This window comes from Sebastes umbrosus, chromosome 15 (assembly GCF_015220745.1).
Source record: "Sebastes umbrosus isolate fSebUmb1 chromosome 15, fSebUmb1.pri, whole genome shotgun sequence".
NCBI lineage: Eukaryota > Metazoa > Chordata > Actinopteri > Perciformes > Sebastidae > Sebastes > Sebastes umbrosus.
In genome coordinates this window covers 9322022-9443917 of record NC_051283.1, presented here as the reverse complement: position 1 = coordinate 9443917, position 121896 = coordinate 9322022, and the positions used below count along the sequence as shown (strand labels likewise).

At 39.9% G+C, this 121896-nt stretch overlaps 6 protein-coding genes and 1 long non-coding RNA gene across 15 annotated transcripts in view; 3 read left to right on the top strand and 4 right to left on the bottom strand.

The window, feature by feature from the left end:
* Nucleotides 1–906: 906 nt before the first annotated feature.
* On the bottom strand, nucleotides 907–4317 carry LOC119503978. The gene is made up of 3 exons (XM_037796068.1): nucleotides 4215–4317; nucleotides 1887–2060; nucleotides 907–1734 (listed from the first exon to the last, which is right to left on the bottom strand). Exons 1-3 carry the CDS (start codon nucleotides 4257–4259, stop codon nucleotides 1105–1107), a joined length of 849 nt encoding a protein of 282 aa, XP_037651996.1. The 5' UTR covers nucleotides 4260–4317; the 3' UTR covers nucleotides 907–1104.
* Nucleotides 4318–10604: 6287 nt separating this feature from the next.
* Nucleotides 10605–113558, bottom strand: LOC119503974. 3 transcript variants are annotated; one of them, XM_037796062.1, is made up of 8 exons: nucleotides 113352–113558; nucleotides 109445–109506; nucleotides 108840–108877; nucleotides 107487–107536; nucleotides 106939–107318; nucleotides 106707–106821; nucleotides 106570–106608; nucleotides 10634–10752 (listed from the first exon to the last, which is right to left on the bottom strand). In XM_037796062.1, the coding sequence occupies exons 1-7, from the start codon at nucleotides 113401–113403 to the stop codon at nucleotides 106601–106603; spliced, it is 705 nt and encodes a 234-aa protein (XP_037651990.1). In that variant the 5' UTR covers nucleotides 113404–113558; the 3' UTR covers nucleotides 10634–10752; nucleotides 106570–106600. The 3 variants fall into 3 exon arrangements, with proteins under 3 accessions (XP_037651988.1, XP_037651990.1, XP_037651989.1); XM_037796060.1 differs by lacking the exons at nucleotides 106570–106608; nucleotides 106707–106821; nucleotides 106939–107318 and adding exons at nucleotides 10943–11057; nucleotides 11177–11556 and having other exon boundaries at nucleotides 10605–10844; nucleotides 113352–113539; XM_037796061.1 differs by lacking the exon at nucleotides 10634–10752 and having other exon boundaries at nucleotides 106131–106608.
* LOC119503973 lies at nucleotides 24834–60697 on the top strand. 5 transcript variants are annotated; one of them, XM_037796057.1, is made up of 10 exons: nucleotides 24863–24891; nucleotides 27430–27491; nucleotides 55652–55689; nucleotides 55964–56169; nucleotides 58202–58251; nucleotides 58420–58799; nucleotides 58917–59031; nucleotides 59130–59168; nucleotides 59220–59494; nucleotides 60593–60697. In XM_037796057.1, the coding sequence occupies exons 6-10, from the start codon at nucleotides 58458–58460 to the stop codon at nucleotides 60605–60607; spliced, it is 786 nt and encodes a 261-aa protein (XP_037651985.1). In that variant the 5' UTR covers nucleotides 24863–24891; nucleotides 27430–27491; nucleotides 55652–55689; nucleotides 55964–56169; nucleotides 58202–58251; nucleotides 58420–58457; the 3' UTR covers nucleotides 60608–60697. The 5 variants fall into 5 exon arrangements, with proteins under 5 accessions (XP_037651982.1, XP_037651985.1, XP_037651984.1 ...); XM_037796056.1 differs by having other exon boundaries at nucleotides 55952–56169; XM_037796054.1 differs by lacking the exon at nucleotides 55964–56169 and having other exon boundaries at nucleotides 24834–24891.
* On the top strand, nucleotides 34557–37612 carry LOC119503976. 2 transcript variants are annotated; one of them, XM_037796065.1, is made up of 4 exons: nucleotides 34557–34669; nucleotides 34755–34872; nucleotides 36512–36694; nucleotides 36840–37612. In XM_037796065.1, exons 2-4 carry the CDS (start codon nucleotides 34828–34830, stop codon nucleotides 37470–37472), a joined length of 861 nt encoding a protein of 286 aa, XP_037651993.1. In that variant the 5' UTR covers nucleotides 34557–34669; nucleotides 34755–34827; the 3' UTR covers nucleotides 37473–37612. The 2 variants fall into 2 exon arrangements, with proteins under 2 accessions (XP_037651993.1, XP_037651992.1); XM_037796064.1 differs by having other exon boundaries at nucleotides 34557–34872.
* LOC119503994 lies at nucleotides 66595–68923 on the top strand. The gene is made up of 3 exons (XR_005210458.1): nucleotides 66595–66756; nucleotides 68493–68669; nucleotides 68822–68923. It is a non-coding gene; the product is annotated as an uncharacterized LOC119503994 (long non-coding RNA).
* Nucleotides 97375–100596, bottom strand: LOC119503979. Its single transcript, XM_037796069.1, has 3 exons — nucleotides 100107–100596; nucleotides 98314–98490; nucleotides 97375–98168 (listed from the first exon to the last, which is right to left on the bottom strand). The coding sequence occupies exons 1-3, from the start codon at nucleotides 100149–100151 to the stop codon at nucleotides 97563–97565; spliced, it is 828 nt and encodes a 275-aa protein (XP_037651997.1). The 5' UTR covers nucleotides 100152–100596; the 3' UTR covers nucleotides 97375–97562.
* Nucleotides 113559–121722: 8164 nt separating the features above from the next.
* Nucleotides 121723–121896, bottom strand: part of LOC119503985 (stathmin-like) — a 3140-nt gene continuing 2966 nt past the window's right edge. For both annotated transcript variants that reach the window (XM_037796079.1, XM_037796078.1), the window contains exon 5: nucleotides 121723–121896. This exon is cut by the window's right edge and continues 605 nt beyond it. The gene's annotated coding sequence lies outside the window, so the exon portion shown is untranslated.

Genomic DNA, 121896 nt, shown 5'->3' with positions numbered 1-121896 from the left:
CTAAAGCAGAAATCAAATATTATATTCATAACTATATTTTCATTAGTGTATAATCACCTGAAACTCAGAATCATTGTGTTTTCGTTAGCTTAGAATGAGCCCTTCATATCTATAGAGGGGTCTTTTGCAGGTTTTTGCACTTTGGGGGTTATCTTCTGGACATGACCTCTTCACGAAGTCTGCCATGTTTCTACAGAAGCCCAGGACGGACAAACCAAACACTGGCTCTAGAGAGAGCCTTTCACGTTTCTACGTTACCTGAAGTCCACCGTAGTTCTCAGAGACGCTTGTGAAACTGCGGTAAGGTGAGTCGCAGAGTGTAAAACCGTGGTACCCCACACTCATCGCATCCCCTTTGATAGCCTCGGTTTGATTCATGTTAAAGTGTCCTTGAGGGTGAGACACCAAGTTGCTCCCCGGGCGCTTTACAGCAGCTCACTGCTCCTAAATGCTTAGGATGGGTTAAATGCAGAGGTCAAATTTAATGTATGTACGTGTATGTATATGACAAATGTAATAAAGTTTCTTACATTAGAAGATTTATACTGTGTAAAGGTTAATATACATTAACCATTTGATTAATTAAAACAACAATTTGACTTATTTAGACCTCAGTTCTTGAGATATCTTCAACTATATTCCAACAGATTTTTGGGTTATATGTCTACATAATGTCCCATGGTCAGTGAATGAGTTATTCAAAAGCAACTTGTTTCCAACTTTATGTATAATATGCTTTTGATGAATGTGTCAAAGACCTTAAACATGATAGAAAAGTTCAATTTGACAGCATTGTAGATGAGATGATAGCTTGTTTTTTTTTTGGTCTTTGAATACTTAATTATCCTCAGTCAAGAATCACTTGTTTGGATGAGGTTGCAGGAGATACAATCAAAACAAAATATGAACCTGAGTTTACATCACTGTTATTTTATTGTGATCAATACATCACATGAATTCGACATCCACAAAAAAAAGTACAAATTTCAGTGCCTAGAGGGTTACAGTGAAGTTTTTACTGATAAAGAATCATATCAAAAGAGATCAATCTGGTCACTTTATAATAAAGGACCACAAGAATTGTACTCAATATGTTTCCCCCTTTTAAGATCTAACTCTTGGGTCGTAGAACTCATTATCCCATTCAAATTTCAAATAACGCAGCAAACGTTTAAGTTCTGTCAAGACACTCTCTTTAACCGTCTCCCTGTTCTCATCTGGGCACTTCTCAGATGTTTGTCGTACTTGCTTTCTAACCTCTTCAACAGCTTTAAGCAAGTTGCTCAAACTTTCGACTTCGGCACAGTTGCCATAGGCCCACTCTTTTTCTACACTTCTTTCGAAACCAAACAAATTCCTACAGGATTTGCAAAGAGGCTTTACTTCTCCGTCACTGAGGTTAAACGCCTGGCACCTGACATGCTGTGGAAGTTTGATGGTCCCATCAAAATCCGGCTTCTTGGTCTTATTCGGATAGTAGGTCATCACTGCATCAGCCACATAACTGTCCCAGCTGCTAAGACAGGACGCGGCAACCATGATTCTCCCGGGATTTCGGCCTGTAGTGGACATGGAGACTCCGTAGTACCTGACTGATTCTTGGTTGTTGCGTTGAGAGACACAGATGGTGGAGGAGAACAGGCCATTTGATCCACCTTTCTTCAGTTCACTGACGAAGTCTTGCAGCCTTTTTCTTATTTCCTTTTCGTCATTTTCTCCATACAGGTGGACAATCTGTAATAAACCACACATATTATCAATATTATCAACGCCATTGATGTACAATAATCATAAACTGTAATATTTGAGGATGTTTAGGTGAAGTAGCAATTCTATACAACTTTACAAAGAAGAACTGAATTATATTTGACAAACTATAATCTTACCATGTCCAGCACACATGAGAATGGACTCCGCTTGGGTACTTGAGAGGAATAGAGTTCAAAAGGCCGAGGGAAGTCCTTCAACGTTTCGCTGATCTCTTTATCATTACTCACAAGAGATTCTGGGGAAAATTCTGGATCGTCTAACTTTCCCAAAAAGAAGATGCTGTGAAGAATCTGTAAAGTCAAAACACATTCAAGACTGTTATTACACGTCTTTTTTGAATAATTGATTGTGATTGGTCAATCACGGCGTTCTACGATCTGTTATTTCTTTATAGCAGACCGCTGCCAAAGAACGTATATTGCTAAGAAGTAAAAGTCAATTGTTCGTTCCATTGCAATGTCAGGGCCCAGCAGCAGAGCTACACCGCCATTTTGGACTAAAAGCGTCCATCGGATGCCGGTTAAACGCCTGCTTACAAAATGATTTCTATTCTATTATTATAATTTTAATGTCTCTACCTAAATGGCCTGTGTTGAACAATAAAAAATGTTATAAATATGCGTACTATTATAACAATTTACTTACTTACTTATTTATTTATTAAACTTTTTTGCCTGACTGCCTCCCAGAAGAGCATAAAGTGAGAGATGGACATGAATAGAAGTTAGAAAAATCCATCACACAGATTTTGAGAGCAATCTCAAACTTTTTCATGTCAAGGACCCCCAGAATCTACGTCCAACAGACCACAGACCATGGATGTATAAGAGGTTGTGTCCTGTGCGTTTGCCCTGCATGTTAGTAAATAACTTACAAATACATTATGTTCTGTTTATGTCACGCTACTAGCACTACTAGCTACTGGCCGATAGCCGGTTGTTTGGGAACAGAGATGTTAATACATCCACCACGGTACAGGCTACATCACACAGCCCATGGGTGTATTATAAGATAGTAAAAGTGATGAATTACAGTCAATATATCCATTATTACAGCCACATACAGCTAGCAGGAAGCCGGCAGAACCGGATATGTCATATGAACGTGCAGGAAGGTGCAGTCCCGTGGGTCTGATGCACGTTTATTATGCTGAGGAAAATAACTCTGGATTCAGCTATTAGCTAATTTTACGACTTTAAGGACATAACAATTTAAATGAGGGCTATTTAACTGTTCGTGGAGGGAAGTTGATTTACCTCAAAAAAATGATCCTCTGATTTAAAGATGTCTATTTAAACATTCGCGGCTATGGACTCATTGGTGTTTACAGTCCAAAATGGCGGCAGCCCTACCACAGCGCCATCTAGTGGCTATTGTCAAAAAAGCACCAGAGTTTCTTTGCTTCTAAACTCTTTGCCGCTGCTATGTATAACAGACCGTTGCTATGGTTGCCGTTCCCTCCGCGGACACTGGAGGACCATTTTTGTGTAAAATTATTAATTACTTAAAGGGATGGTTAGGGTGTTTTGAAGTGGGGTTGTATGAGGTACTTATCCATAGTAGGTGTATTACTTACAGTAGATGGCGGTCGGCACGCCCCCAGCATCGAGAAACAGACCAGAGCACCGACACCGGAGCAGAGAAATACGGTGCTGTAGACGGGGATGTCAAAAAAAAATATTTTTAGGTACACCTAGAAGAAAAGCTAACCTAAAAAAAATAATATCCGTTTAAGTGTACGCTATATTTAGAATATTTTCTGACAGCGAAATCAATTGAAAGTAAAACGTATCTATACGGTTTTATCATCTGAGCCTGCTGGCTTTGGAGAGAGCATAAATAAGTTTCACTTTCAGTTCAGTTTCTCCGTCGGAAAGGACAAGGTCTGTCTGACGGCAAGATAAAGTGGTGAAAATATTCTAAATATAGCGTACACTTAAACATATATCAATTTTATTTACGTGAGCCTTTCTTTTAGGTGGCTAAAATATGTTTTTTTGCCGTCCCCGTCCCCGTCCACAGCACTGTATTGCTTTGCTCTGGTGTCGGTGCTACAGTATGTTTCTCCAAGCTGGGGGCGTGCCAACCATCATCTACTGTAACTAATACACTGACTATGGATAAATACCTCATACAACCCCACTTCAAAACACCATCAACAACTATCCCTTTAAGTAAGTAGCCATGTTATAAGCAGAATAATGTACAGCGAGCTGGTCGTTGCGAAATAAACCCCTTCAGGGCGATGCAAGACCCCTCCGTGATCACCCTGTCAGGGTTTATTTCACAACGATGACCGACTCGCTGTACATTATCCCTTAAATATCGCTTTCCGTGTTTGTGTGTAACTGAGAAGCATTGTGTGTACAACATACACTGTGACAGGGCATTATGTCCAAAAACAGAACATTTCAAAAGTTCATTACAGTCCTCATCAGACGTACCTCATCCAAAAGCGGTGTAGGGTGTTTTACAGTCAGTTTCACCATTTCACAGATAATCAGGAAAGCATTCCCTCTGAAAGATAGTTTCTTTTTCAGAAACTGTTTTTCTCTAAAATAATAAAAAGTTAAATATTTGAATTAAAAAAGCAGGATGCAGCAACAACAACTTGTGTTTCAGTAAATCAGCTCACTTACCTTTCTGTCTCTTCTGTCGATGTCCCGTTTACGTTAGTAGCCTGATGCAATCAGAAATAATACACAGCACATCACAACAATTACACTGACAACACATTAAATTAGCAATGTAGAATTTAATCATAATGATATAAAATAATGACAAAGAGAAGAACTTAAAAGCAGCTACTCACCATTGTCAGTCGAGTAAATAAAACAGAAAGAAGGAAATGAAGCTCTGCCCCCTGATTCAAACAGACACTCCTTGATGTGATGAAATTGTCATGACAGTTACAATAACATATGAATAAAACTTGACATACATACATTACATCTATTGAATGCATCTATTGTTTTACTGGAATGTCATAGTTCTGGCAGCAGGAAGTCTTTTAAAGTACCTATATAAGGAGTGCTGGTGGATACACATAAAGAGCACTAAACCCCTGAAATTAAAAGCTCTTTACACCAAGAACTAATACATTGTTTGAGAAAATACAATTAAACTAGAATTACCTCCTCGTGGTTGTATGCCTCTGCCAACCAGTCAAGTTGCAGTTTACATCCATGTCTGTCTAAAATGTCATCACTTCACCATTTTATCCTGTTAGACATTTGTGTGAAATTGTCATATTTATCATATGAATTCTAGAGTTGTGGCCAAAAATTTGTTTTGTGAGGATGCAGTGACCTTTGACAACCAAAATCTAATCAGGCAACCCAATCTCATGGCAAAAAGTGTAATAGACCTGCCTGTCCACCGGAAGAAAGCATGTCAGTGTCACATTTTGCCTCGCCGAGGCATGAATATTACACGCCTTGCATGAAGGTGCAGTGTTATGAAGTGTTGCTTGTCAAGTGTTTTCCGTATTCCGTACAGAGCTCCAAGCTAGTGCCGTAGTATAAAAAGTAAGAAAGACCACTTATGGTGGGCGGCTCGTTTTTTTTTTTTGCAAGTTGCGTTAATGACATTTGTAGCGTGTTTTCCGAACTGATGTTATGTTGTTTCTGTACATGTTTCACTTAGTTTACGCACTTATTTTAAGCCCAACCATGACGTTTTCCCTTACCCTAACTAACTTACCCTTATTATTGCCTGTTCCTAAATCTGTAATCTCTAATCGTCTCTTCGAGGCAAAATGTGACACTGACACGATATCCTGTAGTGGACAGGCGGGTCTATTACACGCTCTGGTGTGACATCAGGTTGAACTAGAATGGCACTCGGAGAGCGCAGACCTCCGCCAAGGTGCCTGAGTTTAAAAACAGATCACAGCTCACAGCTGACGGTACCATGAGGTGGGCGGTTTATTATTAACACGGTGTGTTTCCGTGTAACGTAACCGCGGATGCCTCTCTCATTCAGCAGCCTTGTTATGTCTGTATAACGTTACACTATGTTTTCTCTCATACTGTCATCTACCGCTTTTTTCTTTCTCACCGCGGATGGATAGCAGCTCCCGCACCTCGATGTCTCGCCTCACATCCACACACGTATCTCTCTGCTCTAAGAAGTAGGCGGGGTCACGTATCATCAATGCGTCATCAGTTACACTGTGCATGTGTTATACCACGTGGTCTTAATGCTCAGGCTGATCTGAATCCTTAAAAATATTCCTGAATCCGGATCATGATCCGGATCGCCACCATAATCTAATGGATTGTTCATTGTGCCACACCCCACCCCTCCAAAGATTTCATTCAAATCCATCGCACACTTTTGGAGTAATCCTGCTAACAGACAGACAAACAAACACCGGTGAAAACATAACACCCTTCAAGGCCCTTGGCCTTAGCGGAGGTAATCAGGTCATTTTTGGGTCCAAGTGGACATCTGTGCCAAATTTGAAGAAATTCCTTCCAGGCCTTCCTGAGATATCACATTCACAAGAGTGGACCGGGCAGATAGACAACCCGAAAACTTAAAGTTAAAAAGTCTTAAAGCTGCAGTAGGCAGAATATCTTTGGCATCATTGGGCAAAAACTTCATAATAACATTTCAGCATATTATAATTCAAGTGTTATGAGAGAAAACTAGACTTCTGCTCCTCCTCTCTGTTTTCAGGCTTTAAAAAATCTAGCTTGTGACGGGAGACTTTGGCCAAGCACAGGTCATTTCAGAGAGAGAGCATTCCTATTGGCTGTTCATTCAACAGAGGCAGCTGTCAATCACTTGCAAACTCCGATCAAACGGTCAAATGAGGCAGCGCTGATCAAATATGAATCAATATTCTGTTACTGTAATGACTATTTCTCTCCTCAAATGTTTAGCTGCAAAATGAGAAAGTTTGCTCCGGATGGTGGGCGGTGCTTGGTATTTCTTCAACTGATCTCAACATGGCGGCCGGATCACAAAACTCTCTCATTTTACAGCTAAACAGTACACTAACATAATTTCTGCCAGGGATCAAACTGCCAGCCTTACTGTTAAAGGACAACAACTCTACCCACTGAGCTACAGCCACCCCCCAAAACATAATGCCTCCGGCCATAGACACTAATATGAATGCAAAATATTGCAACACTTCATTAGCTAGAGTACTTTTCAGACAAGACATGACATGTCTGTATTGCTAAAATAGCACCACATCCAACAGAAGCAAAAAAAGTTGCTGAACATAACTGAAAGCAGAAATGGAAAATCCCGCTCATGCAGTAACAGCTAAGTTGAGAACAACACAAGCACATTGGTTTACACAATACAGGATTTTAGATATATAATTTCATTTAATTTTTCATTAGTCAAATCTGCTCCAAAATTATTGGACTTCCTGTTAGAGCTCTCTCCACCCTATGCGAGCAGCAGATGTTAAGGTCAGCCGTCCTGTTCTTACAGGACCCCTCGCACGTCCTCGCACTACCCCTCGCACGACCCCTCAGGACGCCGGCTTCGCTGCCCATGCTGCAGGACACAGAGGAGAAGGGCAACCTTTGTTCCCAAGGCTGTCCTGCTCCTCAACTGCCAACCATCCCTGTCCCTCTACTCACCCAACTATTTCAGCCCCATTTCAGCCTCCCTGAACAGAATATTAACTTTTTTTACAGTTTAATTTCCTACTGCCATCCTGTCACTCATAAAAATACTTTTGTTAAAAGCAGAGGTGGAAAAAGTACTCATATTAATTCATTAAAAGTTTCAATACTACAGAGGAAGAAGAGTCTTTTTTGAAACACACTTCTGTTAAATGTTACATATAGATGTTTAAAATGGTCAGTAAATGTGATAATTAAAGATTTAGTTGCAATAAAAGTTCTTCAACAAAGATAAAAGCATCTTCATTGTCCCTTACAGGGAAATTAGTTTGCTGCCCGGTTACATACAAAACGAAAAACAACAGGACCTGAGGCCTGTATTACGAAGCGAGTTCAACATACCCAGGGTATCTTCTTGTTATCTGGCTTCACTAACCCTAACAAACGACATCTCGCTAAACTGTACTACGAAGCTGGTTATCAACTCGGTAAGTCAACCCAGGGTTTTCCAATCTCGTTATGAGCGCGTTCACATGAACGAGGAGGTGTTTGCAGCATCTGACCAATCACAGACATGAACAAGACTACTGACAGACAGGCAGAGCGGCACATTATACAAAGAGTAAACTATATTAGACAAATACGAAGAAATTGAACACATAATCCAGGCTAAAAGTAACACAGTTGAAGCTGCCAAATGCAGAAAGGACAGCTGGTAAAAGAAAAAACTCTGGATGTGTGAATGCGTAAATTAACAGATTTATTAATTTAACGGAATACTCAAAAGTCAGGTATTGTCGTCTAGATATAATTAGCTTTTAAGAATGTAATAGATTAATTGATTACCTATGCTTTTACCCTTCAAGAAATGGGTTGCATCTATGACTATTTAAAAATCCTTTTACCTGCTTCCACCCTCTCTGACGGTGTGAAACGGACTCAAGACTAAGTAAAAAGAAATAAATATAAAAATATAAATCAAAGCGGTAAACACCCACAGCATAAAGTCCGCTGTCTTTCTTGTATTTGTCAGTTTAAACTATGTTGTTGTTAGCCTGGATTATGACTTAAACTTCTTCATATGTGTGTAATATTACCATACAATCACCGCACTGAGCTCTGATTGGTCAGTAGGAGGTGCTTTCATACGAGTTGATCTCTTATCTGGAACATAACCTGCTCCGGAGCAGGTTAGCCGTTCAGCATAAGTTACCATGGAGATCTACCCCAGTAAGAAGTGAACCAGATTCGTAGAACGGAAAACCCAGGGTTAACCCTGAAGTTACCTCGATAACCACGAAGCCTGCTTTGTAGTACAGGCCTCTAGAGTGGCTCAGTAGGAGGTTCTTAAGTACAAGTAAACAATCCAGGTAATCTGTACAAATGACAATGTATCTAACACTGAAAATAATAGCTGGCCTATAAGCTCTAATGTAACGTTGTAAACCTGTACAAGGTTTCTGTTGATGGTTTCCCTTTAATATCTTTTATAATATCCTATAGTATTTTGTACATAGTAATAGTAGAAAAGAGTGTCATAGTGGGTTTGTTGTGTTTTGAAAATGAGTTAGAAAGCATTAATAAAACACAAACACGGGTGTATTTTTCAGCAAAACCTTTAATGTAACCATGGTTGATAGGTTGGATTGAGGTCTGGTGACTGTGAAGGCCTTAACATATGATTCACATCATTTTCATAAAACCATTCACCGACTCCTTATTTCATGCATGAAACTATCTGCATTCATCACATATAAGATAAGATAAGATGAACCTTTATTTATCCCCGGAGGGAAATTCAGGTGTCAAAGCAGCAACATCAGCAAACATCAGCAAACAGAGTGAAACACAGGAGAGGTAAAGGTATATAAAAATGATAAAAACAATAATAGAGGTATAAAAGATACAGAGTGAATGTGTGAACATAGTGTGTACAGTCCGTCAATAAATAAATGTAGTATGTACAATAAATAAATGTAACATGTACATATGTGCAGTCTATAAAGTGGTATATAGGATGTTTAGTGTTAAGTAAGTGTAAAGTGCGCCAATGGTTAGAGTCCAAGATGGTTGCAGTGCGTGTTTAAAGTTCTTAAAGTCCTCATACTGTAGTTCTCATATGGGGGTCAGCCTTGCCCCTCATAGCTCATCATACAGGGGGTGGGAGGGGTTCTCCAGGATAGCGTCCAGCTTCCTCCTCATCCTCCCCTCTGCCAACATCTGAGGTAACTTGTGCAATAATTATTTTTTTATTAGTGAAAAAGCTCCACTATTTATACACAGTTTTTCTTAATTGCACTGATCCAGAGAAGCACTCCAAACACATGTGTATTATCGGGGGAACGAATGGGTACTGTGAATGTTATGTGTAAAATTGGAGGAATGAATGTGTATTGTAGCTGTCTGTTGTTTTTATTTATCTATTTTTAAAGGGACTGTTTGTAACTTCTTACACGTATAAATCACCCGGGTCGGTGTCCCATGCACGCTCGCATATGCGCGCTCACGTGTGGCTACACTGTTCAGACTCAGACTCCGACACAAACTACACAGAAGCACCAAAACCTCAAAGTTATATCTAGTGAAGCCCGTCTTGCAAAACAGTGTTGGCCGCGGTCGTAGTACGCGGAGGAGACCGTAGCTTTGGTCTCCAGGGCCGGAGTCTCTGCTGTACTCTGCTCCTCTGCCTGCTTGCCTGCCTGCCTGCCTTCACTCAGCTCGCTCCACCTCACGTGCATGCGCGCACACTACACACTGCAGAAGAGTTAGTTTAGCTCTGAGAATATCTAGTGAATGTACAGTGGACGTTTGTGCAGAAATAAATGCTGCAGCTCCTCCAGACCAAGAGAGGTTTGTCACCTCACTGTTTTGAGCAATGCTCGTTCATGTCTATGTAGAGCGAGCAAGCGCAAGCCCGACGCTGACTTTCGTTGACTTAACGGCCACAGGTGTCGCTGATAACAAGCATTTCTGATTCTAACAAATAGTCCCTTTAACTGCACTGAGCTGGAGAAGCTTCCAAATTTCGTTGTACCATGTAAAATAACAATAAAGCTTTCTATTCTATTCTATTGTGACCCACTGCTATACCCACTGCTATACCCACTGCTTGACCCAGTGCTTGACCGGCCTGGGCCTTCTGGAGTGGTTGGAGTTGCGGTGGCAGCGTAACTGCTTTGTGGTAACTGCAGGAATGCAAAAGGTCACTCGTTTCCCTCGTTTCCCTCGTTTTCTCTTTTCTGCCCCCTGACTTCTGTTGCCTTTTCTGGGGCCATTCTTTCCGAAACACTCACGGCGGTATTGTGGCCAGGCTGTTTTGGTGCCCCTCTTTTGGGGCTGTTTTGTTTGGCGATATCTCCACATTGCAAGAAGGTTCTGGGTTCGAACCCGGCTTGGGGCCATTCTGTGTGGAGTTTGCATGTTCTGTGTGGTGGTTTTTCGGCTTCCTCCCACAGTCCAAAGACATGCAGATCCCCTGTGACTCTGTAAAATAAAAATTACTGAATGATTAATTATTCCACACAAGAGACAACTGAAAGAGACCTTAACGTTTAGCCTGCAGCAAAGACAAAGATACCCACCTTTGTTTTGTTTGAGCAATTTGAGATTCTCAAGTAATTCAGACTTTTTTGACATCACCAGTTCATGAAACTGTTGGTCCAGCCTCTTCTGCACTTCTGCCCAGTCCTCCTCGGTCTACACACAAAAGACCATATAAAAAAAAAAAAGTTGTCAGTGCCCACAGGTGATCAATCATCAGGGTCAACAATCACAAAGCCCTGTTTGTTCCCAGCAGCTTAACTGTAACTTCTCACCTTGTGTTTGAAGGCCTCTCCCTCGTAATATCTCTTGGGTGCTGGATACTCTATTCCGTTGTAATATAGCTGCCTCAGGCTTGAAGACACCAAATGCAGCTTCTCTCCATCGTAGGCATACACCTTTCTGTCCTCACAGGTCATCAGAACGAGCTGGTCACTCGGGCACGAGGTCCCCTCCACTACACCTACAACCTGCATGCTTACTATCTCGGGAAGGTAGAATTTCCCCCACCCATTCACCTCGTCCTCTTCCTCACTGTAAATGGTGTCGTCCAGGTCTCCTATTGTCAATGTGGCACCAAGTGGGTTCTCTAAGTCTAAAGTTTTGTGTCTATGCATGGATACATAGTCTGACACCTGTGTCAGGTAATCTGAACCTGCAAACACATGCCGGACAAGAGGAATTTGATGTAATATGGAAAATACTTGCTTCAAGGTTTTATGACATGTTAGGAAAAGATGTATTCTATATATTTGCACTCTTCTTACTTTGTACTGCAACTGCTGCACAACAATTTCTCTTGGGATAAATAATCTTATCTTACCTTTTTCACTGTTGCGCCATGGGAATAGATCAAACCGCTGACCTGCCGAACTGAAGGATAGAAAAGATGAGAAATGAATCTTTGGACAATTAAAGACTGAAAGTCAATCAGTGTGCTCCAGTCCTTTTTTTCTTTCTTTGGAAGTTTGCTATCCTGAGCAATGGCATGGCTGTCCATGGCACTGAGAGGCACCGGATTCAACGGCATACTGCTGGAAGATGTGTGGAAACCCTCTGTCAACTAAGGGCGCTTTCACAAGCCACAGTCCATTTGGCTAGTCCCAATCAGAGTGAAATTGATACTTTTGGTTTGTTTTCATTTTAGTCTGGTTCGGTTTCACAGTGCACAAATCAAAGTGGACCAAATATCAAAAAAAGTTGCTGAGGGGCGTGTACAAAGGTGCAAACTTATTTTTTTTGTTGAGAGCTGCTACTTCTACGCAGGGAATCACAGACTATGATGCTGTCAACGTTTTTTCACTTCGACTCTGCACTGATCTACTGTGTGCACAAATCCCTTCTCCTCCACTTCATCTCAAATTACTTTATAAACGTTACTGTTTATGCGATCTTTATTTAGCATATTCTGTATGTTCTCTTCTGCCCAGATGTCAAGCAAACATCGGAATATTGCAGAGGTCCAGGTCAGTAACGTTACTGTTTTGTAGTTGTGTTTTATACTACAGTGTTAGTTTTCTTAACAGAGATGCCATTCTCTGTTTCCTGCCCAGGGACTACAAATGTAAACTATCTTATAGCTAACTCTGGTACAGCTAAGAAGCTGTGCACTGTCCCTGTCAAATAAATAAATGAGTAAATGAATAAATGAGTAAATAAATAAATGAATAAAGCCCTCTCCCACTCATGTTAACCTGTCGTTTACCTGTGTCCATCTCAATAAATGCCCGCACAGGCAGCCTGTATTTTGGTTCGCTTGGAAACAATCTGAGACCGCCTCCCGCAAGGGTACTCGGTTCGGTTGTTTTGGTCAAAACCAGAGTATGATTACTGCATTCACAACTGTCCAAATGAAACGTAAAAAGAAAACCTTCTGTTTGTGTTCCACATTTGCTCTGGCATTTTTTGAGTTTCTCTCGACACATTTTGCTATTATTTGTGATGTTGGAAGCATCTTGTAATGGCTTTATATTTAAACTGCTTTCAAGTATTCAAACTGGCCACTAAATGCTCTGTGACAGGATACCTGGGAAGACAGGTGTGTTACTTAACACACCCGTCTTCTCAGGTATCCTGACATTGTTCATTTAAACTTCCCTGACCAGAAAAGAAAACTGGTTCTTACCTGCAGCAGCTCCCTGGATCGTTCTCCAGCGTTGCTGTCTGTCAGCAAGAAAATAAAATGTGTATGGTTAAAGTGGTGGAAAAATACTCAAACCTTTACTCAATATTTTAATATTATCACAGAATCTGGGCCTAGGCAATATACTGTATTATTAGAAAACAACTAATCTAAATCTGTCAAACACATTTTAATAGAAATACAACAAAATACATTGTGCTTTTGGCCTATGGTTAAAATGTGGGCCATGTCACCCTTTAGGTCCCATGTTTGATCTACTATGTGTCAGTAAAAAAATGCCAAAAACAATGTTTAAACGTAGTCCCATTTGAAATGTAGTGGATTAACAGCAGGACATTTTGCAAAATGAAAGCACTGAGCTAAAGTGGAACTACAAATAAATACAGTATAACTAAATCTAATCTAAATATATACTGTATATCTACAGTATATCTAAAATGGTATTTAAATATTTCACTAAAAAGGTTTGTAGGAAAATTAAAATGAAACAATTAAATATTCTGTTTGACTACTGAGTATTTAAAGGGTGAATAAATTCATATTTTTTTCTGTAGCGCACACCACTGTAAATAAAATAAATTAATAGCTAACCAACAGATGTTTCTTACTTTTCTTTGACTCGGACCGTCCGCCATTGTGTGTTTCTGTGTCTAAAACAGAGAGGTACTTAAATTCAAAAGAGGAAGAAACAACAACTGTATATATATATATAAAAAAACAGAAAAAAAACAACTGACCTGAAGACAGATTAGGAAATAAAATTATAAAATAAATATAATAATTAGTGCTGCACGGTGGTGCAGTGGTTAGCACTGGCGCTTCACAGCTAGAGGGTTGCAGGTTCAAATCTGGCTTGGGAGTGGAGTTTGCATGTTCTCCCCGTGTTAGCGTGGGTTTTCTCCGGGTACTCCGGTTTCCTCCCACAGTCCAAAGACATGCAGGTTAGGTTAATTATTGACTCTAAAATTGCCCGTAGGTGTGAATGTGAGTGTGAATGGTTGTCTGTCTCTATGTGTCAGCCCTGTGATGGACTGGCGACCTGTCCAGGGTGTACCCCGCCTTCGCCCAATGTCGGCTGGGATCGGCTCCAGTGACCCCTAACACAATACACGCACACACTATTGGGTCATATATATAAAATATTAGCCTAAACTTCTGGATATATGTCCTAATTTTTCACAAATTAAACCAAAGTTGTATAAATGTGAATCTCTTTTAGATTTGAGCGTAAAGAGTCTGTAACAACCAGCAGGAGGACATTTGTCCTCGCATGTCCTCTAAAGACAGACGACAGCTTCTTTGTAATAATCTGAAATGTGAAAACTATAATCACGTTTATTAATGTTAAATCTAAAAACAATGTTTGCTTTGTTAGGCTACTAAATTGTTCTAACAGAGATAGACAAGGTAGGACTGAACTAAATCAAAAGTGTGAGAAAAATCCTCATCAAACAAAGTCAAATAATAGTTACCACACCTGAGTAGTAGACTGAAGCCTCAGCTGTCTTCGAGGATAATCCCTTCGCTGGATGTAAAAGGATAATTCCTAAAAAGGAAACAACATCTTTTTAGAGACATGAGATGTTGTTTCCTCTGAAGCGTCACGTGGAGCGACATCCGTTTCTGATGACAGCAGCAGCTGATCACATCTGGATCAAATGTCAGTCAGCTTTAACAGCTGTTTGTGTCTGAACTGTACTAATACTAATAAAGACAAGTGCAAGCTGCAGCCTGTATTTCTACTGTGGACTGCTTAGAGGCTCAGGAAATATCTCTACTGGCACAATAACTTTATATTATTTATTCATTATTAGCGTCTGTAGTTATTGATATTCTGATTGTGAGTTAATTATTTCATAACCCAGAATATGACTATGGTGTTTTTTGAACACTGGACATTATTTATTAGGCTAAAGGGAAAATGTAAATGATGTAACTCATATCAAACCCGACGTTCAGGAATTATCAGTCTCATGTGACTGAATGGAAATGAGGATAAATGATGTAAAAGGTGTTTGTTGCTGACAGACAGACTCTCCTTTTCGCTCTGACTTTAATAGTTTCATTAATAAAAGTTAACGGGGGAAATAACAGATCACAAAAAGACAAATCATTCTAAAAAATGCAGAAAGTTATTTTAAGTCAGTGTGTCAGATATTATAAACCTCTCTCAGTGTCAGGCTGCTTCACTGACGGTGTGTGAAGGAGAGCTACTGCAGGTCCTTCTGCTGCTGCTCAGAGCTTCAATTAACACAGATTTGAACTAGATGGTGAATCAGAAGACAACTAAACTATAAAACGTTTAATATGTGATCTGTTTTCACTCCGGTATGAAACTCTGGTGATGCTGAGAGGTAAAGTTATCAGATCAGTCTGATCGGCAGCAGCGTCCAATCAATAACTGATATCCAATAAGGGGGCGTGTCGGTCGGTAAAAGACTTCCGTGCAGGATACACTGCTGTATCCTCGCTCATCGCTCCTCCGGCAAGCCTCCTCGATCCTCGATCCTCGATCCTTGCTCCTCGATGTACAAATAAGGGCTTTGGGACGGTCTTCAAAATGGCGCACCAGAACAACTTCCGGTTCAAGCGAGGATCGAGGAGCGAGGAAACGAAAATTAAGAGCTTTGGAACGTACCCCATGTCACAGCCGGAGGATCGAGGAGCGAGGAGTTGAGGAGGCGAAAAATGCTGAAATGAGAAGGACCTCCAGTGTCTCCTCCGAGGAAGTTTTTTACCGACCGACACGCCCCCTAATTGGATATCAGTTATTGATTGGACGCTGCTGCTGATCGGTTTGATCTGATACATCAACATCACTGGAGTTTTATACCGGAGTGAAGACAGATCACAGATTAAAAGATTTATATTTTAGTTGTCTTCTGATTCACCATATAGTTATAATCTGTGTTAATTGTAGGTGTGAACAACAAACGGAGCATGTTGATGGTGAAGTGTTCCAGCAGCAGAAGGACCTGCAGGAGCTCTGCTTCACACACCGTCACTGAAGGAGTCTGACACTGAGAGGGGTTTATAACATCCGACAATGAACAGCTCTCAAACAACTTTCTTCATTTATTAGAAAGAGTTTTCTTTTCATGATCTGTTATTTCCCCGTTAACTTTTATTAATGATACAGTTAAAGTCAGAGAGAGAAGGAGAGTCTGTCTTTTACACCTTTTACATCATTTATCCTCATTTACATTCAGTCACATGAGGCTGATAATTCCTGAGTGTCAGGTTTGATATAAGTTAGATCATTTACATTTCCCTGAAACATTCAGCCTAATACATAACTTCTACTATCAGAATATCAATAACTAAAGACGCTAATAATGAATAAATAATATAAAGATATTGAGCCAGTACAGATGGTTCCTGGTCCTCTAAGCAGGACTCAGTCCACAGTAGAAATACAGACTGCAGCTGTTATTCATGTGCAGGTGTTTGTTAAACAGGTAACAGGCTACAGAGAGGAAACACTGCTGCTCTGCCACTGAGAATAGCTGTGTCTTTATTAGTATTAGTACAGTTCAGACATACAACAGATGTTAATGTCAACTGACAGCTGATCCAGCTGTGATCAGCTGATGCTGTCATCAGAAACAGACTTCGCTTCACGTGACGCTTCAGAGGAAAGGATGTCTCATGTCTCTAAAAACATATTTCCTCGTTTCCTCTCTCCTCGAGTCTTTTCCTCGCCTCCTCCCCTCGCATGTGGGCGGGACTATGATACGAGGAGAGGAGTCAAGCCCTATAAAAAGACAAATGGGAAAGGCCCCTTGTGTATCCTCGCTCATGGCTCCTCCAGCAAGCCTCCTCGATCCTCGCTCCTCGCTCCTCGATGCGCATTTTATGGGTGCATCCCAAAGCTCTTAATTTTCGTTTCCTCGCTCCTCAATCCTCGCTTGAACCGGAAGTTGTTCTGGTGCGCCATCTTGAAAACCGTCCCAAAGCTCTTATTTGTGCATCGAGGAGCAAGGATCGAGGATTGAGGATCGAGGATCGAGGATCGAGGAGGCTTGCCGGAGGAGCGATAAGCGAGGATACACCAGTGTATCCTCCATGGAAGTCTTTTACCGACCGACACGCCCCCTTATTGGATATCAGTTATTGATTGGACGCTGCTGCCGATCAGACTTATCTGATAACTTTACCTCTCAACATCACTGGAGTTTTATAACAGAGTGAAAACAGATCACATATTAAACGTTTTATATTTTAGTTGTCTTCTGATTCACCATCTAGTTCAAATCAGTGTTAATTGAAGCTCTGAACAGCAGCAGAAGGACCTGCAGTATCTCTCCTTCACACACCGCCACTGAAGGAGCTCGACACTAAGAGAGGTTTATACTACCTGACAGAGTTAAGATAACTTTCTGCATTCATTAGAAAGTTTCTTCTTTTCATGATCTGTTATTAGCCCCGTTAACTTTTATTAATGATACTATTAAAGTCAGAGAGAGAAGGAGAGTCTGTCTGTCAGCAACAAACACATTTTACATCATTTATCCTCATTTCCATTCAGTCACATGAGGCTGATAATTCCTGAACGTCGGTTTGATATGAGTTACATCATTTACATTTTCCCTTTAGCCTAATAAATAATGTCCAGTGTTCAAAAAACACCGTAGTCATATTCTGGGTTATGAAATAATTAACTCACAATCAGAATATCAATAACTACAGATGCTAATAATGAATAAATAATATAAAGTTATTGTTCCAGTAGAGATATTTCCTGAGCCTCTAAGCAGTCCACAGTAGAAATACAGACTGCAGCTTGCACTTGTCTTTATTAGTATTAGTACAGTTCAGACACAAACAGCTGTTAAAGCTGACTGACATTTGATCCAGATGTGATCAGCTGCTGCTGTCATCAGAAACGGACGTCGCTTTACGTGACGCTTCAGAAGAAACGACCGTCTCATGTCTCTTAAATCGTATTTCCTCGTTTCCTCTCTGGGAGGGACTAAGACGCAAGGAAAAGACGCAAGTGAGGGAAACGGATGCAATTAAGAGCTTTGGGATGCAGTTTATGAATTGGGACGTCCTTCAAGATGGAGCGCTGAGATCGATTTCCGGGTCACAGCTGGAGGAGCGAGGAGCGAGGAGACGAGGAGGCGAAAAATGGTGAAATGAGATGCAGCTAAGATCTGTCGGTCTGTTGTCGCGTTTTCAGTCGCTGCAACTTCCGACACTCCCTTCCTTGTTGTGCTGCTGCCTTCGAGTACTCATCAAATGTTGTAAATTATGTATTTCGTATTTTGTTAGACAGTGTGAATTTCATACATCCACTAGATAGATAGATAGATAGACAGATAGATAGATAGATAGATTGATAGTAACTTTATTGATCCCGAGGGAAATTCAAGTTTCCAGTATCACAGTTCCATAGTGTAAAAACATGTTAGTAAAAAGGCAGTATAAAAGTTAGTAGTACAAAGTACATAAAAATATACCAGATATAAAAATACAAGGAGATGAAGAAAACTGTTAAAAGTGAATATAGTGCAGGGTAACAGCTGTGATACACGAATATTAAAAAAGTGAACTAACATTCATCTTGGCTGAAATAACGGGATGCAAATCTGGGCAGCTACAAAAAATGCATTTACCTCATAACACATAAAGACTCTATTTTATTACAGTATTATTACAGGGCTACCTACTTAAGAAATCAATTTGACACAAAACCAGTCAGCCAGAGCGCGACATCAGAATTAGGCCCATAGCAACGGTCTGTTATCCATAGCAACGGTCTGCTATGAAGAAATAACAGACCGTAGAACACTGTGATTGACCAATCAGAATCGAGTATTCAACCAAGCCCTGTATTGTGATTGGTCAATCACAGCGTTCTACGGTCTGTTATTTCTTTATATAGCAGACCGTACCTATGTATAACAGACCGTTGCCATGGGCCCTAATTGTGATGTCAACCTTTTTTGTGTCAAATTATTGATTTCTTAACTAAGTAGCCGTGTAATAAGCGGGATAATGTACAGCTAGCGAGTCATTGTTGTGAAATAAACCCCGACGATGGCTCGCTGTACATTATCCCTTACATAGAAAATGTTTTAATTTACATCTGGCTCTACATCAAAATAGACAATCATGAGATATATGATGCCAGATGCTTTTGATTACAATTAGCATGAATAAAGAGTGAACATTTTCATAAATGACCTATCTTGCATTGTTGAGAAAACGTAATAAACAAACAAAAATAGACACTTGATCCTTGGCCCAATTGTTTACCAGATTTAAACAAAATCTCTTACCAGGTTTCAGAGATATCTCACAAATAAACAAATGTGAATAACCTCTTTGGCCTGTAGGTTAAATGAACAGTGTGTAACATTTCGGGGGATCCGAGAGCAGGTCCTCTTCATGGAGTCCGCCATGTTGTTCAGTAGCCCAGAACGGACAAACCAAACACTGGCTCTAGAGAGAGCCTTCAGTGTATTTCCGTTACCTGAAGGCCACCGTAGTTACCACGGTTTTGCACCTGTGCCGCTCACAGTCTTGGAAAGGGAGGAGTGAGCGGAGGGGTACTCAGTTGGTTGCAAACTGCAACCGCACCACGAGATGCCACCAAATCCTACACACTGTAGCTTAATGTGAATTGTAGTATTGATCTGACTTTGTCTTGATTTATAATAATCACAACCTGAAAACCGGGACCACAACATCTGTTTTGGTTTTACACTTTTTAAACCAGTTTATAACAATCTCAAACATCAGGTTGAGATTATTAACAGATAAACAGATAAAGCCAAAATATCCTCGTCTTCTGGCAGGTGCAGTAGAGTCTTTGGTGACCTGGAGTAGCCCTCCCTCAGAGACTTCATGAGGGCCGATGCATATGCTGGGCAAAGGACTTTTTATTTTTAGATCACGTTCAGTGATACTACTGACTCATGCACTGACTTACATAATAAATATTTAGGGACTGACCGAAACTGCTAAAGGTACGGTGGCTTCTCCTTTAAAGGGCGCAACTACTAAGTGAAACATGTAAAAAGCAGATTCACAGTTCACAAGTTGTTTTCTAGTACTGTGTAAAGTAGTACAAAGCTGCCACCCTGTGTCTAAAAAGTTACATTAACCAGTGACAGGATGAAATATTCAATAAATACTTAGTTCCCGGTTGATTAGTTAAACCAAGTTAAAACTAATGCAGGTTAATGTAACATAAAAAAACTACAAAAATTCTATCTTCATGAAGTTTATGTTTTTGAACCGTTTTAGAAAGGCAATTGTTTTTATTTTAATTATTATTATTGGTTTTGAGGCTGCTGGCCCCATTTTTATCACTGAGGTGTGGGCTGCTGTGTTAGACTGCGTTAGTTTTCTTCATACTTGTTTTTTTCACTGTCACATAATATGTATGTGCTGAACATCCATACATACTAAGGAGGATGGAAAGTAGAGGATGAGGGAGTGCAATATATTATTTGTATTAATTAATTAATATATATATATTATATATTATTACTTAATTTATACTGATTTTAGTGCAATATAAATAAGTTTTGTTGTTAAGCTATTATTAGGTATATTATTGCGTTTTAAATTACAAAGATGACATTTACCACCAGAGTATTTCATTGCTGGAGTGAAATGGACCCTGAATAAACCAAGCACCACACTGAAGATTGGACCGCTAATAATGTTCAGCCACACACACAGTATGTTGTACCTGTTTCAGCCTCATTGTTGTTGTTTCTCCCAACAGAAGTGGATGTGCAAAGCAGGAAGAAATGCAGGAGTGCTGTGTTCATGGATGTCCAGGACATGGATGTCCAGGACATGGTTCACCATGCGCTGCCACTTGGCCTCCATCACATGTGGATCTCCATTAGGAGCGGAAGCTGCCGTCCAGTACAGGTGGTTAATAATGGCTGGCCTCCAGATCCTCACACCCCCTCTCCTTTGCTGCACCATGCAAAGCTTTCCATAGACCCGTTTCGGAACAGAAACAAAAATGAGACAACCAGCCTAAACAAAACTACCAACATGAAGATACAGTACATGTTTTTCCAAATATACCAGATGTCAAAGAAATGGTTTGTTCCTTCTGAACACAACTCATTCTGCATCATTCTAAAAATTAAAAGAAGAGACATCACCAGGTTGGTCCATGAAAACAGTAGGGATGGGAAAAAACATCAATTCACCTTGCAATTTTTTAATTTTTTTTTTACGATTTTGAAATGGATTTTTTAATGCAAGAATTGATATATTTGCTTCATTCGAGTTGATGAAAAAAATCACTTTTTCAGTGCTTGTGCTCATACATTTGGGTATCTTGAGTATAGATGTACAGTATATACGTAGATACCGCATTGGCCGCTTCAGCCCTTTGCTGCCATACGTCAGTGTCGCCGCCATATTGGGGAGGTCATGACTAGCCTGTAAACACATACAAGTGGATGGGGCAGCTGCCGTTTTTCTGGATAAAAAGCACTATAACGTTTACATTTCTCAACCGAATTCAATGAGTCTTTTTTTTTATTCAAGGATTTCTGATCTACGAGGAGTAGAAAAATAAAGTTTTGTCTTCAGTTACTTAAAATCCAGATACTGGGCTATAACCGCTGATAGACACTCAAAAGAGTGTGTATCAATGTTAGCTAAGGCTAAGCTTAAAAGTTACATTAACTGAATTGCTTACGTGATGGAAAATGATTAATTTTGCTGAGAGTTAACGTTATTGTTCCAAAACCCAAGACATGCGATTAATTTGCGATTAAATATTTTAATTGATTGACAGTCCTACTTAAGACACATTACACCACTTGAAAATACATTACTGTGCAAACAAAGTCACTTAGATGAACTATTGAACTATTCACTGCCGTTCCCAGGGCCTTATATGCTTGATATAAACTCACATTGTAAGTGATTGGTAAGGGCTATCCTCACAGTTCAAATTACAAAATAACGAACATTTCAAATGCAGTTTGAATGGTAAAAATCTGTTCAGCCGCTGTGGAGATATCAATGTCTAAAGTCAAGAAAACTGTCTTGCCTGCAAATTTGAGGGCTGTTAGTTTAGTAGACCTCTGGAGAGGGTTAGAGTGGGTCTGCCGACGAATCAGCTTCCAGGATTTCCATTTTCTCTCGACAAATCATGTGGCGGCTTTCCATTTTCACTGCCGACGTCATCCATTTTCACCGCGGATACAGCCAATCGGAGTTCTGGATTCCATTTTCAGGCAAGAATCGTGTGGCTGATCTCCGCCACGTCACCCATTTTTGAATAGCCAATCACAGCCGTCCCAGCGGACGCGATGCGATGCGGAGGAGGGACTTTTGAACTATTCACTGCCGTCGTCACAGAAACGCCTATTCAGTTAAAGACAGGTAAATGTCATTATTAACATTACGTAACATTGATATTGGATTCTCTTAGACAATACGGATTAAACGTGTTTTAGCTTTCTGGCGTTTTTTAATGTTGGCTGATTAAGATTCGCTGTGAAATCCATGAATGGGTTTGTAATGTTACTCTGTCTAAGCTAGCCTGGCTTTAATTATCTTAACCTGGTGAATTAGTTACCAATCTATCATCTGTTCAGAGCTCTAATTATTATGCTGAGGCTACGTTACAGTTACAGTTACATAGAGGTAACGTACGTTACTCATACTGTATGAGCTCCTCAGCGTTGTTAAACTAAAGCCTGGGGCACACTGCCCGCTTCAGGCTCGCCTGACGGCAGCGTCACGTCGTGGCCGCGTGATGCCCACCTAGGGTGTTCACACTAGACGCGAGTTACTGTTAGGGACAAGCACTTGAGGTGGCAACCGATATCTCCAGCAGACTGGATTTGGATGGATCCAAACGATTGGAGGCCATTGTGGTCAACTCTTCCACAGTCCTTTCCCCAGCATATGCATCGGCCCTCATGAAGTCTCTGAGGGAGGGCTACTCCAGGTCACCAAAGACTCTACTGCGCCTGCCAGAAGAGGATGATATTTTGACTTTAATTTGTTTATAACAATCTCAACCTGATGTTTGAGATTGTTATAAACTGGTTTAATAAGTGTAAAACCAAAACAGATGTTGTGGTCCCAGTTTTCAGGTTGTGATTATTATAAATCAAGACAAAGTCAGATCAATACTACAATTCACATTAAGCTACAGTGTGTAGGATTTGGTGGCATCTTGTGGTGTGGTTGCAGTTTGCAACCAACTGAGTACCCCTCCGCTCACCCCTCTCTTTCCAAGACTGTGAGCTGCACAAGTGCAAAACCGTGGTAACGCCATTCGCCTCGCTTACAGTCCATCCATACCATAATAACACTACTTTAGGGGCAACAGAAGTCAGACAGCTGGCGGTACCACGGTTTTGCACTCTGCTGCTCACGCTACCGCAGTTTCACAAGTGTGTTGGAGAACTATGGTGGCCATCAGGTAACAAAAAAACACTAAAGGCTCTCTCTAGAGCCAGTGTTTGGTTTGTCCTTTCTGGGCTACTGTAGAAACATGGCGGAACAACATGGCGGACTCCGTGAAGATGACCCACTCCCTATGTAGATATGAAGGGCTCATTCTAAGCTAACGAAAACACAACAATATTAAACTATTCTATTTCTGCTAATAGATCCCCCAACCTGTTACACACTGTTCATTTAACCTAAATGCCAAAGAGGTTATTCACATTTGTTTATTTGTGAGATATCTCTGAAACCTGGTAAGAGATTTTGTTTAAATCTGGTAAACAATTGGGCCAAGGATCAAGTGTCTATTTTTGTTTGTTTATTACGTTTTCTCAACAATGCAAGATAGGTCATTTTTGAACATGTTCACTCTTTATTCATGCTTATTGTAATCAAAAGCATCTGGCATCATATATCTCATGATTGTCTATTTTGATGTAAAGCCAGATGTAAATTAAAACATTTTCTATGGAAGGGATAATGTACAGCGAGCCGTCGTCTGGGTTTATTTCAAAACAATGACCCGCTAGCTGTACATTATCCTGCTTATTTAACGGCTACTTACTGAAGAAATCAACAATTTGACACAAAAAAGGTTGACATCAGAATTAGGGCCCATGGAAACAGTCTGTTATACATAGCAACGGTCTGCTATAAAGAAATAACAGACCGTAGAACGCTGTGATTGACCAATCAGAATACAGGGCTTTGTTGAATACTCGATTCTGATTGGTCAATCACAGCGTTCTACGGTCTGTTATTTCTTCATAGCAGACCGTTGCTATGGATAACAGACCGTTGCTATGGACCTAATTCTGATGTCGGAATCTGGCTGACTGTTTTTGTGTCAAATTATTGATTTCTTAAGTAAGTTGCCGTGTAATAATACTGTAATAAAATAGTGTCTCTATGTGTAATGAGGTAAATGCGTTTTTTGTAGCTGCCCAGATTTGCAACCCGTTATTTCAGCCAAGATGAATGTTAGTGGATGTATGAACTTCACACAGTCCAGCAAAATACGTGCTGATAAAAACATCCAGATCTGTAGAAATAAAGTGAGGCATTATTAGACATCAGGTATATTTCTTTACCTGCCCAGAATTATCTTCCCTCCTTCCTCAGATCAGAGTGTTACATAGGCTATATGAAATTCACACTGTCCAGCCAAAACAGACCCAGAATATGAGCATAAAACATCCATAATTTGATCACAAAGCGTCTGAAAGGAACTTATGTTCGGCACCTGCCGAGAGTGGCGTAATTTACAACATTTGATGAGCACTGGAAGGCAGCAGCGCAACAAGGAAGGGAGTGTCGAAAGTCGCAGTAAATATAAATGTGTCAGGTGACGGACTTTCCTTGAAGACAGCTGAGGCTTCAGTCTACTACTCAGACTTGGTAACTATTTTAATTTGTTTGATGAGGATTTTTCTCACACTTTTGATTTAGTTCAGTCTTACCTAGTCTATCTCTGTTAGAACAATTTAGTAGCCTAACAAAGCCTACATTGTTTTCAGATTTAAAGGGACTATTTGTAACTTTGTAAGCGTATAAATGTAGCGGGTCGGCACACATGCGCGCTCGCATATGCGCGTTCGCGTGTAGCCACTGTACCCTCCTCCTCTGCCTGCTCGCCTTCACTCAGACAGCTCAGCTCGCTCCACCTCTAGACGTGAACGCGCGCTCACTACACACTGCAGAAGAGTTATGGTACGTGTCCACAGGGGCGTTTTTTATCGCGAGGGGACGCGACGCTTCCCAACATTGGACGCTTGGTGGGCTGTCCCTAGAAACAAGGCACTCGGCTCCTGATTGGACGAACGCTTTCCCGCTGTTGGCTGCTGCTCCCAGCTTTCAAACCGGAACCAGTATGGAGGCTCGTTTGGAAACTTTCTTCTCTTATTTCACATAAATAGTTCACTGAAATGGGTTTCTGAAAACATTTGAGGCGAGAAATAACCCATGCAGTTGCTGAATCTGTCTTTATTTTGGCTCGACAACGTTTAGTTTAAAAGATTATAGGGAGTTTCGAGAGGCGGCGAGTCGCGTCGGACGCCCGTGATTTGCATAAAGTAGCCAGGACCTCAACTTCATGCAAATAAGGAGCGGGCGTCGTGACGCCTAGTCTCTCGAATCGCGACGCCACGCTACCGGAATGCTTGCGCGGCTGCTTGCATAGACAATGAATGGGGAGCGTGGAAAGCACGAAGGCTGTGGACACGTACCATTAGTTTAGCTCTGAGAATATCTAGTGAATGCACAGGGGACGTTTGTGCAGAAATAACTGCTGCAGCTCCTCCAGACCAACAGAGGTTTTCCGTGTCTTGTGAGGTGACGGAGCTCTAAAGAGATTTACGTTGTCTTCTCGTTAACGACCGGGTGCCGGTGTCTCCTCTGCTCTCTCCGGCTGCGGGCGGAGAGAGCAGAGGAGACACGCTGCAGAGCCCCGCTGCCTCAGCCTGCACTTAGGCAGGAAAAGCCAACACTAGGATCAGATCTAAATCATGTTCATGGAGAGACCTTCGTCTGGTCAGTTGATTTCATGGCCACAGGTGTCGCTGTTAAGAAGCATTTCTGAAAGTTACAAATAGTCCCTTTAACATTAATAAACGTGATTATAGTTTTCACATTTGAGAATATTACATAGAAGCTTCCGTCTGTCTTTAGAGGAAATGCGAGGACAAATGTGCTCCTGCTGGTTGTTACAGACTCTTGACGCTCAAATCTAAAAGAGATTCACATTTATACAACTTTGGTTTAATTTGTGAAAACATAAAAAGGAATTAGGGCATATATCCAGAAGTTTAGGCTATGATTTATAAATATGACCCAATAATGTGTGCGTGTATTGTGTGAACAATAGGAGGAAAACATCGTCGTAACAAATCAGCAGCTCACACGGAAGTGAGTTTTAATATATGATCTAATTGTCATAAACAATCACTTAAAAGTTACATTTTAAACACAACTTGTACAGCTAGTAACTCATTAATATGAAATGATGCCGTTCAGGGGGGAAAAGGTCCTTGAAGGGAGTGTTTTTTACGTCTTACAGAATGAATTATCGTGGGTTGATGTCCCACGCTTTGACTGCGCTGTTCTGACTCAGACTCCAACACAAACCACACCAACGCAAAAAAAGTGGTGCATCTGCAGATGGCTTCCTGTGCATTATGGTGGAGCTAGTAAATGCACCCCTTACTTACAGATTGTTTCTACAGATCTGTTGTGGTACCAATTGGACAAAATTCTGTAAACAAACAGGAGGGAAGTTGCAAATGTCACATGGCCCACAAATGCACAGGAAGCGATCTGCAAATGTGCAAATAGCATTCCACGTGTAGAAATAGATGCACAAATGTGTGTTTATCACTTTACATGTAAACCTTAAAATACGTATTTACAGAGTCAGTTATGCGTATTTGCAAATCGCCCTGTATTTTTGTGGATGTGACTTTACACAACACAAATACAAAAATACATGTTTGTGGATAGTGAAATATTTGCAGATCATGGTACATATTTGTGGAATGTCTTCTGTGGGTTACAACTAATAAAGTCCAATAAAAACTTCCATAGATATTGTGGTTTTACGTAGCTGACGTGTGTTGCCTCACTGTTTTGAGCGATGCTCGTTCATGCCTATTTAGAGCGAGCAAGCGTGAGACCGACGCTGACTTTCGTTGACTTAACGGCCACAGGTGTCGCTGTTAACAAGCATTTCTGAATCTTACAAACAGTCTCTTTAAAGCTTTTTGAAATTTGATCATTTGGCCTTAAATTATGTTTTTTTTTTTATTGAATGTTTAAGGTGATTATTATAATTACTTTAAAAAGTGTTTTGAAATTGTACTTTTTTTTGTTTTATTTCCTAATCTGTCTTCAGATCAGTTTTTGTTTCTTCCTCTTTTGAATTTAAACACCTCTCTGTTTTAGACACAGAAACAGACTGCCAGTGTGCCACACTGAAAATGGAGGACGGTCCAAGCCAAAGAAAAGTAAGAAACATCTGTTGGTTAGCTATTCATTTATTTCATTTACAGTGGTGTGCGCTACGGAAAAAAATATGAAGTTATTCACCCTTTAAATACTCAGTAGTCAAACAGAATCTTTAATTGTCTCATTTAAATTTTCCTACAAACCTTTTTAGTGCAATATTTAAATGCCATTTTAGATATACTGTAGATATACAGTATATATTTAGATTAGATTTAGATATACTGTATATATTTGTAGTTCCACTTTAGCTCAGTGCTTTCATGTTCCATGTCCTGCTGTTAATCCACTACATTTCGAATGGCAGTAAGTTTAAACATTATTTTTGGCAATTTTTACTGACACATAGTAGATCAAACATGGGACATTTTAACCATAGGCCAACAGCACAATGTATTTTGTTGTATTTATATTAAAGTGTATTTGACAGATTTAGATTAGTTGTTTTCTAATAATACAGTATATTGCCTAGGCCCAGATTCTGTGATAATATTAAAATATTGAGTAAAGGTTTGAGTATTTTTCCACCACTTTAACCATACACATTTTGTTTTCTTGCTGACAGACAGCAAGGCTGGAGAACAGTACAGGGAGCTGCTGCAGGTAAGAACCAGTTTTCTTTTCTGTTCAGGGAGGTTTAAATGAACAATGTCAGGATACCTGAGAAGACGGGTGTGTTAAGTAACACACCCGTCTTCCCAGGTATCTTGTTACAGAGCATTTAGTGGCCAGTTTGAATACTCGAAAGCAGTTTAAATGTAAAGCCATTACAAGATGCTTCCAACATCACAAATAATAGCAAAATGTGTCGAGAGAATCTCAAAAAATGCCAGAGCAAATATGGAACACAAACAGAAGGTTTTCTTTCTACGTTTCAATTTCCCTCTCTGACTGTCCATTCGTCTGAGGTTGGAAACCAGAAGACAGGCTGACAGTGGCTCCGAGGGCTTGACAAAAAGACTTCCAAACTTGCGAGATGAACTGAGGACCACGGTCTGAGACGATGTCCACAGGAATACCATGCAGACGAAAAACATGATTAGTCAAGAGTTCAGCCCTCTCTTGTGCTGAAGGAAGCTTAGGAAGACCAATGAAATGAACGGCCTTGGAGAACCGATCAACAATGGTAAGTATCACTGTCTTACCATTAGATGATGGGAGACCGGTGACAAAGTCCAAGGCGATGTGGGACCAAGGGCGACCAGGAGTGGGTAATGGGCGGAGCAACCCCACAGGCGGCCGATGAGATGTCTTTCCCCGGGCACAGACAGTGCAGGCGAGGACGTATTCCTTGACGTCCTTCTCCATTGTGGCCCACCAGAAGTGTCATCTGAGAAGTGACAATGTCCTACTCATCCCTGAATGGCAAGCGAACTGGGAAACGTGTCCCCACTGCAGGACCTGGGAGCGAACCGACACAGGAACAAACATACGATTAGCAGGGCCAGTACCTGGATCCGGTTCTTCCCGTTGAGCCTCCCGAACTGCTGACTCAACCTCCCAGGTTAACCTCCCCACCACCAAGGCTGCCGGCAGAATGGTGTCTGAAACACTTGGTGACTCATCAGACGAAAACTGTCGGGACAAAGCATCAGGCTTGATGTTCTTGGAACCAGGACGGTAAGTAATGGTGAAGTTGAATCGACCAAAGAATAAAGCCCACCGAGCCTGGCGGGAATTCTGTCGTTTGGCTGACTGGATGTAGGCAGGATGATCAGTCCATACAATAAACGGGATCTCCGAACCCTCCAACCAGTGTCTCCATTCCTCCAGGGCCAACTTCACTGCCAACAACTCCCGATTTCCCACAGCGCAGTCGCTCTCAGCTGGAGACAGGCATCGAGAGAAGAAAGCACAGGGATGTAGCTTTTTATCGGGTCTGGAGGCATCAACCTCCACGACAAACTGAAGAGAAGAGTCAGGTTGCACCAGGATGGGTGCGGACGTAAAGCGGTCCTTTAATAAGGAAAAAGCCTGATCCGCCTCAGGAGTCCAGCAAAAAGGAACAGCAGGAGATTTGATCGTGGTCAGTGGAGCAGCAATTCTGCTGTAATCTCAAGAGACAAAAGGGCAGGGAAACAGAGGAAACACAAGGAAAGCTAGACTACCAAAGTGATATCATGACACATTTGGACAGTTGTGAATGCAGTAATCATACTCTGGTGTGGACAAAACAACCGAACCGAGTCCGCTTGCGGGAGGCGGTATCGGATCGTTTCCAAGCGAACCAAAATACAGGCTGCCTTTGCGGGCATTTATTGAGATGGACACAGGTAAACGACAGGTTAACATGAGTGGGAGAGGTCTTTACTCATTTATTCATTTACTCATTTATTTATTTGACAGGGACAGTGCACAGCTTCTTAGCTGTACCAGAGTTAGCTATAAGCTAGTTTACATTTTTAGTCCCTGGGCAGGAAACAGAGAATGGCATCTCTGTTAAGAAAACTAACACTGTAGTATAAAACACAATTACAAAACAGTAAAGTTACTGACCTGGACCTCTGCAGTATTCCGACGTTTGCTTGACATCTGGGCCGAAGAGAACATACAGAATATGCTAAATAGAGATCGGATAAACAGTAACGTTTATAAAGTAATTTGAGATGAAGTGGAGGAGAAGGGATTTGTGCACACAGTACATCAGTGCAGAGTCGAAGTGAAAAAACCTTGTCAGCATCATAGTCTGCAATTCCCTGCATAGAAGTAACTGCTCTCGACAAAAAGATAAGTTTGCTCCTTTCTACACGCCCCTCAGCAACTTTTTTGTTATTTGGTCCGCTTTGATTTGTGCACTGTGAAACCGAACCAGACTAAATAGAAAACTCTAATATAATATAAATATATAAATATAAACTCTATAGAGTTTGCCTTTTAATGGCCATTTAACTTCATGATAAATATAATTTATATTTATTTTAGACAGAGAAAGGTTCAGAAACGTGTGGTAATTAGTAAATAATAGTAATAATCCACAATTAAAACTCCGTACTGTATTCATTTATGTTTTTTTCCAAGTCACTTCTTGTTCCACATCACTGTCCGGCACATATTTCAGAATAAAAGCCTCGTGTTAACAAATGAAGGAATTCTGTGCAAAGAAAACCCGCTTTAGGGCTTTTATTTCGAAATGAAAGCAGGAAGTGTTGATTTAAACCGCACACTTTATCAATTTTTTGAGCTTTCCAAAGTGACTGCGTGTTTCCACAGCACTTACTGCTCATATTTCAGAATAAAAGCTTCGTGTTAACAAATGAAGGGATTCTGTCAATAGAAAAAACGCCTGAGGGCTTTTATTTTGAAATGAAAGCAGGAAGTGTTGATTTAAAAACAAGTTTACTTAACTTTACTTTTTTTTCATCTCCGTAACATATTCTACAGATAAACCTCGAAACTGTAGTAAAGTCTTCCTGGTATGAAGTTAATATACAGTCACTAGATCCCTTTCACTGTCTGTGACATACTCTACAGATGTCTAGACATGGAAACTAGTAATCTTGCTGGTATGATGTTCATATACAGTCAATAGATCACTTTCACTGTCTGTGCCATATTCTACAGATGTCTAGACATGTAAACTGTATTATGTAGCTGATATGATGTCCATATACTGTCAATAGATCACCTTCACTGTCTGTTGCTGCTGGGACACCCAGCTGAGACGCGAGGGGCTCACGTGTAAAATAGGCGAGCCCTCTATTCTATAAAATAGACGCCTCAGACGCGCGTCTCATGCGGGCAGTGTGTCCACTCTAACCTGTTAACATGGACGCCGAAATAAAAAACAAGCCGCCACGCGAGACTCACGAGAGCCTCATGCGGGCAGTGTGTCCACCACTTAATGCTATTCTCGCAATACAGACATGTCATGTCTTGTCTAAAAAGTACTAGTATACTAGTATATTTTGCATTCATATTAGGTTCTATGGCCAGAGGCATTATGTTTTTGACAGTGGCTGTAGCTCAGTGGGTAGAGTTGTCGTCCTTTAAAGGGACTATTTGTAACTTTCAGAAATGCTTGTTAGCAGCGACACCTGTGGCCGTGAAGTCAACGAAAGTCAGCCTCGGGCTCATGCTTGCTCGCTCTAAATAGACATGAACGAGCATCGCTCAAAACAGTGAGGCGACACACGTCAGCTAAAACCACAATATCACTCTATATTTCACCTGCTTGGCAGTAATGTTAGCTGACTAGACGAAGGTCTCTCCATGAACATGATTTAGATCTGATTCTAGTGTTGGCTTTTCCTGCCTCACCCTCCTGCGCCCGCAGGGGACACCGGCAACCGGAGCCTCTCCTCCGCTGCCTCTTCACTGACACAGCGTGCACCAACAGAGGTTTCCCGTGTCTTGTGAAGGGACGGGGCTCCGCAGAGAGAAACGTGAACCGTGACACCGGCACCGGCACCCGGTGTCTCCTGGCGGGCGCAGGAGGGAGGTGATAATGTTTCTCTCTGCGGAGCCCCGTCACTTCACAAGACACGGAAAACCTCTGTTGGTCTGGAGGAGCTGCAGCATTTATTTCTGCACAAACGTCCACTGTACATTCACTAGATATTCTCAGAGCTACAAAGTCTTCTGCAGTGTGGAGTGTGCGCGCGTTCACGTCTATAGGTGGAGCGAGACAGCGAGAACGTGCGCTCTGTCTGAGTGAAGGCAAGCAGGCAGAGGAGACGAGGAGGAGACGAGGAGGAGCAGAGGCTCCGGCCACACGCGAGCGTGCATATGCGAGCGTGCATGTGTCCCGACCTGGTACATTTATACGATTAAAAAGTTACAAACAGTCCCTTTAACCGCAAGGCTGGCAGTTTGATCCCTGGCAGAAATTATGTTAGTGTACTGTTTAGCTGTAAAATGAGAGTTTTGTGATCCGGCCACCATGTTGAGATCAGTTGAAGAAATACCAAGCACCGCCCACCAGCCGGAGCAAACTTTCTCATTTTATAGCTAAACATTTGAGGAGAGAAATAGTCATTACGGTAACAGAATATTGATTCATATTTGATCAACGCTGCCTAGTTTGATCGGAGTTTGCAAGTGATTGACAGCTGCCTGTTGAATGAACAGCCAATAGGAACGCTCTCTCTCTGATTGACCTGTGCTTGGCCAAAGTCTCCTGTCACAAGCTAGATTTTTTAAAGCCTGAAAACAGAGAGGAGGTGCAGAAGTCTAGTCTTCTCTCATAACACTTGAATTATAATATGCTGAAATGTTATTATGGAGTTTTTGCCCAATGATGCCAAAAAGATTCTGCCTACTGCAGCTTTAAGACTTTTTAAGTTTAAGTTTTCGGGTTGTCCATCTGCCCGGTACATTCTTGTGAATTTGATATCTCAGGAAGGCCTATAAGGAATTTCTTCAAATTTGGCACAAATGTCCACTTGGACCGAAGGATGACCTGATTACATTATGTTTTCACCGGTGTTTGCTTGTCTGTCTGTTAGCAGGATTACTCCAAGAGTGTGCGATGGATTTGAATGAAATCTTTGGAGGGGTGGGGTGTGGCACAATGAACAATCCATTAGATTTTGGTGGCGATCTAGATCATTAACGGGATTCAGGAATATTTTTAAGGATTCAGCATTAAGACCGCAGGGTATAACACATGCACAGTGTAACTGATGACGCGTTGATGATGGGTGAACCCGCCTCCTTCTGAGAGCAGAGAGATTCGTGTGTGGATGTGTGGCGAGACATTGAGACGCGGGAGCTGCTGTCCATCCGTGGTGAGAAAAAAAAAAGCGGTAGATAACAGACTGAGAGAAAACATAGTGTAACGTTATACAGACATAACAAGGCTGCTGAATGAGAGAGGCATCCGCCGTTACGTTACACGGAAACACACCGTGTTAATAATAAGCCGACCACCTCAAGGTACCGCCAGCTGTGAGCTGTGATCTGTTTTTTAAACTCAGGCACCTTGGCGGAGGTCTGCGCTCTCCGAGTGCCATTCTAGTTCAACCTGATGTCACACCAGAGCGTGTAATAGACCCGCCTGTCCACTACAGGATATCGTGCTACAGGATATTTTGCCTCGCAGAGACGTGATTATTACACGCCTGTATTAACGTGCAGTACCAGCAGGGTGCAACAAAGCCACAGATTTAGGAACAGGCAATAATAAGGGTAAGTTAGTTAGGGTAAGGGAAAATGTCATGGTTGGGCTTAAAATAAGTGCGTAAACTAAGTGAAACATGTACAGAAACAACATAACATCACTTCGGAAAACACGCTACAAATGTCATTAATGCAACTTACAAAACAAAACACCAGCCGCCCACCATAAGTGGTCTTTCTAACTTTTTGTACTACGTCACTAGCTTGGAGCTTTGACTGGAATACGGAAAACACTTGACAAGCATCACTTCATAACACTGCACCTTCATGCAAGGCGTGTAATATTCACGCCTCGGCGAGGCTAAATGTGACACTGACATGCTTTCTTCTGGTGGACAGGCAGGTGTATTACACTTTTTGCCATGAGATTGGGTTGCCTGATTAGATTTTTGTTGTCAAAAGGTCACTGCAACCTCACAAAACAAATCTTTGGCCACAACTCTAGAATTCATATGATAAATATGACAATTTCACACAAATGTCTAACAGGATAAAATGGTGGAGTGATGACATTTTGGACAGACATGGATGTAAACTGCAACTTGACTGGTTGGCAGAGGCATACAACAACGAGGAGGTAACTCTAGTTTTATTGTATTTTCTCAAACAATGTATTAGTTCTTGGTGTAAACAGCTTTTAATTTCAGGAGTTTAGTGCTCTTTATGTGTATCCACCAGCACTCCTTATACAGGTACTTTAAAAGACTTCCTGCTGCCAGAACTATGACATTCCAATAAAACAATAGATGCATTCAATAGATGTAATGTATGTATGCCAAGTGTTATTCATATGTTATTGTAACTGTCATGACAATTCCATCACATCAAGGAGTGTCTGTTTGAATCAGGGGGCAGGGCTTAATTTCCTTCTTCCTGTGTCATTTACTCGACTGACAATGGTGAGTAGCTGCTTTTAAGTTCTTCTCTTTGCCATTATTTTATATCTTTATGATTAATTTCTACATTGCTAATTTAATGTGTTGTCAGTGTAATTGTTGTAATGTGCTGTGTATTATTTCTGATTGCATCAGGCTCCTAAGAGAAAGATAGAAGAGACAGAAGGGTGAGTGAGCTGATTTACTGAAACACAGGTTGTTATTGCTGCATCCTGCTTCTTAATTCAAACATTTGATTTTGTATTATTTTAGAGAAGAAGAGTTTCTGGAAGACAAAGAGAAAACACTATCTTTCAGAAGGAATGCTTTCCTGATTATCTGTGAAATGGTGAAACTGAATGCAAAACACCCTACACTGCTTTTGGATGAGGTACGTCTGATGAGGACTGTAATGAACTTTTGAAATGTTCTGTTTTTGGACATAATACCCTGTCATAGTGTATGTTGTACACACAATGCTTCTCAGTTAAACACAAACACAGAAAGCGATATTTAAGGGATAATGTACAGCGAGTCGGTCATCGTTGTGAAATAAACCTTCACAGGGTGATCACGGAGGGGTCTTACATCGCCCTGAAGGGGTTTATTTCGCAACAATGACCGGCTCGCTGTACATTATTCTGCTTATTACATAGCTACTTAGTTAAAGGGATAGTACAGGTGTTTTTTGAAGTGGGGTTGTATGAGGTATTTACCCATAGTAGGTGTATTACTTACAGTAGATGATGGTCGGCACGCCCCCAGCTTGGAGAAACAGACCGGAGCACCAACGCCGGAGCAAAGCAATACAGTGTTGTTGACAGGGACAGCAAAAAAGCATATTTTAGCCACCTAAAAGAAAGGCTCACCTAAAACAATTGATAACCGTTTAAGTGTACGCTATATTTAGAATATTTTCACCACTTTATCTTGCCGTCAGACAGTCTTTCTCCTTTCCGACGGGGAAACTAAACTGAATGTGAAACCTATTTATGCTCTCTCCAAAGCCAGCAGGCTCAGATGATAAAACCGTATAGATACTTTTCACTTTCAGTTCATTTCGCCGTCAGAAAATATTCTAAATATAGCTTACACTTAAACGGATATTATTTTATTTAGATGAGCCTTTCTTTTAGGTGGCTAAAATAAGTGTTTTTTGCCGTTTTGCTTTGCTCCGGTGTGGGTGCCCCAGGTCTGTTTTTTCGATGCTGGGGGCGTGCAGACCGTCATCTAGTGTAAGTAATAAATCTACTATGGATAATTACCTCATACAACCCTACTTCAAAACACCCGAACTAGCCCTATCAATAATTTGACACAAAAATGGTCCTCCAGTGTCCGCAGAGAGAACTGCAACCATAGCATTGGTCTGTTATACATAGCAGCGGCAAAGAGTCTAGAAGCAAAGAAACTCTGGTGCTTTTTTGACAATAGCCACTAGATGGCGCTGCGGTAGGGCTACCGCCATTTTGGTCTGTAAACACCAATGAGTCCATAGCCATGAATGTGTAAAGAGACGTCTTTAAATTGACATGAAAAAGTTTGAGAATGCTCTCAAAATCTGTGTGATTGATTTTTCTAACTTCCATTTATGTCCATTGCTCACTTTATGCTCCTCTGGAAAGCAGTCAGGCAAAAAAGTTTAATAAATAAATAAGTAAGTAAATTGTCATAATAGTATGCATATTTACAACATTTTGTATTGTTCAACACAGGCCATTTAGGTAGAGACATTAAAATTATGACAATAGAATAGAAATAATTTTGTTTTACGGCACTTTGTAAGCAGATGTTTTACCGGCATCTGATGGATGCTTTCAGTCCAAAATGACAGCGGTGTAGCTCTGCTGCTGGGCGTCGACATTGCAATGGAACAAACAATTGACTTTCACTTCTTAGCAATATACGTTCTTTGGCAGCGGTCTGCTATAAAGAAATAACAGACCGTAGAACGCCATGATTGACCAATCACAATCAAGTATTCAACAAAGCCGTGTAATAACAGTCTTGAATGTGTTTTGACTTTACAGATTCTTCACAGCATCTTCTTTTTGGGAAAGTTAAACGATCCAGAATTTTACCCAGAATCTATTGTGGGTAATGATGATGATGTCGACATGCTTAAAATGTTGAGGAAGTGCTTCCCTCGGCCTTTTGCCCTCTATTCCTCTCATCTACCCAAGCGGAGTCCATTCTCATGTTTTCTGGACATGGTAAGATTATCAAATATAATTCACTTTTTCTTCGTAAAGTTGTATAGAATTGCTACTTCACATAAACATTCTCAAATATTACAGTTTATGATTATTGTACATCAATGGCGTTGATAATATTGATAATATTTGTGGTTTCTTACAGATTGTCCACCTGTGTGAACGAAAGGATGACGAAAAGGAAATAATAAAAAGGCTGCAAGACTTCATCAGTCAACTGGAGTATAGTAAATCAAAGGCTCTGGTCTCCTCCACCATCTGTGTCTCTCAAAGCAACAACCCAAAATCAGTAAAGTACTACGGAGTCTCCATGTCCACTTCAGGCTGTTATCCCGGGAGAATCATGGTTGCCGCGTCCTGTCTTAGCAGCTGGGACAGTAACGTGGCTGATGCAGTGATGACCTACTATCCAACGAAGACCAAGAAGCAGGATTTTGATGGAACCATCAAACTTCCACAGCATGTCAGGTGCCAGGCGTTTAACCTCCATCTAGGAAGAGAAAAGCCTCCTTGTAGATCCTGTGGGAATTTGTTTGGTTTGGAAACAAGTGAAACTACCCAGTCAGACTACGGCAACTGTGCCGAAGCCGAAAGTTTGAGCGACTTGCTTAAAGATGTTGAAAACGTTAGAGAGCAAGTACGACCAACATCTAAGACGTGCACAGATGAGAACAGGGAGACGGTTAAAAAGAGTGTCTTGACACAACTTAAACGTTTGCTGCGTGATTTGAAATTTAAATGGGATAATGATGAAAATTTCTACGACCCAAGAGTTTGATCTTAAAAGGGGGAAACATATTGAGTACAATTCTTGTGGTCCTTTATTATAAAGTGACCAGATTGATCTGTTTTGATATGATTCTTTATCAGTAAATACTTCACTGTAACCCTCTAGGCACTGAAATTTGTACTTTTTTTGTGGATGCCGAATTCATGGGATGTATTGATCACAATAAAATAACAGTGATGTAAACTCAGGTTCATATTTTGTTTTGATTGTATCTCCTGCAACCTCATCCAAACAAGTGATTCTTGACTGAGGATAATTAAGTATTCCAAGATAAAAAAAAAAACAAGCTATCATCTCATCTACAATGCTGTCAAATTGAACTTTTCTGTCATGTTCAAGGACTTTGACACATTCATCAAAAGCATGTTATACATAAACTTAGAAACAAGTTGCTTTTGAATAACTCATTCACTGACCATGGGACATTATGTAGAAATAACCCAAAAATCTTTTGGAATATAGTTGAAGATATCTCAAGAACTGAGGTCTAAATAAGTCAAATTGTTGTTTTAATTAATCAAATGAGTAATGTATATTTACCTTTACACAGTATAAATCTTCTAATGTAAGAAACTTTGTTACATTTGTCATATACATACACGTACATACATGAAATTTGACCTCTGCATTTAACCCATCCTAAGCATTTAGGAGCAGTGAGCTGCTGTAAAGCGCCCGGGGAGCAACTTGGTGTCTCACCCTCAAGGACACTTTAACATGGATCAAACTGAGGCTATCAAAGGGGATGCGATGAGTGTGGGGTACCACGGTTTTACACTCTGCGACTCACTTTACCGCAGTTTCACAAGCGTGTCTGAGAACTACGGTGGCCTTCAGGTAACGTAGAAACGTGAAAGGCTCTCTCTAGAGCCAGTGTTTGGTTTGTCCGTCCTGGGCTACTGTAGAAACATGGCAGACTTCGTGAAGAGGTCATGTCTAGAGGATAACCCCCATAGTGCGAAAACTTGCAAAAGACCCCTATATAGATATGAAGGGCTCATTCACAGCTAACGAAAACACAATGATTCTGAGTTTGCATTTTAGCACTTCCGGTTGCCTCGTCTGGAGGTCAATGGGTTTTAAATTAGATTGAATTAACTGAATTAAGGTCTGTAGTAAACACAAGCTGAAGAGATCTTAGCGTTTTGTTCTATGACATAAATTACGTCATTAAATAGCCCATTCGTGAATTTTGAAGCCTTTACTTGTCTTTAAAAAGGCGGTTGCTAACAAGTGGCTAAATGAGACTAGTAAACGTCATCACGTCTGCTCTCGTCTGTCTTTACAGCCTCGTTGTGTATACTCGTGTTCATGCTAGTTTGTTTATAGCCTAACGTTAGCTTTTTACTTCTGGCGATTACATTCACACTTCAAAAATCATAACAATCCAATTCATTTGTGGAGATTATCTTGCTGAACAAAACATGTAAGTATCACAAACATGTGTTTGTCACAGAGTTTATTTTCTGCAATAATCCAAAACCCAATGGAAAAATCCCATTGGCTTTTTGTTGAGGGAACCAGTGTGATAAATAATATTAAATTCCTGGTTGGCTTACATAAATACGTCATTGCTGCAGCACTCTATTAGATCCCCTGAAATGTTACACACTGTTCCTTTAAGATTGAATACTTTTTCTTTTTTTTCTGTTTTGGAGATGTTTCACCACCACCCAGGTCTTGGGGGTTTTGTTTCAGCTGTGAGCTGTTCCTCCATTTCCTGTTTGCATTGCATTGTGGTAGAAAGTGTGCATCAACAGCACTTAAAAAAAATCTACCATATATACATAGTGTCTGGTTTGACACATACTGACACTAAGAAGCTGCTGAGAATCAGTATGTGGTTTAGATTTGTGACACGATGGAGGTTCACCGGAAGTCTTTAACGCAGGCCTGCATGGTCTCCAGTGTCCTTTAGTTTGCTTTGTTATTTTCCAGCATACAACATCTTTCACTTACCTTTGTACCCCCTACATCACTGACTTTACAGATTTTTTTTCCCATAGCATTGCTTTATTTATGTAAATTTTAATACATTATTCTCCCTTTTGCTTCAAACCACGTGTTCTTCCCCTTTTGTCTAGGGTGACCAGATCCCAACAAACCAAATGTGGGACAAAGAGTATGTTTGTGTGGGACAATGTGGGACAATGTGGGACAATGTGGGACAATGTGGGACACGTTACCCAGGCTGAGAGGCAGTCTACAATTTTGATATATCTATTTAACTTAAATGATAAACATTTCTATTCTGCCCCGTCTCCTGTAACATCTCTATGTTTTGCCTGAATGCATCCATAGATTGTCACATCTCTTAAACAGCCCCGTGATGACAGCCTTCCCTGCTTTCTTCACAAAGCCAGATTTTAGAAAAGCATCTGTCCTGCAGTGGTTTGACTCTTGAAAACTAGAGCCAATGAAATTGTGGGACATTGTCTCAATATGTGGGACGTGGGACAAGGGATAAAAATGCTGTGCAGTCCCTCTTAAAGTGGGACACCTTGGTCACCCTACTTTTGTCTGAACCTTGAACCAGCTCATGACATCAGGCTTGAATTTGTTGTGACAAACACTGCTTTTAGCAATACTGCTGTTCTCTGGCATCATTCGTAGCTCCACACTATCATCCACCGTCATTTCCACAGGAGAACAATCAATCTGTACTATAGCCTACAGCTTGTAAATTCAGAGAGCCACACTGGTTGACTCAGTAGTTTAGCATCTAACATTTGTGTCTGCATTTGTTTTAGCATTGGCACACCTTCAATAGTTGGATTCAAACAAAACTCATTGCACCTTACCCTACCAACGTACAAACACTCCCTGTCGGAAGTAAGCAAATCGGTAGTATGACATTGTATAAAAAGAAAACAAGATAAAAACATTAAACATATACAGTGTAAAGCCTGGGGCACACTGCCCGCATGAGGCTAGCGTGACGGCAGCGTCGCGTCGCGGCTGCGTGATGCACACCTAGGGTGTTCACACTAGACGCGAGTTAGCTGCCTGTCGGGAGCGTGTCTGCCACCAGTCAACTGTGTTTTTGCTGCTGCTGACAGCCCTTTCTTTCTACATAGAGTTTGCCTTTTAATGGCCATTTAACTTCATGATAAATATAATTTATATTTATTTTAGACAGAGAAAGGTTCAGAAACGTGTGGTAATTAGTAAATAATAGTAATAATCCACAATTAAAACTCCTTACTGTATTCATTTATGATGCTTTCCAAGTCACTGCTTGTTCCACATCATTGTCCGGCACATATTTCAGAATAAAAGCCATGTGTTAACAAATGAAGGAATTCTGTGCAAAGAAAACCCGCTTTAGGGCTTTTATTTCGAAATGAAAGCAGGAAGTGTTGATTTAAACCCCAAACGTTATCAATTTTTTGAGCTCCCAAAGTGACTGCGTGTTTCCACAGCACTGACTGCTCATATTTCAGAATAAAAGCCTCGTGTTAACAAATGAAGGGATTCTGACTATAGAAAAAACGCTTGAGGGCTTTTATTTTGAAATGAAAGCAGGTAGTATTGATTTAAAAAAAAGTTTACTTAACTTAACTTTTTTTTCATCTCCGTAACATATTTTACAGATAAACCTCGAAACTGTAGTAAAGTCTTGCTGGTATGAAGTTAATATACAGTCACTAGATCCCTTTCACTGTCTGTGACATACTCTACAGATGTCTAGACATATAAACTGTATCGTGTAGCTGATATGATGTTAATATACTGTCAATAGATCACCTTCACTGTCTGTTGCTGCTGGGACACGCAGCTGAGACGCGAGAGGCTCGCGTGTAAAATAGGCAAGCCCTCTATTCTATAAAATAGACGCGCAGCAACAGACAGTGAAGGTGATCTATTGACAGTATATGGACATCATATCAGCTACATAATACGGTTTCCATGTCTAGACATCTGTAGAATATGTCACGGACAGTGAAAGTGATCTAGTGACTGTATATTAACTTCATACCAGCAAGACTTTACTACAGTTTCGAGGTTTATCTGTAAAATATGTTACGGAGATGAAAAAAAAGTTAAGTTAAGTAAAATTGTTTTTAAATCAACACTTCCTGCTTTCATTTAAAAATAAAAGCCCTCAAGCGTTTTTTCTATAGTCAGAATCCCTTCATTTGTTAACACGAGGCTTTTATTCTGAAATATGAGCAGTCAGTGCTGTGGAAACACGCAGTCACTTTGGGAACTCAAAAAATTGATAACGTTTGGGGTTTAAATCAACACTTCCTGCTTTCATTTCGAAATAAAAGCCCTAAAGCGGGTTTTCTTTGCACAGAATTCCTTCATTTGTTAACACGAGGCTTTTATTCTGAAATATGTGCCCGACAGTGATGTGGAACAAGCAGAGAGTTGGAAAGCATCATAAATGAATACAGTACTGAGTTTTAATTGTGGATTATTACTATTATTTACTAATTACCACACGTTTCTGAACCTTTCTCTGTCTAAAATAAATATAAATTATATTTATCATGAAGTTAAATGGCCATTAAAAGGCAAACTCTATGTAGAAAGAAAGGGCTGTCAGCAGCAGCAAAAACACAGCTGACAGGTAGCAGACACGCTCTCGACAGGCAGCTAACTCGCGTCTAGTGTGAACACCCTAGGTGGGCATCACGCAGCCACGACGTGACGCTGCCATCACGCGAGCCTCATGCGGGCAGTGTGCCCCAGGCTTAAGGGAGCAGCAAAACCTGAATGCAGTGAAAGATCTGAGACTCACGGTCTGGTTCTCCACCCAGAGGCCCTCTGACTTTTTCTGAAGACTTAATCTCGTATCTTTTTAGTGGCTTATATTGCTTCTGTTTTGTCTGGAGGATTTTGGTTTCTATGTTTGGGGTTTTCTGTTACATTGTCTCATTCTTCATTTAGTGATTCCTGTTTTATTTCTGATAAGTTCACTCCTCATGTGGCATGTTTAGTTTTACTTCCTGTCTCTGTGTGTTTTCCTGCCTCCTTGATTATTCCTCACCTGCCTGATTTTGCCTTAGTCTTCTCTGTTTATACACTCCCTTGTTTTCCCTGTTCCCCTGCCAGATTGTCTTTGTTCATTCCCCGTGTGTACATCACTTTCCCTTATTCCTCGGCTACGTTCCAAATTGCATACTTTTTCTTTTTACTTTTAGTACGTACTACAGCTGCTCTTACAAAGTAGGTGCTGTTTTTGAATGCGGTATGCATACAAGTTGCGTCTTGAACTTTGACCCTCTTGCTCATATGGTGCCTTCCAATGGGGTCGTGTTTACCGTGTTCATGAGGAGAGTCCATATGAGCGCCCACTCTTGTGGTATTCACGACCTCGTAAGTGGAAAGTTTCTGTAAGCTCTGAGTTGTCAAAAATGGCGGCGGCCATGGAAGTTAATTTTTTGGTGTATAATAAGTTAATATATTGTAATTTTAGTCATATATATTTTTTTTTTCAGAATACTATAATATGTCTGACCTCATCTTTTTCCTCTGTCATTATATTACCCACTTGCTAGCTTGCTAAATCGTTAGCCTCTGTGGCTTCTAGACGCCGACCGTAACGTTAATATCGCCGTTGCTTAGCAGCGATGTTCTCACGACTTAACCATTTGAACGCCGAGCATATTGTGTTCACGACTTCCCATGTTGTAAACACAAGCTCAAAATGAGAAAGTTTGCTCCGGCTGGTACTTCATATTTCCTAAACAGATCTCAACATGGCAGCCGGGTCACAAACTTTCTCATTTTACAGCTAAACACTACAAGATGTTTCTGAGAACATTTGAGGAGAGAAATAGGCATTACAGTAACAGAATATATATATATATATATATATTTTTTTTTAAGTTATTTTTTGGGGGCATTTTTAGCATTTTATTGACAGGACAGTGGATAGAGTCTTGGAAAGGGGGGAGAGAGAGAGTGGATGCCGAAAGGGCCACAGGTCAGATTTGAACCCGGGCCACCGCGGTCAGGACTGAGCCTTGTTTCGTGAGCCCCCGCTCTACCAACTGAGCTAACCAGGCGCCCCAGTATCAGAATATTGATTCATATTTGATCAGCGCTGCCTATGTTTGACCGTTTGATCGGAGTTCGCGAGTGATTGACAGCTGCTCAGAGATGGCAGACTCCAGATCAGCTCTGATTGGTTGTTTCCCTCCGGTCTGTGAAATCTTGCAGATGCCGTTAGGAGCACCGGAGGACACAGAGGCACATGATGTTTTTTTTTCAGATTACCTGTCTCATTTACTACTGTCAGGATATAGTGACCGTTTTACAAAAATAACTTTTTTAAATCAGATCTACTCCAACTCTACCCTCTGCAGCTTTAATAGAAAAACTATCAGTGTTCATATGTTGCAGCATATCATATATTATTCTAACATAACTCAAACAAATTAGCAAATGGAATCACGTGTTCATACGGCTGAACTGATATAGCAGATATAAGAATGGAGAAAACATGTATGCTTTCTTCATCTGTATGTGTTCATGTATTCTGCTACTGAAACAGCTCCAGTATATATTGACAGGACTGGAGCAAAGTATTTTCTTTAGCACAATGAGACAAAACAACCACAGACAGCAAAATAACTTTTCATGCACATGAAATATAATCACATCAAACTGTTCACACTTCTTCTTTTTATTGAACATAAGCTATTATGATTAACACTGAAACATCGTTTTGACAGGTGACTTCATGTTGTCTTTTTCCTCCAGTGGGTTTGTCTCAGTGGCAAAGATTCACCACTAGATGGCAGCACAACCATGTTCAGTTAAAACCTGCTACAAGCTCTAAATTAAAATCATCACTGGGATATCTCTGTGTTATAGATTTATATTAAATCTCAAATATCACAGTTGAGTCACAGCTAAATCAGTTTTCTACTGTATGACCTGGATTTGATGGAAAGTGTATAAGTTAGGACTACACCGGGGGTCAGCAACCTTTTTGATATGAAGTTCCACTTTTAAATTTTCTTTTTAATCAGAGTGCCATATCAACATTAAGGTTAACATTAAGTTTAATTATGACACCACATCAAAATTGAAATCTCCAACAGATCTGTAATTTTATTTCCATCCATATAGCATAGCAACAGTTTTAAATCAGGACATTGTAATTATCAGGGCTGACAAAGTTAATGTGAGAATAACACGTTAATGCAAATTTGTTTTAACGCCACTAATTTCTTTAACACATTAACACAACTTATAATAATAAGGTTGTCGCGGGCTCAGTTTTAAAGCAAAAGTGAAGATACTGGCATCAAATGAAACTGGAAAACTTAAGGAAGTATGTCCAACCGTGTCATACTAGCATGTCGGCAGGGAGGTTAAATATCGCTCCAAACTTACGCCAAATTCTGTAGAGGAAAAACTGGCATGGCCATTTTCAAAGGGGTCCCTTGACCTCTGACCTCAAGATATGTGAATGGAAATGGGTTCTATGGGTACCCATGAGTCTCCCCTTTACAGACATGCCCACTTTATGATAATCACATGCAGTTTGGGGCAGGTCATAGTCAAGTCAGCACACTGACACAATGACAGCTGTTGTTGCCTGTTGGGCTGCAGTTTGCCATGTTATGATTTGAGCATATTATTTATGCTAAATGCAGTACCTGTCAGGGTTTCTGGACAATATTTGTCATTGTTTTGTGTTGTTAATTGATTGACAATAATAGAAATATATACATACATTTGCATAAAGCAGCATATTTTGCCACTCCCATGTTGATAAGAATATTAAATACTTGACAAATCTCCCTTTAAGGTTCATTTTGAACAGATAAAAAAATGTACGATTAATTTGTGATTAATCGCGATCAACTATGGACAATCATGCGATTAATCGCGATTCAATATTTTAATCGATTGACAGCCCTAGTAATTATATAAGAGAGCACTATACAAGAAGACTACCATTCTTATAAAACACCCATATCAGAGCTGAAATCATTTACCCTTCTAACCTTTCACCAATCTTCAACTGTTCAACTCTTCAATCTTCTGCCTAAGGTTGCCTACCCCTGGACTACACAGGCTGTTTTGTTGTGATTCAGTTTGGGGCAAGTCATAGTCAAGTCAGCACACTGACACACTGACAGCTGTTGTTGCCTGTTGGGCTGCAGCATATTTTTTATGCTAAATGCAGTACCTGTGAGGGTTTCTGGACATTATTTTTCAATTTGTGTTGTTAATTGATTTCAATAATAGAAATATATACATTAATTTGCATAAAGCAGCATATTTGCCAAATATACTTGACAAATCTCCCTTTAATGTGCATTTTTAACAGTTAAAAAATGTGAGATGAATTTGTGATTAATCGCGATCAACTATGAACAATCATACAACGATTAAATATTTTAATCGATTAACAGCCCTAGTCGACCACTAAGTGAAACATGTAAAAAGCAGATTCACAGTACACAAGTTGTTTTCTAGTACTGTGTAGAGTAGTGCAGAGCTGCCACCCTGTGATTTTGAGTCTGCTGGCCCCATTTTTATCACTGAGGTCTGGGCTGCTGTGTTAGACTGCATTAGTTTTCTTCATACTTGTTTTTTTCACTGTCACATAATATGTATGTGCTGAACATCCATACATACTAAGGAGGATGGAAAGTAGAGGATGAGGAAGTGAAATATGTTATTTAAATTAATTAATTAACAAATATATTATATATTATTACTTAATTTATACTGATTTTAGTGCAATATAAATAAGCTTTGTTGTTAAGCTATTATTAGGTATATTATTGCGTTTTAAATGACAAAGATGACATTTACATGTACCACCAGAGTATTTCATTGCTGGAGTGAAATGGACCCTGAATAAACCAAGCACCACACTGAAGATTGGACCGCTAATAATGTTCAGCCACACACACAGTATGTTGTACCTGTTTCAGCCTCATTGTTGTTGTTTCTCCCAACAGAAGTGGATGTGCACAGCAGGGACAAATGCAGGAGTGCCGTGTTCATGGATGTCCAGGACATGGATGTCCAGGACATGGTTCACCATGCGCTGCCACTTGGCCTCCATCACATGTGGATCTCCATTAGGAGCGGAAGCTGCCGTCCAGTACAGGTGGTTAATAATGGCTGGCCTCCAGATCCTCACACCCCCTCTCCTTTGCTGCACCTTGCAAAGCTTTCCATAGACCTGTTTCGGAACAGAAACAAAAATGAGACAACCAACCTAAACAAAACTACCAACATGAAGATACAGTACATGTTTTTCCCAATATGCCAGATGTCAAAGAAATCTAGTCTATTTTTTTTTTGTTTAATTACGTTTTCTCAACAATGCAAGAAAGGTCATTTTTTAACATGTTCACTCTTTATTCATGCTTATTGTAATCAAAAGCATTTGGCATCATATATCACATGATTGTCTATTTTGATATCAATCATGATGTAAATTAAAACATTTTCTATGTAAGGGATAATGTACAGCGAGCGGTCGTCTGGGTTTATTTCACAACAATGACCCGCTTATTTAACAGCTACTTAATGAAGAAATCAACAATTTGACACAAAAAAGGTTGACATCAGAATTAGGGCCCATGGAAACGGTCTGTTATAAAGAAATAACAGACTGTAGAATGCTGTGATTGACCAATCAGAATACAGGGCTTTGTTGAATACTCGATTCTGATTGGTCAATCACGGTGTTCTACGGTCTGTTATTTCTTTATAGCAGACTGTTGCTATGGATAACAGACCGTTGCTATGGACCTAATTCTGATGTTGGACTCTGGCTGACTGTTTTTGTGTCAAATTATTGATTTCTTAAGTAGGTAGCCCTGTAATAATAATGTAATAAAATAGTGTCTTTATGTGTTATGAGGTAAATGCATTTTTTGTAGCTGCCCAGATATGCATCCCGTTATTTCAGCCAAGATGAATTTTAGTGGATGTATGAACTTCACACAGTCCAGCAAAATACGTGCTGATAAAAACATCTAGATCTGTAGAAATAAAGTGAGGCATTATTAGGCATCAGGTATATTTCTTTACCTGCCCAGAATTATCTTCCCTCCTTCCTCAGATCAGAGTGTTACACAGGCTATATGAGGTTCACACTGTCCAGCCAAAACAGACCCAGAATATGAGCATATAACATCCATCATTTGATCACAAAGCGTCTGAAAGGAACTTGTGTTCGGCACCTGCCGAGAGTGGCGTAATTTACAACATTTGATGAGCACTCGAAGGCAGCAGCGCAACAAGGAAGGGGGTGTCGAAAGTCGCAGTAAATATAAATGTGTCAGGTGACGGACTTTCCTTGAAGACAGCTGAGGCTTCAGTCTACTACTCAGGTTTGGTAACTATTATTTGACTTTGTTTGATGAGGATTTTTCTCACACTTTTGATTTAGTTCAGTCTTACCTAGTCTATCTCTGTTAGAACAATTTAGTAGCCTAACAAAGCCTACACTGTTAAGAATTTCCCAGTAAAATAACAGTAAAGAGCTGGAAGCAGTCTTGCCATTATTCTACTGTAAAATTAACATTATTATACTGTCGCTGAAATTTACAGCTTTGTACTGTTAATGAAAAATACAGTATAGACTGGTTTTTTGATTAATTTCACAGTATTTTACAGTTAATTTACTGTTTAAGGATACATTATATAGCTGTTTTTATCCCTTTCTTTTACATTATCTTACTGATTTGTTTCAATGCACTATTTAGGTTGTATTTTTTACATACATTTTAATAAACATTATTTTTTGCCTAGATGAATAGACTTAGCAGGTTACAGACATAGGAATAGTCACACTAAATACAATTAAAGGCACTTGTTAAGAAAAAGGCTATAATTAAGGCTATAAGGCCCAAAATGTCTGTCTATAGCTGGCTACAAGCACAGAATGCAAACCATAACAACATGTGAGTGAAGAACAGAGCTAATTCACTGATTTTCCAATCATGTACAATGTGTGAGAAAAGAAAATCTACAGCTTATCTTATTGCACTTTATTTTTTATTTTCATATGAAGTTCAACACAGCGCCAACAAAAACCTGACACAGATAACAAACCAAATTTCAGAAGAAATAGCATTTCTGAAGACATCTGTCAATCTTACTAACCTTACTTTGTGGAACAGTTACAGAGAGTTGAGCTATATCATAGAGTTCAAACAAAACTCTCAAATAATATTTTGCCTTATATCATGTAACATGTGAATATACTGAATATATTGCTGAGCTTTAAGGCATATCAGTGGTACAAATTTTAAAAAAAATTAACATTAAATAAAAAATAATTTGTCTATATACTAATGAGCACCGACACCACCAGACTTCAATTTTGTATCTGCTCTGCTGAATTACCACCCAATAACCAACGTGCACTGAAGTCTTAATGTTACTTTAAATGTTGAAGGGACTTCCATAGACTGTAAAATGTATACACCGTCGTTATGCATGAATTCACTGACAAAATACATGTGTCAGCACATTAACTTAGATATTAACTTGAATACATAGAAATTAAAATGAGCTCCTTGTGTTGTCCGATTAATATGCAATCATCTGTGAAATTCTAGCTAGCTGTTGAATCCCTCTATCATGACATGCACATATTCTGTAATGCAAACTAACTGGAAACATCACTGATAAACTTTGCACAGATTTATTAATTAAATAAAATTACTACTCTAGAGTTTAGACAGTTGATCAGCAGTAAAGTGCTGTTTTTTAAGAATACATTATAGTTCAGTTAAAAAACGGCCTATGAGCGTAATTTAACAGATTTTCTTTTGTATTAACAGTAAAGCACTGTTTTTAGCAATAACAGGTTAATACTGTTGAAATTCTGCTGTAAATTAACAGCAATTGTTTACACTGTAGCCTACATTGTTTTCAGATTTAACATTAACCCTCTTATTGTCTTCCCGTCGACCATGCAACTTTTGTCCTCCCGGGTCAAAATTGACCCGGTTTTGTTTGACTGTTTATAAAGCATAAACTATAAATTATCACCCAATTCTGTGTTACACCTTTTTAGCCAACTTCATTCCAACTCATTACCACAAGTTTTACACTTATTTTTAGAATTTATGGTCAATAAATCAAATTTTTATGAAAATATACCTATTTTTTTAATTTTAAAAAAGCAGAATTTTGACTATAGTTATTATCAGAGTAACACAATGTTGATGGATTATCACAGGCTGGTATATGTCAAAGTTTAGAAAAAAAATTTTTTTGAAACCATTTCAATTTTTTGAATGGCAGCAAATAGTGACACCTGTTGTCCTCCCGGGTCAAAATTGACCCGGTCTGGTTTGACTGTTTATAAAGCATAAACTATAAATTATCACCCAATTTTGTGTTTCACCTTTTTAGCCAACTTCATTCCAACTCATTACCACAAGTTTTACACTTTGTTTTGGAATTTATGGTCAATAAATCAAATTTTTATGAAAATATAGCTATTTTTTCAATTTAAAAAAAGCAGAAATTATGACTATAGTTATTATCAGAGTAATATAATGTTGATGGATTATCACAGGCTGGTATATGTCAAAGTTTAGTCCAAATTTTTTTTTGAAACCATTTCAATTTTTTGAATGGCAGCAAATAGTTACACCTATTGTCCTCCCGGGTCAAATTTGACCCGGTCTGGTTTGACTGTTTATGAAGCATAAACTATAAATTATCACCCAATTTTGTGTTACACCTTTTTGGCCAACTTCATTCCAACTTATTACCGCAAGTTTTACACTTTTTTGGAGTGTGTGGTTGTGTGCACGTGTGTGTGTGTGTATTCATGTGCTGGAAAACACAATAATGTGTTGGTAGATGAGTAATGTGGCTGTGTGTGTGTGTGCGCGTGTGTGAGTAAGTGTGTGTGTTGTGTGTGTATGCGCGTGCATATCTGAGGTCTTTGTGTGTGTGTGTGTGGTTGTGCGCGTGTGGTTGTTTGTGTACGTGCGTGTGTGGGTGTTCATCTGCTGGAAATGAACCCACTGTAGAGTATGGGTGAGTATTGCTGCTGCTGTGTGTGTGTGTGTGTGTGTGTGTGTGTGTGTGTGTGTGTGTGTGCGTGTGCGTAAGAGTGTGTGTGTGTGTGTGTGTGTGTGTGTACACATGCGTGTGGGTGCGTCCATGTGTTTGTGCATGTGCGTGGTTGTGTGCACGTGTGTGTGTGTATTCATGCGCTGGAAAACACAATAATGTGTTGGTAGATGAGTAATGCGACTGTGTGTGTGTGTGTGTGTGCGTGTGTGTGTGTGTGTGTGTGCGTGTGTGAGTAAGTGTGTGTGTTGTGTGTGTATGCGCGTGCATATCTGAAGTGTTTGTGTGTGTGTGTGGTTGTGTGCGTGTGGTTGTTCGTGTGTATGCGCGTGTGTGTGTGTTCATATGCTGGAAATGTACAATGCCCACTATAGAGTATGGATGACTATTGCTGCTGCTGTGTCTGCGTGTGTGTGTGTGTGTGCGCAAGTGTGTGTGTGTACACATGCGTGTGGGTGCGTCCAAGTGTGTGTGTATGTACGTGGTTGTGTGCAAGTGTGTTTGTGTATATTCATGTGCTGGAAAACACAGTAATGTGTGAGTACATGAGTAATGTGGCTGTGTGTGTGTGCGTGTGTGTGTGTGTGTGTGTGTGTGTGTGTGTGTGTGTGTGTGTGTGTGTGTGTGTGTGTGTGTGTGTGCGTGTGTGTATGCACGTGTGTATCTGAGGGGTGTGTGAGGTGTGTTTGAGGTGTGTGTATGTGTGTGGTTGTGCATCTGTGTGTTTATTTGCTGAAAAACACAATAGTGTGACACATTGCACCACCGGGTCAAAATTGACCCGGGAAGACAACAGGTGTTACAAAATTGAATAAAATACCCATAATGCAACGAAAATAGTGGTCATTAATTTTTTTTGCAAAGACCATAGAAGGGAACCACCCATGTAATTTTAGGGCAATTACGTGAAAGAAATCCATATTTATGATAAAATGAAGTTTGAAAACGGGTCAAATTTGACCCGAGGACAACAGGAGGGTTCATAAACGTGATTATAGTTTTCACATTTGAGATTATTACAAAGAAGCTGTCGTCTGTCTTTAGAGGACATGAAAGGACAAATGTTCTCCTGCTGGTTGTTACAGACTCTTTACGCTCAAATCTAAAAGAGATTCACATTTATACAACTTTGGTTTAATTTGTGAAAACATAAAAAGGAATTAGGGCATATATCCAGAAGTTTAGGCTATGATTTATAAATATGACCCAATAGTGTGTGCGTGTATTGTGTGAACAATAGGAGGAAAACATCGTCGTAGCAAATCAGCAGCTCACACGGAAGTGAGTTTTAATATATGTGACCCGCTCTATCAAAATTAGTCTTGTTTGGTCTGTTTTCGTTTTCCATCTGTTTCTGAATAAATAAACTCTCAGCTTTAATAAAATGTAAAAATCAATGTAAAATTCAAATGATAAGTATAGTTTTGAAGCTCTTGAACATAACGTTATCATAAAGTTTTTCGCGGCACTCAGTTCTTTGTTGTCAAGTTTAATTGACAGGTGACAGATTGTGGTTGACGGAGGAAGAAAGCTGGTTTGCGAAAATTAATTCAAAATGTATGGAATAAAATTGATAAAATCTACTGTACATATGATGTAATATATAGTATATATGTTTATTTCAATATAATAATAATTATATGAAGAATATATAATTAAAAATATTAAATATGGAGCCATGTGCACACAGGTACATGCACAAACTTACAAGTCCATATCCAAACAATAAAAAACATCGCCGAATTGTTAAATTCAATCCCTGTTAGATGTGCTACATCTGACGAGAGGTGGACGGATTTAATCTCGGATTATTTCACTGCACCGGGTGATGAGGAGAGAGATGAGGAGAGAGATCTAGAGACTGACAGCTGCTCCTCCGAGTCTGACTCTGACAGCCCGGCTAACCGTAGCGGTGAATCCGCGTATCATGACGGCGAAAGTGAGTTGGAGGATGGCGAGGAAATTGATTTTCCATTTATGCCTGACCCGATGGAGACACACAATGTGTCTGATTATAGTTATTTAAATGAGGACAGCGATAAAGAGTTGGCGATCGCCCGGGAGTACAGATGTGGCTGTAAATTGTACAACAGCGCCGCTTGTTACCAGCGCTTTACCCCGGAGGAGATGGTGAGAAGACGCGACCAGATAAAAGAAATGAGTAATGGTAAGTTCTTATAGTTAAACTACACTACCCTTGTTTTATTTGTTTGTTTTAAAGACTTTTAAAATCACTAGAGCAGGCTAAGAAGCATTAATAGCAGCTAATAATGAGTGTGTGAGTGTGTGTAGTCTAGCTAGGTGTCTGTGTCTCTCAGGTGTCTGTCTCCTAGAAATTATTAATATTAAAGAGGAAAAGCTGTGTAGTGTTTAATTCATTCAAAGAAGCATTCTATCTGAACATAATCCAGGCAGCTATTACCTCTTCACCACACCAGGTGTTATGAAATCAATATACAAATGTGATTTCTAGGAGACAGGGACAGGGACAGACAGGGTTGCTGTGAGAGACACAAAAGGTGAGGATATCATTTTAAATAGCAAAAGAAATAGCTTAACATATAGTAAAATGATATGTTGTATATTAATCTGATATCACATGGTGAATAGGCTATGTTAATGAATATAGGGCTGTATTGATATGATCATGATCAGGCCTCGTTCAACAATGATTCAACATGATTTAGCCAGCCTAAAATCTTTGAGATGACTTGATTTTTCACTTTATGCTTTTCACTTTATGTCATTTTGTAGATGAGAAACATCTGGATCTCCTTGAGAAGATCAGCTCCCACTTGACCCTGTGAAAGGATACAGTGAGCTCCAGGAGAAGCCAGCAGAATGAGCACAGGCACCACATTTCATAGTCTTTCTGTTATATCTATATTTCTATTATATAATATTGTACATACATAATATGTACATAATATTTGTTCATATGCTATCCATTTTCTAGTATGTTTTTTATTGTTTGGATATGGACTTGTAAGTTTGTGCATGTACCTGTGTGCACATGGCTCCATATTTAATATGTTTAATTATGTATTCTTCATATAATCATTATTATATTGAAATAAACATATATACTATATATTACATCATATGTACAGTATATATTTTTTAGATTTTATCAATTTTATTCCATACATTTTGGATTATTTTCTACATGGACTTCTAGCCCTATCTACTGTACTGCTTGTGGTCATACGCGTGCACGTCACGTCACATAATTATGAAATGTTGGGTGTCACTTTTGACCAAAACATATTGTGTTCATTTAGACTTGAGTCTTAATAAATGTGTTTTAATCAATGCAAAAAAATGGCTGAATATGAATTCTTATCTTTAATGCCCTTTTTCTCAAAAGTAATGTTTCATGACAGTCGAACTTTGAAAGAGCATATCTCATTGAATATTTGGCGTAGAAAGATAATCTTGGTATTGCCATAAAGCTGATACTTTCCTCTTTACAGTCAGCCAGATAACTCAAAATGTGTTTCGGGGTCAATGTGACTCATATTGTCATAAACAATCACTTAAAAGTTACCTTTGAAACACAACTTGTACAGCTAGTAACTCATTAATATGAAATGATGCTGTTCAGGGGGGAAAAAGTCCTTGAAGGGACTGTTTGTAACGTCTTACAGAATGAATCATTGTGGGTTGATGTCCCACGCTTTGACTGCGCTGTTCTGACTCAGACTCCAACACAAACCACACCAACGCAAAAAAAGTGGTGCATCTGCAGATGGCTTTCTGTGCATTATGGTGGAGCTAGTAAATGCACCCCTTACTTACAGATTGTTTCTACAGATCTGTTGTAGTTTCAATTGGACAAAATTCTGTAAACAAACAGGAGGGAAGTTGCAATTGTCACATGGCCCACAAATGCACAGGAAGCGATCTGCAAATGTGCAAATAGCATTCCACGTGTAGAAATAGATGCACAAATGTGTGTTTATCACTTTACATGTAAACCTTAAAATACGTATTTACAGAGTCAGTTATGCGTATTTGCAAATCGCCCTGTATTTTTGTGGATGTGACTTTACACAACACAAATACAAAAATACATGTTTGTGGATAGTGAAATATTTGCAGATCATGGTACATATTTGTGGAATGTCTTCTGTGGGTTACAACTAATAAAGTCCAATAAAAACTTCCATAGATATTGTGGTTTTACGTAGCTGACGTGTGTTGCCTCACTGTTTTGAGCGATGCTCGTTCATGCCTATTTAGAGCGAGCAAGCGCGAGCCCGACGCTGACTTTCGTTGACTTAACGGCCACAGGTGTCGCTGTTAACAAGCATTTCTGAATCTTACAAACAGTCTCTTTAAAGCTTTTTGAAATTTGATCATTTGGCCTTAAATTATGTTTTTTTTTTATTGAATGTTTAAGGTGATTATTATAATTACTTTAAAAAGTGTTTTGAAATTGTACTTTTTTTTTGTTTTATTTCCTAATCTGTCTTCAGATCAGTTTTTGTTTCTTCCTCTTTCTCTGTTTTAGACACAGAAACAGACTGCCAGCGTGCCACACTGAAAATGGCGGACGGTCCAAGCCAAAGAAAAGTAAGAAACATCTGTTGGTTAGCTATTCATTTATTTCATTTACAGTGGTGTGCGCTACAGAAAAAAATATGAATTTATTCACCCCTTAAATACTCAGTAGTCAAACAGAATCTTTAATTGTCTCATTTAAATTTTCCTACAAACCTTTTTAGTGCAATATTTAAATGCCATTTTAGATATACTGTAGATATACAGTATATATTTAGATTAGATTTAGATATACTGTATATATTTGTAGTTCCACTTTAGCTCAGTGCTTTCATGTTCCATGTCCTGCTGTTAATCCACTACATTTCGAATGGCAGTAAGTTTAAACATTATTTTTGGCAATTTTTACTGACACATAGTAGATCAAACATGGGACATTTTAACCATAGGCCAACAGCACAATGTATTTTGTTGTATTTATATTAAAGTGTATTTGACAGATTTAGATTAGTTGTTTTCTAATAATACAGTATATTGCCTAGGCCCAGATTCTGTGATAATATTAAAATATTGAGTAAAGGTTTGAGTATTTTTCCACCACTTCAACCATACACATTTTGTTTTCTTGCTGACAGACAGCAAGGCTGGAGAACGATCCAGGGAGCTGCTGCAGGTAAGAACCAGTTTTCTTTTCTGGTCAGGGAAGTTTAAATGAACAATGTCAGGATACCTGAGAAGACTGGTGTGTTAAGTAACAAGTTTGAATACTCGAAAGCAGTTTAAATGTAAAGCCATTACAAGATGCTTCCAACATCACAAATAATAGCAAAATGTGTCGAGAGAATCTCAAAAAATGCCAGAGCAAATATGGAACACAAACAGAAGGTTTTCTTTTTACGTTTCAATTTCCCTCTCTGACTGTCCATTCGTCTGAGGTTGGAAACCAGAAGACAGGCTGACAGTGGCTCCGAGGGCTTGACAAAAAGACTTCCAAACTTGCGAGATGAACTGAGGACCACGGTCTGAGACGATGTCCACAGGAATACCATGCAGACGAAAAACATGATTAGTCAAGAGATCAGCCCTCTCTTGTGCTGAAGGAAGCTTGGGAAGACCAATGAAATGAACGGCCTTGGAGAACCGATCAACAATGGTAAGTATCACTGTCTTACCATTAGAAGATGGGAGACCAGTGACAAAGTCCAAGGCGATGTGGGACCAAGGGCGACCAGGAGTGGGTAATGGGCGGAGCAACCCCACAGGCGGCCGATGAGATGTCTTTCCCGGGCACAGACAGTGCAGGCGAGGACGTATTCCTTGACGTCCTTCTCCATTGTGGCCCACCAGAAGTGTCATCTGAGAAGTGACAATGTCCTACTCATCCCTGAATGGCAAGTGAACCGGGAAACGTGTCCCCACTGCAGGACCTGGGAGCGAACCGACACAGGAACAAACATACGATTAGCAGGGCCAGTACCTGGATCCGGTTCTTCCCGTTGAGCCTCCCGAACTGCTGACTCAACCTCCCAGGTTAACCTCCCCACCACCAAGGCTGCCGGCAGAATGGTGTCTGAAACACTTGGTGACTCATCAGACGAAAACTGTCGGGACAAAGCATCAGGCTTGATGTTCTTGGAACCAGGACGGTAAGTAATGGTGAAGTTGAATCGACCAAAGAATAAAGCCCACCGAGCCTGGCGGGAATTCTGTCGTTTGGCTGACTGGATGTAGGCAGGATGATCAGTCCATACAATAAACGGGATCTCCGAACCCTCCAACCAGTGTCTCCATTCCTCCAGGGCCAACTTCACTGCCAACAACTCACGATTTCCCACATCGCAGTCGCTCTCAGCTGGAGACAGGCATCGAGAAAAGAAAGCACAGGGATGTAGCTTTTTATCGGGTCTGGAGGCATCAACCTCCACGACAAACTGAAGAGAAGAGTCAGGTTGCACCAGGATGGGTGCGGACGTAAAGCGGTCCTTTAATAAGGAAAAAGCCTGATCCGCCTCAGGAGTCCAGCGAAAAGGAACAGCAGGAGATGTGATCGTGGTCAGTGGAGCAGCAATTCTGCTGTAATCTCAGATAAACCGGCGGTAAAAGTTGGCGAATCCAAGAAAGCGTTGTAAGAGCTTCCTGGAGGACGGTTCAGGCCGGGAGACAAAAGGGCAGGGAAACAGAGGAAACACAAGGAAAGCTAGACTGCCAAAGTGATATCATGACACATTTGGACAGTTGTGAATGCAGTAATCATACTCTGGTGTGGACAAAACAACCGAACCGAGTCCGCTTGCGGGAGGCGGTCTCGGATCGTTTCCAAGCGAACCAAAATACAGGCTGCCTTTGCGGGCATTTATTGAGATGGACACAGGTAAACGACAGGTTAACATGAGTGGGAGAGGTCTTTACTCATTTATTCATTTACTCATTTATTTATTTGAAAGGGACAGTGCACAGATTCTTAGCTGTACCAGAGTTAGCTATAAGATAGTTTACATTTGTAGTCCCTGGGCAGGAAACATGGAATGGCATCTCTGTTAAGAAAACTAACACTGTAGTATAAAACACAACTACAAAACAGTAACGTTACTGACCTGGACCTCTGCAATATTCCGATGTTTGCTTGACATCTGGGCAGAAAAGAACATACAGAATATGCTAAATAAAGATCGCAAAAACAGTAACGTTTATAAAGTCATTTGAGATGAAGTGGAGGAGAAGGGATTTGTGCACACAGTAGATCAGTGCAGAGTCGAAGTGAAAAAACCTTGTCAGCATCATAGTCTGCGATTCCCTGCATAGAAGTAACTGCTCTCGACAAAAAAATAAGTTTGCTCCTTTGTACACGCCCCTCAGCAACTTTTTTGTAATTTGTTCCGCTTTGATTTGTGCACTGTGAAACCGAACCAGACTAAATAGAAAACAAACCAAAAGTATCAATTTCACTCTGATTGGGACTAGCCAAATGGACTGTGGCTTGTGAAAGCACCCTTAGTTGACAGAGGGTTTCCACACATCTTCCAGCAGTATGCCGTTGAATCCGGTGCCTCTCAGTGCCATGGACAGCCATGCCATTGCTCAGGATAGCAAACTTCCAAAGAAAGAAAAAAAGGACTGGAGCACAATGATTGACTTGCAGCCTTTAATTGTCCAAAGAAACATTTGTCATCTTTTCTATCTTTCAGTTCGGCAGGTCAGCCGTTTGATCTATTCCCATGGCGCAACAATGAAAAAGGTAAGATAAGATCATTTATCCCAAGAGAAATTGTTGTGCAGCAGTTGCAGTACAAAGTAAGAAGAGTGCAAATATATAGAATACATCTTTTCCTAACATTTCATAAAACCTTGATGCAAGTATTTTCCATATTACATCAAATTCCTCCTGTCCGGCATGTGTTTGCAGGTTCAGATTACCTGACACAGGTGTCAGACTATGTATCCATGTATAGACACAAGACTTTAGACTTAGAGAACCCACCTGGTGCCACATTGACAATAGGAGACCTGGACGACACCATTTACAGTGAGGAAGAGGACGAGGTGAATGGGTGGGGGAAATTCTACCTTCCCGAAGTAGTAAGCATGCAGGTTGTAGGTGTAGTGGAGGGGACCTCGTGCCCGAGTGACCAGCTTGTTCTGATGACCTGTGAGGACAGAAAGGTGTATGCCTACGATGGACAGATGCTGCATTTGGTGTCTTCAAGCCTGAGGCAGCAACATTACAAGGGAATAAAGTATCCAGCACTGAAGAGATATTACAAAGGGGAGGCCTTCAAACACAAGGTGAGAAGTTAAAGTTAAGCTGCTGGGAACAAACAGGTTTTTGTGATCGTTGACCCTGATGATTGATCACATGTGGGCACTGACAACGATTTTCTTTATATTGTCTTTTGTGTGTAGACCAAGGAGGACTGGGCAGAAGTGAGGAAGAAGCTGGACCAACAGCATTGTGAACTAGTGATGTCAAAAAAGTCAGAATTGCTTGAGAATCTCAAATTGCTCAATGAAAACGTAGGTGGGTATCTTTCTCTTTGCTGCAGGCTAAACGTTAAGGTCTCTTTCAGTTGTCTCTTGTGTGGAATAATTAATCATTCAGTAATTTTCCTTTTACAGAGTCGCAGGGGATCTGCATGTCTTTGGACTGTGGGAGGAAGCCGAATAACCACCACACAGAACATGCAAACTCCACAGAATGGCCCCAAGCCGGGTTCAAACCCAGAACCTTCTTGCAATGTGGAGATATCGCCAACCAAAACAGCCCCAAAAGAGGGGCACCAAAACAGCCTGGCCACAATACCGCCGCGACAGTTTCGGAAAGAATGGCCTCAGAAAAGGCAACAGAAGTCAGGGGCAGAAAAGAGAAAAAGAGGGAAATGCAGAAGGACCTTTTGCATTCCTGCAGGTACCACAAAGCAGTTACGCTCACGGCCCTCATCCCGCCACCGCAACTCCCACCTCTTCAGAGCAGGAGGGCGCAGGCCAGGGGTCTCAAACTCGCGGCCCGCGGGCCAATTGCGGCTCGCAAGACGATATTTTGTGGCCCCCACCTTGATATGAAAGTTTAATGTTAGTGCGGCCCGTGAGTTTTTTTTTTTTTTTCCACAGGCCGGATTCGAACCCAGGCCGCCGCGGTCAGGACCAAGTCTTGTTACATGGGCGCCCGCTCTACCAACTGAGCTAACCAGGCGCCCTCGGCCCACGAGTTTTATGTGAATGGCAGTTTGCCGTGGAAGGTCCCTTTGTTGCGCAAGCCCGAGCTGAACGAACCTACCAATCACAGCGGGGTATATGGCTCCCGGGGGCGGGCAATCAGCCGGGCTTGATGCAAGCAGAGAAACATTTCACAACAACTGTGGCGGCGCCCGTGTAACATCGCATAAGCTTGATTAAAGCTTGATTTATACTTCTGCGTTGAATCGACGCCGTAGCCTGACGTGCACCTCTCCAGACATGTAACTACACGTCACGGCGACGCAGACCGCAACAGCTGTGATTGGTCCAGCAATGCTGAGCGGCCAGGACCCCGGACAACCACAGAAAGTTCAACTTCTCTCTGCCTCCATCTGTTCAATGTTTGTTCACACAAATCCACTCAGATATATTTTTTCTTTTCGGCGTTGCAGTAATGTCAGTAAAAGTTCTGTGGTTCAACAGTTATTAGCTCCAACTCCGCTCAGTTTCTGTTTGTAGTACAAGAAGAAGAAGGAAACTCATAGAGACGCTGCCGCCAACTAGCGGTTTGGTGGTGTAATTGCAGAGCAACACAAACACAGCAGGCACAACTTTATTGCGGAGTGACACCAAGTGGAATGAATATATATCATGTCTTTTTCAAAGCCTGCAGTGAAGAGAAAGGTTGGTGACGAGCACAGACAATTTCAGGAAAAGTGGGAGACGCAATAGAGGCCATGTTCAGAAGAACCCATTCAAGTTAAAGAACTGTTAATAATGACGTTTGAGAAGATTGTTTTTTTTTAACAAAGCTTTTTTTGTGGAATACCTGATGCGGCCCAGCCTCACCCAGACTCTGCCTCCAGCGGCCCCCAGGTAAATTGAGTTTGAGACCACTGGCGCAGGCGGTCAAGCACTGAGTCAAGCACTGGGTATAGTAGTGGGTCACAATAGAATAGAATAGAAAGCTTTATTGTCATTGGACATGATACAACTAAATTTGGAGGCTTCTCCAGCTCAGTGCAGTTAAAGGGACTGTTTGTTAGAATCAGAAATGCTTGTTAATAGCTACATGCTAACGGGTTAGCTACATACTACCGCTATGAGACGGTGTGTAAACACAGCGAACATCAGGGTGGAAAATAGAAGATGTGAAACAGTAGTCAGTTCATTATTTCTGGTAAAAGACACCTGATAAACGTAGTAAAGTAATCAGAGTAATGGTTATTAGTAACATCGCAACATCTCTAGACTCCGCCCATCCCTGTCCCACTCCAGCACTGAAATCCTGGTCCATGCATTTGTTACATCCCGGATCGACTACTGCATCACTGTCCTCTCTGGACTTCCCATCAAACTACTCAACAGACTTCAAATCATTCAGAACTCTGCCGCCCGGATCATCACCCGCACCAAATCCTCCGACCACATCACCCCCATCCTCATCCAGCTGCACTGGCTCCCTGTTAAATCCCGGATCGATTACAATAACCTTCTACAAAGCCCTCCATAACCTCGCCCCCACCTACCTCACAGACCTCCTCCAGGAGTACATTCCCTCCCGTTCCCTCCGCTCATCATCAGCCAGACTTCTGACTACCCCCACCTCACGCCTCAGCACCATGGGAGCCAGGGCATTCAGCTGCTCTGCTCCCAGGTTATGGAACTCACTCCCCCCACACATCCGGCAGTCTGACAATATCACATCATTCAAATCCCTCCTGAAAACCCACCTGTTTAAACTGTCCTACTCTCTCTAGAACTCATCATCACCCATCCTATGTGTCTGTACAAATATGTTTCTGTCATGTCCTGTTGTTTTTAGATTATTTTATCTGTCAATGTTTTATCTGATTTTTGTAAGGTGTCCTTGGGTGTCCAGAAAGGCGCCACTAAATAAAATGTATTATTATTATTATTATTAGTAGTAGTAGGAGCTGTCACTGTGTTGTCGTGACTACAGACCACCGGAGCTTAGCTCACCGGAGCTGAAAGACTTTCTCCTGTACCATGTCAACATAACTGCAGGTGGGATGATTAAAAATGCTGTGAATAATTAATATTGTCATCTGTCAACTCAAATAAAGTTTGACTGTGAAACAGAAACGTGTTGTGTTGCTTACAGTCACTATTTACTACCTGTAGCCTACTCTTCTACATGCATGACATCAAATATATATAATATATAAATATCACCTGTTTAAACAGTGTAATTACATAAAGCCTTTGTGAAAGAACATGTTATATTTAGATGATGGGAGTACATGAAGCCTTTTCTGCTGGTTCTTGCAGACTAACAGTAGGAGCTTCTTTGGTCATAGCTAGGTTGTGGAGGACTGAGTGACGCTGTGTGGCGGGGTCAGCTAGCTGAAGGTTCTGCTCTGGTTCCACCAGGAAACCCTTACATGGCTTGCAATTCTCTAATGATGTCAGAAGAGAAGGAAAAGCGGCTCAGTGATTTCCTACACCCATTTCCGGACAAACGGAGCAGGAGAAAAAGAGAGAGGATGGTCTTTTATGATACTATGGTGACCTGTAGACACACTGGGGACAGATATTGATGTTTAAAAGACATGGAAAAGTGCATTTTGCATAATAGGTGACCTTTAAGTCAACGAAAGTCAGCGTCGGGCTTGCGCTTGCTCGCTCTAAATAGACATGAACGAGCATCGCTCAAAACAGTGAGGCGACACACGTCAGCTAAAACCACAATATCACTCTATATTTCACCTGCTTGGGGCAGTAACTTTAGCTGGTGTAGGGACCTCACGAGACAAAGAGCCTTGGCCTACATGGGAAACCAGAGACCTGATCACAGCAGGGGACCTAACTGCCCAGCTCTTGAAACTTCGCATCTACATGCGAAATTTCATTTTGAACCCAAACAAGGGCTCCCATTGGATGAGGCTAACAGGAAATGTGGGGTCTTTCCGGTGAAACGGCCACTATCTCACAGGAGATAAAAGCACGCTCACCTGAATCTCATCCCCTTTCCACTGCGACTCACGTTGCTACAGGAGGTACCCAACGCTGCGGCGTTCACCTTAAGACTCGAGCCACAATTTCCTGACCTCGCTGGACGAGTTTAAGAAATTGTTGTGTCCATCAGACTTTGAAATCATCATACCTGCAGAAGAGAACCAGCCCCCGTCTTCAGAAGGAAGACGACGAGGACAACCGTTCTTCATCAAAGGAAACGAGCGCACCGCCTTTTCCTTCATTTCTGGCTGCTTCCCCCTCCGCTGCCACACGGAGGTCCAGCCTGCCGTTCATCAGCTGACGAGCATCATAACGGCCCGTTATTGTCCGAGCCAGCGCGACGCCGCCAGACCAATTAACGACGATATACTCCACTATCGCTCCGAAGAAGCGATTCAAGTAAGAGGCTTGTGTCTGGGCAGAGACTAGTGAAATTGTATATTCCAATAAGTTAATAACTATTGTTGATTTATACTGAACGTACGGACCGCCGAGTCCGTCGGTTTGTTTTGTTTATTTTACTTGCTTTGCTTTGCTTTGCTTGTTTATTTTGCTTTGTTTACTATTGCTGACTGTCTGATTACTGTGTGCTCCTTGTGTTAGCTTCTCCCATTATTATTAAAAGACCAGTGCACGGCTGACAAACGTGAGTTTGCCTGCCGAGCATCTGAGTAATAATAACCCAGCTAGTACATCTCTCGCGCGGTAGTTAGGATTCCTGCTGCTGCGGTGTTTACTGTTTTGACTGTGATACTGTTTTAAGGCGCTCCCCGCCTTTCTTTCCCTCCACTTCTACACACTCTTTCTCTTTCTCTTTCATCGACCGCGTGGGACTTAAACCTCCCGTTCGTATGCAGTCGGTGACTTCCGTGGCGCCTCCGCCACCAGAGCAAACCCCACTCCTACACACTCTTTCTCTTTCTCTTTCATCGACCGCGTGGGACTTAAACCTCCCGTTCGTACGCAGTCGGTGATTTCCGTGGCGCCTCCGCCACCAGAGTAACTCCTCCCTCGTGACGTAACCACTTATGTGGTGACGCAGCCTCGGGGTTTCCCTAACTCCTCCCTCACGTGACGTAACCACTTACGTGGTGGCACCACCTTGAGCTTTCCCTTGCTCCTCCCACACACGTAGATACGCCTCCTCACGTTCCCACCTTACTGATCACGCAGGATTTTCACATCCCGTTTGGGCGTGATCTGTAACGTTCGAGCAAACCCCCCCCCATTACGTGACGTAACCACTTACGTGGTGACGTCCACTTAGGGCGTCCTTTGCTCCTCCCACACCACACACACACATAGACACTCCTCCTTCACACCTAAACACATACACATTTGCATTCACACACACATCTCTCTCTCTTACACACACATCTCTCTCCCGCACACACATTTTCTTTTGCTTTTGTGTTTTGTTTAATTCTAGTTTAGTGCTTAGAGCTGCATTGTAGAACATCCATTTGTTTATTAAAAGTGTTGTTAATTAGTAATTACTGCTGTAATAACTATTGATTTAGATTAATGTTGTTAGAGTGTTTATTGTTGATTGAGATCACTATATTTAAATAAATGGTCTTATTTTAAATAGCAGTTGTCTGTGTTTGTTGTGCATTCATATTGTAATAACGGCTGGTTATGAGAGTTAGTGCTCGGATTCACCCTTCACCGTTCATATCCTAAATGTAAAGTAGTGTTTAAATACTGGCATTTGGAGTGAACAATCCCCTTATGAGACTGGATTAACGTTTTGGTTATTGGTCCCTGATTCCAGGGTGGTGCCCCGTTCATTATTAATGTTTATTGATAATTCTTACTAATAATAATAATTCTATGGATATTATTTATTAATTAGCTAATAACCAAACCTGTCCCATTTGTAAATCCCTTACACTGACCAGACGAAGGTCTCTCCATGAATCACTGCTGATCCTAGTGTTGGCTTTTCCTGCTTCAGCCTCCCGACTGCAGCCGGAGGGAACGGGAGACCCGTCACTTCACAAGACACGGAAAACCTTTGTTGGTCTGGAGGAGCTGCAGCATTTATTTCTGTACAAACGTCCACTAGATTTTCTCAGAGCTACTAACTCTTCTGCAGTATGTAGTGTGCGCGCATGCACGTGAGGTGGAGCGAGCTGAGTGAAGGCAGGCAGGCAAGCAGGCAGAGGAGCAGAGGAGCAGAGTACAGCAGAGATTCAGGCCCGGGAGACCAAAGCTACGGACTCCTCCGCGTACTACGACCACGGCCAACACTGTTTTGCAAGACGGGCTTCACTAGATATAACTTTGCATTTTTGGTGCTTACCTTTATAAATAGATAAATAAAAACAACAGACAGCTACAATACACATTCATTCCTCCAATTTTACACATAACATTCACAACATTCACAATACCCATTCGTTCCCCACATAATACACATGTGTTTGGAGTGCTTCTCCGGATCAGTGCAATTAAGAAAAACTGTGTCTAAATAGTGTAGCTTTTTCACTAATAAAAAAACTATTCTTGCACAAGTATGAGGTATTTACTGTTTGACAGAGTTTAGAGTTCTTATGGCTTAGGGAAAGAAACTGTTTGTGAGTCTGGTGGTGCAAGATCTGATGGACCTGTAGCGCCTGCCAGAGGGCAACAGGTTAAATAGGTGATGTGATGAGTGGGAGGAGTACTTGATAATGTTTTTGGCCCTGTTTAGGCAGCGGGAACTGGAAATGTCCTCCAGGGAGGGCAGAGGGCAGCCAACAATCTTTTGGGCTGAGTTTATGACCCTCTGGAGAGCTCTCTTGTCCGCAGTTGAGCACCCAGCGTACCACACTGTGATGCCATACGCCAGTATGCTCTCGATGGCAGAGCGATAGAAGGCCACCAGCAACTTCTGTCCCAGTTTGTTTTTCCTGAGTAGCCTCAGGAAGTGTAGACGCTGCTGTACCTTACCTTTTTTTTTACTGTGTTGAGAGCCAGGTTATTGTTTGCACACCATGCCGTCAGTCGCTGGACCTCGTCTCTGTAGGCCGTCTCGTCTCCTTTCAAGATGAGCCCGACCACGGTGGTGTCGTCTGCAAATTTGATGACAGTGTTTGAGGGGTGGGATGAGTGCAGTCATGGGTGTAAAGTGCATAGAGTAACGGGCTCAGCACACAGCCTTGAGGAGAGCCGGTGCTGAGTAGAGGGAAGAGGATCAGTGGCGGCCAAGTTTCACTGTCTGCGGTCGGTTGGTGAGAAAGTCCTTAATCAAGGCACAGGTGGATGAGGGGAGGTGTAGGCCCAGCAGTTTCCTGACCAGTATGTCCGGGATGATGGTGTTAAATGCTGAGCTGTAGTCTATGAAGAGCATTCTTACATAGCTGCCTGTGTGTTCGAGGTGGCTCAGCGCAGTGTGGAGGGCTATGGAAATGGCATCTTCTGTGGACCGGTTTGTTCTGTATGCAAACTGGTTGATGGAGGGAGGGAGGCTGGCTTTGATGGGTTGTGAAACCAGCCTCTCAAAACACTTCATGACTACTGATGTGAGTGCGATCGCCCTGTAGTCAGTTTATGGCTGTTTTTTCGGGAACCGGGATGATGGTGGCAGACTTTAGGCAGGGTGGGATGGTGGTTTGGCTTAGGGAAAGGTTTTCTCAAACAATGTATTAGTTCTTGGTGTAAACAGCTTTTAATTCCAGGGGTTTAGTGCTCTTCATGTGTATCCACCGGCACTCCTTATACAGGTACTTTAAAAGACTTCCTGCTGCCAGAACTATTACATTCCAATAAAACAATAGATGCATTCAATAGATGTAATGTATGTATGTCAAGTTTTATTCATATGTTATTGTAACTGTCATGACAATTCCATCACATCAAGGAGTGTCTGTTTGAATCAGGGGGTAGGGCTTAATTTCCTTCTTTCTGTGTCATTTACTCGACTGACAATGGTAAGTATCTGCTTTTAAGTGCTTCTCTTTGCCATTATTTTATATCTTTATGATTAAATTCTACATTGCTAATTGAATGTGTTGTCAGTGTAATTGTTGTAATGTGCTGTGCATTCTTTCTGATTGCATCAGGCTCCTAAAGGAAACAGGAAGAGACAGATAGAAGAGACGAAAAGGTAAGTGAGCTGATTTACTGAAACACAAGTTTTTATTGCTGCATCCTGCTTCTTAATTCAAACATTTAATTTTGTACACAATCTGTCAGAAGGAATGCTTACCTGCTTATCCAAGAAATGGTGAAACTGAGTAAAGCACACCCTACAACGCTTTTGGATGAGGTACGTCTGATGAGGACTGTAATGAACTTTTGAAATGTTCTGTTTTTGGACATAATACCCTGTCACAGTGTATGTTGTACACACAATGCTTCTCAGTTAAACACAAACACAGAAAGTGATATTTAAGGGATAATGTACAGCGAGCCGGTCATTGTTGTGAAATAAACCCTGACAGGGTGATCACGGAGGGGTCTTGCATCGCCCTGAAGGGGTTTATTTCGCAACAATGACCGGCTCGCTGTACATTATTCTGCTTATTACATGGCTACTTAGTTAAAGGGATAGTTCAGGTGTTTTTTGAAGTGGGGTTGTATGAGGTACTTATCCGTAGTCAGTGTATTACTTACAGTAGATGATGGTTGGCACGCCCCCAGCTTGGAGAAACAGACCGGAGCACCGTCACTGGAGCAAAGCAATGCAGTGCTGTGGACGGGGACAGCAAAAAAACATATTTTAGCCACCTAAAAGAAAGGCTCACCTAAAACAATTGATATCCGTTTAAGTGTACGCTATATTTCGGATATTTTCACTACTTTATCTTGCCGTCAGACAGTCTTTCTCCTTTCCGACGGGAGAACTGAACTGGAAGTGAAACTTATTTATTCTCTCTCCAAAGTCAGCAGGCTCAGATGATAAAACCGTATAGATACTTTTCACTTTCAGTTCATTTCGCCGTCAGAAAATATTCTAAATATAGCGTACACTTAAACGGATATTCATTTTTTTAGATTAGCCTTTCCTCTAGGTGGCTAAAATTTTATTTGACATCCCCGTCTACAGCACTGTATTGCTTTGCTCCTGTGTTGGTAGTCCTGTCTGTTTCTCCAAACTGGGGGCATGCCAACCGTCATCTACTGTAGGTAATACACCTACTATGGATAAGTACCTCATACAACCCCACTTCAAAACACCTCAACTATCCCTTTAAGAAATTAATAATTTGACACAAAAATGGTCACTGGACACAACCTCTTATACATCCATGGACTGTGGTCTGTTGGACGTAGATTCTGGGGGTCCTTGACATAAAAAAGATTGAGATTGCTCTCAAAATCTGTGTGATTGATTTTTCTAACTTCTATTTCTATACATCGCTCACTTTATGCTCCTCTGGGAAGCAGTCGGGCAAAAAAGTTTAATAAGTAAGTAAGTTCAAGTTCAAGACCTTTACTTACTTATTACCTTATTTACTTACTTATTTACTTATTAAATTAAAATAATAGTATGCATATTTATATTTTTATTGTTCAACACATGCCACTTAGGTAGAGACATTAAAATTATGACAATGGAATAGAAAAGATTTGGTTTTACGGAACTTTGTAAGCAGATGTTTTACCGGCGTGCGATAGACGCTTTCAGTCCAAAATGGCAGCAGTGTAGCTCTGCTGCTGGGCGCTGACATTGCAATGGAGCGAACAATTGACTTTCACGTCTTAGCAATATACGTTCTTTGGCAGCGGTCTGCTATAAAGAAATAATAACAGACCGTAGAACGCCGTGATTGACCAATCACAATCAAGTATTCAACAAAGCCGTGTAATAACTTTCTTGAATGTGTTTTGACTTTACAGATTCTTCACAGCATATTCTTTTTGGGAAAGTTAGACGATCCAGAATTTTCCCCAGAAAGTATTGTGAGTAATGATGATGATATCAGCGAAATGTTGAAGGACCACTACCCTCAGCCTTTTGCCCTCTATTCCTCTCAAGTACCCAAGCGGAGTCCATTCTCATGTGTGCTGGACGTGGTAAGATTATAGTTTGTCAAATATAATTCACTTCTTCTTTGTAAAGTTGTATAGAATTGCTACTTCACCTAAACATCCTCAAATATTACAGTTTATGATTATTGTACATCAATGGCGTTGATAATATTGATAATATTTGTGGTTTCTTACAGATTGTCCACCTGTATGGACGAAAGAATGACAAAAAGGAAATAATAAAAAGGCTGCAAGACTTCATCAGTCAACTTGGGTATAATAAATCAATGGCTCTGGTCTCCTCCACCATCTGTGTCTCTCAAAGCAACATCCCAAAACAAACAATCCCAAAAAACTACTACGGAGTCTCCATGTCCACTTCAGGCCCTTATCCCAGGAGAATCATGATTGCCGCGTCCTGCCTTAGCAACTGGGACAGTAATGTGGCTGATGCAGTGATGACCTACTATCCAAAGAAGACCAAGAAGACGGATTTTGATGGAACCATCAAACTTCCACAGCATGTCAGGTGCCAGGCGTTTAGCATCCGTCTAGCAAAAGAAATGCCTCCTTGCAGATCCTGTGGGAATTTGTTTGGTTTGGAAACAAGTGAAATTAAGCAGTCAGACTACGGCAACTGTGCCGAGGCCGAAAGTTTGATTAACTTGCTTGAAGAAGTTGAAAAGGTTAGAGAGCAAGTATGACCAACATCTGAGACGTGCACAGATAAGATCAGGGAGACGGTTAAAAAGAGTGTTTTGACAGAACTTAAACGTTTGCTGCGTGAGTTGAAATTTGAATGGGATAAAGAGAAGTTCTACGACCCAAGAGTTTGATCTTAAAAGGGGGAAACATATTGAGTACAATTCTTGTTGTCATTTATTATAAAGTGACCAGATCGATCTCTTTTGATATGATTCTTTATCAGTAAAAACTTCACTGTAACCCTCTAGGCACTGAAATTTATACTTTTTTTTGTGGATGTCGAATTCATGGGATGTATTGATCACAATAAAATAACAGTGATGTAAACTCAGGTTCATATTTTTGTTTTGATTGTATCTCCTGCAACCTCATCCAAACAAGTGACTCTTTACTGAGGATAATTAAGTATTCCAAGATAAAAAAAAAACAATCTATCATCTCATCTACAATGCTGTCAAATTGAACTTTTCTATCATGTTCAAGGCCTTTGACACATTCATCAAAAGCATTTCATACATAAAGTTGAAAACAAGTTGCTTTTGAATAACTCATTCACTGACCATGGGACATTATGTAGACATAACCCAAAAATCTGTTGGAATATAGTTGAAGATATCTCAAGAACTGAGGTCTAAATAAGTCAAATTGTTGTTTTAATTAATCAAATTATTAATGTATATTTACCTTTATACAGTATAAATCTTCTAATGTAAGAAACTTTGTTACATTTGTCATATACATACACGCACATACATGAAATTTGACCTCTGCATTTAACCCATCCTAAGCATTTAGGAGCAGTGAGCTGCTGTAAAGCGCCCGGGGAGCAACTTGGTGTCTCACCCTCAAGGACACTTTAACATGAATCAAACCGAGGCTATCAAAGGAGATGCGATGAGTGTGGGGTACCACGGTTTTACACTCTGCGACTCACCTTACCGCAGATTCACAAGCCTGTCTGAGAACTACCTGTGCCTTCTGGTAACGTAGAAACGTGAAAGGCTCTCTCTAGAGCCAGTGTATGGTTTGTCCGTCCTGGGCTACTGTAGAAACATGGCAGACTTCGTGAAGAGGTCATGTCTAGAGGATAACCCCCACAGTGCAAAAACTTGCAAAAGACCCCTATATAGATATGAAGGGCTCATTCACAGCTAACGAAAACACAATGATTCTGAGTTGCAGGTGATTATACACTAATGAAAACATAGTTATGAATTTTTATATTCGATTTCTGCTATAGAGTGCTACAGGAATGAGTCCTAAAACCTGGAAATGAGTTTGCATTTTAGCACTTCCGGTTGCCTCGTCTGGAGGTCAATGGGTTTTAAATTAGATTGAATTAACTGAATTAAGGTCTGTAGTAAACACAAGCTGAAGAGATCTTAGCGTTTTGTTCTATGACATAAATTACGTCATTAAATAGCCCATTCGTGAATTTTGAAGCCTTTACGTGTCTTTAAAAAGGCGGTTGCTAACAAGTGGCTAAATGAGACTAGTAAACGTCATCACGTCTGCTCTCGTCTGTCTTTACAGCCTCGTTGTGTATACTCGTGTTCATGCTAGTTTGTTTATAGCCTAACGTTAGCTTTTTACTTCTGGCGATTACATTCACACTTCAAAAATCATAACAATCCAATTCATTTGTGGAGATTATCTTGCTGAACAAAACATGTAAGTATCACAAACATGTGTTTGTCACAGAGTTTATTTTCTGCAATAATCCAAAACCCAATGGAAAAATCCCATTGGCTTTTTGTTGAGGGAACCAGTGTGATAAATAATAATAAATTCCTGGTTGGCCTACATAAATACGTCATTGCTGCAGCACTCTATTAGATCCCCTGAAATGTTACACACTGTTCCTTTAAGATTGAATACTTTTTCTTTTTTTTCTGTTTTGGAGATGTTTCACCACCACCCACGTCTTGGGGGTTTTTGTTTCAGCTGTGAGCTGTTCCTCCATTTCCTGTTTGCATTGCATTGTGGTAGAAAGTGTGCATCAACAGCACTTCACAAAATCTACCATATTTGCATAGTGTCTGGTTTGACACATACTGACACTAAGAAGCTGCTGAGAATCAGTATGTAGTTTAGATTTGTGACACGATGGAGGTTCACCGGAAGTCTTTAACGCAGGCCTGCATGGTCTCCAGTGTCCTTTAGTTTGCTTTGTTATTTTCCAACATACAACATCTTTCACTCACCTTTGTCCCCCCTACATCACTGACTTTACAGATTTTTTTCACATAAAATTGCTTTATTTATGTAAATTTTAATACATTATTCTCCCTTTTGCTTCAAACCACGTGTTCTTCCCCTTTTGTCTAGGGTGACCAGATCCCAACAAACCAAATGTGGGACAAAGAGTATGTTTGTGTGGGACAATGTGGGACAATGTGGGACACGTTACCAAGGCTGAGAGGTAGTCTACAATCTTGATATATCTATTTAACTTCTATGATAAACATTTCTATTCTGCCCCGTATCCTGTAACATCTCTATGTTTTGCCTGAATGCATCCACTGATTGTCACATCTCTTTTTGAGCCACACATTTCTTGTGAGACTCACATGAACTGTGTCCCTTCATGTCGTATTCCCCCTGTGTGAAATTGAAAAATAACTGGCAAATTTAATAATAAACTCTGAGAATCGCCTTCCACCAGCTTTTAAATATAAGTAGTTTCACAGTCTTTGTTGTAGCTGCTCTTCATTTTCTTTGTGTTAGTTTCCATCATATTCCGCCCAAATCTGCATAGCTTGTGACTTAGCGGTGACTCGCAATTTCCCCCATTGGGTGTAGCGTAGCAAAGACAGTGAAATGTTAACCTGCACTTGACCCACGTGTGTGCAGTTTGACAGCAAACAGCCCCGTAGTGACAGCCTTCCCTGCTTTCTTCACAAAGCCAGATTTTAGAAAAGCATCTGTCCTGCAGTGGTCTGACTCTTGAAAACTAGAGCCAATGAAATTGTGGGACATTGTGTCAGTGCTGTGGAAACACGCAGTCACTTTGGGAACTCAAAAAATTGATAACGTTTGGGGTTTAAATCAACACTTCATGCTTTCATTTCGAAATAAAAGCCCTAAAGCGGGTTTTCTTTGCACAGAATTCCTTCATTTGTTAACACGAGGCTTTTATTCTGAAATATGTGCCCGACAGTGATGTGGAACAAGCAGAGAGTTGGAAAGCATCATAAATGAATACAGTACTGAGTTTTAATTGTGGATTATTACTATTATTTACTAATTACCACATGTTTCTGAACCTTTCTCTGTCTAAAATAAATATAAATTATATTTATCATGAAGTTAAATGGTCATTAAAAGGCAAACTCTATGTAGAAAGAAAGGGCTGACAGCAGCAGCAAAAACACAGCTGACAGGTAGCAGACACGCTCCCGACAGGCAGCTAACTCGCGTCTAGTGTGAACACCCTAGGTGGGCATCACGCAGCCACGACGTGACGCTGCCATCACGCGAGCCTCATGCGGGCAGTGTGCCCCAGGCTTAAGGGAGCAGCAAAACCTGAATGCACTGAAAGATCTGAGAGTCACGGTCTGGTTCTCCACCCAGAGGCCCTCTGACTTTTTCTTAAGACTTAATCTTGCATCTTTTTAGTGGTTTATATTGCTTCTGTTTTGTCTGGAGGATTTTGGTTTCTAGGTTTTGGGTTTTCTGTTACATTGTCTCATTCTTCATTTAGTGATTCCTGTTTTATTTCTGATAAGTTCACTCCTCATGTGTCATGTTTAGTTTTACTTCCTGTCTCTGTGTGTTTTCCCACCTCCTTGATTATTCCTCACCTGCCTCTGATTTTGCCTTAGTCTTCTCTGTTTATACACTCCCTTGTTTTCCCTGTTCCCCTGCCAGATTGTCTTTGTTCATCCCCCGTGTGTACATCACTTTCCCTTATTCCTCGGCTACGTTCCAAATCGCATACTTTTTCTTTTTACTTTTAGTACGTACTACAGCTGCTCTTACAAAGTAGGTGCTGTTTTTGAATGCGGTATGCATACAAGTTGCATCTTGAACTTTGACCCTCTTGTTCATATGGTGCCATCAAATGGGGTCGTGTTTACCGTGTTCATGAGGAGAGTCCATATGAGCGCCCACTCTTGTGGTATTCACGACCTCGTAAGTGGGAAGTTTCTGAAAGCTCTGAGTTGTCAAAAATGGCGGCGGCCATGGAAGTTCATTTTTTGGTGTATAATAAGTTAATATATTGTAATTTTAGTCATATATTTTTTTTCTTCAGAATACTATAATATGTCTGACCTCATCTTTGTCCTCTGTCATTATGTTACCCACTTGCTAGCTTGCTAAACTGTTAGCCTCTGTGGCTTCTAGACGCCGACCGTAACGTTAATATTTCCGTTGCTTAGCAGCGATGTTCTCACGACTTAACCATTTGAACGCCGAGCATATTGTGTTCACGACTTCCCATGTTGTAAACACAAGCTCAAAATGAGAAAGTTTGCTCCGGCTGGTACTTCATATTTCCTAAACTGATCTCAACATGGCAGCCGGGTCACAAACTTTCTCATTTTACAGCTAAACACTACAAGATGTTTCTGAAAACATTTGAGGAGAGAAATAGGCATTACAGTAACAGAATATTGATTCATATTTGATCAGCGCTGCCTAGTTTGACCGTTTGATCACAGTTTGCAAGTGATTGACAGCTGCTCAGAGACGGCAGACTCCAGCTCAGCTCTGATTTGTTGTTTCCCTCCGGTCTGTGAAATCTTGCAGATGCCGTTAGGAGCACCGGAGGACACAGTGGCACATGATGTTTTTTTTCAGATTACCTGTCTCATTTACTACTGTCAGGACATAGTGACAAAAATAACTTTTTTTAAATCAGATTTGCTCCAATTCTACCCACTGCAGCTTTAATAGAAAGACTATCAGTGTTCATATGTTGCAGCATATCATATATTATTTTAACATAACAACAAAACATGTATGCTTTCTTCATCTGTATGTGTTCATGTATTCTGCTACTGAAACAGCTCCAGTATATATTGACAGGATTGGAGCAAAGTATTTTCTTTAGCACATTGAGACAAAAAAACAAAAACATCCACAGACAGCTAAATAACTTTTCGTGCACATGAAATATAATCACATCAAACTGTTCACACTTCTTCTTTATATTGAACATAAGCTATTATGATTAACACTGAAACATCGTTTTGACAGGTGACTTCATGTTGTCTTTTTCCTCCAGTGGATTCTCAGTGCTGCACGGTGGTCGCAGGTTCGAATCCGGCTTGGGGCCCTTCTGTGTGGAGTTTGCATGTTCTTCCCGTGTTAGCGTGGGTTTTCTCCGGGTTCTCCAGTTTCCTCCCACAGTCCAAAGACATGCAGGTTATGTTAATTGTTGACTCAAAATTGCCCGTAGGTGTGAATGGTTGTCTGTCTCTATGTGTTAGCCCTGCGATGGACAGGCGACCTGTCCAGGGTGTACCCGCCTTCGCCCAATGTCGGCTGGAATTGGAAGTTATGACTACACCTGGGGTCAGCAACCTTTTTGATATGAAGTTTCACTTTTAAATTTTCTTTTTAATCAGCGTGCCATATCAACATTAAGGTTAACATTAAATTTAATTATGACACCACATCAAAATTGAAATCTCCAACAGATCTGTAATTTTATTTCCATCCATAGCAACAGTTTTAAATCAGGACATTTTAATTATCAAGGCTGTCAAAGTTAATGTGATAATAACGTTTCTTTAACACATTAACACAACTTGTGATATTAAGGTTGTCGCGGGCTCAGTTTTAAAGCTAGAGTGAAGATACTGGCATCAAATGAAACTGGAAAACTTAAGGAAGTATGATCAGCCATGTCATACTAGCATGTCGGCAGGGAGGCTAAATAACGCTCCAAACTTACGCCAAATTCTGTCGAAGAAAAACTCATATGGCCATTTTCAAAGGGGTCCCCTGACCTCTGACCTCAAGATATGTGAATGTAAATGGAGTTTGATGCAGTTTGGGGCAAGTCATAGGCTGTATTCGAAACCGCATACTATACTAGTAGTACGTACTGATTTGGCCAAAATGTAGTATGTAGTATGCAGTATGCGAACAAAAGCAAAATCTCCAGTATGCCAAAAATACCCGGATGTCGTACTGATTTGGAAAAATTCTCCAGTATGCATCAGACCAGTCTATCTCGCCTACTGTATCCCACAATGCAAAGCGCTGGAACAGTACAGGCTACGGGTACAAAAACAGCAGCCAAAAGCTGCTTGTTTTTTACGTTTTTTGTAGCCATTTCAACACTAAATTCACTTCTGAAAGTTTTTGAGGCGAGAAATCAACTGTGTAGATTATTAATATCGGCAGTTTTACGAAGTTAGATGGCGAATCGAACATTTGTTCCACCGTTGTCGGAGTTTAGAAGCTCCACAGAATACTGTGACAGCCAGCGAGCGCCTGCCCGGGTCGCTGCCAGCAAGCCGGGTAGTCACGCTCAGAGACCGCTATGAGCTGCTGGAGCTCACTCCGGTCTCGTAGACCAGAGGCTTTTATTTCCTTGTTGACGGATAGTTTGTTTATATATCACAACACAGATGTCCATTATAAATTAACAGGAACCTGTGTTTATCTGCCTTTTTGGAGTTAAAAAGCTCCACAATCGCCCGCGGGCGTAGCTCGCTGGAGAGCCGGCCAGTGACGCTCACAGAGCGGCTGCAGAGCAGCAGAGTGGCGAGAGAAAGAGCAGCTTCTGACGGGGCAGAGATTCCTGCTGAGACAACATGACACTTTTTTAGCATTTCTCTAATATCTGGAGGGAGATCAGTCCACTTTTTTTTTTTGCTGTAACTGAAAAAGCAGTTTGAGTAAAGTAAACGTTGTGGATGAATGTTTTATATTTCCCGTCTCTCCTCGTTGATGATCCTGTTTGTCGGACTTCTTTATGAGCTGTCAGAATAAATAGTTTAAACCTGCAGTATCTTATAAAGTAAACAAGCATAACATAAACAACAAAATCAAAGTTGTATTTTTTGATAATATTGTAATAGTGGTACAAGTTTGTTTTTTTGTCCTGTGCTTTAAGAGCTGGTTTAAAGGCTTAACCTCGTCTAGCATACTGCTAAATACATCACTTTAACTGTCACATACTGCATACTACTGAGGAACGCAGTATGCAGTATGTACTGTATACTGCATACTGCGCTCCTCAGTAGTATGCAGTATGCGGTTTCGAATACAGCCATAGTCAAGTCAGCACACTGACAGCTGTTGTTGCCTGTTGGGCTGCAGTTTGCCATGTTATGATTTGAGCATATTTTTTATGCTAAATGCAGTACCTGTGAGGGTTTCTGGACAATATTTTTCATTGTTTTGTGTTGTTAATTGATTTCCAATAACAGAAATATATACATTAATTTGCATGAAGCAGCATATTTGCCAAATATACTTGACAAATCTCCATTTAATGTACATTTTGAACAGTTAAAAAATGTGAGATGAATTTGTGATTAATCGCGATCTATTTCACTAAGTGAAACATGTAAAAAGCAGATTCACAGTTCACAAGTTGTTTTCTAGTACTGTGTAAAGTAGTACAAAGCTGCCACCCTGTGTCTAAAAAGTGACATTAACCATTGACATGATGAAATATTCAATAAATACTTAGTTCCAGGTTGATTAGTTAAACCAAGTTAAAACTAATGCAGTCTAATATAACATAAAAAACTTATAAAAATTCTATCTTCATGAGGTTTATGTTTTTGAACCGTTTTAGAAATGCAATTGTTTTAATTTTCTTTTTATTGGTTTTGAGTCTGCTGGCCCTATTTGTATCACTGAGGTCTGGGCTGCTGTGTTAGACTGCATTAGTTTTCTTCATACTTGTTCTTTCACCATCACATTATATGTATGTGCTGAACATCCATACATACTAAGGAGGATGGAAAGTAGAGGATGAGGAAGTGAAAGATGTTATTTAAATTAATTAATTAACAAATATATTATATATTATTACTTAATTTATCCCGATTTTAGTGCTATATAAATAAGCTTTGTTGTTAAGCTATTATTAGGTATATTATTGCGTTTTAAATGACAAAGATGACATTTACATGTACCACCAGAGTATTTCATGGCTGGAGTGAAATGGACCCTGAATAAACCAAGCACCACACTGAAGATTGGACCGCTAATAATGTTCAGCCACACACACAGTATGTTGTACCTGTTTCAGCCTCATTGTTGTTGTTTCTCCCAACAGAAGTGGATGTGCACAGCAGGGACAAATGCAGGAGTGCCGTGTTCATGGATGTCCAGGACATGGTTCACCATGCGCTGCCACTTGGCCTCCATCACATGTGGATCTCCATCAGGAGCGGAAGCTGCCGTCCAGTACAGGTGGTTAATAATGGCTGGCCTCCAGATCCTCACACCCCCTCTCCTTTGCTGCACCATGCGAAGCTTTCCATAGACCTGTTTCGGAACAGAAACAAAAATGAGACAACCAGCCGAAACAAAACTACCAACCTGAAGATACAGTACAGGTTTTTCCCAATATGCCAGATGTCAAAGAAATGGTTTGTTCCTTCTGAACACAACTCATCCTGCATCATTCTAAAAATTAAAAGAAGAGACATCACCAGGTTGGTCCATGAAAACAGTAGGGATGGGAAAAAACATCAATTCACCTATGTATTGCAATTTTATTTATTTATTTTTACGATTTTGAAATGGATTTTTTAATGCCAGAATCGATATATTAGCTTCATTCAAGTCTATGCGGAGGTAGAAGGAAGTTAGGTGTATTGTCCCAGCCCTAGAAAGAAGTGCAGGATTGGGCTGTGGAGTTGATGAAAATCTCACTTTTTCAATGCTTGTGCTCATACATTGGATATCTTTAATATAGATGTATATACGTAGATACCGCATTGGCCGCTTCAGCCATACGTCAGTCTCGCCGCCATATTGGGGAGGTCACTACTGGCCTGTAAACACCTACAAGTGAACGGGGGAGCTGCTGTTTTTCGGGATAAAAAGCACTATAACGTTTACATTACTCAACTGAATTCAATAAGTCGTTTTTTTTATTCAAGGATTTCTGATCTACGAGTAGAAAAAGAAAGTTTTGTCTTCAGTTACTTAAAATCCCGATACTAAGCTATAATCGCTGCTAGACACTCAAAAGAGTGTGTATCAACGTTAGCTAAGGCTAAGCTTAAAAGTTACATGAACTGAATTTCTTACGTGATGGAAAATTATTAATTTTGCTGAGAGTTAACGTTACTGTTCCAGAACCCAAGACATGCGATTAATTTGCGATTAAATATTTTAATTGATTGACAGCCCTACTTAAGACACATTACACCACCTGAAAATACATTACAAATGTATTAGCTGTGCAAACAAAGTCATTTAGACTCCTGTGTTCCCAGGGCCTTATATGCTTGATATAAACTAACATTGTAAGTGATTGGTGATTGGCTATCCTCACAGTTCGAATTACAAAATAACGAACATTGCAAATGCAGTTTGAATGGTACAAATCTGTTCAGCCGCTGTGGAGATATCAATGTTGTGAGGGCTGTTGGTTAGGACCCAGATGCAGACACAGACACAGCTGGATGGTGGTTGAAAAGCAGGTGGATTTATTATAATAAAGGTGGTGAGGGCGCTGGAGAAGGCAGGGGACAGGCAGGCTGCTGAGCAGGGTGGAGTGGCTGGAGGAATGAGCTGAGGCGGCGTGAGGATGGCTCGATGGGAGGCTGGCACTGGAATCCAGAACACAGGAGAACACAATGTTAATACTAGAAGCACAAGGAAACACAAGAATAACTCTGGTAATTATAATACAGAGCGGCCGAGAAAATACCAACTGGTAGGCAGAACAATCTGGCGAGGACTGGCAGGAAAGCTGGTGTTCTTGTACTGTGGGTTGATTAGGTGATTGTTGACAGGTGCAGAGTGCAGAGTGGAGAGTGAGACCAGGTGCCTGATGAGGAAGCCGCGCCCCTGCCACACCCACACAGACAGGCAGGGGAGGGGGAGACCCAGGGGAAGCAGTACACCGGAAAACTACTGGAGTCAAGGCCAGAGCCGTGACAAATGTCTAAAGTCAAGAAAACTGTCTTGCCTGCAAATTTGAGGGCTGTTAGTTTAGTAGGCCTCTACTAGCCTACACAATTGGCGACTGTGGCTCAGAGGGTATAGAGCAGGTTGTCCACCAATGGGAAGGTCGGTGGTTCGATCCCCGGCTGCTCCAGGTCACATGTCGATGTGTCCTTGAGCAAGACACTAAACCCCTAAGTGCTCTGGCTCTGGTGTGTGAATGAGTATTTACATTAGATCTTGATGGGCAAAGTTGGCACCTTAGCAGCCTCTGCCATCAGTGTATGAATGGGTGAATGCTGACATGTAGTGTAAAGCGCTTTGAGTGGTCGGAAGACTAGAAAAGCGCTATATAAATGCAAGTCCATTTACCATTACAATTGGGAGTGATATGTGTTGATAAGGCCTATTCAATAGCCTGCTAACAGGCAAATTGGGTGGTAGCTGGGGGATTTCAACATATTGACCCAGAGAAACATATATTGAACATTTGACCTGTAGGGAAAAATAGCCTTGCTAAGAACATAAAACCATTTAGCTGGGGAACATAGTGCCCTGGGAACATATATAGATACGCTCCCATTACTAATTATACCTTATCAAGTGGCAGCTTTTACAGAATTGGGTGCTAATGCTAGCTAAAATTAGCCATTACGTCTCATCAGCTGGTGGGTTTTACCAATTGATATAATGGAGAGAGGAAGTAAAGAACAACATTGCCCTCTACTGGTCTGTTAAACTGACTACTATGAAAGAACAAAACCAAATTCAAATTCCTACAATGTGACAGAAGAGCAGAACTTTGAGGTGTGACATGACAATAAAAATCAATCCACCCAGATCTCACCTCTCAGACTATCAATAAAACACCCTACACCATTCAGATTTGGTTGTAGTGTCTCTGTAGACATTGTGCCCGTCTCAAATGCAGTGCTGGAAAGTAATTTATTACATTTACTCAAGTGCTTCAGTACAGTTTTGAGGTGCATATATAACTTATACTTAAATAATATACATTTTACTCCATCACAGTTATTTGACAACTATAGTTACTAGTTACCTTTCAGGTTAGGATTTTACATACCAAACATATGATTAGTTAATCATGATGCACTGCAATAGATTTAACTACCCAGTGCAATTAGAATTAGCTCCATCTTAGACAAGTGCAACATAAAAGTACTGCTTACCATAATAGTGTACTTTTGCATTTAATACTTTGAGTATATTTTTCTGCCAATACTTCTGTACTTTTAATTTTTTTTAAAAGCAGGGCTTTTACTTGTAAAGTATTTTTTATTGCTACTTTTACTTAAGAATTAAATGATCTGAATACTTCTGTCAGTATGGCAACCAATCACAGGCGCAGCTTTCATTAGTGAGATTTTTTAAATAAATGTCTTTATCTAGATGAAGGGTTTAAAGATAGAGGGTGCCATGTGTTTTTTACATATAATATATAGTCTTCTGAGACATATTTTTGAGAGGGCTATATAATAGTGACTTGACTTGAAATACCAAAATGCAGTTTATTCAAGTGTGCTATAAGTATACTTCTTTGGAACTTAAAAAAAGAGAGTATACTTTCAGTTTATTTTTATGTACTTATCAGAGATATACATAACAAAAGTATACTTAAGTATACTTGGTTCATACTGACAAGGATACTTAAAAGTCTAAGTATACTTGGCTTATGCTGAAAAGTATACAAAAATGTCTAAGTATACTTGGCTTATACTGACAAGTATACAACAAAATCTGAGTATACTTGGCTCATACTGACAAGTATACAGAACAGTGTAAGTATACTTGACTTCTACTGACAAGTATACAAAAAAGTCTAAGTGTACTTGGCTGATGCTGACTAGTATACTTAAAAGTCTAAGTATACTTGGCTTATAGGTCTTTTTACTTAATCTTTTGATCAAGATATACTTAAGAAAAGTATAATTAAGTATTCTTGCCTCATAGGCCTACAGAAAAGAATACTTGACTTGTAGTTGTGCTTACTTTTTGATAGAGAAGACTATTAAAGTGTGTGAGTTTGTAAAAGGATGTTTTGATATGAATTTACTTCAATTCATCAAGTTTTTGTATTATCCGTTCACCGTGGACGCATACAAGAGCAAAATATTATTATTTTTTTGAATCTCATTAGTATACAATGTATACTTTCATGAACTAAAAAGCAGGGCAGATCACAAGTCAGTTTTTGCAAGTCCAAATCAAGTTTCAAGTCTTTGAAACCTGACCTTTACTTTTGTAAGTGAATCATTGAATCTATATCTAGTTTATTTTATTCTCATAGACACCAGCTTTATATACTGTATAACATTGTAAGATAACCTTCCCTTTAATTTCTGCTTTGCCGAACTCCATATAAAGAAAATTGTTTTAAAAAAAATATCCATTATAGTATTTATAATACTGTATGTGCAACTTTGTATCTTCACATCTTTGTAATTGGACTATCTGTAGCAATATTGTTTGAAATGTTTAATATGTCTGAGCTAGAATAAAGTAAATAGCATAATTAACAAACTATGTGCATGATTCCCAATTATGTTTGACACCCGGGACTTTAATTAAATTGCCAACAGAGGGAGACAAAGACTGCAGGTTTTCGGATGCTGGTCCACAGAAGGGACTAGATGTGATGTCCCACATGTACAATATATCACCATTAACTTGAAGGGTTGTCCCTTTCAAAGTGTTGGGTCTTCAGTTCACACAAGCAGCATCATCGAGTATTAATTCACTGTATCGGTGATGATGACACACTGTTTCACATGACTAAAGAACATGTGATGAACACTGAGGGCCAGTATTTCCAGCTTTCCTCCAGCAGGGAGCAATCTGAGCATCCTTACATAACAGTCTGTAACTATATGAGACAGTAATAACCAGTATATAATCAGTTACTTTACTCTACAGCAGTGGTTCCCAACCGTTTTCCTTAACCCTCTGACACAAATTTGTTCTATGGGTACCCACAAGTCTCCCCTTTACAGACATGCCCACTTTATGATAATTACATGCAGTTTAGGGCAAAAAACATGCAGTCTTTTTAATGCAATATAAATGTGTTATTTCCAACCATACTAAAATGGTGTATTTGAATATTTCTGCATACTGGGCTCCCTAAACAGTATTGGAAATACAGATACAATTGGGTATCACTGGAAAGCTGAGACTCTTGTGGATCCAATGAGCCCTGTTGTATTCATGTGTGATGATGTTAGTCCCCATAGTCAGTGTGCTGACTTGACTATGATTTGCCCCAAAGTGCATGTGATTATCATAAAGTGATAATTTACATGTCTGTAAAGGGGAGACTCGTGGGTACCCATAGAACCCCTTTTCATTCACATATCTTGAGGTCAGAGGTCAAGGGACCCCTTTGAAAATGGCCATGCCAGTTTTTCCTCGCCAAAATTGAGCGTAAGTTTGGAGCGTCATTTAGCGTCCTTTGCGACAAGCTAGTATGACATGGTTGGTACCAATGGATTCCTTAGGTTTTTCTACTTCATATGATACCAGTATCTTCACTCAGCTATAAAACTGAGCCCGCTACAACCTCCGAAAGATTGATATCGCAAGTTGTGTTAATGCGTTAAAGAAGGTAGCAGCGTTAAAACAAATTGGCGTTAACATGCTTTTATTGCATTAACTTTGACTGTCAAATAAATGTAGTGGTGTAAAAAGTTCAATATTTGCCTCTGAGATGCGGTGGAGTTGAAGTATAAAGTAGCACAAATGTGTAATACTCAAATAAAAAACAAGAACCTCAAAATTGTTCTTAAGTACAGTACTTGAGTTACTTTCCACCACAACTGACATACAGTTTGCAATCTAGCCTCTACTCTGCAACATGTATAAGCCAAAAATAGAATAAGTGTACAATGTGTGAGCTGACTTGTTTATGCAGAGAGAGTGTGGTGTTACTTTGAGTTTCAGAACTATAAAACAAATACAGTAACTTAGTGGGATAATGCACAGCAAAGGCATCTCTATGTAAAACAGTGACATCTAGTGCCCAGGTCTCAGCAGACATGATTTTGTGCATATCTTATTATTTTTGCTGCATCAATCAATAATCTCAGTCATATAGAGTGCTACAGGAATGCGTCATAAAACCCGGACATGAGTAAGCATTTTAGCACTACCGGTGTCCTTATCTGGAAGTCAATGGGTTTTTACAATCGATTAAAATATTTAATCACGATTAATCGCATGATTGTCCATAGTTAATCACGATTAATCACAAATTAATTTTTTATCTGTTCAAAATGTACCTTAAAGGGAGATTCGTCAAGTATTTAATACTCTTATCAACATGGGAGTGGGCAAATATGCAAATGTATGTATATATTTATTATTGAAATCAATTAATGACACAAAACAATGACAAATATTGTCCAGAAACCCTCACAGGTACTGCATTTAGTATTAAAAATATGCTCAAAGGGGCTAAAGGGGAGACTCGTGGGTACCCATAGAACCCATTTCCATTCACATATCTTGAGGTCAGAGGTCAAGGGACCCCTTTGAAAATGGCCATGACAGTTTTTCCTCGCCAAAATTGAGCGTAAGTTTGGAGCGTTATTTAGCCTCCTTTGCAACAAGCAACTATGACATGGTTGATACCAATGGATTCCTTAGGTTTTCTACTCAATACCAGTATCTTCACTCTAAATTTAAAACTGAGCCCGCTACAACCTAACAATCGCAAGTTGCGTTAATGCATTAAAGAAATTAGTGGGGTTGAAACAAATTTGCGTTATTATTGTGTTAACTTTGACAGCTCTAGTTTTTAGTTAGATGCCTGAAATAAGGTCTGTGGTTAACACAAGCTTAAGCGATTTAACGTTTTGTTCTACGATATAAAATCTGTCAATAAAATACCCCACTCGTGAATTTTGAAACTTTTATGTGTCTTAAAAAAGGCGGTTGCTAACACGTGGCAAAATGAGACTACTAAACGTCATCACGCCGACCACTAGTCCATAGGGCTGGGACGATACACCTATCTCTTACTTTTTTAACGATAGACCGCGGGAAAAAGTTGAATCATACACTTCTAGGGACTTTTAATTTGGAAAATATCTAAATTAATACAGTAAGTCCAGTCTTGTTGTGTATATTCGCGTTCATGCGACCGTGGTGTAGTTTGTTTATAGCCTAACATTAACTCTTTACTTCTGGCGATTGCATTCACGCTTCAAAAATCATAAAAGTGTTGTTTATTTGTGGAGATTATCTTGCAGAACAAAACGTGTAAGTATCATAAACGATTGTTTGCCACAGAGCTTATTTTCTGCTATAATCCAAAACCCAATGGAAAAATCCCATTGGCTTTTTGTCGGGGGAACCAGTGCTATGCTAACTTCCTGGTTGGTTTACAAAAATATGTCATCCCTGGAGGACTCTAGAGCAGTAATACACCTACAATTGCAGCCGAACAGTCACCTCTTTGATTTTGTAACAGCGTCATTTCAGAGAGGTCCAGATTATTACTTTGTCGGAGTCCAGCGGGACTTTCTGTTTAAGGTGGCAGGGAAAGGTCAAACATGAGCAAACCTGGAGAGCATGATGTGACATGTAAGACTGTGCGTTTGTGCCGGTCGACCGTGACTGGATGACCGGTACCAAACCCTGCTGACAAGGTCCAGAACATTCCCTTTTAAGAGTCAAGCCTAATTTTTCTCAGAATAGCGGGAACAAAATCCAGCAGGAAGAGGGGTGTGTGTGTGCGTGTGTGTGTGTGTGTGTGTGTGTGTGTGTGTGTGTGCATTCGCCCAAACCCTGACACATCTGTCCAGAATCTGAAGACAAAAAGAGAGGGAGGAGGGGAAGAGTGTGCAAAATAAAGATGGTGTGTGTGTGTGTGTGTGTGTGTGTGTGTTGAGGTGTCTAGATGAATAAGTGTCCGATAGCTTGGGACACTCTGTAATAACTCTGCTCCTGTGATGGTCCGCTTCATATAATAACACTGCACAGCACACAAAGCAAGCTGGAGCTGCTAACGTGCACACACATCCACACGTGTTGAGTATCTGCGGTGAACAGGGTTAAGTAAACAGTAGCGCCGATAACCCGGAGGTTAACCTGGCCACTCGGATTGGCTTATCTCTTCATGGTGGCTTCAAAAAAACCCTGGCTGCCAGCCAATAGAAACAGAGCTGGGAACACCAAACAATGGCGAGGAAAACATGTTGTGCTGAGACACAGGAAAGGAGTGGACCTGTGACGAGTCTTGAGGTCTTGGTTACTGTACAGTAGATAGGCCTGTCTGTCAGTACTCATTCACCTCACACATAGACTGTTATTCTAGGTGTGTTACTCAAACGTTGGGATAATGCACGTTCAAATCATCACAAATGGGTTAAAATAGTTCAAAGTTCTAATGTTTACCAAACCCACTGTACACACTGTCTGCTCAGCACCAAAGTTAGCAGATAGCTGGTGAACATAGTGAAGCATTTAGCAGCTGAAGAGACAGATATTTCCCTCAGGAGTTGTTAGAGACAAAAAAAAACAGCTAAAAGGAGATTGAATATTGGACAAAGGTCAGAAACTTGACTCCAAATGAATGATAATGTTGCTCAGTAATTGCTTGATGTGTAAATAAGCAACTGACAAGTTTGCTATATCAGTAGGTGATGATATGTCAATGTTTGCCACAGTTTGTTTCTGCTGCCCCGTGGTGGCCGTCTGTTATTGCAGGCTTAAAGCAGTGGGCAACCTCCGGGTCTGAAAAGTGAAGCCAATGCTGAAGTGCTTTAAACTTGCATTCTTTCTAACAGCCAGCAGGGGGCGACTCCTCTGGTTGCAAAAAGAAGTATGATTGTATAGAAGTCTCTGAGAAAATGAGCCTACTTCTCACTTGATTTATTACCTCAGTAAACATTGTAAACATGAGTTTATGGTCTCAATCGCTAGTTTCAAGTCTTCTTCAATACAGCATGATGTTCATTTAGTAAATTATGGTCCCATTTAGAGTCAAATAGACCTTAAAGCAGGGGATGCTTTAGGGGCGTGGCTACCTTGTGATTGACAGGTCACTACCTCGGTATTATCCGTGCTGGGAGTTGTCCGTGTTTTCGTCTTTAAACTTTAACCCTTTCAAAGTGTGTTTTCAGTTCATGAAAGTTATTATCACCTTTTTGGTTGCGTGAAAATGTCTTATTCAGCTTTCAGTTGTACCTTTCAGTCACCGAGACGTCACTCGTTGGTTTGTGGACTGCCGTTTTGAAGCCTCGAGTTCGGCATTTTGGCCCTCACCATCTTGGTCTTTGGCCGTCGCCATCTTGGTCTTTTGCAACCAGAAGTGACATGAGAGGGGGGAGCTAAGTACAACCAAACGCTAAATAAGACATTTTTAATGTTCTAATTAACTTTGATGAACTGAAAACACACTGTGAAAGAGTAAAAGTTGTAAGACGAAAACACGGACAACTCCATGGTAGCGACCTGTCAATCACAAGGTAGCCACGCCCCTAAAGCATCCCCTGCCAGAGGAGTCGCCCCCTGCTGGCTGTTAGAAAGAATGCAAGTTTAAGGCACTTCTGCATTGGCTTCACTTTTCAGACCGCGGAGATGCCCACTGGGTCGTACACATACAAATACATGAGTGCAGGAAAACATGATCACAGTTCAATACACAAGACACACTCTTCATAGAGTGCTATAGGAATGAGTCCTAAAACCAGGAAATGAGTTAGCATCTTAGCATTTCCAGTTCCCTCATCTGGAAGTCAATGTTTTTTTTCTTTATGAGTTTTTAGTTAGATGCCCGAAATCAGCTCTGTAGTTAACACAAGCCGAAGAGATTTTAACATTTTGTTCTACGACATAAAATACATCAATAAATATCCCACTCGTGAATTTTGAAGCCTTTATGCGTCTTTAAAAAGGCGGTTGCTAACAAACGTCATCACGCCGACTCATCCGCCTTTAAAGTCTCGTTGTGTATACTCGCGTTCATGCGACCGTGGTGTAGTTTGTTTATAGCCTAACATTAACTCTTTACTTCTGGCGATTGCATTCACGCTTCAAAAATCATAAAAGTGTTGTTTATTTTTGGAGATTATCTTGCAGAACAAAACGTGTAAGTATCATAAATGTTTGTTTGCCACAAAGCTTATTTTCTGCAATAATCCAAAACCAAATGGAAAAATCCCATTAGGGAACCCAGGGCGATGATAACTTCCTGTTTGGCCTGCAAAAATAAGTCATCCCTGGAGCCCTCTATCAGAGACCGTAAAAGCAACAGCTGGACTCTGATTGGTGGGGAAAGCCGAGCTTCTTCCATACACACACACACTCACCAGCATTGTGTTACTTTCCTGTCTTTGTTACAGAGCAGCGACATGAACATGTCCATCAAGGGCTTGCTGACTCACCCATACAGAAGTGGCCATACTGAACGGCATGATGGGAAGTGGTGGTCCGGAGGCAGCGGCCTCATCGGAATCCCTCAAACCCCCCTGGTGCGCTGCTGCCTGGCCTGGGACTGCCTGGCGATCTGGATCAGTGGTTGCAGACAGACGCAACGACATGAGACACACACACAAATATTCATTCACAAATGCCATTATTAAACACGCTGGATGTGTGTACCAAGCACTGGCCTGTTTCAGCATGTCCCAACAACAAATAACTTCCTTTGTTACTATTTTTGTCACACATACAAAACACAGTCCTCAGGTTGTCCTCTACAGTGTTTACACCCAAACAAACATACTGTTGATTGCGTGGTCAGTCAGAGAGATTGGTACATACCAGGAAGAGCTTAGCATTAGAGCAACAAAAGGTACCGTGCACTGCACACAAAGCAGCAGACTATTGAGTCTGCACCAATCCACATATAGTATATTTCTGAGGGGACGAATCTGACGCAGTGGCTTCCTTCTTCGGCAGGTCCACACAAAACATTTTAAAATTAGGTGTTATGTTATTGTAAGAACATCTGAGAAACAAGACCAGAGTGCCTATGGTCAGGGTGATCAAGTGTTTGGTTTGTTTAATACGCGTCACACTTATAAGATGAGAAACAATTTAACATTTTGGGATATGCACTTATATGCTTTCTCAACACAGTCTCACGGCAGTTCGGTAAATAGTCACGAAATTGAATCTATTTGATTCGTGTACAGAGACACGCTCAGCACAACTTTTTAACAATGTGTTTTTCGTGCTTTTTCCTACAAATGTCCAGCAACACGTGACGCACGTGTCAATTTGCGCTCCAGTCTTTTCAAAATAAAACTACTTAGTTAGGTTTAGGAATAGATCGACTTGGTTAGGCTTTGGCTACAAACTGCTTGGTTAGGTTTAGTTAAAGATGGCGGTTTGGTCAAAATAACACCGGAAATGCTGTAACTTAAGTACGGAAGTTACATGACAAATACTACTTTGTTAGCTTTGGGAAAATATCGCGGTTTGGGTTAAAATAACTCCGGAAGTGCCGTAACTTAAGTACGGAAGTTACGTGACAAATAAATCAACTTTGACTTCTGGTTTCACACGGGACACGAACACCAGTCTCCTGGGCGAAAGTCGTGACCCACCCATCCACCCCGACCTCCTTCCTACGCTACATTCGCCGCTCTTTATACTTCCTGCTTCACAATTACGTGGATTACATACGAATCGCTTTCGTGCCGACCATCACAACAACAATGTGAAATTTGTGTCTATGTACACGAATCAACACATTAAAATTTGTGATAGTTCATAAACTGCTGTGTGACTGGGCTGGCTTTCTTGCCAAGCATTACATGAGAAGATTGATACCCCTCTGATGCTAGCCTATGAAGCTATTGCCAGATTGCTTAGCTCAGCAGGACTGGAAAGAGCCCTCTGTATGATGTACGACCAATAAAAGTGCCATAATGTACGATAATTTGACCATTTTGTAAGTCGTACAATTACTAGTTGATTTTAGTCTGCTCTGTCTCAATTGGAATTAATTTCCGGATGACAAAATATGGGTTTGTGTTTATGCACCTCTTCTCATGTGACCTCTTTCCAGCTATTATGTTGATGAATGTGACTCGCGAGCAAGGCTGTCGTTCTCTCCCCATCCTGCCTGGTAATTTAATTTTGTAATAGTAGGCTATTATCATTGCTCTCTTGTTACTCTGTGTATTGCTTCAAGTGAGCCTTTCCAGTCACACACCAAAGCTTCCATAGATCAGTTATTGTGTGTTGTACTGATACATGCAATGTGTGAAGAATAGCAAAAAATGCATTCTCCAACTGAAGACAGACATAAACATGCTAAAATAGCCACCATAGATGCTGTGCCGGGTAAATAAATGACCGAAAAATAGATAGTTTGCTAGAGAATGATTGGGTAGGTCTAATGGACAGTTAATCATACTGCAAGTGCTCCCTCATGTATGAGTATAGTGATGACGATGTGTGTTAATTATCTGAGCATCTGTTTCGCTTACAAACATGCTTTAATGCATTATAGGGTGATTACACAAAGCCTACATTAGATCAGAGATGATCTGTCAAACAAGCATGACTCAGATTTTCCAGACATGAAACACCAAGGGCAACTTCAGTGAAAATATTACAGTCTAACTGCAACCATCTGTGTGTGTTTACGTGTGTGTGCACGCAAGTGTGATGCAGCATTCATCATCTGGGTGCATGCTGAGTGTGTGTGCTCAGAATATCCGAGAGTCCCACCAAGGCGTCCACTTCAAGGCTAGGTCCTTATGTTTCTGCATATAGGCCCCAAGGATTGCCTGTTCAAACAACGATAAGAGCTGTGAATTACATAAGGTTTAAAGAAAAATTAACATTCCGTCTCCTGGACGTCACCGAGTGCCCGTGTTTTCATCAGAACAGGCTGAGAGGTCAGACAGGATTTCCCCCACCGGTAGCAGTTTGGCTACACAAATATAGATCTGAAAACAAACATGTTTTTGGAGAGAGGGCCACAGGAAAAGCCAGACAAAGCGTCTGTGACGTAGCAGCTGAAAATAAATCACATTTCCCATCACTCACCAGACGTTTCCTGAAGAATGGCATTTTGTTTGGTTTTTCAGAAATGGCATCACAAAAATCAACACACAAGTACAGACTGGCTTACGTAATGATTAGGGTTGTCAGTCAATTCAAATATTTAATGATGATTAATCGCATGATTGTCCATAGTTAATCGTGATTAATCGCAAATTAATCGCACATATTTTATCTGTTCAAAATGTACCTTAAAGTGAGATTTGTCAAGTATTTAATACTCTTATCAACATGGGATGCTTGTTTTATGCAAATGTATGTATATATTTATTATTGTAAATCAATTAACAACACAAATCATTGACAAGTATTGTCCAGAAACCCTCACAGGTACTGCATTTAGCATAAAGAAATATGCTCAAATCATAACATGGCAAACTGAAGCCCAACAGGCAACAACAGCTGTCAGTGTGTCAGTGTGCTGACTTGACTATGACTTGCCCCAAACTGCGTGTGATTATCATAAAGTGGGCATGTCTGTAAAGGGGAGACTCGTGGGTACCCATAGAACCCATTTTCATTCACATATCTTGAGGTCAGAGGTCAAGCACCCCTTTGAAAATGTCCATGACAGTTTTTCCTCGCCAACATTTGGCATAAATTTGGAGCGTTATTTAACCTTCTTCGCGACAAGCTAGAATGACAACCTAAAAATCGCAAGTTGAGTTCATGTGTTATTATCGCGTTAACTTTGACAGCCCTAGTAATGACAATTGGCTTTAATAAAGTGTTGGGCATTTTTCCTGATTGAGTTTCTTCCCTGACCAAAGTTAGTCAAAACAATCCGTATAAACCTGCAATGGTATTTTGTTTGAATGGTTTTTCATCGGTGTTTTGGGTAAACTAGTGCAGTACCTGTTTGGAGTGGGCCGATTGCTCGGCCCCCAGAAGTTTTGCTTGCGGCGTTGTCGAGGTTTGGCTGCTTGTACCTGCCAAGTGTGAAGTTGATTCGATGAATGGGTCTTGAGATATGTGAAGGACAGTCATACATACATACAAAGATAGACAGAGATTCCTTCCTTTATAGTTAGAAGATACTGATACAACTCCACCTATTGGCCAAATGGCACCAAATTTGCCATGGTCACTCAGACATATCTACACATGTCACTAAATGTGGTCGCAATAGCACAAAGCGTTCAGGAGATATGACATTTTTTGTAATATAAGCCTTTGCCCACAGCATTTGAGTTAACTTTGAGGACCAGCTTTAGCGAAACTGTATGAAACATCAACAATCCCAAAAAGTAACCTTTTCCAGCTTGGTCCAGAGATGTTCTGTACCCAATTTGGTAACAATTGCTCAAAATTTGTAAGAGGAATAGCAAAAAAATCAGATTGGACAAAATCAAAATAGCGGAAAATCAGTATAGACACATATGGGCGTGTCTTATATGGATAGATTCGTCTGGACCCACAAAAACCAGGAAAAGGAGAGTTAAGGTTCATAAGTTACAGGTCAAAACCCAAAGTTCATTATTATAGCACCACCATCTGGTCAAATTGCACCACATTCAACATTGCACATCCTTGGGTCCCCAACAATACACCCGCCAAATGTGAAGTAGATCGGATGAACGACTTGAGATATGAAAAATGGACAGACAGAAAGACAGACAGACAGACCTCGCTTTATAGTTAGATGACTTATCCAGAAAGTGTATTTCCCCTAGCTCCAAGTATCCCCGAAGTTACTACCTGATGACAAGTGACTGTGAATTATTTGCTCTTCCTGTTGCACTTTGATTCCTGTCTTTCCTTTAAAAGATGGGAAATGGTTCTGTGGACCACAGCACGCTTCCTGTCTTTGTTTGGTGTGAAAGAAGCTGTCTGGCCTGTCAGAGGTGAAGGTGGTAGAAGACGTCACCGATGAAGTGGAGTCGGAGAATCACAACAAAACAGCCTGTGTATTCCAGGGGTAGGCAACCTTAGGCACGCGTGCCACCATTGGCTTAACCAATGGCACATTAGCAATTAGTGTGCAAGAGAGTTTGAAAATGTTGAAGTGCCCTCTCATCTGCATGCCAAATTACCTCTTTCATTTCACAGCCATTGGTTGCTGCGCGGCCTGTTATTCTCGGTAGTTTGATTGATTTTTTCCCCCACCTGGATTTCACAAAGACTCACGCTACTCTGCCTCTGATTGGCTAGTACTTGTTGTGTTCTACCCAGAAGTTTATTGTTGAAGATTGGTGAAAGGTTAGAAGGGTAAATGCTTTCGGCTCTGATATGGATGTTTTATAAGAATGGTAGTCTTCTTGTATAGTGCTCTCTTATATAATTACTTGGGCTGTCAATCGATTAAAATATTTAATCGCGATTAATCGTATGATTGTCCATGATTAATCGCAAATTTTTTTTTCTGTTCAAAATGTACCTTAAAGGGAGTTTTGTCAAGTATTTAATACTCTTATCAACATGGGAGTGGGCAAATATGCTGCTTAATGCAAATGTATGTATATACTTCTATTATTGTAAATCAATTAACAACACAAAATAATGACAAATATTGTCCAGAAACCCTCACAGGTACTGCACTTAGCATAAAAATATGCTCCAAATCATAACATGGCAAACTGCAGCCCAACAGGCAACAACGGCTGTCAATGCGTCAGTGTGTTGACTTGACTATGACCTGCCCCAAACTGCATGTGATTATCATAAAGTGGGCATGTCTGTAAAGGGGAGACTCGTGGGTACCCATAGAACCCATTTTCATTCACATATCTTGAGGTCCGAGGTCAAGGGACCCCTTTGAAAATGGCCATGCCAGTTTTTCCTTGACAAAATTTGGCGTTAGTTTGGAGCGATATTTAGCCTCCCTGCCGACATGCTAGTATGACACGGTTGGTCATACTTCCTTAAGTTTTCTAGTTTCATTTGATGCCAGTATCTTCACTCTAGCTTTAAAACTGAGCCTGCGACAACCTAAATATCACAAGTTGTGTTAATGTGTCAAAGAAATTAGTGGTGCTAAAACAAATTTGCATTAACGTGTTATTATCACATTAACTTTGACAGCCCTGATAATTACAATGTCCTGATTTAAAACTCTGCTATGCTATTTTGATGTGGTGTCATAATTAAACTTAATGTTAACCTTAATGTTGATATGGCACTCTGATTAAAAAGAAAATTTAAAAGTGGAACTTCATATCAAAAAGGTTGCTGACCCCCGGTGTAGTCATAACTTATACACTTTCCAATCAAATCCACGTCATGCAGTAGAAAATTGATTTAGCTGCTAAAGTCTCTGGACTCAACTGTGATATTGGAGATTTAATATAAATCTATAACACAGAGATATCCCAGTGATGATTTTGATTTAGAGCTTGTAGCAGGTTGAATCTTTGCCACTGAGACAAACCCACTGGAGGAAAAAGACAACATGAAGTCACCTGTCAAAACGATGATTCAGTGTTAATCATAATAGCTTATGTTCAATAAAAAGAAGAAGTGTGAACAGTTTGATGTGATTATATTTCATGTGCATGAAAAGTTATTTTGCTGTCTGTGGTTGTTTTGTCACATTGTGCTAAAGAAAATACTTCGCTCCAGTTCTGTCAATATATACTGGAGCTGTTTCAGTAGCAGAATACATGAACACATACAGATGAAGAAAGCATACATGTTTTCTACATTCTTATATCTGCTATATCAGTGCAGCCGTATGAACACGTGATTCCATTTGCTAATTTGTTTGAGTTATGTTAAAATAATATATGATATGCTGCAACATATGAACACTGATAGTTTTTCTAGGAAACAACCAATCAGAGCTGATCTGGAGTCTGCCATCTCTGAGCAGCTGTCAATCACTCGCAAACTGTGATCAAACGGTCAAACTAGGTAGCGCTGATCAAATATGAATCAATATTCTGTTACTGTAATGCCTATTTCTCTCCTCAAATGTTTTCAGAAACATCTTGTACTGTTTAATGGTAAAATGAGAAAGTTTGTGACCCGGCTGCCATGTTGAGATCTGTTTAGGAAATATGAAGTACCAGCCGGAGCAAACTTTCTCATTTTGAGCTTGTGTTTACAACATGGGAAGTCGTGTACACAATATGCTCGGCGTTCAAGTGGTTAAGTCGTGAGAACACCGCTGCTAAGCAACGGCAATAATAACGTTACGGTCGGCGTCTAGAAGCCACAGAGGCTAACAATTTAGCGAGCTAGCAAGTGGGTAACATAATGCAGGAAATGCAAAGGCATAATGACAGAGGAGAAAGATGAGGTCAGACATATTATAGTATTCTGAAGAGAAAAAAAAATATATGACTAAAATTACAATATATTATATATATAAATGTACTTCCATGGCCTCTGTCATTTTTGACAACGTCAACAAACATGTCACAACTCAGAGCTTTCAGAAACTTCCCACTTACGACGTCGTGAATACCACAAGAGGGGACGTTCATATGGACTCTTGTCATGAACACGGTAAACACGACCCCATTTGAAGGCACCATATGAGCAAGAGGGTCAAAGTTCAAGACGCAACTTGTATGCATACCGCATTCAAAAACAGCACATACTTTGTAAGAGCAGCTGTAGTACGTACTAAAAGTAAAAAGAAAAAGTATGCGATATGGAACGTAGCCGAGGAATAAGGGAAAGTGATGTACACACGGGGGATGAACAAAGACAATCTGGCAGGGGAACAGGGAAAACAATTTATCAGAAATAAAACGGGAATCACTAAATGAAGAATGAGACAAGGAATGTAACAGAAAACCCAAAACCTAAAAACCAAAATCCTCCAGACAAAACAGAAGCAATATAAGCCACTAAAAAGATGCAAGATTAAGTCTTAAGAAAAAGTCCGAGGGCCTCTGGGTGGAGAACCAGACCGTGACTCTCAGATCTTTCAGTGCATTCAGGTTTTGCTGCTCCCTTACACTGTAGATGTTTAATGATTTTATCTTGTTGTTTTCTTTTTACACAATGTCATACTATCGGTTTGCTTACTTCTGACAGGGAGTGTTTGTACGTTGGTAGGGTAAGGTGCAATGAGTTTTTGTTTTAATCCAACTATTGAAGGTGTGCCAATGCTAAAACAAATGCAGACACAAATGTTAGATGCTAAACTACTGAGTCAACCAGTGTGGCTCTCTGAATTTACAAGCTGTAGGCTATAGTACAGATTGATTGTTCTCCTGTGGAAATGACGGTGGATGATAGTGTGGAGCTACGAATGATGCCACTGAACAGCAGTATTGCTAAAAGCAGTATTTGTCACAACAAATTCAAGCCTGATGTCATGAGCTGGTTCAAGGTTCAGACGTGTTTTTGTATGTGCTGTTGATTCACACTATTCTCCCACAATGCAATGCACAAAGGAAATGGAGGATACATTATGGGGAGGGTGAAACGGCTCCAAAAAAAAGAAAAGAAAAAGAAAAAGTATTAAATCTTAAAGGAACAGTGTGTAACATTTCAGGAGATCCAATAGAGTGCTGCAGTGATGACATATTTATGTAGGCCAACCAGGAATTTAATATCGCATTGGTTTTCTCTCTAAAATGCCAATGGGATTTTTCCATAGGGTTTTGGATTATTGCAGGAAATAAACTCTGTGGCAAACACACGTTTGTGATACTTACACATTTTGTTCAGGAATATAATCTCCACAAAGGAACACTACTTTTATGATTTTTGAAGTGTGAATGCAAACGGTCGCATGAACATGAGTATACACAACGAGGCTGTAAAGGTGGACGAGTCGGCGTGATGACGTTTAGTAGTCTTATTTAGCCACTTGTTAGCAACCGCCTTTTTCAAGATGCATCAAGGCTTAAAAATTCCCGAGTGGGATATTTAATGACATATTTTATGTCGTAGAACAAAACCTTAAAATCTCTTAAGCTTGTGTTAACTACAGACCTTATTTCAGGCGTCTAACTAAAAACCCATTGACCTCCAGATGAGGGAACCGGAAGTGCTAAAATGCTAACTCATTTCCAGGTTTTAGGACTCATTCCTGTAGCACTCTAAAGCAGAAATCAAATATTAAATACATAACTATATTTTCATTTGTGTATAATCACCTGAAACTCAGAATCATTGTGTTTTCGTTAGCTTAGAATGAGCCCTTCATATCTACATAGGGGTCTTTTGCAAGTTTTTTGCACTTTTGGGGTTATCCTCTAGACATGACCTCTCCACGAAGTCTGCCATGTTTCTACAGTAGCCCAGGACGGACAAACCAAACACTGGCTCTAGAGAGAGCCTTTCACGTTTCTACGTTACCTGAAGGCCACCGTAGTTCTCAGACATGCTTGTGAAACTGCGGTAAAGTGAGTCGCAGAGTGTAAAACCGCGGTACCCCACACTCATCGCATCCCCTTTGATAGCCTCGGTTTGATTCATGTTAAAGTGTCCTTGAGGGTGAGACACCAAGTTGCTCCCCGGGTGCTTTACAGCAGCTCACTGCTCCTAAATGCTTAGGATGGGTTAAATGCAGAGGTCAAATTGAATGTATATACGTGTATGTATATGACGAATGTAATAAAGTTTCTTACATTAGAAGATTTATACTGTGTAAAGGTAAATATACATTAATCATTTGATTAATTAAAACAATAATTTGACTTATTTAGACCTCAGTTCTTGAGATATCTTCAACTATATTCCAACAGATTTTTGGGTTATGTCTGCATAATGTCCCATGGTCAGTGAATGAGTTATTCAAAAGCAACTTGTTTTCAACTTTATGTATAACATGCTTTTGATGAATGTGTCAAAGGCCTTGAACATAATAGAAAAGTTCAATTTGACAGCATTGTAGATGAGATGATAGCTGTTTTTTTTTGGTCTTGGAATACTTAATTATCCTCAGTCAAGAATCACTTGTTTGGATGAGGTTGCAGGAGATACAATCAAAACAAAATATGAACCTGAGTTTACATCACTGTTATTTTATTGTGATCAATACATCACATGAATGTGATATCCACAAAAAAGTACAAATTTCAGTGCCTAGAGGGTTACAGTGAAGTTTTTACTGATAAAGAATCATATCAAAAGAGCTCAACCTGGTCACTTTATAATAAAGGACCACAAGAATTGTACTCGATATGTTCCCCCCTTTTAAGATCAAACTCTTGGGTCGTAGAAAATCACACCCAGAAAACTTTTAAGTTCTTTCAAGACACTCTCTTTAACCTTCTCCCTGTTCACATCTGTGCACGTCTCAGATGTTGGTTGTACTTGCTCTCTAACCTGTTCATCATTTTTAAGCAAGTTGCTCAAACTTTCAGCCTCGGCACAGTTGCCATAGGCCCACTCTTTTTTTTCATTTGTTTCCAAACCAAACAAATTCCCACAGGATTTACAAGGAGGCTTTTCTGTTCCGTCACGGATGCTAAACGCCTGGCACCTGACATACGGTTGAAGTTTGACGGTCCCATCAAAATCCAAATTCTTTTTCTTATTTTGTTTGTAGGTCATCACTGCATCAGCCACCTTACTGTCCCAGCTGCTAAGACAGGACGCGGCAACCATGATTCTCCCGGGCTTAAGGCCTAAACTGGACATGGAGACTCCGTAGTACTTTACTGATTCTGGGATGTTGCTTTGAGAGACACAGATGGTGGAGGGGACCAGGCCATTTGATCCATCTTTCTCCAGTTTCTTGATGAAGTCTTGCAGCGTCTTTATTATTTCCTTTTCGTCATTCTTTTGTCCATGCAGGTGAACAATCTGTAAGAAACCACAAATATTATCAATATTATCAACACCATTGATGTACAATAATCATAAACTGTAATATTTTAGGATGTTTAGGTGAAGTAGCAATTCTATACAACTTTACAAAGAAGAACTGAATTATATTTGACAATCTTACCATGTCCAGCACACATGAGAATGGACTCCGCTTGGGTACTTGAGAGGAATAGAGGTCAAAAGGCCGAGGGTAGTGGTCCTTCAACATTTCCCTGAGTTCTTTATCATCATTCACAAGAGATTCTGGGGAAAATTCTGGATCGTCTAACTTTCCAAAAAAGAAGATGCTGTGAAGAATCTGTAAAGTCAAAACACATTCAAGACAGTTATTACGCATCTTTGTTGAATAATTGATTGTGATTGGTCAATTACAGCGTTCTACAGTCTGTTATTTCTTTATATCAGACCACTGCCAAAGAACGTATATTGCTAAGAAGCGAAAGTCAATTGTTCGTTCCATTGCAAAGTCAGCACCCAGCAGCAGAGCTACACCACCGCCATTTTGGACTGAAAGCGTCCATCAGATGCCGGTTAAACGTCTGCTTACAAAGTGCCGTAAACCAAAAAAAATATTTCTAATCTATTGTCATAATTTTAATGTCTCTACCTAAATGGCCTGTGTTGAACAATACAAAATGTTATAAATATGCATACTATTATAAAAATTTACTTACTGACTTATTTATTTATTAAACTTTTTTGCCCGACTGCTTCCCAGAGGAGCATAAAGTGAGCGATGGACATAAATAGAAGTTAGAAAAATCCATCACACAGATTTTGAGAGCAATCTTAAACTTTTTCATGTCAAGGACCTCCAGAATCTACGTCCAACAGACCACAGACCATGGATGTATAAGAGGTTGTGCCCTGTGCTTTTGCCCTGCGTGTTAGTAAATAACTTACAAATACATTATGTTCTGTTTATGTCATGCTACTAGAACTACTAGCTACTGGCCGATAGCTGGTTGTTTGGGAACAGAGATGTTCATCCACCACGGTACAGGCTTACAGCATACAGCCCATGGGTGTATTATAAGATAATAAAAGTGATGAATTACAGTCAATATATCCATTATTACAGCCACATACAGCTAGCAGGAAGCCGGCAGAACCGGATATGTCAAATGAGCGTGCAGGAAGGTGCAGTTCCGTGGGTCTGATGCCCGTTCATTATGCCGAGGAAAATAACTCTGGATTCAGCTATTAGCTAATTTTACGACTTTAAGGACATAACGATTTAAAAGACGGCTATTTAAGTTTTCCTACTTAGTTGATTTACCTCAAAAAAATGGCTTTGGAGAAAGCATAAATAAGTTTCACTTTCAGCTCAGTTTCCCCGTCGGAAAGGAGAAGGTCTGTCTGACGGCAAGATAAAATGGTGAAAATATTCTAAATATAGCGTACATTTAAACGGTTATACATTTTTTTAGGTGAACCTTTCTTTTAGGTTTTAGGTTTATGTTTTTTTGCCATCCCCGTCCCCGTCCACAGCACTGCATTGCTTTGCTCCGATGACGGTGCTCCAGTCTTTTTCTCCAAGCTGGGGGCGTGCCAACCATCATCTACTGTAAGTAATACACTGACTATGGATAAGTACCTCATACAACCCCACTTCAAAAAACACCTGTACTATCCATTTAACTAAGTAGCCATGTAATAAGCAGAATAATGTACAGCAAGCCGGTCATTGTTGCAAAATAAACCCCTTCAGGGCAATGCAAGACCCCTCCGTGATCACCCTGTCAGGGTTTATTTCACAACGATGACCGACTCGCTGTACATTATCCCTTAAATATCGCTTTCCGTGTTTGTGTGTAACTGAGAAGCATTGTGTGTACAACATACACTATGACAGGGTATTATGTCCAAAAACAGAACATTTCAAAAGTTCATTACAGTCCTCATCAGACGTACCTCATCCAAAAGCAGTGTAGGGTGTTCTACAGTCAGAGTCACCATTTTACAGATAAGCAGGAAAGCACTCCTTCTGAAAGATAGTTTCTTTTTCAGAAACTCTTCTTCTCTAAAATAATAAAAAATTAAATATTTGAATAAAAAAGCAGGATGCAGCAATAACAACTTGTGTTTCAGTAAATCAGCTCACTCACCTCTTTGTATCTTCTGTCGATGTCCTCCTGTTTACGTTAGTAGCCTGATGCAATCAGAAATAATACACAGCACATTACAACAATTACACTGACATTACATTAAATTAGCAATGTAGAAATTAATCATAAAGATATAAAATAATGGCAAAGAGAAGCACTTAAAAGCAGCTACTCACCATTGTCAGTCGAGTAAATGACACAGAAAGAAGGAAATGAAGCCCTACCCCCTGATTCAAACAGACACTCCTTGATGTGATGAAATTGCCATGACAGTTACAATAACATATGAATAAAACTTGTCATACAAACATTACATCTATTGAATGCATCTATTGTTTTACTGGAATGACATAGTTCTGGCAGCAGGAAGTCTTTTAAAGTACCTGTATAAGGAGTGCTGGTGGATACACATAAAGAGCACTAAACCCCTGAAATTAAAAGCTGTTTACACCAAAAACTAATACATTGTTTGACAAATACAATAAAACTAGAATTACCTCCTCGTGGTTGTATGCCTCTGCCAACCAGTCAAGTTGCAGTTTGCATCCATGTCTGTCCAAAATGTCATCACTTCATCATTTTATCCTGTTAGACATTTGTGTGAAATTGTCATATTTATCATATGAATTCTAGAGTTGTGGCCAAAAATGTGTTTTGTGAGGTCGTAGTGACCTTTGACAACCAAAATCTAATCAGGCAACCCAATCTCATGGCAAAAAGTGTAATAGACCTGCCTGTCCACCGGAAGAAAGCATGTCAGTGTCACATTTTGCCTCGCCGAGGCGCGAATATTACAAGCCTTGCATGAAGGTGCAGTGTTATGAAGTGATGCTTGTCAAGTGTTTTCCGTATTCCGTACAAAGCTCCAAAGCTAGTGACGTAGTATAAAAAGGTAGAAAGACCACTTGTGGTGGGCGGCTGGTGTTTTGTTTTGTAAGTTGCGTTAAAGACATTTGTAGCGTGTTTTCCGCATTGATGTTATGTAGTTTCTGTACATGTTTCACTTAGTTTACGCACTTATTTTAAGCCCAACCATGACGTTTTCCCTTACCCTAACTAACTTACTTAACTAACTTACCCTTATTGTTGCCTGATCCTAAATATGTGGCTTTGTTGCACCCTGCTGGTACTGCACGTTAATACAGGCGTGTAATAATCACGTCTCTGCGAGGCGAAATGTGACACTGGCACGATATCCCCTAGTGGACAGGTGGGTCTATTACACGCTTTGGTGTGATATCAGGTTGAACTAGAATGGCACTCGGAGAGCGCAGACCTCCGCCAAGGTGCCTGAGTTTGAAAACAGATCACAGCTCACAGCTGGCGGTACCGTGAGGTGGGCGGTTTATTATTAACACGGTGTGTTTCCATGTAACGTATCGGCGGATGCCTCTCTCATTCAGCAGCCTTGTTATGTCTGTATAACGTTACACTACGTTGTCTCTCATACTGTCATCTACCGCTTTTTTTTTTCTCACCGTGGATGGATAGCAGCTCTCGCACCTCGATGTCTCGCCACACATCCACACACATATCTCTCTGCTCTCAGAAGGAGGTGGGATCACGCATCATCAACGCGTCATCAGTTACACTGTGCATGTGTTATACCCTGAAGACTTAAGGCTCAGGCTGATCTGAATCCTTAAAAATATTCCTGAATCCGGATAATGATCTGGATCGCCACCAAAATCGAATAGATTGTTCATTGTGCCACCGCCACTCCTCCAAAAATGTCATTCAAATCCATCGCAAACTTTTGGAGTAATCCTGCTAACAAACATAACGTAATCAGGTCATCCTTGAGTCCAAGTGGACATTTGTGCCAAATTTGAAGAAATTCCTTCCAGGCCTTCCTGAGATATCACATTCACATGAATGGACCGGGCAGATAGACAACCCGAAAACTTAAACTTAAAAAGTCTTAAAGCTGCAGTAGGCAGAATATTTTTGGCATAATAAGCTTTCAGCATATTGTAATTCAAGTGTTATGAGAGAAAACTAGACTTCTGCACCTCCTCTCTGTTTCCAGGCTTTAAAAAATCTAGCTTGTGACGGGAGACTTTGGCCAATCACAGGTAATTTCAGAGAGAGAGCGTTCCTATTGGCTGTTCATTCAACAGAGGCAGCTGTCAATCACTTACAAACTTCCATCAAATAGTCAAACTAGGCAGTGCTGATCAAATATGAATCAATATTCTGTTACTGTAATGCCTATTTCTCTCCTCAAATGTTTAGCTGTAAAATGAGAAAGTTTGCTCCAGCTGGTGGGCGGTGCTTGGTATTTCTTCAACTGATCTCAACATGGCAGCCGGATCACAAAACTCTCTCATTTTACAGCCAAACAGTACACTAACATAATTTCTGCCAGGGATCAAACTGCCAGCCTTGCGGTTAAAAGACGACCACTCTACCCACTGAGCTACAGCCACCCCCCAAAACATAATGCCTCCGGCCATAGAACCTAATAGGAATGCAAAATATTGCAACATTTCATTAGCTAGAGAAGTATTTTTTATTTTTTTATTTTTTTAAATATCCAATAACTTCATTATTGTACAGTGTAGTACCATCAAAATTACTTTACACATCAATGATCTCCTCAATGTTGTACTACAATATTTTGTTATTGTTTTGGAAAAATAGGATTTTTGCATAATTTTGGTGGCACTACACTTTATAACAGTGAAGTTATTGAATACTTTTCCCAATAGAAATTCACCAAAATTATGCAAAAGCATATATTTCCAAACTAAGTGTTGTAGTACAACTATGAGGAGACCATTGATGTGTGAAGTAATTTGGTGGTACTACACTGTATAACAGTGAAGTTATGGAATATTTTTATAGCATCTCTTTTCGGCGTTGCCCTTTGTAGGCGGCCCCTGACCACTCGTCTCACAGCCGGCTGCGCATAGAGACCAATGTTATGTGTCCAGGTAGGAGAACCGATCGTTGTGATTAAAATGAGGTTGTAGCTCGTTGTCTACCTATGTTTAGAAAGAGCCGTTGTTTGTATTTTAACAACGTTTCTGTTATGCGTTATTGATCCAGGAAGTTTGAATCTTCCAATATCTTTCCAACTTTACCGAAGTCAATGACTTGACTGTCAGGAATGATTGGAGAAAGTTCACTATGAAGTAACTCGAGTTAATAACATTTTCTCCTGGGGGTCTAGGGGGCTCTGTAACCCTCCATCCTGTCACTCATAAAAAACTTTTGTTAAAAGCAAAAGTGGAAAAAGTACTCAAGTTTCTGTTAAATGTTAGATATAAATGTTTAAAATGGTCAGTAAATGTGATAATTAAAGATTTAGTTGCATTAAAAGTTCTTCAATGAAGATAAAAGTATCTTCATTGAAAGAAAATTTGTTTGCAGCCCGGTTTCATACAAAACACCCAAACCCCTAAACAGTGATGCATAGCAACAAACAAACAGAAGGACCTGAGGCCTGTTTCACAAAACCTAGATAGGGGATTAAGCTGGGATTTTCCAGTTATCCTGGCTCAGTTTAGCCTTGACTCGGTTTCATGAAAGCAGTGGCACATAAATTACCATGGAGATGTATTCTGTGCAGCTAGCCTGCTCCAGACCAGGCTAACAGCCAGGCTTGATTTATCCAAATGTCTTATCTGCTCCGTCAGCAGTCACTCCGATCAGAAACCAATGTGTTTTTTACAATTAGTCCATGAACTTATGTATTTTGCCATATTTTTATCAACCTGCATTAAAATACCATATTTTAATGCAGGCTAATAAAATAAGTACTTGAATACATACCACCATTCAGTTAAGTACAGTTATTTTAACATTGTGGTCATCACTCATTTTTATTTTTATAATCATTCATGTGATAATCATTATTACGGTTATATTGTGTTTATGAAGACTGCTGTTCATATTGTTGTTAGAGGTTTGATGAATATATTATTGATTAGAAATGTCTGATAAAGTTCACTGGACCAGTAACTATATAGTGTATATTCATGAAACAACAGGGAGAGGACACCACAATGCTTTTTGACCTTTTATTTTTCTTGGATCACTTGTCTGCTGATTAATACATTGTGTTACTGTGTATACTTGCAGTCAGTGTGGTTTTTTTTTAAGTGTGTGCTGCAGGAATTATGCATAGTGTGGATGTCCTACACGTAACACTCACTATGTTGCCAGGCTGGTTTTCAGTACAGTGTCTGGGTCTTGTTAAAAATTATGTTTTCAATGAGCACCACATCACTGACTTCTTATCCATTTTGGACTAAATAAGTATTTCCACTAGATTGACATGTATGCTATATCCATCCAGCCTTCTTTCTTTCTTTCTTTCTATAATATAATAATATAATCTTTCTGGTCGTAATAGGGCAGACCACGCACAATTCCTGCAGTGCTTAATGTGTTTTAAAGAATTGACAAACTGTTAGATGTCTGTAGGCATACAGAACACACTTAAAAAAGCAAATATAGTTTGCAGAGGTGAAAATATCAATGAAAAAAGTGATTTATTTAAAAAGAGTCAACGTTTAAAATCACACAAAAAAAAAACCCTGCAGGACTTGGACCGAGATATGGAGATAAAAAGACAGACATTGAGGAAATTAGAAAGAGAAGTGGTCATTTTAACCGTTCACCGTAAGCATGTGTGTAACATATATTAATCATTGTTATATATATATATGGCAGCAACTCAATATATTTAGGCATCTAGAGGTGGTGAAGACGACTTGCTGAAGTTCAAACCGAGCATCAGAATGGGGAAGAAAGGGGATTTAAGTGACTTTGAACGTGGCATGGTTGTTGGTGCCAGACGGGCTGGTCTGGGTATTTAAAAAACTGCTGAACTACTGGGATTTTCACGCACAACCATCTCTAGGGTTTACAGAGAATGGTCCGAAAAAGAGAAAATATCCAGTGAGCGGCAGTTGTGTGGACGAAAATGCCTTGTTTATGTCAGAGGTCAGAGGAGAATGGGCAGAGTGGTTCGAGATGATAGAAAGGCAACAGTAACTCAAATAACCACTCGTTACAACCAAGGAATGCAGAATACCATCTCTGAACGCACAACACGTCCAACCTTGAAGCAGATGGGCTACAGCAGCAGAAGACCACCCGGTACTAGCAAGGTGTACCTAATAAAGTGGCCGGTGAGTGTATATATATGCAATACGAGAGTCCTCTCTTATCTTCAGCAAGGGACTCAGGCAACCCTGTCTTGTGGATCGACCAAGAGGAAAGGAAGTGTATTTTTCAGCAAAACCTTTAAATCATGGTTAATAGGTTGGATTGAGATCTGGTGACTGTGAAGGCCTTAGCATATGATTCACATCATTTTCATAAAACCTTTCACTGACTCCTTATTCCATGCATGAAACTGTTTCCATTCATAACATATGATCTGTCCACTGATTCATTCAGGTTTTTCCTTCAATCTGTCACCAGTCTACACAACATTAAAATTGATACATACAGTATATACATATATATTGACACATATATATACCGATCAGTATGGGTATAACAATACAAAGATACGATACAATACGATTTTCATGGTTCCGATACGATTCAGGACGATATTTGGCTCATCTAGAGCGATACGATACGATTCAATGATTTGAAATCGATACTGTAACTTTTTTGCCAAAAATTCCGTCTATGTGATTGTGAAATAAATAGTTGGATACTGAACATTACAGGTTGGGATTCCTCTAAGTTTTTCTTGTAAGGGAATCAGGGATAAATTAATTATGGATATAAACAAGTAAACAACGATTAATGGCAAATACATACACATTGTATTTGAAAATAATAAAAAGTGCAACTGCAGGACCTGCTGATTCAGTTCTCAAGATACAAGGCAGTGCAATATTTTAAAATATAATAAACCAACTTCTATTTAAGTTAAATGAACAGTGGTTTAACCTGTTGCTTCTGTCCTCGAACGTTTCGATCTGCTCTGTCCGCTGTCTCTCATCCACCGCTGCTGTTTACACAAGCAGAACGCGTTAGCTCGGCGGCTAACAGCACGTTATAATATCGTGTATCGTATCATATCATGAAATGAGTGTATCGTATCGTGAAATGAGTGAATCGTCACACTACTAGTTTGTTATTTTCTGAGAACACTCCGAACTGTTTGGGATACGCTTGTTTGTAGTGGCTTTGCTGAGTGGTTGGCGATCTCTCCATATAGCAAGAAGGTTCTGGGTTCGAACCCGGCTTGGGGCCATTCTGTGTGGAGTTTGCATGTTCTGTGTGGTGGTTATTCGGCTTCCCCCCACAGTCCGAAGACATGCAGATCCCCTACGACTCTGTAAAAGGAAAATTACTGAATGATTAATTATTCCACACAAGAGACAACTGAAAGAGACCTTAACGTTTACCCTGCAGCAAAGACAAAGATACCCACCTATGTTTTGTTTGATCAATTTGAGATTCTCAAGTAATTCAGATTTTTTTGACATCACCAGTTCATGAAACTGTTGGTCCAGCCTCTTCTGCACTTTTGCCCAGTCCTCCTCGGTCTACACACAAAAGACAATATAAAAAAAATCGTTGTCAGTGCCCACAGGTGCTCAATCATCAGGGTCAACAATCACAAAGCCCTGTTTGTTCCCAGCAGCTTTACTGTAACTTCTCACCATGTGTTTGAAGGCCTCCCCTTTGTAATATCTCTCGGGTGCTGGATACTCTATTCCGTTGCGTTGTAGCTGCCTCATGCTTGAAGCCACCAAATGCAGCTTCTCTCCATCATAGGCATACACCTTTCTGTCCTCACAGGTCATCAGAACGAGCTGGTCACTCGGGCATGAGGTCCCCTCCACTACACCTAAAACCTGCATGCTTACTACTTTGGGAAGGTAGAACTTCCCCCACCCATTCACCTCGTCCTCTTCCTCACTGTAAATGGTGTCGTCCAGGTCTCCTATTGTCAATGTGGCACCAGGTGGGTTCTCTAAGCCAAAAGTCTTGTATCTATACATGGATACATAGTCTGACACCTGTGTCGGGTAATGTGAACCTGCAAACAGATGCCGGACAAGAGGAATTTGATGTAATATGGAAAATACTTGCTTCAAGGTTTTATGACATGTTAGGAAAAGATGTATTCTATATATTTGCACTCTTCTTACTTTGTACTGCAACTGCTGCACAACAATTTCTCTTGGGATACATAATCTTATTTTACCTTTTTCACTGTTGCGCCATGGGAATATATCAGACGGCTGACCTGCCGAACTGAAAGATAGAAAAGATGACAAATGTTTCTTTGGACAATTAAAGGCTGCAAGTCAATCAGTGTGCTCCAGTCCTTTTTTTTCTTTCTTTGGAAGTTTGCTATCCTGAGCAATGACATGGCTGTCCATGGCACTGAGAGGCACCGGATTCAACGGCATACTGCTGGAAGATGTGTGGAAACCCTCTGTCAACTAAGGGCGCTTTCACAAGCCACAGTCCATTTGGCTAGTCCCAATCAGAGTGAAATTGATACTTTTGGTTTGTTTTCTATTTAGTCTGGTTCGGTTTCACAGTGCACAAATCAAAGCGGAACAAATTACAAAAAAAGTTGCTGAGGGGCGTTTACAAAGGAGCAAACTTATCTTTTTTGTCTTGAGAGCTGCTACTTCTATGCAGGGAATCGCAGACTATGATGCTGTCAACGTTTTTTCACTTCGACTCTGCACTGATCTACTGTGTGCACAAATCCCTTCTCCTCCAGTTCATCTTATATTACTTTATAAACGTTACTGTTTTTGTGATCTTTATTTAGCATATTCTGTATGTTCTCTTCATACTGCAGAGGTCCAGGTCAGCAACGTTACTGTTTTGTAATTGTGTTTTATACTACAGTGTTAGTTTTCTTAACAGAGATGCCATTCTCTGTTTCCTGCCCAGGGACTACAAATGTAAACTAGCTTATAGCTACAGTATCTCTGGTACAGCTAAGAAGCTGTGCACTGTCCCTGTCAAATAAATACATGAATAAATGATTAAATGAGTAAATTAATAAATTAATAAATGATTAAGTGAGTAAATTCATAAATTCATAAATTCATAAATTCATAAATTCATAAATTCATAAATAAAGACCTCTCCCACTCATGTTAACCTGTCGTTTACCTGTGTCCATCTCAATAAATGCCCGCACAGGCAGCCTGTATTTTGGTTCGCTTGGAAACAATCCGAGACCGCCTCCCGCAAGAGGACTCGGTTCGGTTGTTTTGGTCCACACCAGAGTATGATTACTGCATTCACAACTGTCCAATTGAAACGTAAAAAGAAAACCTTCTGTTTGTGTTCCACATTTGCTCTGGCATTTTTTGAGTTTCTCTCGATACATTTTGCTATTATTTGTGATGTTGGAAGCATCTTGTAATGGCTTTTATATTTAAACTGCTTTCAAGTTTTCAAACTGGCCACTAAATGCTCTGTGACAGGATACCTGGGAAGACGGGTGTGTTACTTAACACACCCGTCTTCCCAGGTATCCTGACATTGTTCATTTAAACTTCCCTGAACAGAAAAGAAAACTGGTTCTTACCTGCAGCAGCTCCCTGGATCGTTCTCCAGCTCTGTTCTCTGTCAGCAAGAAAACAAAATGTGTATGGTTAAAGTGGTGGAAAAATACTCAAACCTTTACTCAGTATTTTAATATTATCACAGAATCTGGGCCTAGGCAATATACTGTATTATTAGAAAACAACTAATCTAAATCTGTCAAATACATTTTAATAGAAATACAACAAAATACATTGTGCTGTTGGCCTATGGTTAAAATGTGGGCCATGTCACCCTTTAGGTCCCATGTTTGATTTATTATGTGTCAGTAAAAAAATGCCAAAAACAATGTTTAAACGTAGTCCCATTTGAAATGTAGTGGATTAACAGCAGGACATTTTACAAAATGAAAGCACTGAGCTAAAGTGGAACTACAAATAAATACAGTATAGCTAAATCTAATCTAAATATATACTGTATATCTACAGTATATCTAAAATGGTATTTAAATATTTCACTAAAAAGGTTTGTAGGAAAATTAAAATGAGACAATTAAATATTCTATTTGACTACTGAGTATTTAAAGGGTGAATAAATTCATATTTTTTCCATAGCGCATACCACTGTACATAAAATAATAATTCTTACTTTTCTTTCACTTGGACCGTCCGCCATTTTCAGTGTGGCACGCTGGCAGTCTGTTTCTGTGTCTAAAACAGAGAGCTGTTAAATTCAAAAGAGGAATAAACAAAAACTGTATATGTAAAAAAACAAAAACAAAAACAAAAAAACTGATCCGAAGACAGATTAGGAAATAAAACAACAAAAAGTACAATTTCAAAACACTTTTTAGAGTAATTATAATAATCACTTTACACATTCAATAAAAAAAAACATAATTTAAGGCCAAATGATCACATTTCCAAAATGCTTTAATGATTTGTTTTTTTCCCGAATGGCATCATTTCATATTAATGAGTTACTAGCTGTAAAAATTGTGTTTAAAATGTAACTTTTAAGTGATTGTTTATGACAATTAGATGAAATTAGATAAAACTCACTTCCGTGTGAGCTGCTGATTTGCTACGACGATGTTTTCCCCTATTGTGCACACAATACACGCACACACTATTGGGTCATATTTATATATCATAGCCTAAACTTCTGGATATATGCCCTAATCAGTCCATGAGCCAGACCACCAAAATTTGGCTGTTGTGCCACTTTGGAGGGACCAGGTATAATAGGGATTTTTTTAAAGGTCTAATTCCCTAGTGTTGGAAAACGCCTGATAGCATTGCAGCAATGGTAGCTTTCTATGTGCTATCACTCCTTTTTTCATCCCTCCATCATTAAAATTTGTCCATCTTTTTTTGCCATTTTACACACAGATCCAGTATAAAAGAGGGAAACCAACACACAATATCATGAAGTAATATATTGTTGTAAAGCTTAGATTATAATCTATCCTTCAGTCACATTGTCATGACACTGAGGTCAAGAGGATTTGACCTTTGACCTCTAATGCTGCAATGGGGGAAATTCTGAATGCGGCTGCATCCCAAAGCTCTTAATTTTCATTTCCTCGCTCCTCAATCCTCGCTTGAACCAGAAGTTGTTCTGGTGCGCCATCTTGAAGACCGTCCCAAAGCTCTTATTTGTGCATCGAAGAGCGAGGATCGAGGATCGAGGATCGAGGATCGAGGATCGAGGAGGCTTGCCGGAGGAGCGATGAGCAAGGATACACCAGTGTATCCATCACGGATGTTATTACCGACCGACACGCCCCCTTATTGGATATAAGTCACTGATTGGACGCTGCTGCCGACCGGACTGATCTGATAACTTTACCTCTCAACATCACTGGAGATTTATACCGCAGTGAACACAGATCAAAGATTAAACGTTTTATATTTTAGCTGTCTTCTGATTCACCATGTAGTTCAAATCAGTGTTAACTGAAGGTGTGAACAGCAGCAGAAGGACCTGCAGTATCTCTCCTTCACACACCGCCATTGAAGCAGCCTGACACTGAGAGTGGTTTATAAAACCTGACAGACAGACTTAAAATAATTCTCTCCTTTTATTAGAAAGATTTTTCTTTTCATGATCTGTTATTTCCCCCGTTAACTTTTATTAATGATACTATTAAAGTCAGAGAGAGAAGGAGAGTCTGTCTGCCAGCAACAAACACATTTACATCATTTATCCTCATTTCCATTCAGTCACATGAGGCTGATAATTCCTGAACGTCGGTTTGATATGAGTTACATCATTTACATTTTCCCTCAAACATTCAGCCTAGTCATATTCTGGGTTATGAAATAATTAACTCACTATCAGAATATCAATAAATACTGAAACTAACAATGAATAAATTATATAAAGATATTGTTCCATTAGAGATGGTTCCTGGTCCTCTAAGCAGGACTCAGTCCACAGTATAAATACAGACTGCAGCTTGCACTTGTCTTTATTAGTATTATAAGATCAGTTCAGACACAAACAGCTGTTAACAGCTTCTGCTGTCATCAGAAACGGACGTCGTTTCACGTGACGCTTCAGAGGACACGACAGTCTCATGTCTCTTAAAACGTTATTTCATCGTTTCCTCTGTCCTTGCATTGTTTCTTTGCGTCTCTCCATGCTTCCCTGGTGAGAGGGACTAAGACGCAAGGATGAGACGCTTTGGGATGCAGCTTGCAACTCCAAATGCCCTTTTAACTAACTCCATATTGATCTGATGTGCCCATGGATAGTTCCAGCATAAAGAGCACAAAAAGAGCTTTAAATTATATATTATATGACTAACAACAATAACTGATGAGGTCCTGACTCAGTGGCAATGAGTTATATTCCAGGTGAAATGTGAAAATTATGTTATATTAAGGTTCTCAGATAGTGTGATTTGCTTCATACAACATCACTGAATTCACCATTAATTATTTACCTGAACAGTTTATGATATTGTGAATGGTGTCATTGTAAACATTGGCCATTCAAACAGGGACAGACAACACATGCAAAATACATAATTTGGTTATGGAAATTTTTGTTGCGATGGCTCCATGTCTGGAAATGTTCAAGGTTCCAAACTGTTCAAGTGTACCAAGTTTCATGCCTTTATAAAAAAGTGAACATCATTTTCACATTTCACCTGGAATAAAACCCATTGCCACTGAGTCAGGGCCTCATCAGTTGGAACATGTTTATATTGACAACGAGGTAAGAGTGGGAAAACATAAAATAATGTATAGAGAATTAATTTCTTAGTAAAGTTTTTTGAGATTTGTATTATTTTGTGTTTCTGCTGCTAAGAAAGCCATTTACAACTGCCCCAATAACAGAATCCAGTGCAAGGTTCAAAACATTCTATCAAATACAAACTGCACAAAGTTACGTTTATTCTGATAAGAAATGTTGTTATTGTTGTTAGTCATATAATATATAATTTTAAAGCTCTTTTTGTGCTCTTTATGCTGGAACTATCCATGGGCACATCAGATCAATATGGAGTTAGTTAAAAGGCCATTTGGAGTTGCATTCAGAATTTGCCCCATTGCAGCATTAGAGTTCAATGGTCAAATTCCCTTGACCTCAGTTTGATGACAATGTGACTAAAAGATAGATTATAGTCTAAGCTTTACAATGATATATGACTTCATGATATTGTGTGTTGGTTTCCCTCTTTTATACTGGATCTATGTGTAAAATGGCGAAAAATATGGAAACATTTTAATGATGGAGGGATGAAAAAAGGAGTGATAGCATATAGAAAGCTACCACTGCTGCAATGCTATCATGCATTTTCCAACACTAGGGACATAGACCTTTAAAACAAATCACTATGAGACTTGGTCCCTCCAAAGTGGCAAGACCAACCCCCTGGCTCATGGACTATTACACATTCAATAAAAAAAACATAATTTAAGACCAAATGATCACATTTCCAAAAAGCTTTAATGATTTGTTTTTTTCCCGAATGGCATCATTTCATCTTAATGAGTTACTAGCTATAAAAGTTGTGTTTAAAATGTAACTTTTAAGTGATTGTTTATGACAATTACATCATATATTAAAACTCACTTCCTTGTGAGCTGCTGATTTGCTACGACGATGTTCTCCTCCTATTGTGCACACAATACACGCACACACTATTGGGTCATATATATAAAATATTAGCCTAAACTTCTGGATATATGCCCTAATTCCTTTTTATGTTTTCACAAATGAAACCAAAGTTGTATAAATGTGAATCTCTTTTAGATTTGAGCGTAAAGAGTCTGCAACAACCAGCAGGAGGACATTTGTCCTTTCATGTCCTCTAAAGACAGACGACAGCTTCTTTGTAATAATCTCAAATGTGAAAACTACAATCACGTTTATTAATGTTAAATCTGAAAACAATGTAAAGACACGCAAAAGGCACAACACATTTTATGCTTTGTTAGGCTACTAAATTGTTCTGACAGAGATAGACTAGGTCAGACTGAACTATATCAAAAGTGTGAGAAAAATCCTCATCAAACAAAGTAATAAATAATAGTTACCACACCTGAGTAGTAGACTGAAGCCTTGGCTGTCTTCGAGGAAAATCCCGTTCCCATCTCTGGATGTATAAAGACAACAGAAGGTCTGAAGCCTCAGTAGTCTTCGAGGAAAATCCCGTCGCTATATGTATAAAGACAACAGAAGGTCTGAATGTTGTCGTGATTATTGTCGATGTGAATGTCGACACTCCCTTCCTTGTTGCGCTGCTGCCTTCGAGTGCTCATCAAATGTTGTAAAGTACGTCACTCTCTGCAAGTGCCGAACATAAGTTCCTTTCAGACGCTTTGTGATCAAATGATGGATGTTATATGCTCATATTCTGGGTCTGTTTTGGCTGGACAGTGTGAACCTCATATAGCCTGTGTAACACTCTGATCTGAGGAAGGAGGGAAGATAATTCTGGGCAGGTAAAGAAATATACCTGATGCCCAATAATGCCTCACTTTATTTCTACAGATCTGGATGGTTTTATCAGCACGTATTTAGCTGGACAGTGTGAATTTCATACATCCACTAGATAGATAGAGAGATAGATAGATACATAGATAGATGGATAGATAGTAACTTTATTGATCCAGAGGGAAATTCAAGTTTCCAGCGTCACAGTTCCATAGTGCAAAAACATGTTAGTAAAAAGGCAGTAAAAAGGTTAGTAGTGCATATTACAAATAAAATATACCAGATATAAAAATACAAGGAGATGAAGAAAACTTAAAACTGAATATAGTGCAAGGTAACAGCTGTGATACACGACTATTAAAAAAGTGAACTAACATTCATCTTGGCTGAAATAACGGGATGCAAATCTGGGCAGCTACAAAAAATGCATTTAACTCATAACACATAAAGACACTATTTTATTACAGTATTATTACAGGGCTATCTACTTAAGAAATCAATAATTTGACACAAAAACAGTCCTCCAGAGTCTGACATCAGAATTAGGCCCATAGCAACAGCCTGTTATCCATAGCAACGGTCTGCTATGAAGAAATAACAGACCGTAGAACGCTGTGATTGACCAATCAGAATCGAGTATTCAACAAAGCCCTGTATTCTGATTGGTCAATCACAGTTATTTCTTTATATAGAAGACCGTTGCTATGTATAACAGACCGTTGCCATGGGCCCTAATTCTGATGTCAACCTTTTTTGTGTCAAATTATTGATTTCTTAACTAAATAGCCGTGTAATAAGTGTGATAATGTACAGCTAGCGGGTCATTGTTGTGAAATAAACCCCGATGCCGGCTCGCTGTACATTATCCCTTACATAGAAAATGTTTTAATTTACATCTCGCTCTACATCAAAATAGACAATCATGAGATATACAGTATGATGCCAGATGCTTTTGATTACAATAAGCATAAGTAAAGAGTGAAAATGTTAAAAAATGCCCTATCTTGCATTGTTGAGAAAACGTAATAAACAAACAAAAATAGACACTTGATCCTTGGCCCAATTGTTTACCAGATTTAATCACAATCTCTTACCAGGTTTCAGAGATATCTCACAAATAAACAAATGTGAATAACCTCTTTGGCCTACAGGTTAAATGAACAGTGTGTAACATTACGGGGGATCCGAGAGCGGGTCCTCTTCACGGAGTCTGCCATGTTGTTCCGCCATGTTTCTACAGTAGCCCAGGAAGGACAAACCAAACACTGGCTCTAGAGAGAGCCTTTAGTGTTTTTACGTTACCTGAAGGCCACCGTAGTTCTCTGACACGCTTGTGAAACTGCGGTAGCCTGAGCAGCAGACTGCAAAACCGTGGTACCACCAGACGTCTGACTTCTGTTGCCCCTAAAGTAGCGTTATTATGGTAAGGATGGACTCTAAGCGAGGCGAATGGCGTTACCACGGTTTTGCACCCGTGCCGCTCACAGTCTTGGAAAGGGAGGATTGAGCGGAGGGGTACTCAGTTGGTTGCAATCTGCAACCACACCACGAGATGCCACCAAATCCTACACACTGTAGCTTAATGTGAATTGTAGTATTGATCTGACTTTGTCTTGATTTATAATAATCACAACCTGAAAACCGGGACCACAACATCTGTGTTGGTTTTACACTTTTTAAACCAGTTTATAACAATCTCAAACATCAGGTTGAGATTAATATAAACAAAGATAAAGTGAAAATATCATCCTCTTCTGGCAGGTGCAGTAGAGTCTTTGGTGACCTGGAGTAGCCCTCCCTCAGAGACTTCATGAGGGCCGATGCAAATGCTGGGGAAAGGACTTTTTATTTTTAGTTCACATTCAGTGATACTACTGACTCATGCACTGACTTACATAATAAATATTTAGGGACTGAGAAACTGCTAAAGGTACGTTGGCTCCTCCTTTAAAGGGCGCGACTACTAAGTGAAACATGTAAAAAGCAGATTCACAGTTCACAAGATGTTTTCTAGTACTGTGTAAAGTATTACAAAGCTGCTACCTTGTGGATAAAAAGGGACATTAACCATTGACAGGATGAAATATTCAATAAATACTTAGTTCCCGGTTGGTTAGTTAAACCAAGTTAAAACTAATGCAGGTTAATGTAACATAAAAAAACCTACAAAAATTCTATCTTCATGAAGTTTATGTTTTTGAACCGTTTTAGAAAGGCAATTGTTTTTATTTTAATTATTATTATTGGTTTTGAGTCTGCTGGCCCCATTTTTATCACTGAGGTGTGGGCTGCTGTGTTAGACTGCATTAGTTTTCTTCATACTTGTTCTTTCACTATCACATAATATGTATGTGCTGAACATCCATACATACTAAGGAGGATGGAAAGTAGAGGATGAGGGAGTGAAATATATTATTTGTATTAATTAATTAATATATATATATTATATATTATTACTTAATTTATACTGATTTGAGTGCAATATAAATACGTTTTGTTGTTAAGCTATTATTAGGTATATTATTGCGTTTCAAATTACAAAGATGACATTTATATGTACCACCAGAGTATTTCATTGCTGGAGTGAAATGGACCCTGAATAAACCAAGCACCACACTGAAGATTGGACCGCTAATAATGTTCAGCCACACACACAGTATGTTGTACCTGTTTCAGCCTCATTGTTGTTGTTTCTCCCAACAGAAGTGGATGTGCACAGCAGGGAAAAATGCAGGAGTGCCGTGTTCTTGGATGTCCAGGACATGGTTCACCATGCGCTGCCACTTGGCCTCCATCACATGTGGATCTCCATTAGGAGCGGAAGCTGCCGTCCAGTACAGGTGGTTAATAATGGCTGGCCTCCAGATCCTCACACCCCCTCTCCTTTGCTGCACCATGCAAAGCTTTCCATAGACCTGTTTCGGAACAGACACAAAAATGAGACAACCAGCCTAAACAAAACTACCAACCTGAAGATACAGTACATGTTTTTCCCAATATGCCAGATGTCAAAGAAATGGTTTGTTCCTTCTGAACACAACTCATCCTGCATCATTCTAAAAATTAAAAGAAGAGACATCACCAGGTTGGTCCATGAAAATAGTAGGGATGGGAAAAAACATCAATTCACCATGCAATTTTTAAATTTTTTTTTTATGATTTTGAAATGGATTTTTGAATGCAAGAATTGATATGTTTGCTTCATTCGAGTTGATGAAAAACTCACTTTTTCAGTGCTTGTGCTCATACATTTGGGTATCTGGACTATAGATATACAGTATATACGTAAATACCGCATTGGCCGCTTCAGCCCTTTGCTGCCATACATCAGTGTCGCCGCCACATTGGGGAGGTCATGACTTGCCTGTAAACACATACAAGTGAACGGGGGAGCTGCCGTTTTTCTGGATAAGGCACTATTACATTTACTTTTCTCAACCGAATTCAATGAGTCGTTTTTTTTATTCAAGGATTTCTGATCTACGAGGAGTAGAATAATAAAGTTTTGTCTTCGGTTACTTAAAATCCCGATACTAAGCTATAATCGCTGCTAGACACTCAAAAGAGTGTGTATCAATGTTAGCTAAGGCTAAGCTTAAAAGTTACATGAACTGAATTTCTTACGTGATGGAAAATGATTAATTTTGCTGAGAGTTAACGTTACTGTTCCAGAACCCAAGACATGCGATTAATTTGTGATTAAATATTTTAATTGATTGACAGTCCTACTTAAGACACATTACACCACCTGAAAATACATTACTGTGCAAACAAAGTCACTTAGACTCCTGTGTTCCCAGGGCCTTATAGGCTTGATATAAACATTGTAAGTGATTGGTAAGGGCTATGCTCACAGTTCAAATTACAAAATAACGAACATTTCAAATGCTGTTTGAATGGTAAAAATCTGTTCAGCCGCTGTGGAGATATCAATGTCTAAAGTCAAGAAAACTGTCTTGCCTGCAAATTTGAGGGCTGTTAGTTTAGTAGGCCTCTACTAGCCTACACAATTGGCGGCTGTGGCTCAGAGGGTAGAGCAGGTTGTCCACCAATTGGAAGGTTGGTGGTTCAATCCCCCAGGTCACATGTTGATGTGTCCTTGAGCAAGACACTAAACCCCAAAGTGCTCTGGCTCTGGTGTGTGAATGAGTATTTACATTAGATCCTGATGGGCAAAGTTGGCACCTTAGCAGCCTCTGCCATCAGTGTATGAATGGGTGAATGCTGACACGTAGTGTAAAGCGCTTTGAGTGGTCGGAAGACTGGAAAAGCGCTTTATAAATGCAAGTCCATCTAAATAAATGCAAGACCATTTACATATTACAATTGGGACAGATGTGTGTTGATAAGGCCTATTCAATAGCCTGCCAATAGTCAAATTGGGTGGTAGCTGGGTGATTTCAACATATTGACCCAGAGAAACATATATTGAACATTTGACCTGTAGGAAAAAAAAATAGCCTTGCTAAGAACATAAAACCATTTAGCTGGGGAACATAGTGCCCTGGGAACATATATAGATACGCTCCCATTACTAATTACACCTCATCAAGTGGCAGCTTTTACAAAATGGGGTGCTAATGCTAGCTAAAATTAGCCATTACGTCTCATCAGCTGGTGGGTTTTACCAATTGATATAATGGAGAGAGGAAGTAAAGAACAACATTGCCCTCTACTGGTCTGTTAAACTGACTACTATAAAAGAACAAAACCAAATTCTAATTCCTACAATGTGACAGAAGAGCAGAACTTTGAGGTGTGACATGACAATAAAAATCAATCCACCCAGATCTCACCTCTCAGACTATCAATAAAACACCCTACACCATTCAGATTTGGTTGTAGTGTCTCTGTAGACATTGTGCCCGTCTCAAATGCAGTGCTGTAAAGTAATTTATTACATTTACTCAAGTGCTTCAGTACAGTTTTGAGGTGCATATATAACTTATACTTAAATAATATACATTTTACTCCATCACAGTTATTTGACAACTATAGTTACTAGTTACCTTTCAGGTTAGGATTTTACATACCAAACATATGATTAGTTAATCATGATGCACTGCAATAGATTTAACTACCCAGTGCAATTAGAATTAGCTCCATCTTAGACAAGTGCAACATAAAAGTACTGCTTACCATAATAGTGTACTTTTGCATTTAATACTTTGAGTATATTTTTCTGCTAATACTTCTGTACTTTTATTTTTTTTTTAAAGCAGGGCTTTTACTTGTAAAGTATTTTTTATTGCTACTTTTACTTAAGAATTAAATGATCTGAATACTTCTGTCAGTATGGCAACCAATCACAGGCACAGCTGTCATTAGTGAGATTTTTTAAATACATTTCTTTATCTACATGAAGGGTTTAAAGATAGAGGGTGCCATGTGTTTTTTACATATAATATATAGTCTTCTGACACATATTTTTGAGAGGGCTATATAATAGTGACTTGACTTGAAATCCCTTACCAAAATGCAGTTTATTCAAGTGTGCTATTAGTATACTTCTTTGGAACTTAAAAAAAGAGAGTATACTTTCAGTTTATTTGTATGTACTTATCAGAGATATACATAACAAAAGTATACTTAAGTATACTTGGTTCATACTGACAAGGATACTTAAAAGTCTAAGTATACTTGGCTTATGCTGAAAAGTATACAAAAAAGTCTAAGTATACTTGGCTTATACTGACAAGTATACAACAAAGTCTGAGTATACTTGGCTTATACTGACAAGTATACAAACAAGTCTAAGTATACTTGGCTTCTACTGACAAGTATACAAAAAAGTCTGAGTATACTTGGCTGATGCTGACTAGTATACTTAAAAGTCTAAGTATACTTGGCTTATAGGTCTTTTTACTTGATCAAGATATACTTAAGAAAAGTATAATTAAGTATTCTTGCCTCACAGGCCTACAGAAAAGAATACTTGACTTGTAGTTGTGCTTACTTTTTGATAGAGAAGACTATTAAAGTGTGTGAGTTTGTAAAAGGATGTTTTGATATGAATTTACTTCAATTCATCAAGTTTTTGTATTATTCGTTCACCGTAGAGGCATGCGAGAACAACACATTTTAATAATTTTTGGAATCTCATTAGTATACAAAGTATACTTTCATGAACTAAAAAGCAGGGCAGATCACAAGTCAGTTTTTGCAAGTCCAAGTCAAGTTTCAAGTCATAGAAACCTGGCCTTTACTTTTGTAAGTGAATCATTAAATCTATATCTTGTTTATTTTAGTCTCATAGACACCAGCTTTATATACTGTATAACATTGTAAGATAACCTTCCCTTTAATTTCTGCTTTGCCCAACTCCATATAAAGAAAATTGTGTTAAAAAAAATATCCATTATAGTATTTATAATACTGTATGTGCAACTTTGTATCTTCACATCTTTGTAATTGGACTATCTGTAGCAATATTGTTTGAAATGTTTAATATGTCTGAGCTAGAATAAAGTAAATAGCATAATTAACAAACTATGTGCATGATTCCCAATTATGTTTGACACCCAGGACTTTAATTAAATCACCAGCAGAGGGAGACAAAGACTGCAGGTTTTCGGATGCTGGTCCACAGAAGGGACTAGATGTGATGTCCCACATGTACAATATATCACCATTAACTTGAAGGGTTGTCCCTTTCAAAGTGTTGGGTCTTCAGTTCACACAAGCAGCATCATCGAGTATTAATTCACTGTATCGGTGATGATGACACACTGTTTCACATGACTAAAGAACATGTGATGAACACTGAGGGCCAGTATTTCCAGCTTTCGTCCAGCAGGGAGCAATCTGAGCATCCTTACATAACAGTCTGTAACTATATGAGACAGTAATAACCAGTATATAATCAGTTACTTTACTCTACAGCAGTGGTTCCCAACCGTTTTCCTTAACCCTCTGACACAAATTTGTTCTATGGGTACCCACAAGTCTCCCCTTTACAGACATGCCCACTTTATGATAATTACATGCAGTTTAGGGCAAAAAACATGCAGTCTTTTTAATGCAATATAAATGTGTTATTTCCAACCATACTAAAATGGTGTATTTGAATATTTCTGCATACTGGGCTCCCTAAACAGTATTGGAAATACAGATACAATTGGGTATCACTGGAAAGCTGAGACTCTTGTGGATCCAATGAGCCCTGTTGTATTCATGTGTGATGATGTTAGTCCCCATAGTTGCCATTTCATTGTAGTGAAACCATTTTTGGAAAGCTGACCTCACTGTATAAAATGACCTGTGGTGACCTCTAGAATAATCACAGCCTCATGAAACTTTACAGCCACAAACTACAGACTTAGGGCATTCAGAGGATGGATGGCTTTCCTAGGTAGATTGACGATAAGGCGATTTCTGAGCAGTTTACACAACAGAAGTGCTCGCCATCTAATTGCCGAAAAACGTAATTCTTGCAGAAATCTCCAAATGTCAAAGGTTTTTGATCCCAAATCAAAGCATGGCTTTTTATACTGTGTTCCTCGAGGTCTTGGTTTCTTAATGAGGTATTTTGGAGGGATTTTTCATAATTTGTTTTTATCAATTCTCGATTGTTAAAAAATGGTTTAATTTAGCACCAAATCTGTGAAACAAATGGTATCAACCCAAAAATTGCTGCACCAACTTATGAGACATAATAGAGCATGGGAATGACTATCATATACTTCTATCATAATGTTCTAAACCCTTATACACTTTCATAATTTATTTTGATTAATTCATAATTTTTTATTTCTGTTGTATGACTAGAACTTGGCACACAGTGCTGTAACTTTGGCGACCCCCAGGTTGGGAACCAGTGCTCTACAGGGTGACATCAATATCAAAAAGCAATCAAAAACCTCACATGCTCTCTCATAATTTGCGTGCTAATCAGCTCATTGAGTGCATGTGTTGTTGCTCAACCTGCCACAGTAGAACTATACCAAGCATATAGAACAAGACACAGCAAGCAAAACCAGTGTGTTTACATTTTTTTATTTGTTTTAGTACAACAGTTCAAGTCAACTAGCCACTGTATCTATTGAGATGCCAAAGTGTATTGCTCGTTTGCATTCCATGTGTAGACCCCCTGTTCTGTGATGTTCAAGATGGCATCCATTTCCATGTCTGGCATGTTAATTCACAGCTAT

Coding starts and splice junctions, on each gene's coding strand:
- LOC119503974 (XM_037796060.1), bottom strand. CDS start 113,403: ATGGGAACGGGATTTTCCTCGAAGACAGCCAAGGCTTCAGTCTACTAC. Junction 108,878..109,444: donor ACGGTCCAAGTGAAAGAAAA/GTAAGAATTATT, acceptor TCTTGCTGACAG/AGAACAGAGCTGGAGAACGA. Junction 10,845..10,942: donor ATTGCTCAAACAAAACAAAG/GTGGGTATCTTT, acceptor TTTATTTTACAG/AGTCACAGGGGATCTGCATG.
- LOC119503978 (XM_037796068.1), bottom strand. CDS start 4,259: ATGGTGAAACTGACTGTAAAACACCCTACACCGCTTTTGGATGAG. Junction 2,061..4,214: donor CTACACCGCTTTTGGATGAG/GTACGTCTGATG, acceptor TTGACTTTACAG/ATTCTTCACAGCATCTTCTT. Junction 1,735..1,886: donor TCTCATGTGTGCTGGACATG/GTAAGATTATAG, acceptor GGTTTATTACAG/ATTGTCCACCTGTATGGAGA.
- LOC119503973 (XM_037796054.1), top strand. CDS start 27,465: ATGGAGGACGGTCCAAGCCAAAGAAAA. Junction 55,690..58,201: donor GATCCAGGGAGCTGCTGCAG/GTAAGAACCAGT, acceptor TCTATCTTTCAG/TTCGGCAGGTCAGCCGTTTG. Junction 59,032..59,129: donor ATTGCTCAATGAAAACGTAG/GTGGGTATCTTT, acceptor TTCCTTTTACAG/AGTCGCAGGGGATCTGCATG.
- LOC119503979 (XM_037796069.1), bottom strand. CDS start 100,151: ATGGTGACTCTGACTGTAGAACACCCTACACTGCTTTTGGATGAG. Junction 98,491..100,106: donor CTACACTGCTTTTGGATGAG/GTACGTCTGATG, acceptor TTGACTTTACAG/ATTCTTCACAGCATCTTCTT. Junction 98,169..98,313: donor TCTCATGTGTGCTGGACATG/GTAAGATTGTCA, acceptor GGTTTCTTACAG/ATTGTTCACCTGCATGGACA.
- LOC119503976 (XM_037796065.1), top strand. CDS start 34,828: ATGGTGAAACTGAATGCAAAACACCCTACACTGCTTTTGGATGAG. Junction 34,873..36,511: donor CTACACTGCTTTTGGATGAG/GTACGTCTGATG, acceptor TTGACTTTACAG/ATTCTTCACAGCATCTTCTT. Junction 36,695..36,839: donor TCTCATGTTTTCTGGACATG/GTAAGATTATCA, acceptor GGTTTCTTACAG/ATTGTCCACCTGTGTGAACG.